Raw genomic sequence first — 114,413 nt, forward strand, 5'->3', positions numbered from 1 at the left:
ACTAATTGGTTGGATATACATCAGAATAGGCGTTCAGCGCGCAATATCGGCTTGCATCCATTCAAACATGCATACCTTGAGGAGTAACAATAACTATTGCTGTTTAGGGGATGCAAGGAAATTCCTCTAATTACATAAAAAATATATATTGTCATATTTAACTTGCAACGGTCATCAAAATTGTTAAACTGTTTTGAAAAAGAATTATAATAAATGCAACAGTTGGCGAATGGATGAAGTTACTCGTAACGTTAGCGGGGAAAAACGACAGGCACAATATAAACTCAACATGTAAAGTGTTGGTCCCCTGTTTCATGAGCTGAAATAACAGATCCCAGAAACGTCCCATATGCACAAATAACTTATTTCTCTCCAATTTTGTGCACAAATTTGTTTACATCCCTGTTAGTGAGCATTTCTCCTTTGCCAAGATAATCCATCCACCTGAGAGGTGTGTCATATCATGAAGCTGATTAAACATCATGCTCATTACACATGTGCACCTTGTGCTGGGGACAATAAAAGAACACTATAAAATGTGCAGTTTTGTCACACAGCACAATGCCACAGATGTCTCAAGTTTTGAGGGAGTGTGCAATTTGCATGCAGACTGCAGAAATATCCACCAGAGCTGTTGCCAGAGAATTGAATGTTCATTTCGCTACTATAAACTCCATTGTTGTTTTATAGCATTTGGCAGTACGTCCAACCGGCCTCACAACTGCAGACAACGTGTAACCATGCCAGCCCAGGACCTCCACATCCGGATTATTCACCTGCGGGATCGTCTGAGACCAGCCACCTGGACAGCTGATGAAACTGAGTTTGCACAACCAAAGAATTTCTGCACAAACTATCAGATACAGTCTCAGTGACGCTCATATGCGTGCTCGTCTTCCTCACCAGGGTCTTGGCCTGACTGCAGTTCGGCGTCGTAACAGACTTCAGTGGGCCAATGCTTACCTTCGATAGCCACTGGCATGCTGGAGAAGTGTGCTCTTCATGGATAAATCCCGGTTTCAATTCTACCGGGCAGATGGCAGACAGCATGAACGGCGTCACGTCGGTGATAAGTTTGCAGATGTCAATGTTGTGAACAGAGTGCCCCATGGTGGGGTTATGGTATGGGCAGGCATAAGCTACGTACAACGAACACAATTGCATTTTATCGATGGCAATTTGAATGCACAGAGATATCGTGACGAGATCCTGAGGCCCATTATCATGCCATTAATCCGCTGCCATCACCTCATGTTGCGTTTAGATTTTTGTTCTGTGTAAATTGACAATCATTCTGTTCAAATTAATAATCAATATTTGGCTGGGGTGCCGGTGTTTGCGTTTATAAATTGCCTTAGATAATAGTCTGTTGGGTTTCCGGACATCTACCCTCAATCTCAACCATGTCTCCAGTCTACAATCTTGACTCCATCCTGTACTCAAATCTATGTATAGACCTATCGCTATGGTTACCACGAGACGAGAGTGCCTCCCACCTCGGATTGATTGGCTTAAAGTAGATCAGAAGTCGTCCACTGTAAGGAGTAACCTCCTTGTAGCTTCAGTATAAGCCACCTCTCACTAGCATGACAGCAGGTGACAGTAAGAGGGTTACTAGCCCAGGGGGGCGGAATTTAATCTGGACGAAGAGAAAACGCTATGATAAAATGTGTCTTTGCTGCCATGGCTGTCTGTCGCAGTAGAGGAATAAATGTTGGTTGACGAATGTAGAAATACCCACATCGACTGGCTCCCTTGTTGTGCATACTGGTGTAGTACTCCAGTATGGCAAAAGGAAGCACTAGTTTTTTTTTAAGCGCACTATACTCTTACTCAATTTAGGCTCATTGGACGGATCAAATGATACTAGGCTAACTGGGAACGGGGAGCTTTGCATGACCTTTTAAAAGGCAGTAGAGAACCAATCATGAACAGGCTCTACAGGGGATTCTTGAAAAGTATGTTTTATGTTTCAGGCAGAAAGATTAGACCGTTGATCATTAATGACAAAAGCAAGTAAATGTTTGGGGGTAATTAAGGAGGGTGCTACATGTAGGTGCTACACATCGATCAGATAGATATGTTTTGTGTAGAAAATACATGGTCCTTTGTCATGTAAAAAAAACGGAATTATAGCCGCTCTGCACATTACATTTCAATTTGGAACGTTTGGAATATTGCACCCCACTGAATAATACCCTGAAGTGGTCAGCTTTTTGTCACCTCATGAATCTGACTTTGACCTGCTCCTAAACAAAGCATACAAATGTCAAACAAATCAAACAAAAACTTACTTACTCAAACTTTATTGATAGGAACTAATTATGTAACAAATGAGATTTGTTTTTCCAGAAACACACATCTAAATGCAAAACAGTTTGAATAATAAATCATCAAAAAGTATAAACTGTAATATCTACATAAAAGTGTGAAGATATACTGTATATATTCTTACTCTACCCAATGCATCATCAGCAATCTGAAGGATTTAAGAATGAAAATTAAATCGGCTGACCAAATCGTTTGCTGGTATATCAGCATGTGAAAGTGTGGATGCAAAACAATACCGTAACAAAAGCATAATTCATACAAACCCTGCTATCATCAACATGCTCCTCACTGAAAGGTGTGCAATGTATACATCCCGATAAGGTCACAGGCTGGGGTAAAAAGATAGCATTGGAGCCATTGAGTAACACTTAAACCTAACACTGGAGACCTACTGTACTTTCCTTGCCTTTGAGCTCATGCAACAACTAGTGCGTCAAGCATTATGTGTGAAACTTGAGGACAAGGAATATATGGCCCTGATCTGGTTATCAATTTGTAGAGCTAAAGTGATCATAATTCTTGAATATGACGCTATTATTCATAATCAATAATTATATATGCAAGAGTAGAGCTTGATAGTCAATTGTAACTGTAGAGTTTTAAAGGAATATTTGTCAACTCTATATAATGAGGCCAACCTACTGTATGTGTGTCTGCTTAATGATAGCATAGTGTATCTCATGTAGAAGTTTAACTAATAACTAATAAAGGCGAAACAGCATACACCCTAAAAATGCACTAGTATAAATATCATTAGAATGACACTCGAGCATACCAAGGGTGCAGTTTCTTGGGGAGGGGGGGGGGGGGGGGGGCAGGGGGCACCTTGCCCAACTCTTCTCTACATTATGACATAAAAAAACTACATTATTCCTGTTTGATAAAATTATGTTACATACAGTAGGTTGCATTATGTCCAAATGGACTTGCTTAAGTATAACATGTTATATTACGTTTGAAAAACCACCTCACACACTACATTCTCCAACTTTAGGGCCTGTCTTTGGATATCAAAGAACTACTCTAGCAAACCAATAACAGATAAGAAACTTTAATAAAATATATTTGTTCCAAAGACTAATTAGAATTCAGGGAGTCATTGCTGGTAGCACATTTAGAGCACTCCCTCTTCTACTGTATCATTACATCTGATAGTTTTTTGCATATCAGTGGTTGACAAGACAAAGTGATTTGACTGCCGGACATCCAATCACAGGCTGGATGCTCCTTTCCTTACTGAAACCATGTCACAGTTCCTTGTGTTATCTGAGGCCTCAAGGCTAAAACACAGATTAGCTCTCTCCCTAGCATGTTCCACATAGGAGGTTAGTTTCCTTGACACTTTCCCTCGTGTCTTTGTTGCCTGCTTTGTCCAAGCATGTTTAGCCTAACACTTTTGTGTAAAGACTATTCCACATATCTTCTGCTTATCTCTGATGGTCAGATATCAAACAGTTCAGCTTCCTTTTCCTTCCAGAAGGCAAAGCTGCGCTCAATGTATCTGCTGATCTCCTCATTGCTGAACTCTTTCAGTTCGTAGATCAGTTTGATTGAGTCTTCAATGGGCTCTTCTCTGTGCGGAGGTTCATATACGGGTGTGACTATGGTGACTTGAAGTGGAGCAGGTGCAATGTCCTGCGTCACACACTTCCCTACACTCTGTACTGTGGTCTCAGTTGTCACAACCTGGTCTACTGAGTCTTGCAAAGCCTCCTGAACAGTATCCTGCCCAGTTGTCTGCGCTGAATCCTGCACAGAAGTCTGAACTGTGTCTTTTGGAACACTCTCTTGTGCTACACTTTCAGGCTTCACGGCATCCTGAATAGGCCCATTCGTTGGACTCGGCTCAGAAGTGTTCACATCTGCCTGAACAGTGTCCTCCACAGTGTCCTTCACTGCACTCTGCTCTGCATGGTTAATGCAGTCCTGAGCAGTAAGCTGGACACTATCCTGTACAGCATTCGAAGGCAAATACATGTTTGGTTCTGGGGCAGGCAACAGCTCCTGGACTGGCACTACCGACACCTCAGGAGCAATTGAAAGTAGCGAGGCGGTCATCATTCCTCCCCCGTCCGCAGAATCACCAAAGTATTTTTGCTTAATGTCTTCAAAGCTGTCCGCCCAGTCCCGCTTCCCTTGCTCAATCTCCTCCATGACCTCACGGTGGAACTGGCGAATCAGCTCCCAGCTGTAGCTTCCGAGGCGGTCGAACATCTCGTAGCACAGTAGGTGGCGGAACTTCCGCTCACTGCGCGACATGCTCATCTCTAGGAGTTGGAAGTAGCCCAGCATAAAGAGGTCTAGGGTCAGGGTCTCGTAGCTGACCGGTGCTCCATTAACGTGTGGCAGGAAATGCTCCGGCCAGTAGATCATCTGGGCCCGACTGAGCCGGCGGATCTGGCGAGTGGGCACCTGGCTCATGATGGTCCTCCAGTGGCCAATCAGGTTCCCTACCACTTGCCTGGACTTCATGAATAGGAGTGTTTTGTCATCCTCACTCGGTGTGTCTCCTTCCAGATCAGCGGTAAACCGGTTATATTCATCCAGACCCACCCTTAGACTTCCCTGTTTGCCTGTGTACTTTGGCCTGTAGGACTCTGAGAGGGTGTACTTTCTCCAGTGTTCCAGGAACAAGAAGACGATCCGCTCCTTCCTCATCTCAATGCACTCTTGGACGTAGCTCATGTCCGTCTGCACCTCCAGGCTCCGGGTCAGCTGCTCGTGGTTCAGTATAGGGTCTGTAGACAGAACCTGGTTGAACTGATCAGACTGAGGGATCACATCAGAAGACTGGTATGTAAGAGGAGCATGAGATGGCATGATTAGAGTTTCCTCCACCAGCGGCAGAGATTCCTGGACTGGAGAAAGGTCTCCATTGTCAGGGGACTGGAGGACCTCTGCAGGGGAACATGGGACCTCATCCTCCTGAATCGGCTCGGGGCGATAACTGGACTCGCTCACCACAGGGAGGGACCTCTTGCGCTTGTACACCCGGTTCGTTTTGTCGTCAGCAAACTGGAACTGGTTTTGAATCTCATAGTTGGCCTTCAGGTTCTTCACAGAGACGCCACACTGCTTGATCTCCTTCTCCACCTCCTCCCTAGTGGAGAACGACTGGGATCGTCCGATGACCCCAGTGGCAATGGACCCTGCTGGGGTCATCTGGCCCATCCTATTGTTACTCCCTTCCTCCTGAGCATATCCGGGAGATATCAAATCCAAGATGTCTATCGTCTTGCCTCCCAGGGTGGCCAGGAGAATAGCCATGCTCTTGAGCAGCGTTGAGATTTTGCTGCACCAGGCTGGTAGATCTTCCGCTTGCCCGTGAACTTGCTTGGGGTTGATGTAGAAGTGCTCCTGGTTGAGGGCGGCAGACACGGGAAGAAGTTGTTGAAGCTCTCGCTCCAACTCTTCCAGTTCCTTTTCCACCTCCGTCACCTTGTGCATGACCTGCAGGTTCTCGATTTGCTTCTCAATGCGGATGAGGTCATCCTCCATCATCAGCTCTCCAAAGGGGCCCAGGATGGCATTGTGGACATGAGAGTAGTGCCACTCCTGAGGCTGGTAGTGTCCACAGGCCGCAAACTAGATTAGAGTTCAAGGGACAGCAAAGAACAACAGAAAAGAGGGGGGAAGGGGGAAGTTCCTTCAGCTTGCACTTCCTGGTGTACTGTTAACACACGGCGCATGTTCATACTTCCTCGTCACACAGGATTTACATGGATTTAGTGGTGCAATGGCACTGCCTCAGTACAAGCTTCATAACTCCTAGATTAGCTGAGAGTCAGGGCACAGGCTACTCCTTTATGAAAGCAGGGTGGAAAAATCCTCTGAGCACAACTGCTGGCTGAATATGGTTGGGTGTATGGGTTCACTTTATTTGGAGGTCTGCTTTTAAACTGCTTATAATTCATTATTTAATAGTTTATTATATACTATTATAACGTTTGTAAATCATTCAATATCATTTGTATATGTATAAATAAATAATGATGGAGAGGATCAGGCTTATGCATGTATCTGGTTAACAAAATATGCAATTAATATTTATAAGCAGTTTATAAGCAGACCTTGAAATAGAATGTTCAAGTTTTATGTCATGATGAAAAAAGTTCCCTTTCTGTTTTGATCACTGGGGCAAATTAATTATACTCCTAGTTAGTATTTCATTATAATTGTGTGTGAACAGGGTTGTTTTATAAATCCCTATTGGTTTTATAGGGAGTTTTAATAGGCTTATCCATAGTAAAAAAGAAACCCAGAGAAGCATCCTCAAAGAAGTAGATAACATGGAGTGTATGGATGGACATGGAGCTAGTGTGAATAGGCCTTGCATCACACCACTGAATCAGCATGTAACGACTTAGAGCTGCACTGCTCCATCTCCGAGTACTAGCCACACTGTGAAGCCATCAGCCAGATCCTACTGCATGTCAGGCTTTTAAACGGGCTAGAACTGGAATGGGCACCGTAGCCTGTAAGTATCCATTTCACCGCACTCTGCAGGGCCTGGGTTCAGCACAAAAGTCAAGTAAAATAAAAAAAAATGCATGCATTTGTTGTGACCCATGAACTCAATATATCAAAGCAGGATATACAGTATCTGCATGGCCTGATGGAAGGGTGACAAACAATCAGATTCAGCATCATTTAGATTGTACTTATACATTTGGAAATGGTTACATCAGCATACTATGTATGAGTTCTTCATCGACTTAAAAATAATGAAGGCATCTGTCACTATATTAGTACATTAGTCAATGCCCACCATCTTGGATGGAACAGGTACTGACTTAAGTATCTGAAATCATATTTAACGTTCCAGTCAAAACAAAGCAATCTGATAGTGATATGTTTAAATAAAATATAGATTATATAAATGAACAAACACCTACAGTGCCAGTCAAAAGTTTGGACACACCTTCTCATTCAAGGGTATTTCTTTATTTTGACTATTTTCTACATTGTAGAAGAATAATAGTGAAGACATCAAGACTATGAAATAACCCATATGGAATCATGTAGTAACCAAAAAAGTGTTCAACAAATCAAAATATATTTTAGAATCTTCAAAGTAGCCAACCTTTGCCTTGATGACAGCTTTGCACACTCTTGGCATTCTCTCAACCAGCTTCATAAGGAATGCTTTTCCAACAGTCTTGACTTCACTCTGCGATTCAACTCATCCCAAACCATCTCAATTGGGTTGAGGTCAGGTGATTGTGGAGGCCAAGTCATCTGATACAGCACTCCATCCCTCTCCTTCTTGGTCAAATAGCCCTTACACAGCCTTGAGGTGTTTTGGGTCATTGTCCTGTTGAAAAACAAATGCTAGTCCCACTAAGAGCAAACCAGATGGGATGGCGTATCGCTGCAGAATGCTGTGGTAGCCATTCTGTTTAAGAATTTCTTGAATTCTAAATAAATCACAGTGTCATTAGCAAAGCACCCCCACACCATCACACCTCCTCCATTCATGGTGGGAACCACACATGCAGGTCGAAGGAATTGTCCGTACAGCTCCGAGACAGGATTGTGTCGCAGCACAGATCTGGCAAAGGGTACCCAAAAAATGTCTGCAGCATTGAAGGTCCCCAAGAACACAGTGGCCTCCATCATTCTTAAATGGAAGAAGTTTGGAACCACCAAAACTCTTCCTAGAGCTGGCCGCCCGACCAAACTGAGCAATCGGTAGAGAAGGGCCTTGGTCAGCGAGGTGACCAAGAACCCGATGATCACTCTGACAGAGCTCTAGAGTTCCTCTGTGGAGATGGGAGAACCTTGTAGAAGGACAACCATCTCTGCAGCACTCCACCAAAACAGGCCTTTATGGTAGAGTGGCCAGACGGAAGCCACTCCTCAGTAAAGGCACATGACAGCCCGCTTGGAGTTTGCCAAAAGGCACCTAAAGACTCACCGACCATGAGAGAGAAGATTGGTCTGATGAAACCAAGATTTAACTCTTTGGCCTGAATGCCAAGCGTCACGTCTGGAGAAAACCTGGCAACATCGCTACAGTGAAGCATGGTGGTGGCAGCATCATGCTGTGGGGTTGTTTTTCAGCAGAAGGGACTGGGAGACTAGTCAGGATCGAGGCAAAGATGAACGGAGCAAAGTACAGCAATATCCTTGATGAAAACCTGCTCCAGAGCGCTCAGGACCTCAGAATGGGGCAAAGGTTCACCTTCCAACAGGACAATGACCCTAAGCACACATCCAAGACAAGGCTGGAGTGGCTTGGGGACAACTCTCTGAATGTCCTTGAGTGGCCCAGCCAGAGCCCAGACTTGATCCCGATCTAACAGCTCTGGAGAGACCTGAAAATAGCTGTGCAGCAACGCTCCGCATCCAACCTGACAGAGCTTGAGGGGATCTGCAGAGAAGAATGGGAGAAACTCCCCAAATACAGGTGTGTCAAGCTTGTAGCGTCATACCCAAGAAGACTCAAGGATGTAATCGCTTCAACAAAGTACTGAGTAAAGGGTCTGAATACTTATGTATATGTAATGTATATGTAATATTTCCGTTTTTTATTTGTAACACATTTGCAAACATTTTTAAAAACCTGTTTTTGCTTTGTCGTTATGGGGTATTATGTGTAGATTGATGAGAGGAAATAAAAAATAAAATAAACATTAGAATAAGGCTTTAACGTAACAAAATATGAAAAATGTCAAGGAGTTTGAATACTTTCCGAAGGCACTGTATATTAAAACTTAAAAGTAATGACTGAAAGTAGACTGCTCGTGTAGAAGTCCTCAAACCATCTGACTACAACCTGCCTACTTCTAAACAGATTATAAAATGAACAATGAATTCAGATTATAAACTCAACCATGAGATACTGCAACACCCATAAAACATCAGAAGCACTACAACTATAATGTTCTTACTCAAACCAAACTTAGCCCCCGTTAAGGAATATAATCCATATACTATATTCTGACATGCAGTGATGGCCATATCAATCTATTTCAAAAGACACAGCAAAGGCTTGAGCATGCGTTCAAACAAAACCAACCCACCAGAATCGCACACCAACCCACATTTCAGCCATCCTTCTTGTGCTTTCAATCCCTTTTAACCACGTTTGACCGTGGTATTCCCCCGAGCACCAATTCTGTGACAGCAGCACAAAAAGGAGAGCTGAAACTGTGAATCTTTCTCATCACACTTGGACTTCTATCTTTCTCTCACACCCCCCTCCATTCACGCCTACCTTGCGTTTGTGTTCTTCCTCCTCCTGCATCTTGACCTGGAGCTTGCGCACCATCACCTGCCTCTTCCACTCGGGGATGGCCCGGCCCTGCTCATCGTGTGTGGGCACTAGGGCCTCCACGTCCGCCAGGCTACCCTTCCGGGTCTGGCCCATCAGGCTAGATGCCGACGCTGCTCCGCTGCCATTCCCATTGAGGAGCTGCTCGCTGCTCTGAGAGGTGGAGAGGGTCCGGGGCGTGCCTGTGCCAACCGGGCTGGGGGTGGTGGGTGGCGAAGTGGCGCTGGCAGCAGGGGGCGGGGACATGGGCTTGGCTGATGGCGGGCTGACCGTGCGGGTCTGGGGCGGGGACGTAGGGCTCTCTTCCTGGAGGATGAAAGGGGTATAAAAGTCAAACTGGAATTTGTCCATGGCTTAAACTACATGGGCTCAGTTGCAATATATATACACTTCATAGAAATCTACAACATTGACACTCGCCTATGTACAGCGCCTTTGGAACGTATTCAGAACCCTTGACTTTTTCCACATTTTGTTAGGTTACAGCCTAATTCTAAAATGGATTAAATAAAACATTTTCCTTAACAATCTACACACAATACCCCATAATGACAAAAGCAAAAACAGGTCTTTAGAACTTTTTGCAAATAAAAATACATTTAAAAAATACATTATTTACATAAGTAATCAGACCCTTTGCTATGAGACTCGAAATTGAGCTCAGGTGCATCCTGTTTCCATTGATCATCCTTGAGATGTTTCTACAACTTGATTGGAGGCCACCTGTGGTAAATTCAAGTGATTGGACATGATTTGGAAAGGCACACACCTGTCTATATAAGGTCCCACAGCTGACAGTGCATGACAGAGCAAAAACCAAGCCATGAGGTAGAAGGAATTGTCCGTAGAGACAGGATTCTGTCGAAGCACAGATCTGGCAAAGGGTACCCAAAACAATCTGCAGCATTGAAGTTCCCCAAAAACACAGGGGCCTCCATCATTCTTAAATGGAAGTTTGGAACCACCAAAACTCTTCCTAGAGCTGGCCGCCCGACCAAACTGAGCAATCGGGGGAGAAGGGCCTTGGTCAGGGAGGTGACCAAGAACCCGATGGTCACTTTGACAGAGCTCTAAAGTTCCTCTGTGGAGATGGGAGAATCTTCTAGAAGGACAACCATCTCTGCAGCACTCCACCAATCAGGCCTTTATGGTAGAGTGGCCAGATGGAAGCCACTCCTCAGTAAAGGCACATGACAGCCCGCTTGGAGTTTGCCAAAAGGCACCTAAAGACTCCCAGACCACGAGGAACAAGATTCTCTTGGTCTGATGAAACCAAGATTTAACTCTTTGGCCTGAATGCCAAGCGTCACATCTGGAGGAAACCTGGGACCATCCCTACAGTGAAGCATGGTGGTGGCAGCATCATGCTGTGGGGATGTTTTTCAGTGGCAGGGACTGGAAGACTAGTCAGGATCGAGGCAAAGATGAACAGAGCAAAGTACAGAGAGATCCTTGATGAAAACCTACTCCAGAGCGCTCAGGACCTCAGACTGGGCTGAAGGTTCACCTTCCAACAGGACAATGACCCTAAGCACACAGCCAAGACAACGCAGGAGTGACTTCGGGACAAGTCTCTGAATGTCCTTGAGTGACCCAGCCAAAGCCTGGAATTGAACCCGATCGAATAACTCTGGAGAGACCTGAAAATAGCTGTGCAGCAATGCTCCCCATCCAACCAGACAGAGCTTGAGAGGATCTGCAGAGAAGAATGGGAGAAACTCCCCAAATACAGGTGTGCCAAGCTTGTAGCGTCATACCCAGGAAGACTCGATGCTGTAATTGCTGCCAAAGGTGCTTCAACAAAGTACTGAGTAAAGGGTCTGAATACTTATGTAAATGTGATTAGTTTTATATATATATATATATATATATATATATAAATATAAATGACCAAACATTTCTAAAAACCGGTTTTTGCTTTGTCATTATGGGGTATTGTGTGTAGATTGATGAGGTAAAAAAAAATTACATTTTGGAATAAGGCTGTAACGTAACAACATTTTGAAAAAATCAAGGGGTCTTGAATACTTTCCGAAGGCACTGTATTTATTTGGACAGTGAAGCTAAAACATTTAATTTGGCTCTATACTCCAGCATTTTGGATTTGAGATCAAATGTTTTATATGAGGCTACAGTACAGAATGTTACTTTTTATTTGAGGGTATTTTCATACATAGGTTTTACCATTTAGAAATGAAAGCACTTTATGTATCTAATCCCCCCATTTGAAGGCATCATAAGTATTTGGAAAAATTCACTTAGTATTAAAGTACTCAAAAGTTTCATATTCCTAGTACGCAATGACCACATCAAGCTTGCTTGTAATTCTACAAACTTGTTGGATGCATTTGCAGTTTGTTTTGGTTGTGTTAGAAATTAACCCTCACACACCAGCACGCTTTAAATACCAGGGTTGGTTGGTATTTCTCTAGTCAATCGTAGGCTCAGTCACTGGTATACTTTTATTTAGAAAGCCATTTTGGGGACTCTACCATTTTATTTGGCCATTTTTATTGTTCAGAAATGTGGTGGGTACTCTTCGTTCGCAGGACTTTATCCTGCTAACTGTTCCAAATGTCCGAACTGAATTTGGTAAAAGGGCTTTTATGTCCTCTGCGCCATCAGCTTGGAACGCCTTACAAAATACTTTAAAACTTGAAGAACTTGTCCCGATTGGTGTTTTTAAATCATTGATGAAGGATTTTGAGGCTGATTCCCTGACCTGTCAATGTTTTTAATTTGCTGTTTTATGATTTTGTTATACTCTTGTGAATTCTATGGTTTTCTACTAGATTACCTGTTGTTTTTCATGTCTGTCTGTAAACATCAAAAGGTTGGAAGGTTGAAACAATATTTCTAACGTAAATAATGTGTGAAACGGTTGGTGGGGCTCTAAACAATAATCATGTCAAATAAGTTGTTGTTTTGTGATATAATTAAGAACTGTATAACCAAATAATGGTAACTCTACAAATGTATTTGTCCCAGTTATCAGATTTACATCTAAATGCTGTGGAACGTATATGATTAAATATGAAACTATTTGTGAGAAGATGAAATGTGATTTGAGCCTTCTAAATGAGACTTGTCTTTTATGTAAAGTTTTACCCAGTCAGTAAACACGCCACTGACACAGACATTATGACAAAAGGAGGGAACACCCTTTTCCCCCAAGTGTTTATAAAAGGACTCCTAACGAATTTACATTAGACCAGAGAACGTGAGGATCATCCACACGTTTGAAATGGTGAGAATTGGAATCTCTAGAGACCAAAACATGCTGGGTTGCTGCCGGTGTGGACAGTGGTCTTAGCTGTACCCTGAATAATCAACCATTTAGACCAGTATACGGACGGTAAGCTGGACGTCACAAATGGTTTAAAGCTAAAGACTTGTATATGTGCAGTGAGCTGAACACGTTACGAAATGGTTTAAAGACTACAATACCAGAAAATGATAAGACCCTCTGAAACTCTCTCTCGAAGACTACGCAGGGACATATAGTCTGCAGCTGTTTATGCACTGTTAGCCTATGAACCTCGACCAAAGACGAGAGACAAAGAACAATAGGTATCTCTAGGGTATCTATTCTAAACAAACAGAGCGAATGAGAAGGACTGCTGAACAAGGCGTGGTACACCTCTGGAAGATCAGTTATAACAGACACTCTGAGACCAAGAGGCTACAACTACAAAAGACGTGGTGATCTCTGGTGGACAACCAGAGACTTACACAAACAGAGACTTTCTGTTGACTGACTCCACAGACTGATTGGGCGTTTTCAACAGGGTGAGACGACAAAGACATACAAGCGTAAATATGTACCTTGCATTTCTAAAAACACGAATGAGCAGTTGTTGGGGTGCTAAATATCCATACTTACGATGAGCGTATTATTCAACTGTATGTATGATAGTTGAATTCCTTTGTCTCCTCCTCCTGCACTTTCTTCCACCCCCTTTCATTGTGTAACAAGCCGTCATATTGGGTTAGTCCAATAGGGACTTTTCATTGCATCATGTTAATAATCAGTGTATAATCTATCCTGTGTGTGTGTTTATGTATTTCTATTGTTTATTTCTTTTTTGTTTCTTCCCCCCGTTTTCGTGGTATCCAATTGGTAGTTGCAGTCTTGTCTCATCGTTGCAACTCCCATACGGACTCGGGAGAGGCGAAGGTCGAGAGCCATGCGTCCTCTGAAACACAATCCAACCAAGCCGCACTGCTTCTTGACACAATGCCGCTTAACCCGGAAGCCAGCCACACCAATGTGTCAGAGGAAACACCGTGCACCTGGCGACCGTGTCAGCGTGCACTGCCACCGGCCCGCCACTGGAGTCGCTAGTGCGCAGTGGGACAAGGACATCCCTGCCGGCCAAACCCTCCCCTAACCCGGACGACGATGGGCCAATTGTGCGCCGCCCCATGGGTCACCCGGTCGCAACAGAGCCTGGACTCAAACCCAAAATCTCTAGTGGAACAGCTAGCATTGCGATGCAGTGCCTTAGACCACCGCGCCACTCGGGAGGCCATGTTTATGTATTTCTGTGTGATTATTTCATTACTTAGTAAATAAATAATTAAGCCAATTTGTGTAAACTGATTCATCATGGAGAATAGGGTTTCTGCAGATTTAACGGATTATTCGACGTTCAGAATGAGACTGATGAGGTAAATAAGAATTAATGAATTGACTGTGACTGATGTAAGAGAGTTTAGAGTTTAGTCGGGAGATAGTAACTCGTTAAATAACTTTTCCCATGGTGCCAAAAGATCACGAATTGTTACATGATTAATTTAGTCATCAAAATAATTAAACGTAGTTAATTGATTTGATAAAATAACTGTCAAACACATTAATGATGTCATGGATCCCCCCGGCACTGCTCCTCATTCTGTTCACCAGTTCCGGAGGTCTACGCCACCAGCTTTCTAGGCATTACTGAACGGGATTCATTATCATCAACCCAGGACTGTGTTGTCTGATTACACACACCTGGTTCACATTTCCCCTGATTAGTATGTTATATATGTGCCCTCTGTCTTTGTCGGTTATTGTTCCCATGTCCGTTGGTCGTGTGAGTACCTATGCGTTGGTGCAGCTGTTATGCTGCGTGCTATATATAGTGTGTATTACAGAGATCGTCCCGTGTCGTTCAACGAGGTTTACCCTCGCTCTTTTGTTTGGGTACAGCCCAGTGTTTTGTGTAGTGTTTGTTTTGGGTGTATCAAAAACTGCTATTGTGTATTCCTGCGCCTGTCTCCAAATCCTTTATACCAGCATGACAAATGATAGCAACGTCACAACACCAGTTTATCCAAACACACTTCATGAATATCACAATGCATTGATCCAGAAGTTGAAGTCAACACTATTCATTTCTGATGCAGCGGGAATCATTTAGTCACCTGTCAGTACACTTGTAAAGAATATTATATAAAACATCCTTATACACAGTTCCAGTCAAAAGTTTGGACACTCCTACTCATTCAAGGGTTTTTCTTAATTTTTCTATTTTCTACATTGTAGAATAATTGTCAAAACATCAAAACAACACATGGAATCATGTAACCAAAAAAGTGTTCAATAAATCAAAATATTTTAGATTCTTCAAATTAGCCACCCTTTGCCTTGATGACAGCTTTGCATTCTCTTAACCAGCTTCATGAGGAATGCTTTTCCAACAGTCTTAAAGGAGTTCCCACATATGCTGAGCACTTGTTGGCTGCTTTTCCTTCACTCTGCGGTCCAACTCATCCCAAACCATCTCAATTGGGTCGGGTGATTGTGGAGGCCAGGTCAGCTGATGCAGCTCTCCTTCTTGGTCAAATAGCCTTACACAGCCTGAAGGTGTGTTGGGTCATTGTCCTGTTGAAAAACAAATGATAGTCCCACTAAGAGCAAACCAGATGGAATGACATATCGCTGCAAAATGCTGTGGTAGCCATGCTGGTTAAGTGTGCCTTGAATTCTAAATAAATCACAGACTATCACCAGCAAAGCACCACCACACCTCCTCCATGCTTCACGGTGGGAACCACACATGCAGAGATTATCCGTTCACCTACTCATCTCACAAAGACAGAGGCTGGAACCAAAAATCGCAAATCTGGACTCATTAGACCAAAGGACAGATCTCCATCGGTCTTAATGTCCATTGTTCGTGTTTCTTGGCCCAAACAAGTATCTTCTTCTTATTGGTGTCCTTTAGTACTGGTTTCTTTGCAGCAATTTGACCACGAAGGCATGATTCACGCAGTCTCCTCTGAACAGTTGATGTTGAGATGTGTCTGCTACTTGAACTCTGGGAAGCATTTATTTGGGCTGCAATTTCTGAGGCTGGTAACTCTAATGAACTTATCCACTGCAACAGAGGTAGCTCTGGGTCTTCCTTTCCTTTCCTTATGAGAGCCAGTTTCATCATAGCGCTTGAAGGTTTTTGCAACTGCACTTGAAGAAACGTTCAAAGTTCTTGACATTTTCCAGATTGACTGACCTTCATGTCTTAAAGTAATGATGGACTGTCATTTCTCTTTTCTTATTTCAGCTGTTCTTTGCCATATATGGACTTGGTCTTTTACCAAATAGGGCTATCTTCTGTATACCACCCCTACCTTGTCACAACACAACTGATTGTCTCAAACACATTAACAAAGAAATTCCATAAAATGAACTTTTAACAAGGCACACCTGTTAATAGAAATGCATTCCAGGTGACTACCTCATGAAGCTGGTTGAGAGAATGCCAAGAGTACAAAACTGTCATCAAGGCAAAGAGTGGCTACTTTGAAGAATCTCAAATATAAAATATATTAGGATTTTTTTAACACTTTTTTGGTTACTACATGATTCCATATGTGTTATTTCATAGTTTTGATGTCTTCACAATTATTCTACAATGTAGAAAATGAGTAGGTGTGTACGAACGTTTGAGAGGCAGCAATATCTATACCATAATGCAGTTGTGAGCATATTAGGTATTCTATATTATACGAAAACATCAGTCTAACTGAATAGGGGTGTTGGTTGAATGTTCCAGGCAGGTTCCAGAATGTTCTTCAGTTGGTGCACCTCCTCTACTGTTGGGTAATGTCAGCTGGTTTAGCAGGCTTTGGCGCTGTGGCAATGTTGGCAGGGTTTGGGGAGCTGCGAGTCTGGCTTCTTGTAGACAACAGTCTGTTATTTTCTGCACTCCACAACCAGGTGGACAAGTGTCTCCCTGAAGTGGTGGGTTCTGGGCTTGTGCACTTTCTTCACCACACACTTCTTTGACCTCTTGCAGAATAATTGTTTGTACTGTAAGTATCCTGGAAAGACATGACGACTGATCATGAGGATGTATAATCATAAAATAAACCATGTTAATTTGTAAACAAAATATGGAACCGTAGACTGGTATGTGTTTTGTTACACTCAGAGTCAATAATGGGGCTTTGAGATGGGCTGCTAACAGATGTGAAAAGTTTGAGGGGGGCTTGACATGTAGACAGTCTAGTTGTGTATTGTTGTGTATGAGCACCTACAGTTGTGCTGTTGAGTAGACAAGCACTGCCAACAATGGAGTGAATAGGCTAGAAGAGTACACTAACAGCCCCTCTCCCCATGCCAAAGAACTGACTACAAGGGTGTGACAAGTATGAGGAGCACTTGGCTTGTAGACAGTTTAGTGTATTGGTGATTTTGTTTTCTCAAGAGGGTATTTGTGCTTTCATAAATGCCTTTGGCCGTCCTGGCTTGTTTCCAAGTCAGATGATGTTGAGCTTGTTCCCGGCTGAAAGCTTTCATCCAATGGGTCTACGGGCTCTGTACTACTAAAGCTGGTGTTAAGTTCATCGTCATCAGCAGCAGGATTAGTCTGTAGGACACACAGTAGTCAGTGATTAGCCAACATTTTACTACTTTGTCCCCATCAATACCCACACCCCTTATGTCAATAGATCATGCATATTAACCTTCACCCCCGACACCAGTCAGTCACACACACCTAATATCTCCTCTTCCATTTTCAAACATTAACAATCAACTAAGCCGCCATAATATAGAGAAAACTACAGTAGAAGTTGTAGCTTCCATCACAACAAGACACAGAACATGTTTATGCCTAGCTCTAGTATATGTATTTGCTCATCATGGAGTCATGGAAAGATTTAACAAAGGTGACTTACTATAGTTCCTGGTGATGAGCTTGATGTTGATGCTGCTGCAGATGGGATCGGACTCTAAACACATAATCACGTTAGCCTCTGTGGTAGTTAGATCGCTAGCTAGTTAACGGTTAGATACAGTCCGGTAGGCCGTAGCTAGCGAAATTAACCTAATGAGGCTCACATCGCAATGTTTCAAATCACGTCGCCAGATAACAGCTGGCTATTTACATTGACTTGCTTTGGAATGTTTAGCCAGTGTATTATGAAAGCTAGCTAGCTAGATTTTGATTTAGATAAACAAATGTAGTTCGCTAGGTAACGTTAGCTACCTTTACCTCCGCTTGACTTGTTTTCTGCTGCACTGATGTTGGCTGATCGCATGCCTTCCTCTTTGAAGTGAAAGGGAAAATCAATGGAATAGCGTCACTTTAACTTTCGACCACCTGGCAACCCCATCCGTTTCGAAAGCCTCTGGCTGGAAGTGCTAACTACAAACACAGACATTTTGATATTTCAGCATGTCCTGAAATCGCTATGAATTCTGGATATTGTGGTTTGCTTACAACCAGAACATGTAGACGGTCTGTTAAAACCAGTGAGATGCAGAAACGCTCGTATTTGCGTGTTGCAATTTTTATGACATATGGTTAAATGAACATATGGTGAAATAGAGCAGCAGTGAAATTTCCCTTTAAGTTTACAAAAATATTGTGGAAAATGTGGAAAATCTAATAACAAGGAACTAAAGTGCTTTTACATTTCAACTTATTTTAGAAGAAATAGAGAATTATTTAGGAAAAGTGAAAGGGTGCCAATATATTTGGCAGGTACTGTATGTATGAAAATACCCTAAAATAAAAAAGGTGACATTCTGTACTGTCTACTCCAAAAAATATTTGATCTCAAATCCAAAATGCTTGAGTATAGAGCCAAATAAAACATTTTAGCTTCACTGTCCAAATAAATACGTAGGGGAGTGTATTTGAAATGAGCCAGAGTGCCTATAGGATAACTGGAGAACCTAACACGTTGCTTTGATGTGTCACACGGCAATTAAGAAGACAAGACAACGCCCACACAGAGCGCCACTAGTATCGAATTGCTTATTGTGTTCGCTGAGTGGACGCTTTGGGCTGACTCCATGTTATGCAACCAAGCATGGGGGTGGAGGCCAGGCCAGCTCTGCTACCAGGAGGAGAACAATGGCTCGAGTCAGGTCACAGAGCTTTAGACTTCCTCAATTCTTCTCCACAGTAGCAGAGTGCAGTCAGCAGCAATAAAAGCCACCATCCAGTGACATGTTTGTCCAGCCATCAGTGAGTCATCATTTGACCATGTGTTAAATGATCATATTGTGATATGTGCAAATGGCTGAGGTCACTGTCTGGTTAGTCTCAAAGGGACAATGGTCACACTGTACAGTACACACACAGTGTATGTTGATCATGTGAAATGCGAGCGGGTCTCATGTTGCAGAGTGTGTCTAGTCACATCAATGAGGTTTCACGGGTCAATCGACAGTGTGCACTCAATCTGGGATCCTATACTACAGTATTTACTGTAGTATTTACAGTTAACTATAGTATAAATACTGTAGTAAAAGGAAACGGTAGTATATACAATAGTAATTAATGTAGTGTTTTTGCGGATTGTAATATACTTTAGTATTTACTGTAGTGTTTTTGCAGACATTACTGTAGTATTTACTACAATGTTCTTTTGCAGATAATACTGTAGTATTTACTATAATAGTCTACAGTATACTACAACATTCAGTGGTAAGTACTACACATGCGAGGGATACTACAGTGTAGTATAGTATTCTACAGTATACTACAGAATTCTATAGTAAGTACTGTAGTATTATATAGTAAACTGTAGTATTTTGGGCAAATCCAAATATTTGCCTATGCAGCAGAAGCCTTTACAATTGAACACAGTTTCAGATGGGGTAGGTTTGTGGATATTGACTAGAATTACTTCCAGTCTTAGCTGTGCAACCTGGTTATAATGACATAACCGTTTCCCTTGGCTTACTGCAAACAATGATTCTATGTTGGCAGTACACAAAGTTACGGTCTCTCCTAATACTCAGTTCTGACTACTTCGACTACTGTCTGAGCTAAAAAGTCACGATTGACTCACAAGTATATCTTTTGTATTAATATTTCTGTGTTTTGGCTTTTGCTTTTCCAACGGTCAGTAGTAAGACGAGCACTTTTGGACAACGTCAAAGGGGATGCGTCTCGCTGTCCTACTCTGGCTACAACCGCTAACTCCTGCGTTGGCAAGTAGATATGATGGCACAGTTTGTTTGAACATTTCTTATTGTCAACGACAACAGACCAAATGATAGAATGCTGTTTGAATGTCGCTTTTAATGAAGGACTAAGTGACTAGTGATCCCATATTACCTACAACACAGATTACTGAACCTAATTTTCCAGAATGAGTCAAACTGCTTTGCTAATACTACGCTATCCATTCTGATGGCTCAGTTGGTTGGAGCATGCTGGTGTTTGTAACAGCACCCTATTTTTCCTTGAATACGTACTTGGGGCGAATCCTAACTTCTACTTAAGTCAAATTTTCACTTAGTCTCACATTGACACCAAAGCAAGTGAAAATTTGACTTAAATTGAAGTTAGGATTTGACCCATACAGAATATGTGAATCATAAGTCTTTGTTGAGTGTGGATAAAGTGTCTGCTACAATGAACATATCATCTGACAAGGCAAAAATCTGTCATTCTGTCCCCGAGCAAGGCAGTTAATCCACTGTTCCCCGGGCGCCAATGACGTGGATGTCGATTAAGGCAGCCCCCCGCACCTCTCTGATTCAGAGGGGTTGGGTTAAATGTGGAAGACACATTCCAGTTCACTAGGTATCCCCCTTTCCCTTTCCTGTAGATATTGTGCCACCTACGTTGTTGCCCGGCGGGCCGCTGTTGGAGAAGACAGTGGTGTAGCCTTTACTGTGTGGAGTGGGCTTCAGGTTCTTCCCCGCTTTTATTTCAGCCAGCAGCTCCGAGTTGTCTCCGGTGGGGGACATCATGTTGAAAGATTTGTTGCCTGGAGAGGACAAAAAAAATGAATGGAAAAGTGTGGCAGGGGGAGAGAGAGAGCAAGAGAGAGCGCAAGAGAGAGAGGAGAGCAAAAGAGAGAGGAGAGCGAGAGAGAGGTGATAGTGAGAGAAAAGAAAGTGTGAGGGGAGAGAGGAAAGGGAGAGGGGGGAAAAATCTAGGCAGCCTACCCAATCCCTTTTTATAGGTACTGTTGACAGGCCTCCTGGGCCGTATACAGCGTTCCTCGCTGAGATCCCTGAATTCCTATCGGAACTTGTAGTCATGGCAGATAACGTTCACATTTTTGGCTACTTCAATATTCACATGGAGAAGTCCACATGTTATTATGTTGAATGGTAACAAAAAAATTGCTTAACCCCAACCAAAGATGATCTACCCAAAGATTCCTTGATGCCCTTCCAGACTCCCTCCACCTACCAAAGGACGTTGTGGTACAAAAATCAGTTAACCACCTAACCGAGGATGTAAACTTAACCTTGCGTAATACCCTATATGAAGTCGCACCGCTAAAAACAAACAAAAAATGTGTCACAAGAAACTAGCTCCCTGGTATACAGAAAATACAGAGCCCTGAAACAAGCTTCCAGAAAACTGGAACAGAAATGGCGCTCCACCAAATTGTAAGTCTTCTGACTAGCTTGGAAAGACGGAACCAAGCAATGACGAAAAGCCCTCACTGCTGCCAGATCAGCCTATTTCTCTAACTTGATTGAGGAGAATAAAAACAAAAGGCAACAAAAACTTGATTGAGGAGAATAAAAACACCAGGCAACAAAAACTCTGTTGTCCTGAGTCTGCACAGAACTGGCAGCACCTCACCACCTGGACAAAAGGAACACCTACTTGAGAATGCAATTCATTGACTATATTTCAGCATTCAACACCATAGTGCCCTCAAAGCTCATCACTAAGCTAAGGATCCTGGGACTAAACACCTCCCTCTGCAATTGGATCCTGGCCTTCCTGACGGACCGCCCCCAGGTGGTGAGGGTAGGTAGCAACACATCTGCCACGCTGATCCTCAACACTGGAGCCCCTCAGGGGTGCGTGCTCAGTCCCTTCCTGTACTCCCTGTTCACCCACGACTGCATAGCCAGGCAGGACTCCAATACCATCATTAAGTTTGCCGATGACACAACTGTGGTAGGCCTGATCACCGACAATAACGAGACAGCCTATAGGGAGGAGGTCAGAGACCTGGCCGGGTGGTGCCAGAATAACAACCTATCCTTCAACGTAATCAAGACAAAGGAGATGATTGTGGACTACAGGAAAAGGAGGACCGAGCACGCCCCCATTCTCATCGACGGGCTGTAGTGGAGCAGGTTGAGAGCTTCAAGTTCCTTGGTGTCCACATCACCAACAAACTAGAATGGTCCAAACACACCAAGACAGTCGTGAAGAGGGCACAACAAAACCCATCCCCCCTCAGGAGACTGAAAAGATTTGGCATGGGTCCTCAGATCCTCAAAAGGTTCTACAGCTGCACCATCAAGAGCATCCTGACTGGTTATATCACTGCCTGGTACGGCAACTGCTCGGCCTCCGACCGCAAGGCACTACAGAGTATAGTGCGTACGGCCCAGTACATCACTGGGACTAAGCTGCCTGCCATCCAGGACCTGTACACCAGACGGTGTCAGAGGAAGGCCCTAACAATTGTCAAAGACCTGAGCCACCCCAATCATAGACTGTTCTCTCTGTTACCGCATGGCAAGCGGTACCGGAGCGCCAAGTCTAGGACCAAAAGCCCGCGGTTCTGGCACGGACAGCTGGTGTCTCGCCACCCCCACCCCCAACCCCGCCACCCCTAAGACTCCTGCAACAGGTCACATGCAAGCACTGGCTACTCTGGACTACCTCTTGCCGACTCCGGTGTCCCCGCCAGGCCCCGCAGCGCCCGCCACCCACAGCGCCAACCCCTCTTTTACGCTGCTGCTACTCTCTGTTTGTCATCTATGCATAGTCACTTTAACTATACATTCATGTACATATTACCTCAATTAGCCTGACTAACCGGTGCCCCCACACATTGACTCTGTCCCGGTACCACCTGTATATAGCCTCACTACTGTTATTGTCACTGTCATTTTACTGTTTTTTTTAATTTCTTTACTTATCTATTGTTTACCTAATACCTACTTTTTACTTAAAAATTGCACTGTTGGTTAGGGCTTGTAAGTAAGCATTTCACTGTAAGGTCTACACCTGTTGTATTCGGCGCACGTGACAAATGAAATTTGATTTGATTTGAAAATAGTCATAGCCTCTAAACCTTCCAGCTGTCTACTGGACCCTATTCCAACTAAACTACTAAAATAGATACTTCCTGTGTTTGGCCTCCTATGTCGAACATAATAAACAACCCCCTATCCTCCGGATGTATACACAACTCACTAAAAGTAGCAGTAATAAAGCCTCTCCTGGAAAAGCCAAACCTTGACTCTGGAAGCCTACGTTTCAGACATAAGGAAGTGGATGGCGGCAAATGTTTTACTTTAAGCTCATACAAAACAGAGATGCTAGTTCTAGGTCCCAAGAAACAAAGAGATCTGCTGTCAGATCTGAAAATGAATCTCGATGGCTGTACAGTCGTCTCAAATAAAACTGTGAAGGACCTTGGTGTTACGCTGTACCCTGATCTCTCCTTTAACAAACATATAAACAAATATTTAAAGAGCAGCCTTTTTATCATCATCTTCGTAACATTACAAAAATCGTAATCTTTTTGTCCAAAATTGATGCAGAAAAACTCATCCATGCTTTTGTCACTTCAAGATTAGACTACTGCAATGCTCTACTCTCCGGCTACCTGGACAAGGCACTAAATAAACTTCAGCTAGTGCTAAATACAGCTGCTAGAATCTTGACTAGAACCCCAAAATGTGATCATATTACCCCACTGCTAGCCTCGCAACACTGGCTTCCTGTTAAGGCTAGGGCTAATTTCAAGGTTTTACTGCTAACCTACAAAGCATTATATGGACTCGAGCCTACCCATCTCGCTGATTTGGTTCTGCCATACATACCTACACGTACGCAATGGTCACAAGACGCAGTCCTCCTTATTGTTCCTAGAATTTCTAAGCAAACCGCTGGATGCTGGGTTTTCTCCTATGGAGCTCAATTTTTATGGAATGGTCTGCCATTCCATGTTAGAGACACAGACTCAGTCTTAAACTTTAAGTCTTTACTGAAGACTCATTTCTTCAGTAGATCCTATAATTGAGTGTAGTCTGGCCCAGGGGTGTGAAGGCGAATGGCAAGGCACTGGTGTGACGAACCTCCCTTACTGTCTCTGCCTGGCCGGCTCCCCTATCTCCACTAGGATTCTCTGCCTCCGACCCTATTACGGGGGCTGAATCACTGGCTTGCTTGCGCATCTCCATCCTTCTTGTCCTTGGGCTCATGCGGTGGGGAGATCATCGCGGGCTATACCCGACCTTGTCTCAGGGTAGATAGTTACTGGCCTGTTGATATCCCTTTGGTGATGTGGGGGCTGTGCTTTGCCAAAGTGGGTGGGGTTATATCCTGCCTCGTTGTCCCTATCTAGGGGTAACTTTGGACGGGACCAGTGTCCCCCGACCCCACCGTCGCAGTCTACTGTATCTATGCTGCAATAGTCTATGTGCCAGGGGGCTAGGGTCAGTCTTATATCTGGTGTCCTGTGTGATCTTAAATATGCACCCTCTAATCCTCCCCCCCCCCCCCCCCCAGAGGACCTGAGCCCTAGGACCATGTCTCAGAATTACCTGGCCTGATGACTCCTGGCTGTCCGTCCCTAGTCCACCTGGTCGTGCTGCTGACCCAGTTTCTGCTGTTCTGCCTGCCTCCATGGAACCCTGACCTGTTCACCGGACCCTTTCCCGCATGTACTCAATTGCCATGTACTCTTACAGTATAATCTCAACTCGGCACAGTCAGAAGTGGACTGGCCACACCTTAGAGCATGGTTCCTCTCTAAGTTTCTTCCTAGGTTCCTGCCTTTCTAGGTAGTGTTTCCTAGCTACTGTGCCTCTACCTCTGCATTGCTTGCTCTCTGGGGTTTGAGTCTCGGTTTCTGTATAAGCACTTTGTGACAACTGCTGTTGTAAAAAACGGCTCTATAAATACATTTGACTGATTGATTGATTGATTGATTGATTCAGGGGAGAGAGCTAGGAGAGAGGGGAGAGAGAGAGACTTGGTGGCGAGCAGGGCTGTAACGGTGACCGTATTACCGCCACACCGGCAGTCACGAGTCATGAAGGCAGTCAAATTCCACGTGACCGCCAAGCTCTGATGCAGCTAATGGTCGTTAGTAGCCTACCATACTTGCTAACTTAACTGCCTGGAACTCAGCACTCTATTGTCCCTCTAATCACTCTGACATCAATGCAATTGTAATCAAAAATATAATCAAACACTTCATGTTGCGCAACATTTCTATAGGCTATGCAATTGCATGAGAAAACAGAGTGATGGCTTCTATTAAAAAGAGGAGGATCCCATCCGTTTTCTATAGGCTAGGCCTATTATATTTATATCTTAACTTTCCTAATATTAAGCACATTGCTTGTCTTTACAACAGGAGTATAACCTACCTGGCTGGCATGAAAATTAACCACGGGAAAAGCGTCCTCCATTTGCTATTTAAGTGCATGGATTACATGTATTTTTTTCCCTGCCTCTGCTTTGAGACAGGTGCATGATAATGGTCAATTCTAAATCAAAACAAATTTCACACATATTATTTAGTATATCTAAAGACAAGATTAAATCAACAATAGTGGGATGGGTGGCAATATTATCAATTGTATATTATCACTTGTGAATGATGCCCAGCGTATAGCAAGAAACAATGCATACCTTTTTTGTGTGACTTTTTAAAATCATAGTCCCACACCTCATGTAGCCTAGTCCATAGGCCTATATGTTTTGATAAGGTTTATGTCACAACTAAAAGTGGCCAACTTCTTAAAATTAAGCACATTAATCCGCTTTACAATGGGTGTAGAGCCTAACTGGCATACATACGCGGCGCGTGAGTTTCAAGTTTGAGGAAGATCATTTTCACCATAGAAATGCACCTTCACAATAAAAGCATAACATGCATAATCGCATTTGCGGTCACTTCTGATAATGCCGTTTTCCCGCTAATGGAACATTCGTGCTTATAGCCTACTACCGTGTGCGCATTGCTGCGCTTATAATGTGAAGCTGCGCTTATAATTTTAAGCTAAACATTCTGATCTGTTGCGTCAGCCTCATTGCGTACATTTTTGGGGGGATGCTAGTGGTTGTATTAATTTATCACATCCCACACCTGTCCCAGACTATGTTTGGAATATTTATTTCTCGCACAAAAAATAATAGGTACATTTTTGTACTATGGGGATAGTAGATTGACATAGGCTAGTACTTTTGCCGTTTATTAGGCCTACTGATCTTCTTGGCTGAAAAGGAAATGTGGACAGTTCTTCCAATATCTTCAATATGCGCCTTGGAAATGGATAAGTACGCGTGCAGTTGCGTCCCCGATGTGTCCATCTTCACTTGTAGCCTGTGAGAAAGACCCGATCACGTGACGGAGAGCCATGTGCGTGAGAGGTGCTTTGGAGCATGCAGCACGCATGGAGAAGGGAATACAAATTATTATATTCAGCCCAAGGGCAAAATGGCCACAAAAGGCATGGATTCTTTTAGGGGGCATTACGGCCACACAAAGGGGATACCGCTGGGAAATTCGAGGCATTATCAAGTGCTTGTCAAATTGTGAATGAGAGACTGATGAAGTGTGTACAGCCTACACAAAAAACAAAGCAGAGCTCATGCCTTTCATGCAACTTTTTTCAAATCATCATTAGTCGCATTTTGCAGCCTTAGAATGTATAATTTATTTTACATATAGCCCACTGTTTGTATTACAACTACAGTTACATAAATAACTCTAAATTAAGTATATAGGAGTAGCTGTTTCTTTGTTAACCGCTCAACACAGAATATCCGCATGTTCACACTCCCTCAAATCATTTGGAGAAAATATCCTTTCTATTTTATTCAGCTTTGTTCAATTGTATTCTTCATACTATAAAATACTACAAATTAATGCCACGGAATTCTAAGCAAATCTTGTCTGCTACATGAGTGTAAACCACAGCCATATGCCATTGCCAGATCAGGACAACTCAGAGTATGCTATTTTGTTCTTCTGAAATAGACTACATTTTCTTCATATCATGTTTATTTAGACCTGTCTAAAATAAGTAATGGATTTATTGTGAAGGTGTAGGCTATATTACATGGATTTATCAGACTTTTAAAAATGTAGATGCTCCAAAGGTCTACATCAGTGGCTTGTAGGATATGTGTAGAAGCCAAGAGATGCTAAATGTGTTTATGTTAATTAACAGTGTCAATTACCGTGAGACCTGCAGTTATTTGCTTGACAATCACCGGCTGACAAAGTTATGTGGCCGCCACAGCCCTAGTGGCGAGGGACACTGACAGACACCTGGATGTTGAATATTTCATCTGCCAATCGGTCAGGGAGAGGGAGAGAGAAGAGTGAGAAAGAGAAAGAGAAAGAGAAAGAGGAGAGAGAGATGGGAGAGCGAGAGAGAGAGAGAGACTTGGTGGCGATTGACACTGGGCACTGGCAGACACCTGGCTGTTAAATATTTCATCTGCCCATCGGTCAGTGGCAGACACAATACTGACCTGAGGCCTGTATGAAACGCAAAAGAGGAGATGAGTGCAGAGGAGCCTTGATGCTGTTTTTTTGTATCATTTTTTGAGTGCCTGCTTGGCTCCACTTGGGAGTAAAATGACACCCTTGTGACAGGACCATAATGGAGCCTCCACTTTTGGGTTCTACTCAATTCATCTCCAATGATCATATGGTTTGGAAACTAAGCGAAAAACTATTTGGCCAGAAGGGTCATGTGCACCGGATTATATATTTAGGCAAATCTGCAAATAATCTGCGAGTGCAGCTCCAAGGGAAAGAACAAGACTTTGCACCACTCTAGCGCTAATGTAGAGATAGATTGACACAGTCTGCCAATATGCTGCAACTGAGAAAATGCTGCAGAAAATTATTTCACGTGAACTAACCGAAACAAACAATCAAGATGCACAGATTAAGAATGCTCCAGCACAGCGTTCGTAACAGTTCACGGTGTAAAACAAAAAAAATCCTGTTTCGCTGCCACGAACCCCAATCTCTTTACGACAGAATAGTGCCCTTAAAAATGGGTCTGCTATTAATTGTTAAATCTAGAAAACAAAAGCACTTTGTTTGGACATTGTACTGGTGTAAAGGACATTGGAGAAACAGAGGGTTTCTATCTGGTAAAGAAATGAATAGACAACACATCCTGCAATGCCAACAGGTGATTTGTCTGAAGAATGCATCGAGTGACAATGGTGACTGTCTATTAACACAATAACAGTTACTAAACAATTGTTGAGTTACCTGAGAAATGTATTTATGCAATGCCTGTCATATTGAACAAGTAAAGTGGTTTTTAAATATGACAAAGGCACTTAGTTAAGTGACTATAATGGGTGTACTGTGTATATACACTGAGTGTTCAAAACCTTAGGAACACCACCTCTTTCCATGACAGACTGATCAAGTGAATCCAGGTGAAAGCTATGATCCATTATTGATGTTACTTGTTAAATCCACTTCAATCATTATAGATGAAAGGGAGGAGAGAAGTTAAAGAAGTTTATATTTTTTTTTTACAATTGAGACATGGATTGTGTATGTGTACCATTCAGAGGGTGAATGGGCAAGACAAAATATTTAAGTGCCTTTAAACAGGGTATATTACTAGGTGCCAGGCTCAAGAACTGCAACGCTGCTGGGTTTTTCACACACAACAGTCTCCCGTGTGTATTAAGAATGGTCCACCACCCAAAGGACATCCAGCCAACTTGGCAACTGTGGGAAGCATTGGAGTCAACATGGGCAAGCATCCCTGTGGAACGCTTTCGACACCTTGTAGGGTCCATGCCCTGACGAATTGAGGCTGTTCTAATGGCAAAATGGGGTGCAACTCAATATTTTTTTACTGACAAATAACAGCAAACCAACTAACTCAGTTTAGATAACACAAACATATTCAAATAACATTAACAATTAAAGGTAAAATCAACAAGGGCTACCTGAAACCTTAAAACCAAATCAGACTGACAACTCAATCAACAGGTCAAACAATAAACTATACAATAATAGAATTATCACAACCAAATAACAAGACTCATCATACCTTTTTTAAGACACCAAAGGTCATATCTTTAACATCCCAATGACAGACAAGGCATAAAGCTCACCCAAAACAAATAAAACAGTAGGATAGATACATCACCTGAGTTTAAGTTATAAAACTCCTCTCAACTTGACGATCCAGTACACTATGGATCGTTCATTAATTCCTGCCTGCCGGGGAGGCAAAAACCCGACTTGCTGCGAGGCAACGGCAACAGGCTGACCGAGAAACCGGGGCAAAGCCTCATGCAGTCACCCACCCCTTCTTACTCCCCCTCCTCCCCCCTCTCTCCCTCCTGCGCTCTCCCCCTCTCCCTCTCCGCCCAGAGAAAAGAGAGCAGCTGTCTATAAAGGACCCGTCGTAGTTGGGGAGAAATCCAAAGGAATCAGTGGTAATTGGCGCCGACAGCGAGCAGCTTGCCAAACTGGGCCTGGATTTAAGATCCAGCCTTACCCCACTTCCCCCGTTTGCCTCACCCTGCCTCCTCCAGCCCCACCCCTTCCTCACCCCTGCTCACATTAGCACTGCCGGTAGATTAGAAGGAGGGACAGATCTCAGTCAGGCAAGCTAATGAGCAGCCTAGTCCAATGAGAAGCCTGATCACACACAGCCAGCCAGCCTGACCATTGACATAAAGCGAGATCAAGAAGCAGTCCCCTTTCAACTCCAAGGCACCATCACGGCCCATCATCTATTCTAAAACAAAATGTTACAGGCCACATTCACCTGATTCATTTGACAGATTAACAACGTATGTTTCATATATATATTTAGATATAAATCCACAGACCATACACAAATATATCCATAAAATAGCGGCCCCTGACAACTGATGGTATTACCCACCGATGAGCCTACCTTCGTCTATTTGGTCCTGGCAAATCTTCATTGCGGAGCACACGCTCAGCTTTAGCGATTCAGAGTCTACAAATGCAGAAAGCTCAGTTGTGTGGTGTGATATTTTCTCTAGAGGCAAGGATGAACGGTGTGGACTGGTGTGTGAGAGAGAGTGTGAGAGTGTGTGACGCTAATGGGAACACAATGGAACCCAAATCGAACCGCAATAGCACAGCAATGGGACCGCAATAGCACAGCAATGGGACCGCAATAGCACAGCAATGGGACCGCAATAGCACAGCGATGGGACCGCAATAGCACAGCGATGGGACCGCAATAGCACAGCGATGGGACCGCAATAGCACAGCGATGGGACCGCAATAGTACAGCGATGGGACCGCAATAGTACAGCGATGGGACCGCAATAGCACAGCAATGGGACCGCAAAAGCACAGCAATGGGACCGCAATAGCACAGCAATGGGACCGCAATAGTACAGCGATGGGAATGCAATGGCATGTAATGGCATGTCATTTCTAATGGTTATACTGCTGCAGGCCGCATCTAAGGGCCATTGAAGCATCTGAAGTCCCTTTACCCCCACCATTAACCCTCTCTCATCAGGAGGAAACACGTGTTGCTGATCCTATTGGGGCTACTTATTTCGGAGGTTTCAGATACATATATTTAAGTACCGTAGAACGGGTATGCTCGACGCTTCTTAGCCATGTTATTGAACAGGGGAATCATGTCCGCTGTATATGTCTATACACCTAATTTAAATAAGCTCTCTGGTCTCTTTATTCCACACCCATCTGTTATTACTTTTATGTGACTCTTATTAACCCTTTATAACCTGCCAGCTAACCAGGATACAGCCTCAGACCCCTTTTGTTTTGTCGTTTTCTGCCCAATAGACTGTGTCGACAATGACAGACAGTCTCAAGCAGGCAGACAGTGAGACAAGCATCACGGCAGGTGGATGTAAAAGAAAGGAGGGGAAGAAAGGAAACGGTGTGAACTGTTAAAAGACAGGACATCTGTCCAGAGGGAGGACGAGGATGTTGATTTGAGACTCGCCTTAATTGCCCATGAGGGGATAAATAAAGTAAGATTGAATTGGGGCTCCCAGTACTTACTCTTCATCACCATGAGTGGGCCGCCTTCTGACTGAGGAGAGGGGGACAGAAACGCCCCGCCTTGGAGAGGCGGCAGTGGAGAGAGAGATAAGAGGAGAGCGAGAAGGGGCAGGCACATGCAGTCAGATAGCAGGTGTTCCAGAGGGGAGGGGAGGAGAGGGATGGGACCATGAACACAATTGAAGGAGGAGGAATAAGAGAGCTCATTAGTAGAAGACAGATGAGTTTCACGTTCAAGAGGACAAATCAAATATGAGAAAGTCAAAACCATAGAGATAAAAACTATAGAGGCTGACGTCATAGATCCCCAAAGCTCTGGAATGGAACAATTTGTCGGCCTCTTACCTGAGGACAGTTCTAAACAAGCAACATCTGCATTCTATGGTCAAAACGTTCTTTGACATCTACCTGATGAGGCAAGCATAACTACTCAACTGAACATTTCCCCAAATTCAAATTCCCCACAAAGCATAGAAAATAACCAGCATCTTTGTAACTAGAACAGAGGGAGCAGACAGGGGCGACGAGCAACCATGGCGAAGAGCAGCCATGTCAGGTAGTGTCAGTCAGTCAAGGCAGAGAGAGAGGGGGGCAATTAAGGAAATGGCTGAACACTAAACCGGTTCTCAAGGTAACGGTAGCCCTGAGCAAGGGCATACATTTGTAATCAGTTATCTGGGACGGTAAGGCCAGACTCATCTCTCTGTCTCTACAGAATGAGATAACATTGTTTTTGCGCCTGCCCCAACTCAGCTTTCCAGGAAAAACTGCACTATCAGGGGAAGAGGAGGAGTCTACTGACACTTTGCACAGGTTTTGCCATCTGTGAAATGCAATAGCCAGGCAAAAAAAGACATAATAAACCATTTAAACTACAGTAGCAAACGTAACATGACATGTTTTTATTCAGAATGAACTGCAGCACAATGTCAGAAAGAAAGGGCGAGTGAAAATAGAGAGAAAGTGAAAGCGAGGACAGCAAAATAAAGAAAAAGAGCTAGAGGTAGCGGCAGTGGGCACTCACTTCCTGAAGAGGAGGAGGGGCGTCGCTGGTTGGTGTTTGAGGAAGGGCTGTACTGGTAGGTGGGCATTTCCGAGGGCAGTGGTGGGGGAGGAGGGGGTGCCGGGGTGGGGTTGCTGATGGGGAGGGGAGGCGGGAGAGGAGGAAGAGGAGGAGGGAGGGACAACTCCTCCGTGGTGCCGTTCTCGGGGCTGGGGGCGGGGCTGTCAGCTGGCTCCTCCAATAGCACAGAACCCTGATTGGATCATAAAAAATAAAATAGAAAATGGTTAGTTCGTATCCCACCAGTCAAAACAACAGATACCTGTCCATCTTAAATATGAAGGGTCTCATTTTGACAGAGCTAAAATGTAGAGATGTTACAAAAAGATCATTTTAAATACTCGGACACTTAATCAAAAGCAAATTTTGTTATTGAATCGCACACGCACTACTGTTAGCTTTAAACCCATCCATAAAATTGTTCCCTTTGCCATGGACATCGTAAAAGAAGAAATGGAGCTAATTATTTATTATTTTTGGTAAACATCTCCCAATTTTTGCACCGTCAAAAAAGAAAGCCCCCATGGTGATCTTTCTATCATCTCATTCCTTGACAGCTGGAAAGGAAGTTGTAATAATGGTAGGAGCCAATGAACCGTATCACCCGACTGCATAGAAAGACATGCCAACAGACAGTCTAGCAGTGCTTGGCTGGGCCCATAACATTATTGTATGTGGGAGGAAAGGGAGAATGATACTGTGACAGATGTACAGTAGTTGACTCTATAATGACGGCCCAATTAGACACTTGCTGTCTAAAACACCCCGTGGGAATAATAATGCGCGCCCATAATAATGGAGTGAATATGGCATAATCTAGGGTCTTTCTGGGACAGGGACACCAGTGGTGGAAAAAGTACCCAATTGTCATACTTGAGTAAAAGTAAAGATACCTTAATAGAAAATGACACAAGTGAAAGTGAAAGTCACCCAGTAAAATACTACTCGAGTAAAAGTTAAAAATGATTTGGTTTTAAAAATACTGAGGAGTATCAAAAGTAAATGTAATTGCTAAAATATACTTAGGTATAAAAAAAGTCAAACCATTTCAAATTCCTTATATTAAACAAACCAGACGGCACAATTTTCTTGTTATTTTAATGTAGTCAGTGGCACACTCCAACATCACTTACAAACAAAGCGTGTGTGTTTAGTGAGTCTGCCAGATCAGAGGCAGTAAGGATGTTCTGTTGACAAGTGCTTGAATTGGACCATTTTCCTGTCCTGCTAAGCATTCAAAATTGAACGACTACTTTGGGGTGTCAAGGAAAATGTATGTAGAGTAAAAAGTACATTATTTTCTATACGAATGTAGTGAAGTAAAAGTAAAAGTTGTCAAAAATATAAATAGTAAGGTTATCCCCCAAAATTACTTAAGTACTACTTTAAAGTCATTTTACACCACTGAGTGACACTAAGGGCTCAGAATAGCGTTTGCTGGCCGAGAGTACTTGGCACCTCTGAACATATTTTGCGCACCGAGTGCACAACAATTTCACATGTAGACTCACAAGGTCCTAATTGGCTCAATGTAGGTTACACCCAATAGTGGCCTTCGACACCAAACTGTCGATACCTATGAGATTATGGGGCCGCTCCTTAGAGGGGCGGTTGACTGTGCGTGCAGGACCTCATGATGCGTGTCTGTGGAAATATGTATCTGCGCGTTTTTTTCAGCACACAACATCTAAAACACAATTTTAGTTTGTATAGACTATATTTTTTTGTTCAGACAGGAAACCCACGTATTCGTTAAACCATTTATTTGAAAATAGATTGCAATACATGTGGTTTTGGCATTAGGCTCTGCTCATTCAGGGGAGCTTACTGCCAGAGCAATGTGTCAATTATTACCATTATTAATCAACTACAGGCAGTGACCCGAGTTATACAAATCCCCCTAACGGGAACAAAAAGAAGAACCAAACAGGGGTGGTGGTGGACTAGCAGAAAACAGACAATGCATAGTGGGTGGCAGCAATGTTACAGCAGCAGCAATATTAAGAAGCAAAGAAAAGCCAAATCGCATACCTTAGTGCAACCTTTGAAAGGTTAAGCACAGATTTATTATAAAACCAAGTTTGCATTAAAATGTCATTTCCCTGGTAGTACAGTGCAGTCCTGGTTAGCTTCACTTTGAGGATAATGGAACAGTAATCAGTTTGTTTTTGCCTGTGTTTTTCACAACAGGGCGGAGATCAGGTGGTATCCGTTGGTATTGGTTGGTATCGGATGTTATGTTATGTTGCACAGAGACACACTGCCGTCTGTGGCCCTTTAGGACAGCAGTTTCTTTCTCTGTCCCGTGACAGAGTTGTGCTGCACTATGCGGGCTTGTCAGGTGGGGCAGCAAGACCTGGGTTGAGGTGAGGATTAGGGCCTGGGAGAAACAGAGTTCTGCTAGATTAGAGGGCAGTCACTGGGGGATGCACTGGTCTGACCGACTGCTACAGGAGCCAATCCTGTTGGTGCCAGCCAGTTGACTCTAATGGGGCATGGTATGGCAGCCATTTTGATTATCAACAGCTTGAAAACGCTGTGCGGCTGACTTGACTACTACAGAACTGATCTTGTGTTTCTCACAGAACCACCAGACAAAATATTTAAAATGTTAAAAGAGGGGAATAGCCCATGAACCCCCCCCCCCCAAACAAACGTCTCCCTGTTCTACAGTGAATATACTACGGTCCTGGATACTGGGTGAGCAGGCTTGTGTTTCAGCCCAGGACTATCACACCTGTTGCAGGCAATCAACTGGACCATGATAAGTTGAATCAGGTGTATAGTGCTGGGCTGGAACACAAGCTTGCACACCCAGTTTGCTCTCCAGGAATGGAGTTGGAGAACAACCCCTGTTGTCTGGTCCTGCTTACCTCCTCGTTAGGCGCCATGGCTCTGATCCCACGGTTGTCTACCGTGTCGCTACCCAGGGCTTTGTAGTAGTCCCCGGTGCTGGGCTGCTTGTTGAAGTTTCGAGACTTTCTGTTGGAGTCCACCCGACGCAGCCTATCGTGGTGATCTCCTGGAGTCAGTTGCTGGGTAGAAACATGAAAGGGGCCAATGAGCAGTGAGTAAATATATAACATACTGAACAAAAATTTAAATGCAACTTGTAAAGTGTTGGTCCCATGTCTGCTGCCCGGTTCAGTTGAAACCGGGATTTATCCATGAAGAGCACACTTCTCCAGCGTGCCAGTGGCCATCGAAGGTGAGCATTTGCCTACTGAAGTCGGTTACGATGCCGAACTGCAGTCAGGTCTAGACTCTGGTGAGGACGACAAGCATGCAGATGTGTTTCCCTGAGATGGTTTCTGACAGTTTGTACAGAATTTCTTTGGCTGTGCAAACCCACAGTTTCATCAGTTGTCCAGGTGGCTGGTTTCAGACGATCCCACAGGTGAAGAAGCCAGATGTGGAGGTCCTGGGCTGGCGTGGTTACACATGGTCTGCGGTTGTGAGGCCGGTTGGACGTACTGTCAAATTCTCTAAAACGATGCTGGAGGCGGCTTATGGTAGAGAAATTAACATTAAATTATCTGGCAACAGCTCTGGAGTCAGCATGCTACTTGAATGCTCCCTCAAAACTGGAGACATCTATGGCATTGTGTTGTGTGACAAAACTGCCCATTTTAAAGTGGCCTTTTATTGCGTCGTGTGGGCGAGCGGTTTGCTGATGTCAATGTTGTGAACAGAGTGCCCCCTGGTGGTGGTGGGGTTATGGAATGGGTAGGAATAAGCTACGGATAACAAACAAAATTGCATTTTATCGATGGCTATTTGAATGCAGACAGATACCGTGACGAGATCCTGAGGCCCATTGTCGTGCCATTAAGGCAAATGAGGCAAATGGTGGTCACACCAGATACTGACTGGTTCTCTGATCCACGCCCCTACTTTTTTTTTAAAGGTATCCGTGACCAACAGATGCATATCTGTATTACCAGTCATGTGAAATACATAAAATAGGGCCTAATGAAACTCCGTAAAATCGAGAAATTGTTACATGACAATGATTATTGATAGACCTCTTACTAAATATATTCACTGTTCCTTTCAAAGTCATCCAAAGAGTAGGTTTAACAGAGCAAATGAAATGTAACCATACTTTATAAGTCACACAGTATATCATCAATGATACTATTTAGGCCTATATAGCATTTGCAAAGTCATCAACAGTTATTGTTTACATTTAACCCAGGGTTCAACTGAAAATATACAATCCATCGAGGCCTAGGAATTCAAGCTTTGGTCGATTCCAAATGTAATTTCCAAGTTAATCATTAATACGTTGGATCCACGTCTATCTCAACCAAAAATCTAACTTAAAGAAAAAGAGTAAATCAAATCAAACTTGATTTAAATGAATTTAAAGTTAGGTTAGATTAACTCCTATTCTTAAACTTAGATTTTTGGTTGAGATAGAGACGTAAATCCAATATATAAATTATTCATTTGTAGACAAACTGGATATTGAATTGTTTTCAGTTGTCAACGCAACCAAATATCAAAGTGCATTTAAAGTTTGATTTGATTTAGTCCTATTCTTCAACTTTGACTCTTGGTTGAGATAGAGACGTAAATCCAACATATCCATTATTAACTTGTAGACAAACTGGAATTTGTTGACAACCACACACAATTCAATATCAATTTTGTAATACAGTAAATAGCCTATCGACAAGTTAACAAATTATATGTTGGATTCATGCCTCCAACTAAACCAAAAATGTAAGTTAAAGAATAGGAATGAATCAAACTTTATTTAAAGTGCATTTAAAGTTAGATTTGATTGAGCCACGGCTCAGATGAAACTATGCTGTGTTGTCAACCAAACAATTCAATCATCTTTTTCTAATACAGTATCCTAACATTAAGGCTATCTTACAAACTAATGTAACTGTATTTATTCAACCTTAAAATGAGTAACACATCCATGGCCACTGAGGTAAGCCTACTGTAACTATAAATGTCTTCTTATGTAATCATAGAAAGCATGCATGTTCAAGACGGCACGCAAAGGTTGCAGGTCCTTGGAGATCTTCACAATATAAATATCTGTGCAGAATCTCAAACAGCATTGATAAATTGCACCATGTACTTTTAGTGTAATCTCAACTAGCATCCAGGTCATTTGGTTGTGCTATTAGATACAAAATATCTGAGATTGTATTCCCATTTGACCTTTGTTGTGCTTTTAAATGGTTGAAAGTAGGGCCAGGACAATACCAGTATCCAAATATTTTTTACATGGCAAAAATGAAAACACAAAGCAGACCAAACTCTTTGGTCCTTTAAAAACATGCTGTATTTAAAATATGGTGTGCTATAGCTTGGAAAATAAATAAATGTGACTCTGGATGACAACATAATGATGTTTCTTTTCAACATTAGGGCTATTTTCCTAAAGAACTTAAATCCGCTTCTTGTTTTGTTGCCTTGCCACGATACTAACGAGTATCACGATACTGGTATCGTCCCGGCCCTAGTTGAAAGCGCAGATAACACATTTAGATGACAACTAAACCAAAAATACAGTTTTCTATTGGAATTTCTTTTAAATGGTTGAAAGCATACTTATAACACATTGGGAATTCAACAAACTTCTAGCTGTCTTTTTGAGTGGGTAAATAAAGTTTGAAATCTCATTGGTCAACATCAACCAAATATTACCCAAATTTCACCGTTGACATGACATGGTGTGCCCAGTGGGATGGCTCCTTCATCTCCGGGGTTCTCACTTTCCCGTTCCGAGCTCTCTATGCCACTTGTTGAGGAGAAAGTTCATTGGACACCTGACACAATAGACCCATGTTTCAAAGATAGCTAGGACCTTTGAAGATACTGCTGTAGTCCAAGGTTGGGGACAATCCCAGTGGGCAAAAACTGGTTGAATCAACTTTGTTTCCATGTCATTTCAACCTCAAAAAAACCAAACAACGTGACAACGTTGAATCAACATGGAAAACTGAATGGATTTGCAAAAAGTCATCAACCTAAGGGCATTTAGTCTTTTTTTCACCCAACCTTTAACCCAAATCATATGACATGGTGACATTTGTTGTTGATTTCACGGTTAGTTGACAACTCAACCAAATGTGAATCAAAACTAGACATTGAACTGACGCCTGTACCCAGTGGGATTTTATTTCAATTAAGTAAGTAAATATGAGTTGATCCCAAACCTCTTCTTCAATATGTTTTAATCTTGTGTACTAAACACCAATGGAGTGCTTTTCCACCTACGTCTTTTTGGGGGGGTATTTACCTAATGCAAAGTGTTGCATTACGACTATTTGCATTGAGAGCATTGCTTGACCATTAAAAGCTGGGATGTGTGGGCCTTTTCTTTCCTTACCATCTCCACAACTCAGTTAAGTTTGGCCAGGCTTACTCCGTGAGATTGAACAGCCCGAGTGTGTGCTTTTTTAAAGAAGTCATGCTCACAAAAACACATGAAATAGTTGTACTCTACAAAATACCACCCAGCAACCAAGCAGTAGAACAAGGGAAAAACAATTTCTTATTTTGGGCTCTGTACTTATCACTATAGATAGACAAGTATATTGTTTATAGTCCACAGAGTATAACCAATCAATCAGATACAGGATTATACTATTTTCATAGAAAGTGAATAAAGTGAGAAGGCGGTTGATTACATTCGAAGCTATCGGGTCAACGTCCTCATTTCAGACACTCACTTTGCCTGTCAAATCGCACAAAAACAAGAGCATCACAACCGGCAAATGTCGACATTTACATTTTAATCGCATTCATTTCGTTTTCGAGAGGCACAACCTAGAGACATCCAACAGATGTCTAAAATCCTAGACAATGTACACGCAGGCAGAAATAATTGACAGTGATCCCCAAAGGCTGTGACGTCCCGCTTTCCCTTTATATTGTCCTGTTGTTTATTTTATATTTTCTTGTCCTATGTGGCTTTATGGGTGTATTTACATTGTTGACTTACGTCTGCTGCCAAAGACAAGGTCCCAGAGCAGCACTTAGCGAAGTGTGTACGTGTGTGTAATGTGAGTAGGGAAATCCACAGGTGGTTTAATGGTCATCCTCTGAGGGATTGAGGGACATCATAATAGGTAGCAGACCCGTGTACAAAGTCTTAAGACCACCACCCCTACTCCACCATAACCACCCTTAACCCCAACACCTCCCATCACACCGATGGCTGGCTGTTTGGTAGACACCACGATCTGTGTTTATTTAGCGGATTTCTGTATTTTCTTCTTACTTTACTGTTGAACGGGTCAATGTGGTCGCGTTGTGGCATACATCTAATTTGCATGGACGAGTACTAAAATCAGAAACATACATCTAATTTGCATGGACGAGTACTAAAATCAGAAACATACATCTCATTTGCATGGACGAGAACTAAAATCAGAAACATACATCTAATTTGCATGGACGAGAACTAAAATCAGTAACATACATCTAATTTGCATGGACGAGAACTAAAATCAGAAACATACATCTAATTTGCATGGACGAGAACTAAAATCAGAAACAAACATCTACGGTTGGTTGTGCATGGTTGGAGAAGCAATCAGCGTTCAAGTGTCCGTTCATACTTTGTCAAAAATTCAGTAGCTCATATGAAAGATATGAGCAAGTATATCAATAATATGAAGTATGTTTCAGTGAGGGGATCATTGCATGAAAAAGCCTCCACTAATAAATAAAAAAAAGACTGCAGCATAAAACTGGTCCTTAAAACAACCTCTAATTTGATTTGATAAAGTGATAGGGGTCTGAGACATATTTTTGCAAAGTAATATCTGTCTGGCTTGTCAGCTTCCTTTTCCATCTAGCCAACTAGGAATGACAAAACTACAACCCCCTAAGAACCTATGCAGAGTAATCAGTGTTTCCCTTGTGATTTCTTTCCATTGAAAACGTTTTGCCATCCTGAAAATTATGGGAGTAGCGGCAACGATTTACCAGCAGTGGCCCTGGGGAAACACTGGTACTGTATGTTCCCCATATGCAAAGATGCCATACAACACAACCATTCATACAAAGAGCACATCCTCCCTCCCCTTACAAAGCAACCCCTAATACCCACGCAGGTCGGTATAAACCAAGAGATTGCTCGCATTAACACTTCAAATGCAACAGTTCCCCTTTAAGACAGCAAAGTCACTCACAGAAAAAGCTGTGTTCACTTTTTTCACTTCTTACCGTAGTTTAAGTTCTTTCCCCTCAGTAGTACTCTTGGTCTTGACAGATCCGACCCAGAAGCTCAGAGGTGCACTGAGAGCAGCAGTCACCACATTTCCAGATCTCCTCGTTCCCCTGCCCTCTACTGTGTCACTCTACCTGGCCCTCTCACTTTACCCACAGGCCCTCATCAATAAGGCACACCTACAGCGACCCGTGACATCAGCGCTTCAGGCCGCCGACCAACCAACCACAGCGCGGCACACGCCCGTTGAGCTCTTATGCAAAGTACGGAGCAGTAAAGGGCCCAGGCAGGGCGGGCACAACACTCATGGCTGCCCACACTCAAATCTCCCAGGGTTTATGGATTAGAAGAATTCCTGCCGGCTCCATTTTGATTAGCTATGAAAGGCCAGACAACACTTTCTTTGCTACTGTTATAATTGTAGAGCGAGCCAATCCTATAAAAACTGTCAGTCATAATACATGATACTGAGTCTAAGTGGCCAATGTACAAAAACATCACCTGTCACAAAACAAAAATACTGAATGGGGGGGTTGAATTCAAGCAAACCTGTACTGTAGAAAAAAAAACCTACATAGCACCAGCAAAGCACAAAATGGCCCCTCTGAGTTTTTAAAACATTGTACTTAGAGTGGGAATCTGCAGTTGCTACATCCATTTTTGAATAAATTAATGATATACAGTACGAGTCAAAAGTTTGGACACACCTACTCATTTAAGGGTTTTTCTCTATTTTTACTATTATCTACACTGTAGAATAATAGTGAAGACATCAAAACTATGGAATAACACATATGGAATCATGTAGTAACCAAGAAAGTGTTAAACAAATCAAAACATATTTTATATTTCAGATTCTTCAAAGTAGCCACCATTTGCCTTGATGACAGCTTTGCACACTTGACATTCTCTCAACCAGCTTCATGAGGTAGTCACCTGGAATGCATTTCAATTAACAGGTGTGTTAAACGTTAATTTGTGGAATTTCTTTCCTTCTTAATGCGTTTGAGCCAATCAGTTGTGTTGTAACTAGGCAGGGGTGGTATACAGAAGATAGCCCTATTTGGTAAAAGATCAAGTCAATATTATGGCAAGAAAAGCTGAAATAAGCAAAGAGAAACGACAGTCCATCATTACTTTAAGACATGAAGGTCAGTCAATCAGAAAAATTTCAGGAAATTTTTAAGTTTCTTCAAGTGAAAGAACTTGAAGAAAGAACTTCAAGTCACAAAAACCATCAAGTGCTTTGATGAAACTGGCTCTCATGAGGACCACCACAGGAAAGGAAGACCCAGCATTACCTCTGCTGTAGAGAATAAGTTAAGTGTTAACTGCACCTCAGATTGCAGCCCAAATAAATGCTTCAGAGTTCAAGTAACAGACACATCTCAACATCAACTTTTCAGATGAGACTGGGTGAATCAGGCCTTCATGGTCGAATTGCTGCAAAGAAACCACCACTAAAGGACACCAATAAGAAGAAGAGACTGGCTTGGGCCAAAAACACGAGCAATGGACATTAGACCAGTGGAAATCTGTCCTTTGGTCTGATGAGTACAAATTTGAGATTTTTGGTTCCAACCGTCGTGTCTTTGTGAGATGAGGAGTAGGTGAATGGATGATCTCCGCATGTGTGGTTCCCACCATGAAGCATGGAGGAGGAGGTGTGATGGTGTTGGGGTGCTTTGCTGGTGACACTGTGTGTGATTTATTTAAAATTCAAGGCACACTTAACCAGCATGGCTCCCACAACATTCTGCAGCGATACGCCATCCCATCTGGTTTGCGCTTAGTGGGACTATTATTTGTTTTTCAACAGGACAATGACCCAACAGACTTTCAGGATTTGTAAGGTCTTCAGGCTGAGACCAAGAAGGAGAGGGATGGAGTGCTGCATCAGATGACCTGGCCACAATCACCGAACCTCAACCCATTGAGATGGTTTGGGATGAGTTGGACCGCAGAGTGAAGGAAAAAGCAGCCAGCAAGTGCTCAGCATATGTGGGAACTCCTTCAAGACTGCTGGAAAAGCATTCCAGGTTAAGCTAGTTGAGAGAATGCCAAGAGTGTGCAAAGCTGTCATCAAGGCAAAGGGTGGCTACTTTGAAGAATTTAAAATAAATTAAATGTTGATTTATTCAACACTTTCTTGGTTACTACATGATTCCATATGTGTTATTTCATCGTTTTGATGTCTTCACAACTGTTCTACAATGTAGAAAACAGTAAAAAAAAAAAAAAAAAATTGAACAACTAGGTGTGTCCAAACTTTTGACTGGTACTGTATACCAATTGATTCTTATAGAATGTACAGTTGAAGTCGGAAGTTTACATACACTTAGGTTGGAGTCATTAAAACTTGTTTTTCAACCACTCCACAAATCTCTTGTTAACAAACTATAGTTTTGGCAAGTCAGTTAGGACATCTACTTTGTGCATGACACAAGTAATGTTTCCAACAATTGTTTACAGACAGATTACTTCACTTATAACTCACTGTATCACAATTCCAGTGGCTCAGAAGTTCACATACACTAAGTTGACTGTGCCTTTAAACAGCTTGGAAAATTCCCGAAAATTATGTCATGGCTTGAGAAGCTTCTGATAGGCTAATTGATATCATTTGAGTCAATTGGAGGTGTACCTGTGGATGTATTTCAAGGCCTACTTTCAAACTCAGTGCCTCTTTGCTTGACATCATGGGAAAATCAAAAGAAATCAGCCAAGTCCTCAGAAAAAATTATTGTAGACCTCCACAAGTCTGATTCATCCTTGGGAGCAATTTCCAAACGCCTGAAGGTACCACGTTCATCTGTACAAACAATACTACGCAAGTATAAACACCATGGGACCACGCAGCCATCATACCGCTCAGGAAGGAGAGGCGTTCTGTCTCCTAGAGATGAACGTACTTTGGTGCGAAAAGTGCAAATCAATCCCAGAACAACAGCAAAGGATCTTGTGAAGATGTTGGAGGAAACAGGTACAAAAGTATCTATTTCCACAGTAAAACGAGTCCTATGTCGACATAACCTGAAAGGCCGCTCAGCAAGGAAGAAGCCACTGCTCCAAAACCGCCATAAAAAAGACAGACTACGGTTTGCAACTGCACATGGGGACAAAGATCATACTTCTTGGAGAAATGTCCTCTGGTCTGATGAAACAAAAATAGAACTATTTGGCCATAATGACCATCGTTATGTTTGGAGGAAAACGCTTTCAAGCCGAAGAACACCATCCCAACCGTGAAGCACGGGGGTGGCAGCATCATGTTGTGGGGGTGCTTTGCTGCAGAAGGGACTGGTGCACTTCACAAAATAGATGGAACATGAGGGAGGAAAATTATGTGGATATATTGAAGCAACATCTCAAGACATCAGTCAGGAAGTTAAAGTTTGGTCGCAAATGGGTCTTCCAAATGGAAAATGACCCCAAGCATACTTCCAAAGTTATGGCAAAATGGCTTAAGTACAACAAAGTCAAGATATTGGAGTGGCCATCACAAAGCCCTGACCTCAATCCTATAGAAAATCTGTGGGCAGAAATGAAAAAGCGTGTGCGAGCAAGGAGCCCTACAAACCTGACTCAGTTACACCAGCTCTGTCAGGAGGAATGGGCCAAAATTCACCCAACTTATTGTGGGAAGCTTGTGGAAGGCTACCCGAAACAGTTGACTCAAGTTAAACAATTTAAAGTGCTACCAAATACTAATTTAGTGCTTGTAAACTTCTGACCCACTGGGAATGTGATGAAATAAATAAAAGCTGAAAACAATAATTCTCTCTACTATTTTTGACATTTCACATTTTTTAAATAAAGTGGTGATCCTAATTGACCTAAGACAGGGAATCTTTACTAGGATTAAATATCAGGAATTGTGATAAACTGAGTTTAAATGTATTTGGCTAAGGTGTATGTAAACTTCCGACTTCAACTGTAGCTTATAGATAAATGCCTCGTGCTTTAAACTGTCAAACCCCATCAGAACACAAAATATTAGCTTGTTTTAACGCCATTGTTTGTAAACATCGTAAACATAAACCAACAATGTATAACCTCAAAACATGCTTGAATCTATAATTTTTATATACTGGATAGTCAGTCCTTGCATCCTTAGCTATGTCTATGAATTTGAGACTGGTTACATTTCTCCAGCCTAATCCCTCAGTTTTTTAGCCCAATCCCTCAGCTTTTAACCAAGAAGCGGGTGTTTTAACAAAAGACTGCCACTTTAACGTAACTTCTGTGAAGATAAGTCCATGGGTGCTGATAGGTAGATCAACAATTTACCAGGATAGTGTTACCCTGCTTTGCCGTTCTATGGCATGCCGGGCAGATTGTTTTCCCTGTGTCTATGGTCTCTCTCTCCTCTCTCCTGTGTGTGTGTTTAATTGTTAATGATGGTGCGCACAGGGTTCGTCACCTGGGTACCGTGAAAGGGGGAGGCGAGCTCATTAAGAAGACCCTCCCTCCTGGGCCGAATGGCACACACTCAGACCATGGCAACTGACCACACCATGGAAATGTGCCCTGGCAACAAGATTGTTATGTTGTTACAGTATGTAAATTGGACTGGGGTATTTACCAGTAACTCAGTCATCAAACAGCCTAAACCATGTTTCATTCTCTATCATTCAGGGGACACTTATTACAGAGATGTGACTTGGTAGCCTATTGTTGAGCTTCACAATAACCATACCCAGCCAAAACATAGAAAATAAAACATAGAATGCCCACCCACCTATCACACCCTGGCCTAGCTAAACAGAGAAAACACAGCTCTCCTAGGTCAGAGCGTGACAGGTCACCTTTAAAATAGATTGTGTTTTATGGCAAATTGAACATCTGTCAGTGCCAGTCGGTGCAGTTTAAGATGAGGGAAGGCGATACATATTATGAGCATGGCCTTATTTCCATTACTGCATATTGGATAAACGTCATTCATCCATTCATCCAGCTCAATGTCAAATCGATAGGTTTAGGCTACTACATGATACTCAACATTTCCCTATACCCACCATGAGGTTGCTACAACCTAGCCTATGAATGAAAGCTTGCAACGTAGGTGCACAGGTTGAGACAAATTTGAGTAATCAAGGTGACAGACAGTGACATATTCAATACCTACCGCCTTGCACACTCTTGCCTGCATCTAGCTGATCTAGGGTGTAATCATTAGTCCAACAGTTGCAAACGAGAGTTTCAAATTCAAATATGTTTATCCCTGTTTCGTTCAAGAAACGTTTTTCAACAGAATCGGCGGAATGAATACACCCCTGATCACACGCAAACACAGTTCACTTTCATAGCAGCCACATACAAACAGCATGAGCCCTTTGATCGTTGGATAGTTCCTTCTCACATTTAAGCGCTCTCCTCCTCTCACTTGTTCCCTTTGCTTGTAGACTTCAGTGCACAACACATCCGCTGTCTGAGACCAGGAAAAAAAACTTTCCAAGCCAAATCTTCATATCATTACCGCTAACCACTACACACAGCCTACATCGGTGTCACAATATTAGCTAACGTCATAGTCAACATAGTTCTATTAGCTAGTCAGCAAGCAGTTTAGCAGTTCAAATGGCGGGCCCTCATGGCAATAAATTAATAAAACCAAAAGCTTACCTTGACTTGGAAGAGTTTCAGTGTTGGATAGCCATAGCCAGCTAGCTAACATTGCATCCCCCTCTGTTTGAATCGAGTGTTTGAATAGGCTAAACTAGCTAACTGCATTCGCTAGCTAACTGAAAAAAATACAACATATAACATTTTTACATTTTAGTCATTTAGTAGACGCTCTTATCCAGAGCGACTTACAGTAGTGAATGCATACATTTCATACATTTTTTTTTTCTGAGCTGGCCCCCCGTGGGAATCGAACCCACAACCCTGGCGTTGCAAACACCATGCTCTACCAACTGAGCTACAGGGAAGGCTAACTCTCCCTCTCTCTCTCTCGCTTCTCCTTAATTTTATAGCAATGTATTGGTTCAAAACTGTTCAACTATTGTCACATTGTATGCACTGCCGTGCTAGCTAGCTATATCTTATGCTTTCAGTACTAGATTAATTATCTGATCCTACACCATGGTACTACTATACAGAGTGCTGTTGAGGCTACTGTAGACTTTTGGTGACACATGAATATACAGTACGTGTCAAACGTTTGGACACCTACTCATTCAAGGGTTTTCCTTTATTTGTACTATCTTCTACACTGTAGAATAATAGTTCAAAACTATGAAATAACACATATGGAATCATGTAGAAACCAAAAAAGTGTTAAACAAATCCAAATATATTTCACATTTTAGATTCTTCAAAGTAGCCACCTTTTGCCTTGATGTCAGCTTGCACACTCTTGGCATTCTCTCAACCAGCTTCATGAGGAATGCTTTTCCAACTGTCTTGATGGAGTTCCCACATATGCTGAGCACTTGTTGGCTGATTTTTCTTCACTCAGCGGTCCAATTCATCCCAGACCATCTCAATTGGATTGAGGCCGGGTGATTGTGGAGGCCAGGTCATCTGACGCAGCACTCCATCACTCTCCTTCTTGGTCAAATAGCCCTACACAGCCTGAAGGTGTGTTGGGTCATTGTCCTGTTGAAAAACAAATGATAATCCCACAAAGCACGAACCAGATGGCATATCACTGCAAAATGCTGTGGTAGCCATGCTGGTTAAGTGTGCCTTGAATTCTAAATAAATCACAGACCGTGTCACCAGCAAAGCACCACCACACCTCCTCCTTCATGCTTCACGGTGGGAACCACACATACGGAGATCATCCGTTCACCTAATCTGTGTCTCACAAAGACACGGCGGTTGGAACCAAAAATCTCAAATTTGGACTCATCAGACCAATGGACAGATTTCCACTGGTCTAATGTCCATTGCTCGTGTTTCTTGGCCCAAGCAAGTCTCTTCTTATTATTGGTGTCCTTTAGTAGTGGTTTCTTTGCAGTAATTTCGACCATGAAGGCCTGATTCACGCAGTCTCCTCTGAACAATTGATGTTGAGATGTGTCTGTTACTTGAACTCTGTGAAGCCTTTATTTGGGCTGCAATCTGAGGTGCAGTTAACTCTAATGAATTCATCCTCTGCAGCAGAGGTAATAAAAAATAAAGTACATTACAATGATATATTTTACTTTATTGGGACTGAACGCTAAGTTAAGGCTACCAAGCTTGCTAGGACAGACCAGATACAACTTCAATTAGCACTGAGGGTTGAAGTGAGAGGTGTCGAAGCCTTTGAGCCCAACAAATGGCAGGAGTCTCTCACAGTCTACCCAACCAAAACCCAGATGCCTTTGAAGCCTCCTCCCGCTGTTCAGAAACCATACACTGGCATTTTCTACAAGAAATCTACCTCCAGAAATAAAAGCTTCTCCCAAGTGGGTGTGACACCTACTCCCGTTGCATGCTGCACTGCTGCTTGGACTCCACCTGGCGATCTGTTCACCTTCTGCCCTGGCCTGTCTCCCCCTGTCTGGTACAGGTACCCCCACCACACTCCACCCTCTCTCCAGCACACACACACTGTTGGGGTGAGTGACTCTGAACTTACAACGGCTAGCCCCAAGTCGTTATATATATATATTTTTTTAAATCTCATGCATTTTGCTATTTCCTATATGAACTTTCTTGTTTACCCAACCGTGGGACAGACTGTTTGTTCCTACACTCGGGACTCTGACTCTATTGGCTACACAGACTTTTGGCCTCCCATCCTATTCTAACCACCTCTCGCCGGCTTTGTATTCATGTTACCTGATGAAATTGCGGTACAATATGATCTTGTTGCCATCTAATGCACATTCAATTGTCATAAATCAACACTGCTGAGCTCTCCCTGTCCTCTGCTGTGCCTTTATTGTATTACTGTTGATGATATCTGGAAATGTGCATGTACACCCTAGCCCATCTACTTTTGCTAGCCTTAATTCTGACTTGTGCTCTGATATCTGCTTCACTGATTTCTCCTCTCATAAAAGCCTGGGTTTTCTGCACATTAACACTAGAAGCTTATTACCTAAAATGGGTCAATTGAAAGTGTGGGTTCACAGCTCCAATCCAGATGTGTTGGTCATTACTGAGACGTGGTTAAGGAAGAGTGTTTTGAATACTGATGTTAACCTTTCTGGTTATAACATTTTCGGCAAGACAGATATTCCAAAGGTGGGTGAGTGGCAATCTTTACCAAGGATCACCTTCAGTGCTCGGCTGTCTCCACCAAGTCTGTCCCCAAACAATTTGATTTGCTGGTTTTAAGCATTAAACTTTCAAATAGCTCTTTGTTGACTGTTGCTGGGTGCTATCGTCCTCCATCAGCACTGGCCTGTACCCTACCTGCCCTAAGCTCCCTCGTGGCCCCTCACACTAAGTCTGAATTTGTCCAGCTAGGTGACCTAAAGTGGGACATGCTTAAACCACCTGACCAAGTCCTAAAGCAAAGGACTCCCTAAATCTTTCTCAGATTATTACCAATCCCACAAGGTATGACTCCAAACACCCAGACAAGGCTACTCACCATAATCATATTTACTATTATAAAAGTTTGATTACCTTTTGTTGTCTTCGTCAGAATGCACTCCCAGGACGTCTACTTCAATAACAAATGTTGGTTTGGTCCAAAATAATCCATCGTTATATCCGAATAGCGGCGTTTTGTTCGTGCGTTCCAGACACTATCCGAAATGGTAAAGAAGTGTCGCGCGCATGTCGCAATTCGTGACAATAAAATTCTAAATATTCCATTACCGTACTTCGAAGCATGTCAACCGCTGTTTAAAATCAATTTTTACGCCATTTTTCTCGTAGAAAAGCGATAATATTCCGACAGGGAATCTCCTTTTCGGCAAACAGAGGAAAAAAATCACAAAGGCGGGGGCGGTCGGGTCACGCGCATAAGCCCAGAGTCCCTTGATCGGCCACTTGAGAAAGGCGATAATGTGTTTCAGCCTGGGGCTGGAATGACGACATTCTGTTTTTTCCCGGGCTCTGAGAGCCTATGGAAGACGTGGGAAGTGTCACGTTAGAGCAGAGATCCTTAGTAAAAGATAGAGATGGAAAAGAAGTTCAAGAAATGGTCAGACAGGCCACTTCCTGTAAAGGAATCTCTCAGGTTTTGACCTGCCATTTGAGTTCTGTTATACTCACAGACACCATTCAAACAGTTTTAGAAACTTTAGGGTGTTTTCTATCCATATGTAATAAGTATATGCATATTCTAGTTACTGGGTAGGAGTGGTAACCAGATTAAATCGGGTATGTTTTTTATCCAGCCGTGTCAATACTGCCCCCTAGCCCTAACAGGTTAACAAACACAAACCATAAAGAAAAAGATCATTAAAAACAGGTACACCCCCTGGTTCAACCGTGATCTTGCCGTTACTCCACCTCAAGAATTGCATTTGGCGAAAGGCTCGGCACACGCATACTCAGGCTGTGACTGTCTCTCGTTCAGGCAAATGAGAAATAAGTGCACTCAGGCTATTAGAAAGGCCAGTTAGTTCCTTTAAGGAGCAGTTCTCTCTCTGTGGGTCTAACAAAGAAGTTCTGGAAAACAGTTAAAGATCAGGAGAATAAACCCTCCTCCTCACAGCTGCCCATGTCCCTTAATGTTGATGATGTGGTTGTTACAGACAAGACGCACATGGCTGAGCTCTTTAATCACCACTTCATTAAGTCAGGATTCCTATTTGACTCAGCCATGCCTCCTTACCTGTCCAACATTTCGTCATCTCCCACCCCTTCTAATGTGACTAGCCCCGATGCTCCTTCCTCTTTTTCCCCTACCCCGCTACACAGTTTCTCCCTGCAGGCGGTCACTGAGTCCGAGGTGCTACAGGAGCTCCTTAAACTTGACCCCCCAAAAACATCTGGGTCAGATGGTTTAGACCCTTTCTTCTTTAAGACCTTTTAAGGATCGTCCCCTTTTTTTCAATTTTCACCTAAAATGACATACCCAAATCTAAATGCCTGTAGCTCAGGACCTGAAGCAAGGATATGCATATTCTTGATACCATTTGAATGGAAACACTTTGAAGTCTGTGGAAATGTGAAATGAATGTAGGAGAATATAACACATTAGATCTGGTAAACTATAATACAAAGAAAAAAATGTGTTTTTTTGTACCATCATCTTTGAAATGCAAGAGAAAGGCCATAATGTATTATTCCAGCTCAGGCACAATTTAGATTTTGGCCACCAGAGGGCAGCAGTGTATGTTCAAAGTTTTAGACTGATCAAATGAACCATTGCATTCCTGTTCAAAATTGCCCAAATGTGCCTAATTGGTTTATTAATACATTTTCAAGTTCATAACTGTGCACTCTCCTCAAACAATAGCATAGTATTATTTCACTGTAATAGCTACTGTAAATTGGACAGTGCAGTTAGATTAACAATAATTTCAGATTTCTGCCAATATCAGATATGTTACATTTACATTTACATTCATTTAGCAAACGCTCTTATCCAGAGCGACTTACAAATTGGTGCATTCACCTTATGATATCCAGTGGAACAACCACTTTACATTTTTTTTTTTTGGGGGGGGGGAGGGGGGAGGGTTAGAAGGATTACTTAATCCTATCCCAGGTATTCCTTAAAGAGGTGGGGTTTCAGGTGTCTCCGGAAGGTGGTGATTGACTCCGCTGTCCTGGCGTCGTGAGGGAGCTTGTTCCACCATTGGGGTGCCAGAGCAGCGAACAGTTTTGACTGGGCTGAGCGGGAACTGTGCTTCCACAGAGGTAGGGAGGCGAGCAGGCCAGAGGTGGATGAACGCAGTGCCCTTCTTTGGGTGTAGGGACTGATCAGAGCCTGAAGGTACGGAGGTGCCGTTCCCCTCACAGCTCCGTAGGCAAGCACCATGGTCTTGTAGCAGATGCGAGCTTCAACTGGAAGCCAGTGGAGTGTGCGGAGGAGCGGGGTGACGTAAGAGAACTTGGGAAGGTTGAACACCAGACGGGCTGCGGCGTTCTGGATGAGTTGTAGGGGTTTAATGGCACAGGCAGGGAGCCCCGCCAACAGCGAGTTGCAGTAATCCAGACGGGAGAAGACAAGTGCCTGTGTGAGGCAGGGTCGTACTCTGCGAATGTTGTAGAGCATGAACCTACAGGATCGGGTCACCGCCTTGATGTTAGCGGAGAACGACAGGGTGTTGTCCAGGGTCACGCCAAGGCTCTTAGCACTCTGGGAGGAGGACACAATGGAGTTGTCAACCGTGATGGCGAGATCATGGAACGGGCAGTCCTTCCCCGGGAGGAAGAGCAGCTCCGTCTTGCCGAGGTTCAGCTTGAGGTGGTGATCCGTCATCCACACTGATATGTCTGCCAGACATGCAGAGATGCGATTCACCACCTGGTTAATATGGTTAAATATGTCTATGACCTGGGAAAGTTTCTTGTTACTTACAACCTTATGCTAATTGCATTAGCCTATGTTAGCTCAACCATCCCGTGGGGGACCCACCAATCCATCTTTTGATACGGTAGACCATTCCATTCTTGTGGGCCGGTTAAGGAGTATTGGTGTCTCTGAGGGGTCTTTGGCCTGGTTTGCTAACTACCTCTCTCAAAGAGGGCAGTGTATAAAGTCAGAACATCTGCTGTCTCAGCCACTGCCTGTCACCAAGGGAGTACCCCAAGGCTCAATCCTAGGCCCCACACTCTTCTCAATTTACATCAACAACATAGCTCAGGCAGTAGGAAGCTCTCTCATCCATTTATATACAGTCTTATACTCATCTGCCCCCTCCCCGGTTTTTGTGTTAAACACTCTACAACAAAGCTTTCTTAGTGTCCAACAAGATTTCTCTGCCCTTAACCTTGTTCTGAACACCTCCAAAACAAAGGTCATGTGGTTTGGTAAAAAGAATGCCCCTCTCCCCACAGGTGTGATTACTACCTCTGAGGGTTTAGAGCTTGAGGCAGTCACATCATACAAGTACTTGAAAGTATGGCTAGATGGTACACTGTCCTTCTCTCAGCACATATCAAACCTGCAGGCTAAAGTTAAATCTTGACTTGGTTTCCTCTATTGTAATCGCTCCTCTATCACCCCAGCTGCCAAACTAACCCTGATTCAGATGACCATCCTACCCATGCTAGATTACGTAAACGTAATTTATAGATCGGCAGGTAAGGGTGCTCTCGAGCGGTTAGATGTTCTTTACCATTCGGCCATCAGATTTTCCACCAATGCTCCTTATAGGACACATCACTGCACTCTACACTCCTCTGTAAACTGGTCATCTCTGTATACCCGTCGCAAGACCCACTGGTTGATGCTTATTTATAAAACTCTCTTAGGCCTCACTCCCCCCCTATCTGAGATATCTACTGCAGCCCTCATCCTCCACATACAACACCAGTTCTGCCAGTCACATTCTGATAAAGGTCCCCAAAGTATCCCTGGGTCGCTCGTCTTTTCAGTTCGCTGCAGCTACCGACTGGAACGAGCTGCGCGCGAGCGTTGAAAAATAAATGTACACAGACATGTTATTCAATCATTGCACCCACACTGCTCACGTGCGCCACCGAACGTCTGCGTTGCCAGGCGCTAAAATAGAAGTTGATTCTATTTGTGACGCAGAATGTCCTGCAAGTCCTTCCTCTCCCATCTCCTCATTGGTTTTTTAGAAGCACATACCCACCTGCCATCTTCTCATTGGTTTTTAGGAACATATACCCACGTGGGTGATTGAAAGATGAACTGAGGTCGGTTGTGGTAATGCACCTTATTATGAAAGTTAGTTGCCAATCACCATATAAAGTCCAAAGAAGAAAAAGAAGCCTGGAAGGAGGAGAGATGACTAGAAACGATTCGGTTGACCGTTTTATGTGTGGATTAATTGTCGGAGTAGAGGACCTTGTGCATTTCAGGTAAAATAACAACTCAATGTTTATATCTCAGGTCAAATTAGCTAGCTAAATAGGACAAATTAGCTAGCAACTGCAAGCCAGCTAGCTAAATTGCCATAAATGTTTAATGCTTTTCAACCTGTCCCCAAATTAATATAATTGGTTCAGAGTTTGTTTTGATATTTCAACCTCCGTGTCGTGATCGCGTTTGGTGTGGGGGGATCAAGTCAATTTGCGCACAATGGCGGACGCGCGCGGGCATGGTGTAACTGACAGTTGTTGCTGCTTTGCGTGACGTATTGTTGTCTCTACCTTCTTGCCCTTTGTGCTGTTGTCTGTGCCCAATAATGTTTGTACCATGTTTTGTGTTGCTACCATGTTGTGCAGCTGCCATGTTGTGTTGCTACCATGTTGTTGTCATGTTGTGTTGCTTCCATGCTATGTTGTTGTCTTACATGCTGACCACACCGCTCACGTTGCAAAATAAGCGTCTGCGTGGCCAGGCGCTAAAATAGAAATAGTTTCTATTTGTGATGCTCAACATGCTGCAAGACCAGCCTTTCCCATCTCCTCATTGGTTTTTAGGAGCATATACCCACGTGCCATCTCCTCATTGGTGTTTAAGAGCATATACCCATGTGGGTGATTGAAAGATGAACTGACGTCCACACTCCAGTCGGTTGTAGTAATGCACCGTGAAGTTGGTTGCCAACCACCACATAAAGTCCAAAGAAGTAAAAAAGAAGCCTGAGGAAGGAGAGATGACGATAAAAGGAATTCGGTTTACCGTTTTATCTGTGGATCAATTGTCAGAGTAGAAGACCTTGTGCATTTCAGATAAAATAACAACCCGTTGTTTATATCCCAACAGCAAGCTAGCTAGCTAAATTGTCATAAATGTTTAATGCTTTTCGACCTGTCCCCAAATTAATATAATTGGTTCAGAGTTTGTTTTGATATTTCAACCTGCGTGTCCTGATCGTGTCTGGTGTGGGGGTACAAAATCAACATGCGCGATGGCGCACACAGGTGCATGCGTGCGTCCGGTTTGGTCAGAATGTCAGGTCTCTCTTGATGTAGTGTTGTGTTGTTTCTCTTGTCGTGATGTGTGTTTTGTCCTATATTTTCCTCCTCCTGCAGGAGGCCTTTTGCCTTTTGGTAGGCCGTCATTTTTCTTAACTGACTTGCCTAGTTAAATAAATACTAAATAACTCTGCTTCTTCCTTTCCTGTGGCTGTTCTCATGAGAGCCAGTTTCATCATAGTGCTTGATGTTTCTTGAATTTTTCCGTATTGACCTACCTTCATGACTTAAAGTAATGATGGACTGTCATTTCTCTTTGCTTATTTGAGCTGTTCTTGCCATAATATGGACTTGGTCTTTTACCAAATAGGGCTATCTTCTGTATACCACCCCTACCTTGTCACGACACAACTGATTGGCTAAAACGCATTAAAAAGGAAAGAAATTACACAAATGAACTTTTAACAAGGCACACCTGTTAATTGAAATGCATTCCAGGTGACTACCTCATGAAGCTGGATGAGAGAATGCCAAGAGTGTGCAAAGCTGTCATCAAGGCAAAGGGTGATTTGTTTAACACTTTTTTGGTTACTACATGATTCCATATGTGTTATTTAATAGTTTTGAGGTCTTCACTATTATTCTACAATGTAGAAAATAGTAAAAATAAAGGAAAATCATGGAATGAGTAGGTGCGTCCAAACTTTTGACTGGTACTGTATTTAGCATAACTTTAATGTTTCACTATTTTTATGAAATTTACTGAGGAAGATGGTCCTCCCCTTCCTCCTCTGAGGAGCCTCCACTGACATCTGTGGACCAAAAAAACTCCCATGTGTCAGAGTCTGGCTTAGTGGTTATCCCCCAAGACTCTGTACCTATACTCCTGGCAACGTGGGTACGAATCCCATATCAGCCCTTCCTCATGGTATCCCTCTGTATCGGTCTCTCCTCTACATTCCCATAAAAAAAGGAAAAAACTATATTTAAATTGTTGTTGTTTTATTTAAATCGGCAATGATATAAGCTTAGTAGTCGGAGGGAAGTTGTTTTGATCTATGGAGCCCACTCACAATGTGGCCAGAGTAATTAGTGGAATTAACGTTGGGCCCATCACTCTGCTCATCAAGAGGTGCCAATGGGGAGGGCCGGCTCGTAATGAGGATCCTCGTTAGTACAATCACAATAGTGTGGACTGGAGAATCCCTCTTCTTGTCTGCCTTCGCGCTGGGAACAGGGGACGTTGTTATACTGACTGGCCAAGTGATTAGTGGTCGGCGCGACAGGGAAAATGGCGCCTCGACTCCCTGCAACCTAAACACCTCGCTCTGCTAGCCGCTTAACTATCCAGAAACGTCTTTTCAGTCCCCATTTTGAAACGTCTCAGTGGAGCAAACAGTATCCGCAGGGGGTCATTGCTATGTTGTAGCTACTGATTTCATAAAGTGAGAATGCAACCACTAACACTCACAACCTGCTGTTTTTAAGGGCCTGTCCACCCCTATTCTAGAGAGCAACTTCAAGCTAAGACAACTGCGGGCCCCATTATAAAACCAGCTTGTGGGCAGGCCACCATTTTAAGACCCGTAAACAAGCAGATACAGGAGATGGACAGTAATAAACAGATCTGTACAGCCATTAAATCCTGCATACACAATTGCCTTTGTCAATATAAGTCTCTGTGTGTTCCCTCTCCTAATGGTTAAGGTTATGACATAGGGGAGGGTAAGCTGGTCCTATATTTTATCTGAACTGTATCTGAGCTTGTTCTTATGGGGGGCTAATAGTGGGGTCTGTTTGATCAGCTTACTGCTCGTTAATTGAGATAAGACTGCTGAGGAGGGTTCAATCACGCAATCACACCAACTGAGTCCACTAGGCTAGGGCTTCCAACCACTCCAATGGCTCCCTGTCCAGCCATCTTGTGGCATAATGAGTCTTGGATATTGCTGTCCTATGCTATTTCACGCTAGAATATTAGCCACAAGGCTTTTAGAGGATTTCACTGATCACTGGACTGGTCATCAGGATAATGACAAGCTGGAAAGCCTGGCATTGATAGGCCACCCTCTGTGAGGACTTGGCCATCTGTCACCAGCATCCAGAGAGAACAAATGGGGCAACCATTTTTAGACTGGGGGCTCAATGGCATCAAATGGTTAGGTTGAGAGGAAATCGATCTCCTTAATTCCTGGATACTGCATGTTCTGTTCTCAGTGTACACAGAGGATGTAGTCTTCAAAAAGGCTCATTAATTCATGTGAAGGACTGCATGTACAAGTGACTTGATAGTGTGTGTGCGCACGCGCGCATCTCTACTCCAGGGATTCGTTAACAAAAAAACAACAGGACTGTGGCCCTTGAGGAACCAGAGTCATGACCGTTTGCTTTTCACCAGTAAAGAAAGAGAGAAAGCTCACCTCATTCTCCACATGCCTCAGGTTGCTCTTCACCTTCAAGTAGATCTCGGCGTCTGAGTCCTCGGGGGGCTGGGGTGGCGGGTAGCCGGGGGGTGGAGGTAGTTGGGAGGGGCAGTCAGGGGGAGGGGGTGGTGGAAAGGGTGGCGGGGGTGGGGGAGGCTGCTGAGTGGCGGCGTTGGTGGCGGGGTCCTTGCTGTTGGGAACTCCACCACCTACGTCTGGGTTCAGCATGTCCATGTAGGTCTGCATGTCATTGATGGTCGACTCCGTTGGGCCTCCACCTGTGACAAGGACACGGTGGGTCAGTGGTGAGATTTCTGCCCCAAAATGGCTGATGTGGCCATGGAAATAGAATTCCTTGTACGGACATCTCCATTCAAGTCGATGGGTGGACGATAGGTGGACCAACAGTCGTTCTAGGAATTATATTTCTATGGACATACAAAAAGTATTCACCCCCTTGGCATTTTTCCTATTTTGTTGCCTTACAACCTGGAATTAAAATGGATTTGGGGGGGGGGGGTTGTATCATTTGATTTACACAACATGCCTACCACTTTGAAGATGCAAAATATTTTTTATTGTGAAATAAACAAGGAATAAGACAAAAAGAAACGTACAACTTGAGCGTGCATAACTATTCAGCTCACCCAAAGTCAATACTTTGTAGAGCCACCTTTTACAGCAATTACAGCTGCAAGTCTCTTGGGGTATGTCTCTATAAGCTTGGCACATCTAGCTACTGTGATTTTTGCCCATTCTTCAAGGCAAAACTGCTCTAGCTCCTTCAAGTTGAATGGGTTCCGCTGGTGTACAGAAATCTTTAAGTCATACCACAGATTCTCAATTGGATTGAGGTCTGTGCTTTGACTAGGCCATTCCAAGACATTTAAATGTTTCCCCTTAAACCGCTCAAGTGTTGCTTTAGCAGTATGCTTAGGGTCATTGTCCTGCTGGAAGGTGAACGTCTGTCCCAGTCTCAAATCTCTGGAAGACTGAAACAGGTTTCCCTCAAGAATTTCCCTGTATTTAGCGTCATCCACCATTCCTTCAATTCTGACCAGTTTCCCAGTCCCTGCTGATGAAAAACATCCCCACAGCATGATGCTGCCACCCCCATGCTTCACTGTGGGGATGGTGTTCTCGGGGTGATGAGAATTTGAGAGTGTTGAGTATTGAAGACTTATCTCTTCAGTAGGTCCTATGATTAAGTATAGTCTGGCCCAGGAGTGTGAAGGTGAACGGAAAGGCTGGAGCAACGAACCGCCCTTGCTGTCTCTGCCTTGCCGGTTCCCCTCTTTCCACTGGGATTCTCTACCTCTAACCCTTTTACAGGGGCTGAGTCACTGGCCTACTGGTGTTCTTCCATGCCGTCCATGGGAGGGGTGCGTCACTTGAGTGGGTTGAGTCACTGACGTGGTCTTCCTGTCTGGGTTGGCGCCCCCCCCCTTGGGTTGTGCCATGGCGGAGATCGTTGTGGGCTATACTCGGCCTTGTCTTAGGACGGTAAGTTGGTGGTTGGAGACATCCCTCTAGTGGTGTGGGGGCTGTGCTTTGGCAAAGTGGGTGGGGTTATATCCTGCCTGTTTGGCCCTGTCCGGGGGTATCATCGGATGGGGCCACAGTGTCTTCTGATCCCTCCTGTCTCAGCCTCCAGTATTTATGCTGCAGTAGTTTATGTGTCGGGGGGCTAGGGTCAGTCTGTTACATCTGGAGTATTTCTCTTGTCTTATCCGGTGTCCTGTGTGTATTTAAATATGCTCTCTCTAATTCTCTCTTTCTGTCTTTCTCTCGGAGGACCTGAGCCCTAGGACCATGCCTCAGGACTACCTGGTATGATGACTCCTTGCTGTCCCCAGTCCACCTGGCCGTGCTGCTGCTCCAGTTTCAACTGTTCTGCCTGCGGCTATGGAACCCTGACCTGTTCACCGGACGTGCTTGTTGCACCCTCGACAACTACTATGATTATTATTATTTGACCATGCTGGTCATTTATGAACATTTTAACATTTTAACATTTTGACCATGTTCTGTTATAATATCCACCCTGCACAGGCAGAAGAGGACTGGCCACCCCTCATAGCCTGGTTCCTCTCTAGGTTTCTTCCTAGGTTTTTGGCCTTTCTAAGGAGTGTTTCCTAAGGAGTTTTTCCTAGCCACCGTGCTTCTTTCACATGCTTTGCTTGCTGTTTGGGGTTTTAGGCTGGGTTTCTGTACAGCACTTTGAGAATATCAGCTGATGTACGAAGGGCTATATAAAAATACATTTGATTTGATTTGATATTGAGTGTTGAGTTTGCGCCAGACATAGCGTTTTCCTTGATGTCCAAAATGCTCAATTTTAGTCTCATGTGAGCAGAGTACCTACTTCCATATGTTTGGGGAGTCTCCCACATGCCTTTTGGTGAACACCAAATGTGTTTGCTTATTTTTTTCTTTAAGCAATGGCTTTTTTCTTGCCACTCTTCCGTAAAGCCCAGCTCTGTGGAGTGTACGGCTTAAAGTGGTCCTATGGACAGATACTCCAATCTCTGCTGTGGAGCTTTGCAGCTCCTTCAGGGTTATCTTTGGACTCTTGTTGCCTCTCTGATTAATGCCCTCCTTGCCTGGTCTGTGAGTTTTGGTGGGTGGCCCTCTCTTGGCAGGTTTGTTGTGGTGCCATATTCTTTCCATTTTTTAAGAATGGATTTAATGGTGCTCCGTGGGACGTTCAAAGTTTTTGATATTTTTTTATAACCCAACCCTGATCTGTACTTCTCCACAACTTTGTTCCTGACCTGATTGGAGAGCTCCTTGGTCTTCATGGTGCCACTTGCTTGGTGGTGCCCCTTGCATTGTGGTGTTGCAGACTCTAGGGCCTTTCAGAACAAGTGTATATATACTGAGATCATGTGACAGATCATGTGACACTTAGATTGCACACAGGTGGACTTTATTTAACTAATTATGTGACTTCTGATGGTAATCCAAATAAAAATCTATTTAAATTACAGGTTGTAATGCAACAAAATAGGAAAAACGCCAAGGGGGATGAATACTTTTTCAAGGCACTGTGGCGTCACCCTGGTGGGGTATTACACAATATAGCTGGTGGATGATGCAAGTTTCATCCACATAATATGTAAAGTGCTTTAAGCACCTGGAAAAACACTAAATAATCCATTCTATTATTATGTTATGACACACGTTTTTCAAACAATCAACTAATCAGTCTTCAGTCTGAACCTTCATTATTTAAAAACAGGTGTGCAGGGGTAGAACAAAAGCCTGCAAACCCAATAGCTCTCCGGGATTGCATTTGCAGACCCTTGTTCTGGAGGGCGTGCAGGGTTTTGGAATTTGGTTGATTCACAGACAGATTATTTATCCTATCTGCCACTAGAGGGTACTACTTGTATAAAGCGCTGCTGTGGCACCACACAAAGGAATGCAAACTGTTACATGGAATTTGTTCCAGTCAGATGAGCGGTTGAAGTTCCCACCATTGTTATGATAATAGCGTGCAGGGTGTATTACCCAAGCAAATATGTCATGTCATGTTTGGGGGACACACACACACTCTAAAGTTGGCTAAAGCACATAAAATCATACAAAGAGTGTATTCAATAGTGTATTCAATTGTGTATTCGGCACAATTGCCTTGCCATAGCATGACAGACTTTTTCTTCCTGTGAAATCTGAACTATTATCTTCATCAGGGTTCAACTTCAGGAAGTTCATTTAAATAGTGTAAGTGTTTGTGTGTACACGTGCACGTGTGTGTTTGCACGCATGTGATTTGGCATTTTTAAGTGCCTCCATGTGTGACAAAGTGTGTGTTTGTGACTGACCAGCCGGGACTCGCGACGATGGGGGCGAGCCGCTCCTTTTCCCTCCTGTGCTGGACTGACTGGAGTTGGCCGAGTCGTAATTGGACAGAGTGCTGGAGGGCGAGCCCATGTCGAAGTGGACGGGTTGCTGGGCCTGCCCCGACCCCGATGGGGGCATGGTGTTGTTGGGGGACGACAAACCTGAATCAGGCTGCTTGTTGTACTCCAGGTCAGCCGATGGGTCTCTGGAAAGCACGCGGTGCTCCACACTCTGGAGAAAGACAACCACAATGAGGGGTTAACGAAACATGCTCAACCAAGAACCTAGGGGACAGCACCGCTAACCTAGCATGGGACTGAAAATGAACATTTCCTGAAGAAAATGTGTGTGCTTGCTTGTCTTGAAGTAACTGGTGTTCAGGGAGGTCGCGTTCAACGTTTCAAATGTTATATATCGAAAATAATTACACAAAGCCTTATGGAAACACCGTACAATGGTTGTGCAAACATTTTTGTGCAAATCTTCAATATCAGTATCAGTTGTATCACAACCAAACGTTGTGTCAAACGTGTTTAACAACCAGAGTGTACAGGGTCTCTAACACTCCTGAACAGGCCCCAGGTCAGTAGTCAAAACAACACCACAACAAATTACAGATGATCATCTTTAGGTGCTGACTTCTAGCTGGCACGAGCCACACAATTTAGAATTTAACGCAGCTTGAGACTGACACTTTAAAAGTCTCGATCGCACTGACTGTCCGTAATCTGTCACCTCAACGCCAAGGAAATGTTGAGGTGACATTGAGTGACAATCAGTTAGGTACTACAGTTCATTGAGGAGGTGTCGGAGGGCTGCAGGTGGATGTGCCTGCTGTGTTTGATGAGCTGTGCAATCAATCAACCCATTTCTGCTCTCACTAGTTGATCCAGGAACCCAGTGAAGCTTTACCCTGGTCCCAGATCTGTTGTTAAGCCAACTACTATGTTTGTCAATGTTTGACATGACAAGGAGTTGGCTATGCAACACGCACATATCTTGGACTGCAGCCCCTATTTATAAAGCGTCTCAGTCAGAGTAGGACTACCGATCCAAGATCAGTATCGGCATTTGTATTATAATGAATATGATTACACGGACAAGGGTGACATGATCCTAGATCATTATTATTCTTAAATGTAGAAAATAGTAAAAATAAAGAAAAACCTGGAATTAGTAGGTGTGCCCAAACTTTTAACTGTATGTATACAGTACCAGTCAAAAGTTTGGACTCACCTACTGAAAAGGTTTTTATTTATTTTTATTATTTTCTACATTGTAGAATAATAGTGAAGACATCAAAACTATTAAATATCACATATGGAATCATGTAGTAACCAAAAAAGTGTTAAACAGATCAAAATACATGTTAGATTCTTCAAAGAAGCCATCCTTTGCCTTGATGACAGCTTTGTACACTCTTGGTATTCTCTCATCCAGCTTCAACTGGAATGCTTTTCCCAACAGTCTTGAAGGAGTTCCCACATATGCTGAGCACTTGTTGGCTGCTTTTCCTTCACTCTGCGGTCCATCTCATCCCAAACCATCTCAATTGGGTTGAGGTCGGGTGATTTTGGAGGCCAGGTCATCTGATACTGCACTCCATCAATCTCCTTTGTGGTCAAATAGCTCTTACACAGCCTGGAAGTGTGTTGGGTAATTGTCCTGTTGAAAAACAAATGATAGTCCCACTAAGTGCAAACCAGATGGGATGGCGTATCATTGGAGAATGTTGTGGTAGCCATGCTGGTTAAGTGAGCCTCGAATTTTAAATAAATCACCGGCAGTGTCAACATCAAACATCACACCTCCTCCTCCATGCTTCATGGTGGGAACCACACATGCAGAGATCATCCGTTCACCTACTCTACATCTCACAAAGACACGGCGGTTGGAACCAAAAATCTCAAATTTGGACTCATCAGACCAAAGGACAAATTTCTATCGGTCTAATGTCCATTGTTCATGTTTCCTGGCCATAGCAAGTCTCTTCTTCTTATTGGTGACCTTTAGTAGTGGTTTCTTTGCAGAAATTAGACCATCAAGGCCTGATTCACAACAATTCGCAACAAAGCATCCTTCACTCATGCTGCCAAACAGACCCTCGTAAAACTGACTATCCTACTGATCCTTGACTTCGGCGATGTCATTTACAAAATAGCCTCCACCACTCTACTCAGCAAATTGGATGCAGTCTATCACAGCGCCATCCGTTTCGTCACCAAAGCCCCATACACAGATGAAGACGGGAAGTTTACATACACCTTAGCCAAATACATTTAAACTCAGTTTCACAATTCCTGACATTTAATCATAGTAAAAATTCCCTGTTTTAGGTCAGTTAGGATCACCACTTTATTTTAAGAATGTGAAATGTCAGAATAATAGTAGAGAGAATTATTTATTTCAGCTTTTATTTCTTTCATCACATTCCCAGTGGATCAGAAGTTTACATACACTCAATTAGTATTTGGTAGCATTGCCTTTAAATTGTTTAACTTGGGTCTGTCACGTCCTGACCAGAAAAAGGGTTATTTGTTATTATTGTTTGGTCAGGACGTGGCAGGGGGTATTTGTTTTATGTGGTTCAGGGTGTGTTTGAGTGTGTGTTTATGTAGAGGGGTGTTTGATTTATGATTTCCGGGGTTTTGGTCTATGTTCTATGTTTGTATATTTCTGTCTGTTCTAGGGTGTTTATTTCTATGTTTAGGTATTTGGGATTGGGGCCTTCAATTGGAGGCAGCTGTTTATCGTTGCCTCTGATTGAAGGTCCTATAATTAGGAGTATGTTTGTTTTGGGAATTGTGGGAGGTTGTTCTTTGCATAGCTGTGTGTGTGTGTGTGTGTGTGTGTGTGTGTGTGTGTGTGTGTGTGTGTGTGTGTGTGTGTGTGTGTGTGTGTGTGTGTGTGTGTGTGTGTGTGTGTGTGTGTGTGTGTGTGTGTGTGTGTGTGTGTGTGTGTGGTGTGTGTGTGTGTGTGTGTTGCCTGCAAGACTGTTTGTAGTCCGTTTTGTTGTTTTGAAAATAAACATGAGCATTCACGTACCCGCTGCGTCTTGGTCCATTCACTACGACGACCGTTACAGGGTCAAACGTTTCGGGTAGCCTTCCACCACCTTCCCACAATAAGTTGGGTGAATTTTGGCCTATTACTCCTGACAGAGCTGGTGTAACTGAGACAGGTTTGTAGGCCTCCTTGCTCGCACACACTTTTTCAGTTCTGCCCACACATTTTCTATAGGATTGAGGTCAGGGCTTTGTGATGGCCACTCCAATACCTTGACTTTGTTGTACTTAAGCCATTTTGCCACAACTTTGGAAGTATGCTTGGGGTCATTGTCCATTTGGAAGACCCATTTGTGAACAAACTTTAACTTCCTGACTGATGTCTTGAGATGTTGCTTCAATATAGCCACATAATTTTCCTCCTCATGATGCCATCTATTTTGTGAAATGCACCAGGCCCTCCTGCAGCAAAGCACCCCCACAACATGATGCTGCCACCCCCGTGCTTCACGGTTGGGATGGTGTTCTTCGGCTTGCAAACTTCCCCCTTTTTCCTCCATACATAATGATGGTCATTATGGGCAAATAGTTCTATTTTTGTTTCATCAGACCAGAGGAGATTTCTCCAAAATTACGATCTTTGTCCCCATATGCAGTTGCTAACTGTAGTCTGGCTTTTTTATGGTGGTTTTGGAGCAGTGGCTTCTTCCTTGCTGAGCGGCCTTTCAGGTTATGTTGATATAGGACTTGTTTTACTGTGGATATAGATACTTTTGTACCTGTTTCCTCCAGCAACTTCACAAGGTCCTTTGCTGTTGTTCTGGGATTAATTTGCACTTTTCGCACCAAAGTACGTTCATCTCTAGGAGACAGAACGCGTCTCCTTCCTGAGCGGTATGACAGCTGCGTGGTCCCATGGTGTTTATACTTGCGTACTATTGTTTGTACAGATGAAAGTGGTACCTTCAGGTGTATGGAAATTGCTCCCAAGGATGAACCAGACTTGTGGAGATCTACATTTTCTTGGCTGATTTCTTTTGATTTTCCCATGATGTTAAGCAAAGAGGCACTGAGTTTGAAGGTAGGCCTTGAAAAACATCCACAGGTACATCTCCAATTGACTCAAATGATGTCAATTAGCCTATCAGAAGCTTCTAAAGCCATGACATCATTTTCTGGAATGATTGGCTCCAAGCTGTTTAAAGGCACAGTCAACTTAGTGTATGTAAACTTCTGACCTACTGGAATTGTGATACAGTGAGTTATAAGTTAAATAATCTGTCTGTAAACAATTGTTGGAAAAATTACTTGTGTCATGCACAAAGTAGATGTCCTAACCGACTTGACAAAACTATATTTTGTTAACAAGACATTTGTGGAATGGTTGAAAATCAAGTTTTAATGACTCCAACCTAAGTGTATGTAAACTTCTGCCTTCAACTGTACTACCCGCCACTGCGACCTGTATGCTCTCGTTGGCTAGCCTTCGCTTCTTATCCATCGCCAAACCCACTGGCTCCAGGTCATCTATAAGTCGTTGCTAGGTAAAGCCCGGCCTTATCTCAGCTCACTGGTCACCAGAGCAGCACCCACCCGTAGCACGCGCTCCAGCAGGTATATTTCACTGGTCACCCCCAAAGCCAACTCCTCCTTTGGACGCGTGTCCTTCCAGTTCTCTGCTGCCAATGACTGGAACGAATTGCAAAAATCACTTAAGCTGGAGACTTATATCTCCCTTACTAACTTTAAGCATCAGCTGTTAGAGCAGCTTACCGATCATTGCACCTGTACATAGCCCATATGTAAATAGCCCACCCAATTACCTCATCCCCATATTGTTCTTTTTTTTGTTGCTCCTTTGCACCCCAGTATCTCTACTTGCACATTCATCTTCTGCACATCTATCACTCCAGAGTTTAATTGCTAAATTGTAATTATTTCGCCACTATGGCCTATTTATTGCCTTACCTCCCTAATCTTACTACATTTGCACACACTGTATATACACTTTTCTATTGTGTTATTGATGGTATGTTTGTTTATCTCATGTGTAACTCTGTGTTGTTTGTGTCGCACTGCTTTGCTTTATCTTGGCCAGGTCGCAGTTGTAAATGAGAACTTATTCTCAACTGGTCTAACTGGTTAAATAAAGGTGAAAATAATAATAATTTCACGCATTCTCCTCTGAACAGTTGAAGTTGAGATGTGTCTGTTACTTGAACTCTATGGAGCATTTATTTGGGCTGCAATCTGAGGTGCCGTTAACTCTAATGAACTAATCCTCTGCAGCAGAGTTAACTCTGGGTCTTCCTTTCCTGTAGTGGTCCTCATGAGAGCCAGTTTCATCTTAGCGCTTGATGGTTTTTGCGACTGCACTTGGGGAAATTTTCAAAGTTCTTGAAATGTTCCGCATTGACTGACCTTCATGTCTTAAAGCAATGATGGACTGTCGTTTCTCTTTGCTTATTTGAGCTGTTCTTGCCATAATATGGACTTAGTCCTATTTGGTAAAAGACCATCTTCTGTATACCAACCCTACAAATGATTGGCTCAAATGAATTAAGGAGGAAAGAAATTCAACAAATTAACTTTTAACAAGGCACAACTGTTAATTCAAATGCATTCCAGGTGACTACCTCATAAAGCTGGTTGAGAGATTGCCAAGAGTGTGCAAAGCTGTCATCAAGGCAAAGGGTGGCTACTTTGAAGAATCTCTAATATAAAGTATATTTTGATTTGTTTAACACTTTTTTGGTTACTACATGATTCCATACGTGTCTCGAAATTGAGCTCAGGTGCATTCTGTTTCCATTGATCACCCTTGAGATGTTTCTACAACTTGATTGGAGTCCATTTGTGGTAAATTCAATTGATTGGACATGATTGGAAAGGCACATGCATGTCTATATAAGGTCCCACAGTTGACAGTGCATGTCAGAGCAAAAACCAAACCATGAAGTCGAAGGAATTGTCTGTAGAGCGCCGAGACAATATTGTGTCAAGGCACAGATCTGGGGAAGGGTACCAAAAAATGTCTGCAGCATTGAAGGTCTCCAAGAACCCAATGGCCTCCATCATTCTTAAATGGAAGGAGTTTGGAACAACCAAGGCTCTTCCTAAAGCTGGCCACCTGGCCAAACTGAGTAATCGGGGGAGAAGGGCCTTGGTCAGGGAGGTGATCAAGAACCCGATGGTCACTATGATAGAGCTCAATCTCTTCCTCTGTGGAGATGGGAGAACCTTCCAGAAGGACAACCATCTCTGCAGCACTCCACCAATCAGGCCTTTATGGTAGAGTTGCCAGATGGAAGCCACTCCTCAGTAAAAGGCACATGACACCCGCTTGGAGTTTGCCAAAAGGCACCGAAAGGACTCTCAGACAATGAAAAACAAGATTCTCTGGTCTGATGAAACCAAGATTGAACTCCCTGGCCTGAATGCCAAGCGTCACGTCTGGAGGAAACCAGGCACCGCTCATCACCTGGCCAATACCATCCCTACAGTGAAGCATGGCTGTGGCAGCATAATGCAGTAGAGATGTTTTTCAGCGGCAGGGACTGGGAGACTAGTCCGGATCGAGGGAAAGATGACGGAGCAAAGTACAGAGAGATCCTTGATTAAAAACCTGCTCCAGAGCGCTCAGGACCTCAGACTAGGGCGAAGGTTCAACTTCCAACAGGACAACGACCCTAACCACACAGCCAAAACAATGCAAGAGAGGCTTCGGGACAAGTCTCTGAATGTCCTTGAGTGGCCCCAGCCAGACCCCGGACTTGAACCCGATCAAACATCGCTGGAGAGACCGGAAAATAGCGGTGCAGAGACGCTCCCCATTCAACCTGACAGAGCGTGAGAGGATCTGCAGAGAAGAATGGGAGGAACTCCCCAAATACAGGTGTGCCAGGCTTGTAGCGTCATACCCAAGAGGAGTCGAGGCTGTAATCGCTGCCAATGGTGCTTCAACAAAGTACTGAATAAAGGGTCTGAATACTTATGTGAATGTATTTTTTTTTTAAATAAATTTGCAAACAAAACTAAACCCGTTTTTGCTTTCTCATTATGGGGTATTCTGTGTAGAATGATGGTGGGGGGACGGGACAATTTAAATACATTTTAGAATAAGGCTGTACCGTAACAAAATGTGGAAAAAGTGAAGGGGTCTGAATACATTCCGAATGCCGTGTACACTGACTGAAGTGGACCAAACAAATTATGTTAATAAGGGATCATAGCATTCAGCTGGAGTCACCTGTACGGTCTATGACATGGAAAGAGCCGGTGTTCATAAAATCTTGGAACAAATGAAAACGGCCTAAAAATGTCAACATCCCACGGACAGTGGCGAGAACCCAACTAGCCTTGTGGTGATAGTACTCTCCCCTCTTCTAAACTAGGGCTCATACTCTCTTATTGCTTTCCCATAACACACCACGTGAACTCCTTTCACATGGAGCCTGTGATGACACAACACATTGTGACTGTGGGAACTGTAGCCACAGGAGCCAGCATGTCCACCGACTGACACTGGTCTCTCCACTAATGACAATTACTGCTATTTACCTTCTCTGTCTGCCATGGCCCTTGTGGGTGGCATGAGAAAAAATAAACACTTCTGAGACTCCCCAAGGTTTGTGGGAAACACGTCTCACCCCTCCCCCTCCCCCATTTCCATCTCTCCCCCGCTCTTTCTGCTTTTGCTACTGTGTGTCCTAATGAATACACCCCGTGTCTCTCACCATGTTCTCCACATTGCGCAGGTACTTGGCACACTGGGCGTGCCCGTTGTACTCTGCCAGGTCGGCCGCGGAGAAGCCGTCCTGGTCCCGTATGCCCAGGTCCACGCCGTTAACCACCAGGATCTGACAACACTGAGAGAGAGAAAGAGAGAGCGAGAGTAGGGAGAAGGAGAGTGAGTGAGACAGAAACACGAAAAAGAGACAGAGGAAGAAAGAGACAATGAGAGAGACAAAGACAGAGAGGTCAGCTCGTCACAAAAAGAACTGTGTGGGATGTTGTAAAGAGAGTGTTCTCACAACAGCTGTGAGGCGTCTAACCTAAGAAAGGGAGACAATCTCAACTTGCCGCTCTCACTTGGCAAGTTTCTGTACTTGTATGAAGTTACCTGTTCGTTATTCCCATCCCCTTGGTGTCTTGACTAGCCTCTCTCCCTTCCTACCCCCTCTCATCACATACAGTATGGCCCACTGCCCTTTGACTCACCCTATCTTCCCCATCTTTCAAATACTTGAACTCTTCAAAATTACCTTTAAAAAAAGAAATACAGTAGATCTTCCTGGGCCTGCTAATGGTTGTAAGCTGATATGGGCTTTACTCTCATCGGCCAAACACCACAACGCGTACGAGTCAACGTACGAGTCAACCAGCTAATGTCAACCGCTGCAGATTGCGATCTCTAATGGGAGTGTACTGTGTAAGCGCACGCATGCTTCACAGCCCTATATGGTGTCTAAACCCATTGACCCATTGTCTTGTCCCCTCCTACAGATCCTGCGTCACTGACCTCTGCTACAAGTGTGACATCAGCAGCCTCATAGACTTCAGGTGGCGGTTACACCAGTAAGTGGGTCGTAACGATACTTCCGTTAATATACCCATTGCACCACCTGGGCGTAAATTCAGCGCCTAGTAGGAAGCAGGCGTAGGGTGTGAAATTGGGACGATCATCATGAAACACATGAAAATGTATAGCAATCTATATTTTCAAAAGCATTCGAGTCTCGGGTTCATATTTCACAACCTCTGCGGGCTGTTGGAGTTGCATATATGTGAGTCAATAGTAAATAATAGCCTACACTTGATTTAGGCTACATTAACAAGCTAAATGTTTGTTTCTGATCAGTGATAGATGAGCCAACGAATAGATGAGCGATCACCTCCACTTATTTGCCCAGTCAGAGATCAATTCATTGATTAGGCAAGTCATGGGCTTTTGGACGAGTAGGCTACTATGCAAGTAAAGATGAAAAAAAAAAATCCACTTGTTAAGATGTGCAAACTAGACAAGGTGATCATGAGCACCCACCTCAACTTAGCTAGGCTAGGCTGGTAACAGCCTAGTAATGGACGCTGCCTAGAAACCATCATTATGAAGCATCAAATCTCATGAATGTGCATTGTTTATGCTTGACAGCTATGACTAGTCTTATTTTCGGTTAGTGCAACAGGTATAAATTCGGATCACAAAGTCGGACGTAGCTACGCATTTAAGACCAACTTTTTTTACTACCAATTGGTGCAACCGTCCCCAGTGTCCCAGACTGTTCTGTGGACAAATGTCATCCACTACCTACCAACTCCCTATATACACATATAACATTTTATTTGTCACGTGCACAGAATACAACAGGTGTAGACCTTACAGGGAAATGCTTACTTACAAGCCCTTAACCAACAATGCAGTTAAAAAAAAAAGAAAAAAGTATGAGATAAGAATAACAAATAATTAAAGAGCAGCAGTAAATAACAATAGCAGGGCTATATACAGGGGGTACCGGTACAGAGTCAATGTGCGGGGGCACCGGTGTCGAGGGAAAATGTACATGTAGGTAAAGTTATTAAAGTGACTATGCCGTACACACTGCCCTCTGTAGTGCCTTGTGGTCGGAGGCCGAGCAGCTGCCGTACCAGGCAGTGATGCAACCCGTCAGAATGCTCTTGATGGTGCAGCTGTAAAACCTTTTGAGGATCTTAGGACCCATGCCAAATCTTTTCAGTCTCCTGAGGGGGAATAGGTTATATCGTGCCCCCTTCACAACTGTCTTGGTGTGCTTAGACCATGTTAGTTTGTTGGTGATGTGGACGCCAAGGAACTTGAAGCTCTCAATCTGCTCCACTACAGCCCAGTCGATGAGAATGGGGGCGTGCTCGATCCTCCCTTTCCTGTAGTTCACAATCATCTCCTTTGTCTTGATCACGTTGAGGGACAGGTTGTTGTCCTTGCACCACACGGTCAGGTCTCTGACCTCCTCCCTATAGGCTGTCTCATCATTGTCGGTGATCAGGCCTACCACTGTTGTGTCATCGGCAAACTTAATGATGGTGTTGGAGTCGTGCCTGGCCATGCAGTCATGAGTGAACAGGGAGTACAGGAGGGGACTGAGCACGCACCCCTGAAGGGCCCCAGTGTTGAGGTTCAGCGTGGCAGATGTGTTGTTACCTACCCTTACCACCTGGGGGCGGCCCGTCAGGAAGTCCAGGACCTAGTTGCAGAGGGAGGTGTTTAGTCCCAGGGTCCTTAGCTTAGTGATGAGCTTTGAGGGCACTATGGTGTTGAACGCTGAGCTGTAGTCAATGAATAGCATTCTCACATATGTGTTCCTTTTGTCCAGGTGTGAAAGGGCAGTGTGGACTGCAATAGAGATTGCATCATCTGTGAATCTGTTGGGGCGGTATGCAAATAGGAGTGGGTCTAGGGTTTCTGGTATAATGGTGTGAGCCATGACCAGCCTTTCATAGCATTTCATGGCTACAGACGTGAGTGCTACGGGTCGGTAGTCATTTAGCAGGTTACCTTAATGTTCTTGGGCACAGGGACTATGGTGGTCTGCTTGAAACATGTTGGTATTACAGACTCAGGTTGAAAATGTCAGTGAAGATACTTGCCAGTTGGTCAGCGCATGCTCAGAGTACACGTCTTCGTAATCCGTCTGGCCCTGCGCCTTGTGAATGTTGACCTGTTTAAAGGTCTTACTCACATCGGCTGCGGAGAGTGTGATCACACAGTCGTCCGGAACAGCTGATCCTCTCATGCATGTTTCAGTGTTACTTGCCGAAAAAGCGAGCATAGAAGTTATTTAGTTTGTCTGGTAGGCTCGTGTCACTGGACAGCTCTCAGCTGTGCTTCGCTTTGTAGTCTGTAATAGTTTGCAAGCCCTGCCACATCCGACGAGCATCAGAGCCGGTGTAGCACGATTCGATCTTAGTCCTGTATTGACGCTTTGCCTATTTGATGGTTCGTTGGAGGGCATAGCGGGATTTCTTATAAGCTTCTGGGTTAGAGTCCCGCTCCCTGAAAGCGGCAGCTCTACCCTTTAGCTCAGTGCGAATGTTGCCTGTAATCCATGGCTTCTGGTTGGGGTATGTACGTACAGTCACTGTGTGAATGATGTCATCGATGCACTTATTGATGAAGCCAGTGACTGATGTGGTGTACTCCTCAATGCCATCGGAAGAATCCTGGAACATATTCCAGTCTGTGCTAGCAAAACAGTCCTGTAGCTGAGAATCCGCATCATCTGACCACTTTTTTAATAGACCGAGTCACTGGTGCTTCCTGCTTCAATTTGAGCTTGTAAACAGGAATCAAGAGGATATAATCATGGTCAGATTTGCCAAATGGAGGGCGAGGGAGAGCTTTGTACGCGTCTCTGTGTGGAGTAAAGGTGGTCTAGAGTTTTTTTCCCTCTGGTTGCACATTTAACATGCTGATAGAAATAAGGTAAAATGAGAAGTTTCCCTGCATTAAAGTTCTCGGCCACTAGGTGCGCCACCTCTGGATGAGCGTTTTCCTGTTTGCTTATGGCGGTATACAGCTCATTGAGTGCGGTTTTAGTGCCAGCATCGGTCTGTGGTGGTATACGTGCTTTCAGTTCATCCCATTTATTTCCCAGCGATTGAACGTTAGCTAACAGTACGGATGGCAAAGGCAGATTAGCCACTCTTTCCGCGAAATCTCAGTTTATTTCTCCAGCGAATGACGGTGGATGAGGGCCTGTTCGGGTGTTTGGAGTATATCCTTCCCGTCCAACTCATAAAAACAATCGTCCAATTCGAGGTGAGTAATCGCTGTTCTGATGTCCAGAAGCTCTTTTCAGTCATAAGATATACAAAATAAGTTACAAACAATGCGAAAAAATGGTTGGTTAAGAGCCAATTAAACAGCAGCCATCCCCTCCGGTGCCATCTATACGGTAGAGCATTAAAAACTGGCAGCCAACACACAAACACACACACCTCCAGCTCCCCATTCTCGGCGGCGTCGTGTAGCGGCGTTCCGCCCCAGCTGTCGGTGATGATCTCGCCGCCGTGCAGCAGCAGCCAACTGAGCACCTTGGCGTGGCCACGGCTGGCGGCAAAGTGCATAGCCGTGGCACCGTCACCATCCCGGTCGGACAGGCTGATCTCTGTGAAACTCACCTGCAATGGGACAACAGTAGAGGTTAAACCAGAAAGGGGCAAACTACGGCCCGCGGGCCAGATCCAGCCCACCAGCCAATTACTGTAGAAGCGGCCCACGGTGTATTTCGAAAATTAAACAAAAAATGTGTCAACTGAATGCGGAGCTTAGTTCATTAGAACCGTGGTTACGTGAGTAACCTCCGATGTCCGCTATTGCAGGTGGGACAAACCGATCAGTGTCTGAAATTATACAGTAATAGGCCCACTGTTCTTAATTCCCAGAGTCTCTATTCAGTGTCTTTCCTGGAAACACCTTCAGACAGCTCACCTAAATGTTCTTAAACCCAACCAAAGAAACCAGTCCAACGTGTTCATGAAAAAAAGTAAGTTAATAACTTTTGAACTATTGTTCCAGGGAAGAGGAGTTTGAATGATGACATTTTGTTAGCATGCTGCCGTTAGCTAAGTTTACTAATTGGCGTTAGCCACGTTTCCTAGCTGGAGCTGCTTTTTCCCCTTTCTAATATTCATTACCCATACAATTAGAGTATTACAAATGCAAGAACTATAAAACTATATTGGTTATTTATGCCTATGTACTGAAGATCACATTTCAAGCACAATCATTGGACTAGCAGTTTTATGCAATTTCTGTTATACAATAAATATACAATAAATCTTGCTTGCCAGCATTATCTTTTTTGTTGCTTGCCACATATGTGTGCTACGCTACCACATGTTAGCCTGCAAGCGAGCCACTATTGGTGACGCTGGTGTATGCCAGTAGGACATTCCTGCTAGCCTTCTAGAACATTCGTTTAAACCTTTAGCTATAGCTTGTTTTCCACCATAATGCATTGCTTTGCTTTAAGCATATTAGTATTTCATTTGTATATTGCAGTTGTCTGATGTTGCTAATAACATTTCATATCATTAGCAATTTATTGCCATGAATTAGGCTCTTTATGGTTACTGGATATTAATGTACTGGATTTCTTTGGCACTTGTCTAGGACCAAAATATACTATAACATAGTACAACAAATACAGTAGAAGAAATAACAAAAGACAGCATGAAGTGGGCACCATTGACCTACCAGCCAGACGATGACAGTGTTATGGCCCATTTGGGCGGCGGCATGCAGAGGTGTCATCCCGTCATTGGCTCTGATCCCTGGTTCCGCCACACAGTCTTTCACCAGGTATTGGACAACCTCCAGGTGACCTTCCTGGCAGGCCAGGTATAGGGGTGTGGCACCATTCTTTGTTTGGGAATTGACAACACTAAAAGAGAATTAAAAAATAAATAAAAAACAGACCTGTATTCAGCTTTATTTAATTAATGACCATGTTATTACATTGTGATTCTTGAACAACATAACTACTTTGGGTTAGCCAAGAAGAGTGTATAAACATGTGTCCGGTTGCTAACATTGGGCAGTAATGTTATTCTAGGAGGTTTTCTTTATACCCAAACTAATCTAATCACTGACAGGTCAACATAACTTCATAACAGCCCTTGGAATAAGCTCGGTCCGAGTTGCCATGACTGGGGGAGGTATTCTGATTAGCACATCGAGCCAACTCCACCCCCTGGAGCCAAACTCCGCCCTCCCTGTTCTCCCCGTTCCTCAAAGGCCAACTTGGCAGTGGTGAATTCTTTGCCCCATCCAATGACAATGTCTCTGCTTGCCCCAGATCTCCTAGTCACAGAGGGAGTTCAAGGAGTGAAGTGAAGTGCTTCCCCTCTAAATCCCATATAGCCTTGCTTTATTTGGACACTGACTGACAAGCGGGCAATGAGTCCAGTAAGAGGCTTACTACTCTGCTGGTTCTGTTCCTCACTACCTCAGGGTTAACCAGGCGGCAGTAAGTGGTGACAGGCCAAAGGGAGGGAGGAAAAGAGATGTAGAAGGGGAGGGGTAAAGGAGGAGGGGTATCTCCCCTCAAACCAAACACAATTGCACCCAGTTTCCCCTCACGGAATAAAGACAGCAGTTAGAACCCAAGCCAACAACTTACTCGACTGAGTCGAGGTTGTTACTAAAGCTATATTTGGACGATGTAGACGTTTCCTGGATCCAAAACGTAACACCTTAAGTAACACCTCCTTTCCTTTGTTTTGTTTCTTGAAAATATGACAAAGCCCCAAAATCTTAGGCGTGACCAACGGGGCATCCTTCGGGTGCATTTGGGGCAAGGTTGCAGGTAAAAACAAGTGCCTTTTAAATATTTCACCACAGGAAGGGGACCTAATCTGCAGTTCTATCATCAGGAAGTAGGCAGGTGGCTGCATTATTCATGAGTGTAACTAAAGCGGGCCGGAGCTCTCCTGCATCCTGGGGTCTGGAGAGGGTGCACAACATACAGTATGTTTATGGAAAGGGCCTGACACTAACATGCGAACATTGACGCAACACACAAATCCGCTCAAATACACCTTAACACTGGATAGAAACTGCATCAAGGTGTCTATGTGCTCTTGTGAGATGCTTCATGACAAGGGTGACTACTGAGCTTTAGCCTACACAGACTCAGGTACTCCACTAAAGGAATTGCTTTAGATTTCAAAAGGGCTTAATAAAGAGGCTTGTCTTTGAGCGAGGGTAGAAATACAAAGTGACAATAGATGATACCCCGTCCCACACACCCTCAACAAAAACACGCACACAAGCTATTTTGTTCGTCTGTAACTTGTCAACTTGAAATTGCCTCCACTATTACTGGATACAATACACACCATTCTCCCCTCCTCCACGTTCAGCGTATGTAACAAAGGGCAATCTTAACTTCATTATTAGCAAAGTAAGTGATGTTGTCACACTAATAGGCTTCTTGCCTGATAAAAGCTGATTGCGTTCTCAGTGGCTTTTCTTGTTTAAATAATTAAGTGACCCATGACGAGAAAAGTTTTCCTCCATAGTGTTACAGAGGACTGAAGAAATTACATACTTTAACCAGCATACACCCCCCCCCCACAATAATGTAAAATGACTTACATTCTCAACAATTATTAGGTGTTACTATTTTGTTTTTTTCTAGCTTACTGTTACCTGCACCCTCATACAGTCTCAACAGATAAAATCACATAGACAATTATTGGCACCCTTGATAAAGATGACGAAAAAATGTATACTGAGCTGTATTGAATGCTCCAAAAAATTGGAAAACTATATTAATTTGGAAAGCGATTTTGTTTAAGCAATACTTTTTTTCTCAAAAACATGGGTCAAAAGTACTGGCACACCTAAAGATTCTTAGAAATAAAATCAAACAAAATCACATCTGTATTAACTTACTACATTTTAAAATTCATCTCAGTTTAACCTCTACGAGATCAGTGTTCCCCCTCCCTGTTCACCCACGACTGCGTGGCCATGCACGCCTCCAACTCAATCATCAAGTTTGCAGACGACACTACAGTGGTAGGCTTGATTACCAACAACGACGAGACGGCCTACTGGGAGGAGGTGAGGGCCCTCAGAGTGTGGCGTCAGGAAAATAACCTTACACTCAATGACAACAAAACAAAGGAGATGATCGTGGACTTCAGAAAAAAGCAGAGGGAGCAGCCCCCTATCTACATTGACGGGACAGTAGTGGAGAGGGTGGAAAGTTTAAGTTCCTCGGCGTACACATCACGGACAAACTGATTGGTCCACCCACACAGACAGCGTGGTGAAGAAGGCGCAGCAGCGCCGGAGGCTGAAGAAATTCGGCTTGTCACCAAAAACACACAAACTTTTACAGATGCACAATCGAGAGCATCCTGTCGGGCTGTATCACCAGCTGCTCCGCCCACAACCATAAGGCTCTCCAGAGGGTAGTGAGGTCTGCACAACGCATCACCGGGTGCAAACTACCTGCCCTCCAGGACACCTACACCACCCGATGTCACAGGAAGGCCAAAAAGATCATCAAGGACAACAACCACCTGAGCCACTGCCTGTTCACCCCGCTATCATCCAGAAGGCGAGGTCAGTACAGGTGCATCATAGCGGGGACCGAGAGACTGAAAAATAGCTTCTATGTCAAGGCCATCAGACTGTTGAACAGCCATCACTAACATTGAGTGGCTGCTGCCAACATCCTGACTCAACTCTAGCCACTTTAATAATGGAAAAATTGATGTAATCAATTTATCACTAGCCACTTTATATAACGCTTACATACCCTACATTACTCATCTCATATGTATATACTGTACTCTATACCATCTACAGCATCTTGCCTATGCCGTTCGGGCATCACTCATTCATATATTTGTATGTACATATTCGTATTTATTCCTTTACACTTGTGTGTATAAGGTAGTTGTTGTGATATTGTTAGGTTATACTACTTGTTAGATATTACTGCATGGTCGGAACTAGAAGCACAAGCATTTCGCTACACTCGCATTAACATCTGCTAACCATGTGTATGTGACAAATAAATTTGATTTGAGCTAACATAGGCTAATGTGATTAGCATGAGGTTGTTAGTAACAAAAAAATTCCCAGGACATTTTAGACAAGAACTTGGTTGCCTCTGCCAGGAGGCTGAAACTTGGGCGCAAGTGGATCTTACAGCAAGACAATAACACCAAGCACACATCAAAATCCACAAAGAAATGTTAATTGGCCATAAAAAAAAATCACAATTTTGCTATGGCCATCTCAGTATCCGGACTTGAACCACATCGAAAACCTCTAGTTTGAATTGAAGAGGGCAGTCCATAAGCGCAGACCAAAGGATATGGAAAAATTCTGTATGGAGTAATGGTCTATATCCATCCCAATGTGTTCACCAATCTCGTTTTTTTGAAGGCTCAGTGCCGTTATCCTCGAAAGGGGAGGGTGCCAGAGTATTGAAGACAGGGGTGGAAATAATTGTGACACCTATCTTTGAGATTTTTTTTATTACTTGTTAAACATCATCTCTTTTTCTGAGTAATTGTAAAAGCATAAAATAATTTTTCCATTTGTTGAGCATACAATATAGCTCAGTATTTTTATTATTTATTTTCTAGTGTTTTTTGCTCATCTTTATCAAGGGTGCCAATAATTTTGGATGGGACTGTATATATTCGTTTTTTGATAAACAACATCAATAACAGTTTACAGACTTGGATGAATCCAGACACAACAATACATTGCTAGACTCAACAAGATATATTCTGAGAAAGCTAAAGATTCTAATCCCCCCCCAAAAATAGCTTTTAACCTTCAACTTATGCCTCCTTTGACCCTAACAATGACCCTAACAGAGTTGCGCTAAATATCCATCTACTATAATTGGCTAGGCAGAAAATATAGCATGGAAAAGGGACGTGGGAAAAGTGGGAGTGCATTATGCTAATCCAAATCCTACACTCTAAATATACTTCAGACGTTCTAGATGCCCGAGTGCCACGGTGGGTGAACTTTCAGCAGCATCTCGCTCTCTGGGTCTAAAGCAGGGGTAGGCAACCCTGGAGTGCCGCAGGCATGTTTTTCATTTAACCGACCTGGAAGACCAGGTGTGTTGAATTTAGGCAATCATTGAACTGATAAATTAGCTAAATTGGTCAGAGGTGGTGCCTAGTTGGTACAAAATCCTGCAGTACCCGCGGCACTCCAGGAACAGGGTTGCCTACCCCTACTTTAGACCCAGAGAGAGAGAGATGCTGCTGAAAGTTCACCCACCATGACACTTGGGCATCTATAATGTCTCAAAAGTAGATTTTATGGCCCTCAGTCGGCAGCAGTCGCCCCACCCCTTTTGACCCCATGCTGCAATTAAGCCCTGGCAAAGCTCTTAATCTGCGCTAATTGATTGCATAACATGTTCCTTCTCTCTCGCTTTCTCTGAGTCTGTGCAACCATCTCGCTGAGGTTTATTGCCAGTTCGTCGCCTGTTTTTTTTTTAATGTTCCAGCAGCACTATCAGCGGCGACACAGCACGTCATCCTGTTAGCTTTGTGGAGACACAGGATGACAGGGAAGTGCAATTCACAGATTCAGCCCTTTGAGCCCAGGCCCATACATTTGGTGACCATTGTCTAGGAACTTAATCTGCGTCAGTCCTGCATCCCTATCCCCATTTTCTACCACAAAAGACAGACAGACATAGCCTCATGAGCAGCACACTGCTGACAGCTGAGTACTTGGCATGTTGACTGTGGATCACACCTCACATTACACTAGGCTCACACACACCTCACACTAGGCTACCTGTTGGGGGGGCAGGTAGCCTAGTAGTTAGAGCGTTGGACTAGTAACCGAAAGGTTGCTAGATCGAATCCCCGAGCTGACAAGGTAAATATCTGTCGTTCTGCCCCTGAACAAGGCAGTTAACCCACTGTTCCTAGGCTGTCATTGTAAATAAGAATATGTTCTTAACTGACTTGCCTAGTTAAATAAAGATAAAATTGGCTTCACTTCATAGCTGCAGCGGAGTGCCTGACTGAACTGACTTCTTGTCCAGACAAACAGTTGACAGCTAACTAAGTTACCGCAACTAAACGGCCATTTCACAAAACAGTTGTATAACTTTAGTAATCCTTTTTGTGCAAACACAGTACAATATTAGGCTAAACAATGGAACACTTCCCACGGATTGTTGTGCTGTCAGAACTGTGATGTAGATTGACGATTTCACCGTACAGTTTTAGAATGGTCAGCCTAACTGAACTTTGTAAAAATTAAAAACAAAAAGTACAAAAGTACAAACTATTGCACATGAATGGCTTGCCTTGAAGTCAATCATCGAAGGGCTTTAGAGGTGATCTGTGGAATGGATTCTAGGGCCTTTGATGTTTTTTTCTGCACTGTAAATTGAGCAAATGTTTAGCATGTGGGTTTCCAAGGCCTTGAAACCATCCATCTGTAATAACGTACTCCAGACAAATCCAATCCTTACCACATTCTGTGCAGCTAGCTAAGTCGGATTACTACCAACAGGAAAGGGAAACTATAGGGGGCTAAAGCATGATGCTGAATGTAGCTTTTTACATTCCGCTAACTAGTGCTCAATAAAAATAAATGAAGGAACAGTGTCGTATGATAAAGGAGAAATGCTTCCCTTGTGAGGGGTTGCCTCCCTTGTGATTTCTGAGGGCTAAGGTAACAGCTGTCAAACAGGCCAATTACCCTTTGAAATCCATAAGATAACATTCTGTTCTACGTCGTATAATAAACCGTGACATAACAATGCTATCTCCCCAGAGCAAAAGGCCTCGGCTAAACAATGCCAGAGACGACGAGAAAGCGGTCCCCTTCTTCATGCCTGTATTGTTTTCCCTCATTAGCTTATCGCTGGTTCGCTACTGTGTGTCACCATGGCTGCAGCGGTAAATAGCATGAGGGGTGGGGGAAGGGAAGAGGCAGGAGTGAATGGAGCAATGCTATCAGACACAGCCACCTCTCTGGGGCCAATTAAAGATTCAGGAGCTACGCACCTGTCTGGGTTGCACCTAGACAACACTGGAGTCCCTGGTAGGTAGGCCCCAAACTCCAACACCAAGGCCAGAAAACTAGCCTATAGCCCTCAGACTCCACCTCTTCAGCCATTTAGGGGTCATTATTGTCACTCTCACTCTTAGAGATCATACTTTTTTTTTTTTATCAGCTTATAGGTTTATGGCAGAGGTGAGTGATCTGTGCCGCATGTTGAAGTGAACAGAACAGTCCCATTGGACAGCCTTGATTCCCATTGCTTATCTATTGGTTAGGCTATAGGCTCAAATATTACACTGTTCTCTCTATGTTCTGCAAACATGCTCTTCATATACAGTGCATTCGGAAAGTATTCAGACCCCTTGACTTCTTCCACATTTTGTTACGTTACAGCCTTATTCTAAAATGCATTAAATAGTTTTTTCCCCTCATCAATCTACACACAATACCCCATAATGACAAAGCAAAAAGAGGTTTATAGAAATTTCTGCACATGTATTAAATATGAAAACTGCAATATCACGTTTACATAAGAATTCAGACCCTTAACTCAGTACTTTGTTGAAGCACCTTTGGCAGCAATTACAGCTTTGAGTCTTCTTGGGTATGACGCTATAAGCTTGGCACATCTGTATTTGGGGAGTTTCTCTCATTCTTCTCTGCAGATCCTCTCAAGCTCTGTCAGGTTGGATGGGGAGCATTGCTGCACAGCTATTTTCAGGTCTCTCCAGAGATGTTCGATCGGGTTCACATCCCTGACTAAGGCCCTTCTCCCCCAATTTCTCAGTTTATTGTGGGTGGCCAGCTCTATGAAGAGTCTTGGTGGTTCCAAACTTCTTCCATTTAAGAATGATGGAGGCCACTGTGTTCTTGGGGACCTTCAATGCTGCAGACATTTTTTGCTACTCTTCCCCAGATCTGTGCCTCGACACAATCCTGTCTCGGAGCTCTACAGAACAATTCCTTCTATGGCTTGGATTTTGCTCTGACATGCACTGTCAACTGTGGGACCTTATATAGACAGGTGTGTGCCTTTACAAATCATGCCCAATAAATTGAATTGACCACAGCTGGACTCCAATCAAGTTGTAGAAACATCTCAAGGATGATCAATGGAAACAGGATGCACCTGAGCTCAATTTTGAGTCTCATAGCAAAGGGTCTGAATACTTATGTAAATAAGGTGTTTCTGTTTATATATATTTTTTAATAAATTTGCAACAAATTCTAAAAACCTGTTTCTACTTTGTCATTATGGGGTATAGTGTGTAGATTAACAAAATGTTGTTTATGCCAGCTCCTACCCTCTCCTCAACCCTAACCACAATTGAACTGATGTTGACAGACTGCAGTTCCTTGATTGAATATCACACCCTGCATGGGCACTCAGTGTTGTTAATGCCTTGGCATGTGTCCATGACAATCGTAAGGCCATATGGCTCCATGTTCTCTCTGTGGCACGGCTCCTGTAGTGCAACAGTGATTAGCACCGACATTCAATAACATTACACACACACACACACACACACACACCTCTCTCACAACAAACACCACACACATGTCCACACACACACACACACACAGAAATTAGATTCTACACGACAAAACCAATGCACGATTATCATGACAAATCAAGCGATGAGCAGGGGATGTCCTATATGTGACAACATTATTATTAATCCAGGACAATCGATCATTTAGCCCCTGAGGACAATTCAGCAAAAAAGGCAGCAAATGTCATATTTTGCCATGGTTGAGTGCATTCTTTTTGGAAGTATTTCATCATGTGATTTGAACTGAAGGTGACTAGTTTACTCAACTGTTGCCAAAAAAGCAAGTGTCAGATTCCCTGGCAACATCCGTGATCTCTTGAAAATCCCTTGTTAGCCCGTAGTGTTGACAAAAGACAAATCACTGATTCAAAACATGTATCAGAGGCTGAGTCTCTGTAATGTATTTAATATCACTTTACAGTAGCTTTCATTAATAAGTCATTAAAAATGCTTATAAATGGGTTAGGGTTATTGGCTTATTTGCCTTAATTAATCTTATGCGTTAACCATTTTATTATTATGGAAAACTATGAGTTAAGGCAGATGATTATCTGCATGTAATGCCCCACAAATGCTCAACATGTCCCATAACTGTGAAAACATAGTATTCTGTGGCAGTCCTGTTGACTTAGGAAATATCTAAGGCCCACAGTAGGCTACCAATTAAGAGAAAAATATGGCTGCCATGTCTTAGTGTGCACTTAAAGTATATTCTCACTGCAAGAGATTCTCTAAAGTTTGAGAAAATACACTCGGCTTGACCTTTTACAGTAATCTTGCAAAATTGTCCCATCTCCTGGGCCAACTCTGGAGGTCGCGGGCAAGCCTTTTTTGACAGTAACCTCCCTCCGAGCCGTCGAATGTAAACAGAATTGTCTCGTGTAGCCAAATGCTCCTACAGTAAAAATCTTAATAGCGGAGCAATGTTTTTATAAACAGCTGAAATGTCTAGACATTTTACTTATATTTTTTATGTTTTATTTGGCTTTTACCTTCAAATGCAGTAATATCCTGTTTGTGTGGCCTTAACAAAACAGCTGGCAAAAGTGCATCCAGGGATTTTTCTGCCATAGAAACTATTGGGTAAGCCCTTTTTCGGGACACCTAAGTCTAAACTGTAAAAAGTATTTAACATGTCAATATTATATACTCTTTAATTTATTTATTATTATTACTTTTTGGGATGGAAAAATGTTTTCAGTGTAAACTTAAACGACTAGAAAATATAATGGACCTATATATTTTTTATTATATAATCTTTGAGATCTAACAATCACCAAAATAAAAGCTCAAAAGTCAGGGGTATTGCAAATTCCAAAAACAATTCATTTAAACAGTATTGATTTTTGTTTGAGCAAAAGAACAGCATTGGGCATTGCAAAATGCATAGAAGTGCAGGAAATGATTTTTAAAACTGCTAGATGTTCTCTAAGCTCCATGGCAAAATGTGTAGAATTGCAGGAAATTAACTTACATTTTTGCAGTTATCTCGGCTCCATTGAACAATTCTTAGAATTGCAGGAAAATTGGCTCTGAAATTCTAAATTCTGCCCCACCGATAGCGCCCATTGCCCCACCCCCTGCCACTCTCACTGCCACAACCACCTAAGCCCCTTTTTGATCCAGAAAAAAACCTGGCGTCCGAGTGCTAACATTATAGCTCAATGAGTGAGACAACTCCTTAGACTTTGAATTAGCTAATAGCTGATGTCTTCAGGCGCAAGTTGCTTAGCTACATCCCATTTAATGATGCTAACATGAATGATTTGCACTATAGGATAAAACAATGCCTGGTTTGTTTTGGAGGTAATTAGCTTAAATTGTAATATAATCTAGATGACTGGTTTAGCTAGCTAGCAACATTATTCCATTATGTGATGAATAGCCTACATTATTTGTTTAGCTTGCTACCGAGGTCTGTATAATGCATATGATACTGTATGATAATGTTTATGCACTTCTGTATTTGAGAGCTGTAGTAAAAAAATGTATATACTGTAACTAGACTTGGTGGTACCTAGTGATGCACCGATATTACATTTTTGGCCAATACCGATATCCAATATTTTCCTTGCCAAAAAAACTCTGATACCGATAACCAATATTTACAATTTTAGCTGCCTTTTAAGCATTCTAGTAGTTAAATAGTTAACACACAAATGTACGCAGCGGTCTAAGGCACTGCATCTCAGTGCAAGAGGCTTCACTACAGTCCCTGGTTCGAATCCAGGCTGTATCACATCCGGCTGTGATTGGGAGTCCCATAGTGCAGCACACAATTGGCCCAGCGTCATCCGGGTCGTCATTGTAAATAAGAATTTGTTCTTAACTGACTTGCCTAGTTAAATAAAGGTTAAACACACACACACACACACACACACACACACACACACACACACACACACACACACACACACACACACACACACACACACACACACACACACCACACTGACCAAAAAGTAATTTTGTTGGTATTTACCTATGTCCCCCTTACCAGTAAAACATAATCGAAACCTATTTCTTTCACTTACTTGCTGTGCTGTTTCGTTGTTCATTTGTTCAGTCGTTTCATTCTCAACCAGGATTTCTATGGAACGCCATTTGGGTCTTTGTGTGTCAAAAGATACACATCAAATAACACTATTTGACGTGTCAAATAACACAACATCTGTTTCAGTAGCTATAGTTAGCTAGCTAACTTTATAGATACAGTGAGGGAAAAAGGTATTTGATCCCCTGCTGATTTTGTACGTTTGCCCACTGACAAAGAAATGATCAGTCTATAATTTTAATGGTAGGTTTATTTGAACAGTGAGCGACAGAATAACAACAAAAAATCCAGAAAAACGCATGTCAAAAATGTTATAAATTGATTTGCATTTGTGGCCCCCCTAAATGTGGAGTATAAAATAATAATTACATAACTAATTTTTGCTATCGTTCTTTTTTCCATCCGTTATTAGACAGTGGCAACGCGGAACATGGTCTTTTGCCTGCTAATGCCTGCAATGCAGTGAAGAAAACGACATGACAACAATAACGTCTAATGTAACTGGCCCCTCTTAACAGTACAACTGGCCCCAGCTTGGCCCCCCCAGTTGAAATGGTCTAGAACCACCACTGCCCAGAAGTTGCGGTCGAACAAATTATGCTTAATTACCAATGCGGTATTGTAAACACATCATTCATGGCCGGTGTTTACATGTTTACAGACTTTTTTGTACAGCTCTGACAGTGCCACTGTATCTTTTTTGACACGCAAAGAACCAAATGTATGTTGTGAAGCTAATAGCAGTGACACCATTACTGTGTAACTCCGGGAGGGCAACGTCTGGAAAACAGCGCACTTGGTAGTGTGTACTGGTGCTCGACCAGTCGGCAAAAGCTAACATCACCCACGACAGAGAACGGTTGATTGTCAAGGGCAATGAATTCCATTATCTTGGCTTTAATGGATTTCGCCTTTGAGTTGTCTCGCTGAAATTTTGTTACTCTTTCAAATGACTGCTCAATCCACACAGCAGACATTGTGGGCTAGGTTAGGAATGCTGTGTTGCACGTATAGCGCAAAATCTTACGTGGCATCATTATGTCATGTACCTACGCTATATAGGTATGCACGTCAGCTTTGACATCGGTTTTGCACATCGGGGCGTTAAACTAGACATCGGATGATACCGATGTTGCCATTTTTAGCTAATATCGTCGGATTCCGATATGTTCACCGATATATTGTGCATCCCTAGTGGTAAACTAGTCATAATGTTGTTACCTAGCTAGCTGTGTCTGACTCGTTCTGTAATTTGAGTTTGCAAATGGAAAAATAAACAATCTTAAAATGTCTGCACATGCTTGTGAATTGGTGTATCTGTATTTCATGTTGTATTATTGAAGTTTTTAATGGTTAAGATGCTGTTCTTATAGAATTCTTCCAAACTGTCTACTGTGAGATTTACAGTACTAGAGGTGTGCAGGTAGACACACTATTTCATGCCATTTCACGAAGTGGGCAGTGCTATACGTCAAGATGGCAGTGGGATTCTAAGTGCAAGGACTGTCTGATGAATGACCTCACTCATAACTTCTTCACCGACATCATTATGGTGGGTTTATACTTTATAGTTTACAATTGCAATTTCATACTAGTACATCATTTTGCTTTATTTGAACTAACGATAGCTAGCTACCAAGTGGCTGGGCAAGTTTGCGCAAAAGTGAATGATATGTAACGTCAAGTTTTGCTTGCTAGCCAACCAACAACATCAACGCCGCTATCAAGCCAATCTAAAAACTTAACTGAATGAAATATATGAAACTGATCATGACTAAATTGTATCTAATTTCACTGTGATTGGTTAGTAAACATGCAATAATACCTGTATACTGTCAATCAGAGATTAATGATTTGCGTTTGATGAACAAAATCAGATTAACTGAGTCTAGCCTACCCTTTCCCCATCCCTTTTCTGTGACTGATGCTAACCAATACTTCAGGTCAGTATGATCAATGATCATGCCTAAATATATTGATATGCATGACGTGTGTGAATTGTATTCGGTGGCTTTCTATTCGGTGGCTGCATGAAATAGCAAACATAACGTGAATTCAGCGATGACATTACTTCATCTTTGTTACTCCCTGAAGAAACAGTAACAGGTAATGTTGAAAATAGATTCCACCGTCCGGACTTGAGCAAGTGCTCGGCTCGTTTGACGCTGTGTGCACCTGTATACGTGCTGAAAACTACGGCCATCATATAGCACGGCCCAAAATGGCTTGAAAAGATTGTGTACCACGTAGCTTGCAGTTATCAGTGTCTTCAGTAGTGTTGCCGAAGCCACGGTAAGTGTAGCTAATGTCAACACAATTTTTTTTATCTGGTGGTTGACGAGACTGCCGCTGGTAACAAGTCTAGTGAATCTGAACGGGCCCTTATTGTCTAGGTAGTGTTAGTTGTGAGTGTTAAGTTGAGCCTTAGGAAAAAGTTCATAGTAGAGGTGAGAGTTAGGAGCAGGGAAAGTGTTAACACAAGGACAAATATTGGGTTGTGAAGTAATGCTTGGCACAATGGTTAGGGTGATTGAGGTTGGGACTCCTATTTGGGTTAACTTTAAACGTTAGTTACGATCAAATCACAGTAAAATAATAAATAAATAGCACTCAAACATCCCAAAATCCTGTCAGGGTTAGCTACATAAACCCTGTGTGTGGATTAGTGGTGTGAACGTTTAAACGTTAAAACATTTAAATGAAGTTGGGATCCTTTACGTTAAGAAAAATCCCTAATTAAAATCACAGTTCAGTTAACACAAAACAAATTATTTTCCGTGTTACAGCCGATAGGCTATAAAGGCCTGGGGAAGTTGTGTAATTCAAATAAAACCAGAGGAAGAGGTGAACTTTAAGCTACTTGGTGAATTTGCAAGGCATGCAAGACAAGACATTGCGAGATGCAAATTACCAAAACATATGAGCAGGCTTCTGCCTTTTGCCTTCTGCCGCTCACTCCCTCATGCTGGCCTGCCTGCTCTGTGTCTTTGCTAATGATGCAAGCGTGTGTTCAGTCTTCGGTCTGTTGCACCGATGTCATCAGGCAAGTCTTGTGGCTAGCCTACTCTTCGTTTTTGCCTCATATGAAATTACAAATGGCTACCCGTAGCCTGTATTGACTACGCTTTTCAGACATAATGGAATGTGACCCTTTGAAAGCATCCTCCACTACGGCATGTTTGTTTGTCTGTCTGTTAGGGTAGGCTACACTATGTTTTTTTTTAAATGCTGACACGAAAACTTCTCTGGTGATATGAACTGACATTTTTATTGTCTGTAAAGGAATGCCACTTCTGAAGCCAGACTCAAATCCATCACTTTTCAACCAGAACTGTCAATCAAATAATCTCGAGCTGCTGCACGCAGCCTGCTTGACTGCTGCCTGCGTGCAGACCACTCTCTCCTAAGTACTTTAAAGTTTGTTAAATACCGTGACTTACCTAGCCATTTAGTAGAAATAAAACACATCTAGCTACCATACCATGTTGTTAGGGAAAGAATACAGAACATTTTACACCGGAGCAGAATTCTACTGTCTGGAATTCTACTGTCTGGAATTGTATGATTTTTTTCTTATAATTTTAACGGCAAAACTATTTTTTTTTTAAATCGGAAGTTTAAACGTTAAGCAAAACTGTCAATTTGTCACAGCCCTAGCGTGGATAGTATATGGATAATGGCTAGTAAGTGGGTTGGCTTAGCGTTAGCATTGGCGCTCTTACTTTGGGCTGTGTCCCAACAGGAGACGGAGGGAGGGCAGGTCTCCCTTGGCAGCAGCATAGTGGACAGGCAGGGCCCCAGTGTCTGTGGACGCCCCGGTGTCCGCTTCCCCGCTCTTCAGCAGCCAATCTGTGATCTCGTGATGGCTGAACCGGGAGGCGAGGTGGAGAACGGTGGCTCCAGAACTATCCCGGTCCTGCGAAAGAGGAAAGACACAGGAAATATCAAAGTCAGGTTTCAAGACTTAATGCTGATTCATTTAAATGGTAACATCCTGCGTGGTCTTGAATCACAAAGATGACATTGATCATCAGTATGCTCTGCATTCAAGATATCTTTAAGGAGTAGACACAAGTGATTGAAAAATGAATATGAAACTATCGTTGAAGAGATATACACTGAGTGTACCTGCTCTTTCCATGACCGACTGACCAGGTGAATCCAGGTTAAAACTATGATCCCTTATTGTCACTTGTTAAATCCACTTCAAATCAGTGTAGATAAAGGGGAGGAGACTGGTTAAAGAAGGATTTTTAAGCCTTGAGACAATTGAGACGTGGATTATGTATGTGTGCCATTCAGAGGGTGATTTAAGTGCCTTTGAATGGTATGGTTGTAGGTGCTAGGCACACCGGTTTGAGTGTCAAGAACTGCAACGTTGCTGGGTTTTTCACACTCAACAGTTTTCCGTGTGTATCAAGAATGATCCGACACAAAAAGGACATCCAGCCAACTTGACACAACTGTGGGAAGCATTGGAGTCAATATGGGCCAGCATCCCTGTGGAACGCTTCTGACACCTTGTAGAGTCCATGCCCTGACGAATTAAGGCTGTTCTGAGGGCAAAAGGGGGTGCAACTCAATATTAGGAAGGTGTCCCTATTGTTTTGTACACTCAGTGTAGGGTAACCCTGATGAATACTTTAATAGACGTTAATCTATTATCTGATTCGGGTATCAAGTGTTTGCACCAGAAACCACTTTCACAAAACAAGCGGTGTGTGTCAAGGATGCTCTGAAGCGATGTCAGTGACCCATTGACATCGTGTGGAAACCAACAAGGAGCCCCCACTGTGTCAATCCTCATCTAGATTACATTACTAATGGGAAGAGAGAGCAAATACAAATGTCAGCCAATCACTTACACTCTGTTGTGGTTGTATGGTCAGCCAGCCACTCAAGCCTAGCAGTGAATGGTGAACGTAGACTGAGTGTACAAAACATTAGGAACACCTTCCTAATATTGAGTTGCACCCCCTTTTGCCTTCAGAACAGAAGAAAAAAAATTCCTTCTTTAACCTGTCTCCTCCCCTGCATCTACACTGATTGAAGTGGATTTAATAAAAACAAATATTTTACCTTTATTTAACTAGGCAAGTCAGTTAAGAACAAATTATTATTTACGATGACGGCCTACCACGGCCAAACCTAGCCCGGACAACGCTGGGCCAATTGTGCGCCGCCCTATGGGATTCCCAATCACGGCCGGTTGTGATACAGCTTGGAATCGAACCAGGGTCTGTAGTGACGCCTCTAGCACTGAGATGCAGTGCCTTAGACCGCTGCACCCCTCGGGAACTCATTTAACAAGTGACATCAATAAGGGATCATAGCTTTCACCTGATCAGTCATGGAAAGAACAGGTGTACCTAATGCTTTGTACACTCAGTGTATGTGGCGGTAATGAAGGGAGCACTTATTAGTCTATTCCTTTTTATAGCACTAATTTATTGAACAGAAAAATACTGAAAGGACAAAGTAGTAGTACTAGTAGTAGTAGTAGACATTCCATTGGTTTGGGGGGAGTAACCGCTCATTTAACCCCATAATATGTTGTTGGACGGTCTGTCATGAGGGTTTAGCTGAGCTTATTCAAGAGGTGATTTGCATAGCATTAGTAAGACTGATGGCATAAAGGTCATTTCCATGTAAAAGGACCCATGAGCACCAACATGTGAAGTTTATAGGAGCATGTCAAATGAAAGCTAAGAGTATTTCGATTTTTTTATTAATTAAGGCATATATATATTTTTTTTTTTACCATTTAACATCCTACAAATTAGGAATAAGCAAAGGCTTTCTGGTCTAACAGATGGAAAAGGAATCTTAGAAAACATCTAGCAGAAAAAGTCTTAAAAGGTATTAGAAATACATCAAAACACAGTAATGTTGAAGTAGAGACCCCTGCCAACTAATATCAACACTTCTATTTAGTTTGAGAAATGTTACTGCCTTCAGTAAGTTTAAGAAACATTGCCTTGTGACTTAATTCCGTTAGCAAAAACCCACATAACTTTAAAATATTTTCACATTTCTCTCTCATGAGGGAGGATAATGAAAGTTCACAGAAGTAACAAGTAAAGGTAGACCAATCAATTAGTTAGTGTTTTTACTGATGTCAATTTTGTTTATTAATGATTAAGTGATTAAAAAGCGATATTCCGTTAACATCGACATCAGTAAAAACACTAACTAATTGATTGGTCTACCTTTACTTGTTACTTCTGTGAACTTTCATTATACTCCTTCATGAGAGAGAAATGTGAAAATATTTTCAAGTTATGTGGGTTTTTGCTAACGGAATTAAGTCACAAGGCAATGTTTCTTAAACTTACAGAAGGCAGTAACATTTCTCAAACTAAATAGAAGTGTTGATATTAGTTCAATCCAATTTCCCGAAAAAATCTGTCATGGAATTTCTGCAATTGAATATGCTACAATGGGAAATTATAGCAGTCACAAACCACAGTTGGGTTCACACGTTTGGACAACACAGAGTAGAGTAGAGTACAGTAAAGAAAACTAGAGTACAGCATAGTACAGTACAGCAGAGTACAGTACAGCAAAGGAAAGTAGAGTTCAGTATAGTAGAGCACAGTACAGCACACTATAGTTTAGTACACTAATGTACTATACTAAACTCTACTCTACTGAGCTGTACTTTGCTGTCCAAACTTGTGAAACATAGACATCTATGATTGGTTCAGATTTGGTCTGGCCTGGACCAACCAAATTTGGTCTTGTTTGGAGAGCAGAGCTCATTAAAATAATAGCCAGTGTGAAGAATAATACCCAAATATGCAAAGGAGGATATTGCCTATTTATACCTTTGTGTACCTATTGAGGATACATCACCATGAAGAGAATGGTACGCATAATTATGGATATGGTACGCATAATTATGGATATATTATCACCAAGCGCAACATAGCTTCAGCGTGTAAATCAGCTAGAAAGATGTGTCGGCATCGATTAATTGTCTCTGGCCCCCTCCCAGTTAGGGGGAGTGATGAGCTCTACAGCAGAGTCTCACAACTCAATCGCTGGTTGAAAACTGTTTTCTGCCCCTCCCAAAAGATAGAATTTGTAGATAATTGGCCCTCTTTCTGGGACTCACCCACAAACAGGACCAAGCCTGGCCTGTTGAGGAGTGACGGACTCCATCCTAGCTGGAGGGGTGCTCTCATCTTATCTACGAACATAGACAGGGCTCTAACTCCTCTAGCTCCACAATGAAATAGGGTGCAGGCCAGGCAGCAGGCTGTTAGCCAGCCTGCCAGCTTAGTGGAGTCTGCCACTAGCACAGTCAGCGTAGTCAGCTCAGCTTTCCCCATTGAGACCGTGTCTGTGCCTCGATCTAGGTTGGGCAAAATTAAAAATGGCGGTGTTCGCTTTAGCAATCTCACTAGTATAAAGACCTCCTCCATTCCTGCCATTATTGAAAGAGATTGTGATACCTCACATCTCAAAATTGGGTTACTTAATGTTAGATCCCTCACTTCCAAGGCAGTTATAGTCAATGAACTAATCACTGATAATAATCTTGATGTGATTGGCCTGACTGAAACATGGCTTAAGCCTGATGAATTTACTGTGTTAAATGAGGCCTCACCCCCAGGTTACATTAGTGACCATACCCCCCGTGCATCCGGCAAAGGCGGAGGTGTTGCTAACATTTACGATAGCAAATTTCAATTTACAAAAAAAAAAACAACAATGACGTTTTCGTCTTTTGAGCTTCTAGTCATGAAATCTATGCAGCCTACTCACTCACTTTTTATAGCTACTGTTTATAGGCCTCCTGGGCCATATGCAGTGTTCCTCACTGAGTTCCCTGAATTCCTATCGGATCTTGTAGTCATAGCAGATAATATTCAAATTTTTGGTGACTTTAACATTCACATGGAAAAGTCCACAGACCCACTCCAAAAGGCTTTCGGAGCCATCATCGACTCAGTGGGTTTTGTCCAACATGTCTCTGGACCTACTCACTGCCACAGTCATACTCTGGACCTAGTTTTGTCCCATGGAATAAATGTTGTGGATCTAAATGTTTTTCCTCATAATCCTGGACTATCGGACCACCATTTTATTACGTTTGCAATTGCAACAAATAATCTGCTCAGACCCCAACCAAGGAGCATTAAAAGTCGTGCTATAAATTCTCAGACAACCCAAAGATTCCGTGATGCCCTTCCAGACTGCCTCTGCCTACCCAAGGACGTCAAGAGGACAAAAATCAGTTAACCACCTAACCGAGGAACTCAATTTAACCTTGCGCAATACCCTAGATGCAGTTGCACCCCTAAAAACTAAAAACATCTGTCATAAGAAACTAGCTCCCTGGTATACAGAAAATACACGAGCTCTGAAGCAAGCTTCCAGAAAATTGGAACGGAAATGGCGCCACACCAAACTGGAAGTCTTCCGACTAGCTTGGAAAGACAGTACCGTGCAGTATCGAAGAGCCCTTACTGCTGCTCGATCATCCTATTTTTCCAACTTAATTGAGGAAAATAAGAACAATCCGAAATTTCTTTTTGATACTGTCGCAAAGCTAACTAAAAAGCAGCCTTCGCAAATGGAGGATGGCTTTCACTTCAGCAGTAATAAATTTATGAACTTCTTTGAGGAAAAGATCATGATCATTAGAAAGCAAATTACAGACTCCTCTTTAAATCTGGGTATTCCTCCAAAGCTCCATTGTCCTGAGTCTGCACAACTCTGCCAGGACCTAGGATCAAGGGAGATACTAAAGTGTTTTAGTACTATATCTCTTGACGCAATGATGAAAATAATCATGGCCTCCAAACCCTCAAGCTGCATACTGGACCCTATTCCAACTAAACTACTGAAAGAGCTGCTTCCTGTGCTTGGCCCTCCTATGTTGAACATAATAAACGGCTCTCTATCCACCGGATGTGTACCAAGCTCACTAAAAGTGGCAGTAATAAAGCCTCTCTTGAAAAAGCCGAATCTTGAACCAGAAATTATAAAAAACTATCGGCCTATATCGAATCTTCCATTCCTCTCCAAAATTTTAGAAAAAGCTGTTGCACAGCAACTGACTGCCTTCCTGAAGACAAACAATGTATACGAAACGCTTCAGTCTGGTTTTAGACCCCATCATAGCACTGAGACTGCACTTGTGAAGGTGGTAAATGACCTTTTAATGACGTCAGACCGAGGCTCTGCATCTGTCCTCGTGCTCCTAGATCTTAGTGCCGCTTTTGATACCATCGATCACCACATTCTTTTGGAGAGATTGGAAACCCAAATTGGTCTACATGGACAAGTTCTGGCCTGGTTTAGATCTTATCTGTCGGAAAGATATCAGTTTGTCTCTGTGAATGGTTTGTCCTCTGACAAATCAATTGTAAATTTCGGTGTTCCTCAAGGTTCCGTTTTAGGACCACTATTGTTTTCACTATATATTTTACCTCTTGGGGATGTCATTCGAAAACATAATGTTAAATTTCACTGCTATGCGGACGACACACAGCTGTACATTTCAATGAAACATGGTGAAGCCCCAAAATTGCCCTCGCTAGAAGCCTGTGTTTCAGACATAAAGAAGTGGATGGCTGCAAACTTTCTACTTTTAAACTCGGACAAAACAGAGATGCTTGTTCTAGGTCCCAAGAAACAAAGAGATCTTCTGTTGAATCTGACAATTAATCTGGATGGTTGTACAGTCGTCTCAAATAAAACTGTGAAGGACCTCGGCGTTACTCTGGACCCTGATCTCTCTTTTGAAGAACATATCAAGACTGTTTCAAGGACAGCTTTTTTCCATCTACGTAACATTGCAAAAATCAGAAATTTTCTGTCCAAAAATGACGCAGAAAAATTAATCCATGCTTTTGTTACTTCTAGGCTGGACTACTGCAATGCTCTACTTTCCGGCTACCCGGATAAAGCACTAAATAAACTTCAGTTAGTGCTAAATACGGCTGCTAGAATCCTGACTAGAACCAAAAAATTTGATCATATTACTCCAGTGTTAGCCTCCCTACACTGGCTTCCTGTTAAGGCAAGGGCTGATTTCAAGGTTTTACTGCTAACCTACAAAGCATTACATGGGCTTGCTCCTACCTATCTTTCCGATTTGGTCCTGCCGTACATACCTACACGTACGCTACGGTCACAAGACGCAGGCCTCCTAATTGTCCCTAGAATTTCTAAGCAAACGGCTGGAGGTAGGGCTTTCTCCTATAGAGCTCCATTTTTATGGAATGGTCTGCCTACCAATGTGAGAGACGCAGACTCAGTCTCAACCTTTAAGTCTTTACTGAAGACTTATCTCTTCAGTAGGTCCTATGATTAAGTATAGTCTTGCCCAGGAGTGTGAAGATGAACGGAAAGGCTGGAGCAACGAACCGCCCTTGCTGTCTCTGCCTTGCCGGTTCCCCTCTTTCCACTGGGATTCTCTGCCTCTAACCCTTTTACAGAGGCTGAGTCACTGGCCTACTGGTGTTCTTCCATGCCGTCCATGGGAGGGGTGCGTCACTTGAGTGGGTTGAGTCACTGACGTGGTCTTCCTGTCTGGGTTGGCCCCCCCCCTTGGGTTGTGCCATGGCGGAGATCGCTGTGGGCTATACTCGGCCTTGTCTTAGGACGGTAAGTTGGTGGTTGGAGACATCCCTCTAGTGGTGTGGGGGCTGTGCTTTGGCAAAGTGGGTGGGGTTATATCCTGCCTGTTTGGCCCTGTCCGGGGGTATCATCGGATGGGGCCACAGTGTCTTCTGATCCCTCCTGTCTCAGCCTCCAGTATTTATGCTGCAGTAGTTTATGTGTCGGGGGGCTAGGGTCAGTCTGTTACATCTGGAGTATTTCTCTTGTCTTATCCGGTGTCCTGTGTGTATTTAAATATGCTCTCTCTAATTCTCTCTTTCTCTCTTTCTGTCTTTCTCTCGGAGGACCTGAGCCCTAGGACCATGCCTCAGGACTACCTGGTATGATGACTCCTTGCTGTCCCCAGTCCACCTGGCCGTGCTGCTGCTCCAGTTTCAACTGTTCTGCCTGCGGCTATGGAACCCTGACCTGTTCACCGGACGTGCTTGTTGCACCCTCGACAACTACTATGATTATTATTATTTGACCATGCTGGTCATTTATGAACATTTTAACATTTTAACATTTTGACCATGTTCTGTTATAATATCCACCCTGCACAGCCAGAAGAGGACTGGCCACCCCTCATAGCCTGGTTCCTCTCTAGGTTTCTTCCTAGGTTTTTGGCCTTTCTAGGGAGTTTTTCCTAGGGAGTTTTTCCTAGCCACCGTGCTTCTTTCACATGCTTTGCTTGCTGTTTGGGGTTTTAGGCTGGGTTTCTGTACAGCACTTTGAGAATATCAGCTGATGTACGAAGGGCTATATAAAAATAAATTTGAAATTTGATATTAATTTCTGTGTAGTACAGATCAGGGACCCATGATGGAATTCCGTTACTGGCTAAAAATCCACTTCACTTAGTGTAGTTCAATAACCCAAAAATATTTTTTCAAAGTCAATGTGTCATGTCATAGCTGACACCCCATTCTTTCTGCAGACATTGTTGAATCTTCATTCGGAGCAAATGCCAGTGCCCAGTATGTGTTGTAATAAAAAGGTGTCACATGTTTTAAATCACTGCATGCCAACTATGAAGCCCCCCCACCTCTCTCTCTCTCTCCCCCTCCCTCAGCCTCTCTCTCCCAGCCTCTCTCTCTTTCCTCTCTCTCTTGCCTCTCTCTCTTCCCCTCTCTCCCAGCCTCTGTCTCTTTCCCTCTCACTCAGCCTCTCTCTTTCCCTCTCTCTCCCCCACTCCCAGCCCCTCTCTCCCCCACTCCCAGTTTGTCGCGTTCTCCCAGCCGCTCGTGCTCTCCCAGCCTCTTTCTCTCGTTCTCTCTCAGGCTCTTTCTCTCGTGCTCTCCCAGCCTCTTTCTCTCGTTCTCTCTCAGGCTCTTTCTCTCGTGCTCTCCCAGCCTCTTTCTCTCGTGCTCTCCCAGCCTCTTTCTCTCGTGCTCTCAGCTTCTTTCTCTCGTGCTCTCTCAGCCTCTTTCTCTCATTCTCTCTCAGCCTCTTTCTCTCGTGCTCTCTCAGCCTCTTTCTCTCGTTCTCTCTCAGCCTCTTTCTCTCGTGCCCTCTCAGCCTCTTTCTCTCGTGCTCTCCCAGCCTCTTTCTCTTGTGCTCTCCCAGCCCCTCTCTTAGCCCCTGTCTCTCTCAGCCTCTATCTCTCTCAGCTCCTCTCTATCTCACACTGTTCAAAACCAAAGCACAAAAAAAGAACTCAGCACCAGCTTTCTTTCCCTGACCAGCAGGCACTCCCCTTCCTTTGAAGAATTTCCTTCCAACTCCTGACTCTCACTCCATCCCCCCAAGGGTGTTTTGCATCTGCACAGTTCTTCCAGTGCATGTTTCTGTAAAATGTTCAGTGAAAATTGTTAAAAGTAGTATTTGTGCATTGAGTTGTGTGGTGTGTTAAACTTTGAAATCAATGGTTTTTGTTTGGCATATATGTAAAGTGAAAAATCGGCGTCTCCGCATTACCATGGAATTGCCCTATAACAAGTCAGTCATCCCTCTTTTCCATGTACCCTCTCTCTAAAGCCTGGGACATGTATGGGAGAACAGCCAGAGGAAAGAGAGAGAGAGACGCTCCATCTTTCCTTTCAGACCTTTTGAAACGTTTATGCAAATTCACTACTGGGTAAATCCATTTGAATTCAATCACTTTTTGACAGGACTCCTTTTGATTTGAGCGAAACCTTCCATACATATTTGCCTATTTCAGAAGTACTTAGAAAGTGACTTTTTGGAACTGAATGCCAAAACATACAAAGATGCTCAAAGTTGACCCACTTTATATACCCCACCATACCATGAGACATCCATGTCTTCATCACTGGAAAAGAGAAAACGGTTGAGATTGATATCATTTAAAAGCTTACAAACAGGGTTGTCAAACTATTTTATCATTTCTGGTGATTTTTCTTTTTGTTTTACCTTTAATGTCAAGTATCGAAAAACGTGTAAACGTCAGTTTTTTTCTCCATATTAGCATACGTTGTAGCTTAGACCCTATTATACATCATCTAAGGTTTTTGTGTTGTGACGCTATCGGGTAGAGACAGCTCTTGAATAAAGGGTGGGTGTCACGTTTTGGCTGATAAATGTACTAAAATGGGAATACAATTGAAATGGTTGGAGGTCCACACATCAGAGAATGTTGACTAGAATGGGGATATCCATTGTTTTAAAGTATACTGTAAATCCTTCATAGGAAACCTATTGAAATCATAGAAAGATAGATCAACTCAGCAAAAAAAGAAACGTCCTCTCACTGTCAACTGGGTTTATTTTCAGCAAACTTAACATGTGTAAATATTTGTATGAACATAACAAGATTCCACAACTGAGACATAAACTGAACAAGTTCCACAGACATGTGACTAGCAGAAATTGAATAATGTGTCCCTGAACAAAGGGGGGGTCAAAATCAAAAGTAACAGTCAGTATCTGGTGTGGCCACCAGCTGCATTAAGTACTGCAGTGCATCTCCTCCTCATGGACCGCACCAGAAATGCCAGTTCTTGCTGTGAGATGTTACCCCACTCTTCCACCAAGGCACCTGTAAGTTCCCGGACATTTCTGGGGGGAATGGCCCTAGCCCTCACCCTCCGATCCAACAGGTCCCAGATGTGCTCAATGGGATTGAGATCCGGGCTCTGCGCTGGCCATGGCAGAACACTGACATTCCTGTCTTGCAGGAAATCACACACTGAACGAGCAGTATGCCTGGTGGCATTGTCATACTGGAGGGTCATGTCAGGATGAGCCTGCAGGAAGGGTACCACATGAGGGAGGAGGATGTCTTCCCTGTAATGCACAGCGTTGAGATTGCCTGCAATGACAACAAGCTCAGTGCGATGATGCTGTCAAACACAGACCCTCCACCTCCAAATCGATCCCGCTCCAGAGTACTGGCCTCGGTGTAACGCTCATTCCTTTGACGATGAACACGAATCCGACCATCACCCATGGTGAGACAACACCACGACTCGTCAGTGAAGAGCACTTTTTGCCAGTCCTGTCTGGTCCAGCGACGGTGGGTTTGTGCCCATAGGTGACGTTGTTGCCGGTGATGTCTGGTGAGGAATTACCTTACAACAGGCCTACAAGCCCTCAGTCCAGCCTCTCTCAGCCTATTGCAGACAGTCTGAGCACTGATGGAGGGATTGTGCGTTCCTGGTGTAACTCGGGCAGTTGTTGTTGCCATCCTGTACCTGTCCTGCAGGTGTGATGTTCAGATGTAGTTTTGCAGGTGTTGTTACACATGGTCTGCCACTGCGAGGACGATCAGCTGTCCGTCCTGTCTCCCTGTAGTGCTGTCTTAGGCGTTTCACAGTACGGACATTGCAATTTATTGCCCTGGCCACATCTGCAGTCCTCATGCCTCCTTGCAGCATGCCTAAGACACGTTCACGCAGATGAGCAGGGACCCTGGGCATCTTTCCTTTGGTGTTTTTCAGTCAGTAGAAAGGCCTCTTTAGTGTCCTAAGTTTTCATAACTGTGACCTTAATTGCCTACCGTCTGTAAGCTGTTAGTGTCTTAACGACCGTTCCACAGGTGCATGTTCATTAATTGTTTATGGTTCATTGAACAAGCATGGGAAACAGTGTTTAAACCCTTTACAATAAAGATCTGTGAAGTTATTTGGTTTTTACGAATTATCTTTGAAAGACAGGGTCCTGAAAAAGGGACGTTTCTTTTTTTGCTGAGTTTATTAGAATAGACATGATTTAAGTTGACATTCGACGTGAGTTTATCAGCGGTCATCCTTGTGGTAGTATTTAGAAGTTTCAATTTCAATTGAATTTACATTTCAATCGTGTACCAACAAATTGCAGGGTTCTGAAGGGATAGGTCCATTCTATGAATTCGATTTCTACGATTGAAATGACACCCACCCTATAGTCAAGAGAATGTTGTCTCAAGCCATGGAATGCACGACACAAAAACCTCAGCTGATGCTTAATAAGGTCTAAGCTACAACATATGCTTATGAAAAAAAAATCTGAGTTTTCCCGTTAAAGGTTTCAAAAGGACAATTTTTATTTCAAAAAAATTCCAAGTAATAAAATTGTTTGACAACACTGTTTGTAAGCTTTTAAATTATATCAAACTCAACCATTTATCTTTTCTAATGATGAAGAAATGGATGTCTCCTGGTATGGTGGGGTATGCAAAATGGGTCAACTTAGAGCACCTTTTATCTACCGATCGATTCCTCATTGTTACGACCGCATTTTTGCTGAATCGGTCAGTGAACAAAGCAGTGTGAATGCCAGTGTCTTTCGGTCCCAGCCCAGACTAAGTGATTGGAACATGGCGAATAGAGTTATCGAAAGATAAGTCATTAACCTAATTAATTGTGCGGACAATGTCATCGGGGCGTACCGCTTTCCAAACTTGTAATCCCATTTGAATGTGCTCTATATAGGGTTTCATCACATGTACAGATTTAACACTCTTCAAGTACACAAATGAAATAACACAGCTACCAGATGCTTCTAGACTGAGCCAAAACAAACTATTTCACTGGTTACATTTCAAAACAAGAAGCAGTGGAGGGGAGGATGGCTCATAATAATGGCTGGAACGGAGCCTACGGAATGGCGTCAAATAAATGGAAACCATGTGTTTGATGTATTTGATACAATTCCACTAATAACACTCCAGCAATTACCACGAGCCCATCCTCCCCAATTAAGGTGCCACCAACCTCCTGTGATTAGGTACATTATATAGTTTACTTTCAGACATGTGTTTAGGTGATATTGGACTAATGGTGTACTCAATACCATTCAGTTATTCATAAGTCAAATGTCTTGTCCTCAAATATTTCAATGAATCCTGAAGTTTGATCCACAGTGTGGGTGTGTGACAGTATAGTATGTGTTGTAAATTAATATTCAGGGACGTATGATTAGTATCGAATTATCAATATTGGTGCACACCACTACTCTACTGCTAATAGATATAATGATTAGAGCTGAATACATCCTTGTGACTCTTTGACCGAGAAGGATTTTGTCAAATCTTGTAACCAATGTCTCTACTGACTCAAGTGTGAAATGACCAATATGTATTATTGGGTTCAAATGCTGTTTTATGTGGACAAGTCAGACTTCTTGTTATTAACATAGAGGGTGGAAACGCTGTTTTATGTGGACAAGTCAGACTTCTTGTTATTAACATAGAGGGTGGAAACGCTGTTTTATGTGGACAAGTCAGACTTCTTGTTATTAATATAGAGGGTGGAAAGTGAATGTCTTTTACACCCTATAAAAATCAGTTTTACACAATAATATTACATTCATTCTTTTTTCATTTATATTTCCCAGAATGCTGAAGTGAGGCCAAACATTTATGTAACCTGAGCCATTGGGTAAACAGAGTTAAGTTTGTGTATGGAAATCAATGCGCTTTTACCAAAATGACTTTTTCCCCACATTTTGTCAAATGGTCCAGTCCCTACACAGTCAGCATGAGGACCTGGGGTCTAGGTGAATTTGTTTCTCAAGCTGTTGTAAAAATCATATCAAATTAGTCCAGCATAGCTGACATTGTTGTATAGAACTTAGTACACTGGACTGACTGCCTGCTGTGGTGAGTAATGATACACTTCCCTTAGAAAGGGTATTGATGATAATTACAGAGTAATAACTAATAACAGTCTCAGGTATTCTGAATGGCAACAGGTGTGCCTTTAGCCCTTTTTTCAGTAGCACAAGTATCCTGGCCATGTTTGTTCATTGAGACAAAAACCTGCACAAGCCTAAAGAAAAGTGGTGCAGTCACTGATGTACAGTATATAAACTCTGGATTTCTGATGCTATGTATTGACCATTGAGAGGCTTTGAAGCCACTGGTCGGTCATATTGGTACACCCCAGTAGGAGCAGTCCTCCATAGGAATTAATGGAATTCTACAGTATTTTAAATAAATGTTTCAAGGACAAAACTGCATGTATATAATTATTTTATTAGTATTCTCTAAAAATGATACTTTAATGAAAATGTTTAATATTTTTTATGTTTTATTTGTATGTTTAGCTTGCATAATATAATGTAAAAGTATGCATTAAGTTGTCTGCAATAGAATAATTGCGGCAAAAACGAATGTAGATATTAATAAAATGCAAAATATTTTTTACAATGGTGTGGGAGTGCCAAGATGATGCAAGATGGATTCAACACAGCGCCCCCTATCAGTCATCTAGTGTAGGCCTGTACATACATCATTGAGGGGTACTAGAGACAAGGGTTATCCTCTTAGGCAGATGGCTTCAACACAGCGCCCCCTATCAGTCATCCAGTGTAGGCCTATACATACATCATTGGGGGTACTAGAGACAAGGGTTATCCTCTTAGGCCTACAATAAAGGTCAATGAACTGTCTGAGTGACTAATTGTGTTATGCTGAAGTGGTGTGAAGAAGTGATGAATGTAATTTCCAGGCTGTAAATGTGGCGAAATGCTCCATTTGACAGTCAAGCAAATACTGACCTAAGAGGCTCGGGCCTAGTCCAAGATGACTACTCTTGGGAAACAATAGACCTAATTTGTGTTTTTCAGGTCTAGGCTACAGGACTAATGGATTGGAAATGCAAGTAACTGCAGGCCTCGACCTTGCTGCTCTAGAAGTTGTCCTATAGACCTCTGAGCTCTGACTGGTCTTAAAATGATAACAAGAGGTCTATGTGATGAATGATGTTGGCTGTATTATGGAACTATTAGCCTTTTTAAAAAGCAATGTAGGCCTACTGTAGGCTATGTAGCAAGAAAATAACGCCACTCACCGCAGTACGACATCCACCTTGAGTTAATAGCCACTGTAAGCAGGCCAGGTTACCAGTGGCAGCAGCGTCGTGTGCGGGGCTGGCGCCATTATTCGCCAAACTGTTGCCCGGTAAACCCGCTTCTTCCACAAGGAAACGTAGGCAAGTCAGTTTTCCAGCACGGGCGGCATGGTGGACAGGTGAGGCTCCGAGAAGGTCCTTTACGTCGCTGTTCAGTACTTTCTCCGCTAATTGCACTTTCAGAGTTTGTACATCCCCCTGCCTTGCGGCAAGCAGTGTCCTCTCCACCACCATAACTGCGTCTAGACAACTCCTCCGTATTTATAAACGCAGCATCTAGATGAGGTTTAACCTCTATTTAACTCTTGAACAATTTTCTTCGTAGATACCAATATAATTTCAGTCCTGTGATCATTACAGTAAGATAACAAATGTGTGTCCACTATTTAGAAGCATATCTCGTTGAATTGACAGAGATCTGCATACATCATCCAAGTGAGAGAAAAAAAGACTTTCTTTGGACAGGTGTCTTTCAATGAGCATGTATTTGTTCATTTTACTTATCAAAAACAAATGTTGTTTTACATAATATCAACAGAATTGTCAAATTACGAGTCATTTTAGTAATTGAGTTAATAAAGTTAACATAATTCATGCATACTGGTAACCTATAATTGCGCACAACGATAAAGTTGACCTGATGGCTGACTAGCTTGTTCTCCTCTGCCTCAACACGCATAGCTCAAACACCTGTTGCAGAGATATTCTTTGGTCTTCATATCGACTTCTTTCTTCATCATTTCTCTGTTATGATAACGTTATCGGAGTTGTAGGACATTAAGAATATAATTCCGGGCGGCTGTCTTGGATCCCGTATCCACAATTGCCGCAAATCGCGACATGGGACTTACCACTTGATAAATAATCCATAGGGGGGAGGATCACTCCAGTAGTATGTTCGTTGCTTGAAATCGTCTCAGTAGTTAAAGGGACAGTAGCCTACGTCAGTGGTGGCCAACCCTCCCTGAGAGCTATGCTGATGATGGTGCAGGCTTTTGCTACTAATGGGATATTCATCAGCACCTTGATGAGCAGAATCAGGTGTGTTAGAGAAGGTTTGGAGCAAAAACTTGCAGCTGATCTCCAGGAGGAGAGCTGACCATACCAACATTCCAAATACTTGAGGTAGCCGAATTTGTTTATATAGTTTCAACTAAAATGCAACTATTTTCTTTGATATTCAAATTCAGGTCTCGGGAAAACCAAATTATATTTGAAAGTATTTTGAACACCTCTCAGAAAACCAAATAGTATTTGAAGCTATTTGAATTTAGTTATTTAAAAACAAACAAATATTTATTTGATGGCTGCCAAATATTTGATGAAGAACCAACAACTACAAAAGTTAGTTGAATTAGTCTAAATATATGTTCATAAGGACATGGTTTGGAGGGCTCTTAGAAATAATTATTTGTATGTCCTATAGCCTAATTAAATACACGAGGGTAATGGAATCACCTCAACCTTAGAGTAGACCACTTTTACAGCTTCAACATGACAAAAAAATATATATTCATAAGTGAGACATAAGGTAATATAGGAGCACTTGACATGAAGTTCTTATATATGTGTAGTAACTTTGCGAGTATTACAATAGCAACATTGTTGTTACATAGTACTTTGGAAATTGCTTTATAATTGCATAATGATTTAGTCATTACGGGTGCGTTGGTAAATTCGCTCTGGCTATCTACTCCATTTTCAGAGCACTCGTCTGAGTGTGCCAGAGCGCAGAATAACTGAGGAATTTACGAACGCTCAACACCCGTTGAATACTGGCCGGTGTCAGTAAACGTTGGCAAAACAGCGTAATTAAATTATTGCCAGCTGCAGTTATTGTCGCCAACGCTCTAGATAACATGAAAACCAGGGGCGGAAATCCCGGGGGGGACGGGGGGGACACGACCCCCCCATCCTGGGAAAAATATGATTTGTCCCCCCCAATATATCACTGAAACATAACTATGTAATTTAAATAATATTAATAATACGCAATGAAAGCAATTGTGCTGATTATAGACACTTAATAGCTCGTTTTTAAGTTTCAAAAGATTGCGACCCCCCCACCCTTTGCCTCCCAATGGTTTGATCCACTGCCAGTTCCTTAGCTTGCTAGGTAACAGAGAGGTCGTATCTACTGTCTGAAAGGCACTCAATGCACGTAACTGACGTGAGGTTAATCCAGTCAATCGCGCACACACACTAGCTGAATATGCAGAGCTAGCGCGCAAATATTAACTCTTAAGCTAGCTAGTACCTATTCCATTTATGTGGCGTCGTCAAAGATGGAATCTTTGCTATCGTCAATTTATTCCAAGATCAGCATGCAGATGATGTAAGTTAGTGCTTCAAAGTCCCTGTGATAAGGTTAGCGATAAACTGAAATCCAAACTGAACAGAACTACACTCTCTTCTACCATTGTCTTAAATATATTTAATGGTCTCGTTGCAAAAGCTAAATTGTCGCAAGGGAACTTTTATTTATTTATTTTATTTCACCTTTATTTAACCCGGGTAGCAAAGATTATAGCAAACACCACTGAAACTGAATTGGTGCTCGCTAGCTTTGCAAATTCAGCTATTGTTGGAAGCCAGCCAATATGAAACAAACTATTAAAATTACAAAAGGTTGCAGCATATGTTGTGTAAATGGTGAACTCATACAGCTGTCAACTCTTGTCATTTTAATCCGTTTCACATTTGCTAGCTACCTTTTAGATCGAAGCCCAAATAGAATGATTGAAGATGATAGAAGCCCATCTCCTACTGTAAATAACCTACACACTGTGTGTGTAGCCAGCCAGCCAGCCAGGTAGAAAAATGGCTGAAAAATAAAAGACGGACATCAGAGTATTTTTCAATACACCAAAACGCATAGTAAGAACCCTAGTAGCCTAATATCTCAAAGACTAGTTGATAAAATGTTCATAAGAAAGAAATGAAATTCTAATGGAAATGTTTCACAATGATGTCATTAGGCAGAGCAGGCAACAGATGGCACACAGACAGCAGAGTTGGGGACAGATATGCAGGGACAGACTGACAGAGACAGGGAGTCTCAGGTAAGTTTGTTGAGTCTTTGTTTGGCAACATTATGAAAGGTTCTCAATTTTTTTGACTTGTAAAATAGGAACATAATTGGAAAATGCCATGGATACCCCCACTCTCAACTTAAACTGGTGACTGAACTAAGATTTGTTAAAGGCAATGGTATTGCTGTTGTGATTAGTTGTGTAGTTTTGGGTACCGGTAGTTAGGAGTACGGCAAACACCTCATTTCTTTGGTTCCTCAATATACATTTACCATATTACAACGTAGGCTATGTGTTACAGCACTACTTTTGGTGTCCCCCTCAGGAATTGCTCTTGAGAAAATTTAATGTAATTGTCCCCTCCAAAGTTGATATCAGATTTTCGCCCCTGATGAAAACAGCCTATCAGCTCTGCTAGGGCGAGTAAAATGGTCAGAGTGAGGTGTTCTCTCATTTGTGTCTGGAAGTAGCTAGCAAGCTAGCCAACGTTAGCCAGTTAGCTTGGATGCTTGACTGCAGTTGTGAGGCCAGAACGCTCGATCAACCCTACTCCTCAGCCAGATTGTCCAATGTGCGCTCTGACCGCTCTGAGAGAAAAACGCTTAGAATTTATGACTGGATAATCTAACAAACTCTGAATTTACGAAGACCCAGAGTGCAACTCTGAGCGCACTCTGGCACTGCAGATTGAATTTACGAACACACTCTACATAAGTGGAGTAAAGAACAGTCACTATTCCTATTGTGTACAGTAGTTACAAAAACGCTCAGCTCCTTGCTATGCAATTAAAATGCAATTAAGTATTATGTAACAACATGCTAATAAAATGATCCTCTAATTAGTAATTACAGTTTTATTACACAGGCACAAGAACAGTTTAATGTTAAGTGTTATTGAGAATGCTAACAGTAACAAAATATGGCTATTAAGTGTCGAAAGGAAACAAAATATTCCAAAACTGCCTTCTTGAATCAACTACAGCCAAGATAGGTGGAAATTCATGTTAGGTTGTATTCTGAGTAAACTATCCCTTTAAATATAGTGTAGTTGTGTGTTTGAAACAAGAACACTTACCCCCTACAAAAAACGTTTTTTTTCTAAGCATCCAAATTGCTGTTTGCTAATGGCTTTGAATTAGTATGCAGTATTTTCAGGTATCACAAAATTAATTGCAGGTTTCAAGCCTTTCAGCGGCATGTTGAAAGAGTCATACAGTAGTTGAACGTTACAACTTATTTACACTTATCTGTACAAAATATAATTGTTTTTTTGGTTTGACTTGATTATGTACACCTGGGGTATTGGACATTCAGGAGAATGGACATATACAGAATATTCATATAGAAATGTATTGTGTAGATCAAATATGACTGTCAGATAGATTGGAATATTCATTCTATTTGATTTCTATCTCCAACATGCAGTTCCAGATACAGCCCTGCCATTACTTGAAGGCAGCCAACCCAGTAGTTTCAGAAAAGTAGTCACTTCCTGAGATATGAATAAAAAAAAGTAGTTGCTCTCACAGATCGGTATTAAAATAGTTTTAGAAAGTAATTACTTTCTGAGATCTGTATTCAAATAGTTTAGAAAAGTAGTAACTTTCTGAGATCTGTATTCAAATAGTTTTAAAAAGTAATACTTTTTTGGGACAAAAGACCTAATTTGTGTTTTTCAGGTCTAGGCTACAGGACTAATGGATTGGAAATTCAAGTAACTGCAGGCCTCGACCTTGCTGCTCTAGAAGTTGTCCTATAGACCTCTGAGCTCTGACTGGTCTTAAAATGATAACAAGAGGTCTGTGTGATGAATGATGTTGGCTGTATTATGGAACTATTATCCTTTTTAAAAAGCAATGTAGGCCTACTGTAGGCTATGTAGCAAGAAAATAACGCCACTCACCGCAGTACGACATCCACCTTGAGTTAATAGCCACTGTAAGCAGGCCAGGTTACCAGTGGCAGCAGCGTCGTGTGCGGGGCTGGCGCCATTATTCGCCAAACTGTTGCCCGGTAAACCCGCTTCTTCCACGAGGAAACGTAAGCAAGTTAGTTTTCCAGCACGGGCGGCATGGTGGACAGGTGAAGCTCCGAGAAGGTCCTTTACGTCGCTGTTCAGTACTTTCTCCGCTAATTGCACTTTCAGACTTTGTACATCCCCCTGCCTTGCGGCAAGCAGTGTCCTCTCCACCACCATAACTGCGGCTCCATCATACCAATCACACCATTCATATGGTGAATGTGGTACCCCACACGCCACATGTGTGGTATAGAAGTTCACCAAAGAAACCAAACCCAAAACGTTTCCCTGGAGTTTTTACTGTCAAATTCCTGGGTTTCGCAGGAAATTGTCTTTGAGCTTTTGATCCGGAGTGTACTGTGTAATATTTACAGATAAGGACAATTATTCTACAACTGAATTATGTAATTGGCAGGTATAGGCTATCATATTTAAATTTGAGCATGCTTCTTATAAAAGCCTGCTTGAATTGTAACTTGGTGAGCTGTTTAGACCCAGATTTTCATAGTTTCATAGTCTCTGAGCTAGCTAAATTAGCTAGTAACAATTGCCTAAAGAATGTTAGTTACAGTAGCTAGCTATAAAAACATTAGCTAGCTATCCTCATCACGTTGTAGCTACATCACATTTCTCTGTTCCCAGTCAAGTCTGTTCCCACTCAGGGATGACTTCTTCTTGTCTCAAAAGAATAAGTAAAACACATAAACAGGTGAAATATTTAATCAGATTAGATAGGTACTTGTCATTAAGCTTTAAAAGGGTAAATCAGCAGTTTCTACGTACATCTTTGGACTTGTAAATTAATTATATGTACCCATTGATTCTTGAATAAAATAACTTATCAACTTAGTTCAACTGTCTTACCCCACCAGGACCCCAAATATAAGATTGTTTTACTCCAATGTTTGTAAACAAAGTAAACGCAAACAAACACTGTATAGCCTCAAGCTATATCATGGATGGACAGTCCTTGCATCCATAGCTCTGTCTAAGAATTTGAGAGTGGTAACGTTTCTCCTGCCCCATCCCATAGCTTTTTATTGAAACAGGGACATGGAAGACACTTCATTTTTTTCTACTGCAGATTGCCGCTTTAAGTGCTTTTCATTTGCTTCATATTGTAACCTGCAGTAGGCTATCTATGTGAGTGAAGTATAATACAAAGGTTGGCTCCTACTACCCTGACCAACGGCTTTTGCGCCAGCTGGCAAAGGCTAATCCCCTGTCAGTTAGACCAAAAGGCCTGAAGGCTCTTATTCAAAGACTAGGAAGCACTTACATACATACACTGGTGAGGAGAGTGTTACAGTAGTCTAGTCAGGAAGTAACCAAGGCATGGATGAGGGTTTCGGTGCTGGAGTGTGACAGTGAGAGGCAGAGCCTGGAGATATTGCGGAGGTGGAAGAATGCTGTCGGGGTGCAGGTTTTTATGTGGGGTTTGAAAGAGAGGGAACTATCCAGTGAGACACCGAGGCTTTTGACTTGTGTTTACAGAGGGACCAGGAAACCATCTGTGGTGATGCTTGGAGAGAGTAGATTTGGAGCCGATGAGCATGAACTCGGTCTTGTTGCTGTTGAGTTTGAGAAGGTTCATGCTCATCCAGCTCTGGATGTCGTGAATACAGCTGATGAGGGAGGGGAGTGGTGGGTTTAGTGGAGAGGTAGAGCTGGGTGTCATCACCTGGTTTAAACGTCTCTAGAGACTATATCTCTCTCATCATTACTCTCTCATCATTACTCAATGCCTAGGTTTACCTCCAATGTACTCCCTTCCTACCATACCTTTGTCTGTACATTATGCCTTGAATCTATGCTATCGTGCCCAGAAACCTGCTCCCTTTACTCTCTGTTCCGAACGTGCTAGACGGCCAGTTCTTATAGCCTTTAGCCGTACCCTTATCCTACTTCTCCTCTGTTCCTCTGGTGATGTAGAGGTTAATCCAAGACCTGCAGTGCCTAGCTCCACTCCCACTCCCCAGGTGCTCTCATTTGTTGACTTCTGTAACCGTAAAAGCTTTGGTTTCATGCATGTTAACATTAGAAGCCTACTCCCTAAATTTGCTTTATTCACTGCTTTAGCACATTCTGCCAACCTGGATGTCTTAGCCGTGTTTGAATCCTGGCTTAGGAAAACCACCAAAAACCCTGACATTTCCATCCCTAACTATAACATTTTCCGCCAAGATAGAACTGCTAAAGGGGGCGGTGTTGCAATCTACTGCAGAGATAGAACTCTGCAGGCTACCTTACTATCCAGGTCTGTACCAAAACAATCGAGCTTCTACTTCTAAAAATTCACCTTTCCAGAAACAAGTCTCTCACCGTTGCCGCTTGCTATAGACCACCCTCTGCCCCCAGCTGTGCCCTGGACACCATATGTGAATTAATTGCCCCCCATCTATCTTCAGAGCTCGTGCTGCTAGGTGACCTAAACTGGGACATCCTTAACACCGCGGCCATCCTACAATCTAAGCTTGATGCCCTCAATCTCACACAAATTATCTATGAACCTACCAGCTACAATCCCAAATCCGATTCTTTGATCAACCTCTACGCAGACGACACCCTCAAAGATATCATCCTAACTAACTCGCCCTCCAAATACACCTCTGCTGTTTTCAACCAAGATCTCAGCGATCACTGCCTCATTGCCTGCATCCGTAATGGGTCTGCGGTCAAACGACCACCCCTCATCACTGTCAAACGCTCCCTAAAACACTTCAGCGAACAGGCCTTTCTAATCGACCTGGCCGGGGTATCATGGAATGACATTGACCTCATCCCGTCAGTAGAGGATGCCTGGTTATTCTTTAAAAGTGCCTTCCTCACCATCTTAAATAAGCATGATCCATTCAAAAAATGTAGAACCAGGAATAGATATAGCCCTTGGTTCACTCCAGACCTGTCTGCCCTTGACCAACACAAAAACATCCTGTGGCGTTCTGCATTAGCATCGAATAGCCCCCGTGATATGCAACTTTTCAGGGAAGTTGGGAACCAATATACACAGGCAGTTAGGAAAGCTAAGGCTAGCTTTTTCAAACAAAAATGTGCATCCTGTAGTACAAACTCAAAAAGGTTCTGGGACACTGTAAAGTCCATGGAGAATAAGAGCACCTCCTCCCAGCTGCCCACTGCACTGAGGCTAGGAAACACTGTCACTACCGATAAATCCACAATAATTGAGAATTTCAATAAGCATTTTTCTACGGCTGGCCATGCTTTCCACCTGGCTACCCCTGCCCCGGTCAACAGCCCTGCACTCCCCACAGCAAATCGCCCAAACCTCCCCCACTTCTCCTTCACCCAAATCCAGATAGCTGATGTTCTGAAAGAGCTGCAAAATCTGGACACCTACAAATCAGCCGGGCTAGACAATCTGGACCCTCTCTTTCTAAAATTATCTGCCGAAATTGTTGTAAACCCTATTCACTAGCCTGTTCAACCTCTCTTTCATATTTTCTGAGATTCCCATAGATTGGAAAGCTGCCGCGGTCATCCCCCTCTTCAAAGGGGGAGACACTCTAGACCCAAACTGCTACAGACCTATATCTTCTCTACCCTGCATCTCTAAGGTCTTTGAAAGCGAAGTTAACAAACAGATTACCGACCATTTTGAATCTCACCGTATCTTCTCCTCTATGCAATCTGGTTTCAGAGCTGGTCATGGGTGCACCTCAGCCACGCTCAAGGTCCTAAATGATATCATAACAGCCATCAATAAGAGACATTACTGTGCAGCCGTATTCATCGACCTGGCTAAGGCTTTCGACTCGGTCAATCACAACATTCTTATTGGCAGACTGAACAGCCTTGGTTTCTCAAATGATTGCCTCGCTTGGTTCACCAACTACTTCTCCAATAGAGTTCAGTATGTCAAATCAGAGGTCCTGACCTCTGGCAGTCTCTATGGGGGTGCCACGGGGTTCAATTTTCGGGCCGACTCTCTTTTCTCTATACATCAATGATGTCGCTCTTGCTGCTGGTGATTCTTTGATCAACCTCTACGCAGACGACACCATTCTGTATACCTCTGGCCCTTCTTTGGACACTGTGTTAACTAACCTCCAGATGAGCTTCAATGCCGTACAACTCTCCTTCCGTGGCCTCCAACTGCTCTTAAATGCAAGTAAAACTAAATGCATGCTTTTCAACCATTCGCTGACCACACCTGCCCACCCATCCAGCATCACTACTCTGGACGGTTCTGACTTATGTGTGGACAACTACAAATACCTAGGTGTCTGATTAGACTGTAAACTCTCCTTCCAGACTCACATTAAACATCTCCAATCCAAAATTAAATCTAGAATCGGCTTCCTATTTCGCAACAAAGCATCCTTCACTCATGCTGCCAAACATACCCTCGTAAAACTGACCATCCTACCGATCCTCGACTTCGGCGATGTCATTTACAAAATAGCCTCCAACACTCTACTCAACAAATTGGATGCAGTCTATCACAGTGCCATCTGTTTTGTCACCAAAGCCCCATATACTACCCACCACTGTGACCTGTATGCCCTCGTTGGCTGGCCCTCGCTTCATACTCGTTGCCAAACCCACTGGCTCCAGGTCATCTACAAGTCTCTGCTAGGTAAAGCCCCGCCTTATCTCAGCTCACTGGTCACCATAGCAGCACCCACCCGTAGCACGCGCTCCAGCAGGTATATCTCACTGGTCACCCCCAAAGCCAATTCCTCCTTTGGCCGCCGCTCTTTCCAGTTCTCTGCTGCCAATGACTGGAACGAACTGCAAAAATCTCTGAAGCTGGAGACTCTTACCTCCCTCACTAGCTTTAAGCACCAGCTGTCAGAGCAGCTCACAGATCACTGCACTGCTCATTCTGTAAATAGCTCATCCAATCTACCTCTTCCCCATACTGTATTTATTTATTTATCTTGCTCCTTTGCCCCCCAGTATCTCTACTTGCACATTCATCTTCTGCACACCCTACCATTCCAGTGTTTAATTGCTATATTGTATTTACTTCGCCACTGTCACGTCTGCACCCACTCTTCCCTTTCCCTGGCGCTTGAGGGCGCCAGATTACCCTGCATCACACGCTCCTGCCATCCATCACTCACACCTGCCCTCCCTCGTCACTTGCATCAACGTTATTGGACTCACCTGGACTCACTTATCTCCTGTTTATTTCCTCCCCTATATTTGTCAGTTCCCTAGCTCTGTTCCCTGCTGCTGCATTGTATTGTTTTTGTATTTGTTTCTGACGCTGTTCCTGTCTCGTCTATGTCAGTTGTTTATTAAATGTTTACTCCCCGTACCTGCTTCGTCACTCCAGCGTCATTCCGCGTGACAGCCACCATGGCCTATTTATTGCCTTACCTCTCTTATCCTACCTCATTTGCACATGCTGTATATAGATTTTTTTACTGTATTATTGATTGTATGTTTGTTTATTCCATATGTAACTCTGTGTTGTTGTATGTGTCGAACTGCTTTGCTTTATCTTGGCCAGGTCGCAGTTGCAAATGAGAACTTGTTCTCAACTAGCCTACCTGGTTAAATAAAGGTGAAATAAATAAATAAAATAGCAGTGGAAGTGAACTTTATGACGTTGCATGATCTCGCCAAGGGGTAGGAGGAATATGGATTCTTATGACAATAATCCTTCATGGTTGAGGAAAGTTTTTGCACATTAATGAGTGATTTACTGGAATGAGGTCCATGGTTTGAATCATAAGTGTATTCAGAAATCTATTACTTAAAACTATGCGGTTCACTACAAATCACGTATCAAACCATAATTATTCAGCAGTTGTGAGATGGATGCCTACAGTAAGCAATAATGACAGTGTATCTAGTCGCACTACATCAAGCTGCCCTCAAACCTATATAACTAGTACACAGTAATATGCAGTATCAACATTGTTCTGAAACATGTTGGCTGGAGTTGTGCTGTTCTCTAACAACCAATACCGCTAGACTTTAATTACATAGCACTAAGTACAAAGTGATGCCATGTTTCCTAATTCGTTTCCAAGTGAATAGTAAGAAAGTATTTTCATCCACTATCACACCTGAATTGACTGGCCACCGAATAACAAAGCCCTTGATACAGCCTTAATGCAATGAGTTGTATCTGATGTGCCTGAGATAGATTTCAAATAGACCGCAGATTTATTTTCTGAAGCACCAATATCTTTCAGCATCTCTATAATCACCATTGGAGCACTCCGCAATAATATCACACAATCTTCAGTGCTAACGCTCATATGGTGATCCTATCACAAATATATACTTATTAGCTTTCATTTTAAAATGAAACAGCAATACATACAAAGGTCATAGGTTTAGGGAAACGTGCCCAGGGAGAAGGAAAACTGATCCTGGCTGGAGGTCATACTTTTCCAGGCTGCCATTCCTGGAAATTTGGTCTAAGTCACATTCACTTCTCTTGTCCTCTCAATGCACTCCAACCTTTCCAAATAATGGGAATCTTCTGGCCACTGGGAAACACTGGAAATGTATAGAGAAAACCCCACCCACCGATAACGGGATGCACCTGGGCGCAATCACAGTTAGGTGACGCATGTCACACCAATAAAACAGCCGACTTGGGTATTCCGTAATGTTTAATTAGAGAACCATTTCAAAGTGAATTGTTTTATTACACATGTACTCTTCATTACATAAAGCCATTTGTTTTCCAACATATTTAGAAAGAGGTTACGTTACGCATGACTAAGTTGCATGACTGTGTGTTAATAACCTACTGTATCTGGCCTGTTAGTTGAATATCTGGTTAAATAGTGAAACAACATGGTGTGCTTGCCTTAGCTCTGTCACAGTAGAACTGTATCCCTTGGTGCTGGAGCAAGAGCGCCCATTGTCTTGTACCATGGCATCTGTACAATAAACCGGAGATTCGTGCCAGTTTTTATAAGGTTAAGCTATTTTGAGGGGCTCCACTGCTATAAGCAACTTCTCCTATGGACCGGAGCCTGGTGCAAGGAATGATCAAATCAAATCAAATTTTATTTGTCAAATGCGCCGAATACAACAGGTGTAGGTAGATCTTAGTGTGAAATGCTTACTTACAAGCCCTTAACCAACAATGCAGTTCAAGAAATAGAGTTAAAAAAATATTTACTAAATAAACTACAGTATAATAAATGTAAAAGTAACATAATAAAATAACAATAACGAGGCTATATACAGGGGGTACCGGTACCGAGTCAGTGTGTGGGGTTACAGGTTAGTTGAGGTAATTTCTATATGTAGGTAGGTGTAAAGTGACTATGTATAGATAATAAACAGC

The 114,413-nt window shown here is 42.9% G+C and overlaps 1 protein-coding gene across 1 annotated transcript; it reads right to left on the minus strand.

Annotated features, from left to right (window-relative positions):
* Positions 1–3,159: 3,159 nt before the first annotated feature.
* Positions 3,160–102,952, minus strand: espn (espin). Its single transcript, XM_045696094.2, has 12 exons — positions 102,020–102,952; positions 87,896–88,089; positions 73,746–73,932; positions 72,485–72,667; positions 68,248–68,379; positions 60,488–60,737; positions 56,658–56,938; positions 35,012–35,173; positions 32,100–32,331; positions 20,682–20,827; positions 9,551–9,913; positions 3,160–5,916 (listed from the first exon to the last, which is right to left on the minus strand). The coding sequence occupies exons 1-12, from the start codon at positions 102,311–102,313 to the stop codon at positions 3,772–3,774; spliced, it is 4,569 nt and encodes a 1,522-aa protein (XP_045552050.2). The 5' UTR covers positions 102,314–102,952; the 3' UTR covers positions 3,160–3,771.
* Between the last annotated feature and the right edge of the window lie 11,461 nt (positions 102,953–114,413).

This window comes from Salmo salar, chromosome 15, assembly GCF_965601325.2.
Source record: "Salmo salar chromosome 15, fSalSal1, whole genome shotgun sequence".
Taxonomy (NCBI): domain Eukaryota; kingdom Metazoa; phylum Chordata; class Actinopteri; order Salmoniformes; family Salmonidae; genus Salmo; species Salmo salar.

Excerpts from the sequence above, each read along its gene's own strand:
- espn (XM_045696094.2), bottom strand. The coding sequence starts at position 102,313 with ATGGTGGTGGAGAGGACACTGCTTGCCGCAAGGCAGGGGGATGTACAA. Across the intron at positions 68,380-72,484 it reads CCGAGAATGGGGAGCTGGAG|TGTTGTCAGATCCTGGTGGT; the intron begins GTGTGTGTGTTT and ends TCTCTCTCTCAG. Across the intron at positions 60,738-68,247 it reads TGCGCAATGTGGAGAACATG|AGTGTGGAGCACCGCGTGCT; the intron begins GTGAGAGACACG and ends GTCTTTCTCCAG.